This window comes from Onychostoma macrolepis, chromosome 22, assembly GCF_012432095.1.
Source record: "Onychostoma macrolepis isolate SWU-2019 chromosome 22, ASM1243209v1, whole genome shotgun sequence".
Taxonomy (NCBI): Eukaryota; Metazoa; Chordata; class Actinopteri; order Cypriniformes; family Cyprinidae; genus Onychostoma; species Onychostoma macrolepis.
The window spans coordinates 21,728,439-21,872,617 of record NC_081176.1 but is presented as its reverse complement, the minus strand read 5'-3'; the positions used below and the strand labels follow the sequence as shown (position 1 = coordinate 21,872,617).

Genomic DNA, 144,179 nt, shown 5'->3' with positions numbered 1-144,179 from the left:
TATAGCTGTGTAAGACTCCAATACAATTATAAAGTAATTATTTCATCACTAATAAATCTTTCAATGAGTAAAACTGGCTGTGTCTATAGTATTATAGACTACACAACATAGTACATATTTACATTTACATGAAATAAACCTGCTCCCGAGCAGGTTTAAGCTTACGGACCCGTTGCTATGACAGCAAGTCCAGGATGAGCTTCGAAGAACCAAATGATCCCAGATCAAGCGAAATCATCAACAATCAAATCCAGCTAACTGAGTTAGCGACATATGAAGAACAGACCCCAGGATGAGGAGGAAATGTTTTGGCATATGTTGCTGTTTGTGAAGCATATTTCCACCATCTGTTGTGGAATTGGTGTTTGCTCCAAATGCAAGCATAAAGTTGTTTGTTTCTTGTCAGGGACTGATGTTGAACACGCAAAATGCAATACAATAAAGATGGAGGTCCAAGAATGGTATAGTTTTGATATTAAAATGATTTAATTGTTTTGGATTTTTGAACTACTTTAAATGAGATCAAACTGAAGCATGTGCTTTTATTTACAAGTATATAACTTGTCATTGCTTTTGTCAAATGACCTATTTTCAGTGGAATATGTATATATCTTTGTGTCATGAGATATTGTGGATTTTTGGTTACAAGTAGACACTGGGTCCCTACTGCCCTAAAGAACAGAACATAGCTTGTTAAAGGAATAGGTTGCCTAAAAATTAAAAATGTGTCATAATTTACTCACCCTCAAGCTGTCCCAAACCTGTATGAGTTTCTTTCTTCTGCTGAACACAAAAGAAGATATTTTGAAAAATATTGGTAACCAAACAATTGATGGTAACCAGTGACTTCCATAGTATTTTTTATTTTTATTTTTATTTTTGTATGGGTTTTTATAATGGGGTTTTTTGAATCATGAGTAAAATTATATCTACGGTAAACATGACAATACTTGGACGTTTTGCTGTACAACGTGAATTGACCCTTTGCAGGGAGTTTGATTGACAGGCAATCTGACCAATCGTAATCCGCCATTTTGTCCGACAAACAAATCAGACAGAAGATTAGATTAACATCTGTGGACTTAAACCTGAAAAATGGTGTGTATTGATGTCTTTCTGCGGCTGAAATAAAATACGTTCTGATGTTCATTCATGTTTCTTTCTTGCTTTAAGTAAATATGAACGGTTTATTTAGCAAGCAGTAAGAAATATTACAGAAATTGCATAAATAAAATACTGCATAGTATTAATCAAATATGAACTGATTCTTATTAAAGATCCAAAAGTGATTCAGTCAAGTGCAGTTAGTGATTAACATTAATGATGACAGACAGCAGCAGGTAAATTAGACTGCTGTCCCTTTAAGACCAACTGCACGAATCCAATATACTGATACATATCCGGTTTTCACCCAACTGTTAATGTTTATTTAACCGATAACTGACTGTGTTTACGGGAATACTCCACACAGTGGGCATTTTGACATAATTGTGTGCATATTTGACCATTCAAGCACAATAAAACACGGAAGAGATCTGTTTTGGCAATCATATGCTGTCTGAGAGAGGGGCTTTTTTAGTGTGCACGCTTCGGCTGTGTGTCAGCGCGAGCAGGGGATCGAGTTCTTTTTCACTGCTTATTACGCTTAATAACTTCATTAAACATCATGCACTTCCCAAATTTGCGATCGCATGCTGTCTGAGAGAGGCAATTTCTGAGTGTGCGCTTTGTGTGTGTGTGTCAGTCAGCGCAAGCACCGCAATGAGTTCTTTTTCACTGCTTACTGTACTTAATAGCTATCAAGTGCATACCATTCTTTATTTTCTCATTCATGCATGATTATGCAGATATATTTACATGCTGCGGAATACACGATATAGCTAAATCTCTAGCGATAGACACTTTATTCCGCAGTAATGATATAAACCATCATACCGCCCAGCCCTAAAGTGTTTCTAATAAGTAGCTAGACACAAATGTTTAGGGTGTGAGTGTGTGCAGCAAAATGTCTAAGTATTGCCAAGTTATGTTTACCACAAATAATGATTTTACTCATGAGTCTATCAGCGATTTGATTTCTGCATTTTTGCCAAAACTCCCATTTTATAATCAGTGACAGTTTGCACTGCTCAACAAGTCTCTTAGTTATCACTGTGTTAGTTACTGTATGATGAAAGTATGTTGTGAGATTGCAGAAATCGTGTTGCAATAAGGAAATCATTGCATCATGTGCTTATTGGACATGACTGTGTTCGGCTACAGTGCAGCACTGCAACCTTCAATGAACGGTATCATCAAAACTTTTCGCACATTTTCGCAGCTGTTACAGTAACAATGCAGTAAATGTTTTCAAGACAGTTCCACGTGTAATTCTCATTTCATATGTATAGATGATAGCCAGACACGCTCCTGATATCAAAATTATGTAATATTATAAAATAATTTTAAAATGTATTTCATTACCCCTTTAAATAAATTGATGTTAAAGCTTTTCTCAGAACAAAGCACTTTTTAATTAGAAACTGGTGTCAAGTCAGTTCCTCTCATCACATTAAAAAGCTATTAAAATGTCCCTTTGTAAAATATTTACATGTTTAGTATGTAAAATATAGATTGTTTATTAAGCAAAATGAAAACTTATATATATATATATATATATATATATATACACACTGTATATAAGTTTTCGTTTTACTTCATTATTTATAACAGAGCACACTTGGACTAAATGTACACACACACATATATATATATATATATATATATATATATATATGTATTTGTGTGTGTGTGTGTGTGTGTGTGTGTGTGTGTGTGTACAAAATTACATTTAGTCCAAGTGTGCTCATTTATAAATAATGAAAAAAAATCAATTAATTTGGCAGAAGAGTACACAAACGTGCCTTAAAATAGTAGTGTTTCTTAATGTAAATAGATTAGCATTGAGATCAATATTATAGTCTGATGCAGAGTGTCATGAAAGTGAGTCTGGGGCTCATTAGAACATTCAAAAGGTGCATATTTCCCTAAAAGGTATAGTGTATTTCACATCATTTAAGACTCTCTGGATGTTGTTGGTGTCTGTGGCGCTGATGAAATGTGAGTAAATCATTCTGTAGTTCTTTGTCTTGTCGCTAGTAGCTTTCTGTTTATGTAACTGTTCAGTGAACTGCAAGGCATCTCCTACATCCTGACATTTTCCTGAAGGTGGCGCCAAACCACAAAGGAAAGGAAAGAAAAGAGCGGATCAGGTATGACAAATGAGATCACAAATATACTGCTTTGATGAAATTTAAAGTGCAATAAATTACCTTTAAATTGAGGGGAGTATGTCTTTAAATCTGAGAATTGAACCCTCTCGGCCATGATGTCCATTTCGTTCAGGAAGAGGATGATGAAGGAATTATCAAACCACGGTGAATGGATGGTATTGTAGAACAGCAACAAACACTCTTTCATACGGTTCTGGAGCCAAAGAGAGTAAAAGTGAGGACAGGAGATGTATTTCTGTAAATCTGCTTTGTAACGATATATAATCATAAAAAGCGCTATACAAATAAAAGTGAATTGAATTGACATATGAGGAGAGAGATGCAGAAACGTAGATCTTTGTTATTCTCCTCCAGAGATTGGTCGTACTTGCTGAGGGAGGCGAGAAATATGAGTGACATTACATTCTCATCCTTCTCTGTCCTCTCTGACCTCCGACATCCACAAACCTGAAAAGACAGACAGATCAGAAATCAAGTTTAGTCTCATCTACATTTCTATCTATAATGCTATCTTTAGTTAAAAGGAGGAGAGACTTCAAAATGAGAATCAGCTGACAGGATTGAGTCAACCCCTGCTTTAAAGGGATAGTTCACCCAAAAATGAAAATTATGTCATTAATTACTCACCCTCATGTCGTTCCAAACCCGTAAGACCTTCGTTCATCTTCAGAACACAAATTAAGATATTATTGATGGAATCTGAGAGCTCTCTGACCCTCCATAACCTTACGAAAATGTTTATTCAAGTGTTATTAGTAGGCTATACTTCCTTTAAAGTTTAAAATAGGAAAGTATACTTTTAGTCTACTAACGACATTTAAGTAAATGTGAAACGACATTTAAGTATATTGGACTTATACTTAGAAAAAGTTTAAATTAATTTGAGTTATATTCAAGGGCGTAGTTTTGGTTTGAACATTGGGGGGTTGAAGTGGACCCCGGGATGCTCCCTCTTAAGGTTTATTTGTTTGCTTAAATGTTTATTTTTGTAAAATGGTATTTTGTTCTATCCACCACACATGCAAAGCTGGTTGATTGTGTAACTGCAATAAAGTAATAGGCTAGTTAACAATTACTTGTTTACATACGATATATAATGTATTTTATATTATTTAGACACTTAGACTATAGTTTGACAATGTTAGAATTCAACACACCATGGGAAGTCAATCTAACTTAACATTTTCTTATATGGATATTGTTTATTTCTTACTCCTCAACAGTTCATCAGGCTCTTAATGATTTAATCTACGCCATCATTGGAATATGTGAAGGCCAGGTTTTTCCATCACTCATCATTAGAACCCACTGACTCTTGATTCCGACTTGTACTTGTCAAGGTTGGGTGAAGGGATGAGAGCGAGGACTCAAATGCAGGAGGAAAAGGGCTTTATTAGCAAAAAATATAAATAAAAACAAACTATCCCGTAGGGGAAAACAGACTGGCAAGGCTGGATGAGGCTGGACAAGGCTTGGACAAGGCAAGGCAGGGAACGACACGAGGCACACGCACAACATTCAACAAACTCGCACGGGACTGCAAACACAAGGAGATTATAAAGGGAGCAAATGAGGAGGGTGACGAGGTAAAACACAGGTTGGGCAAATTAACCAATAATCAAGAAACAAGGTGGGTGGGGTCTAGACAAATTGATATGAGAGCACATGGCAGACAGAAAACTAGGACAAAAGCCATGTGCTCACACAAAACAAAAACACAAGCACACACATGGCCAGCAATACAAAATCATCAGCCATGTGCTAAACAGGACACGAACACCCAGCTAATGAGAATACTCATAAGCCGCGTGTTCACACAAGACATGACAACATGAAAGCACGCAGCCAGTGGAAAAAAACCTAAGATGCGTGCAACACAGAACAAGAGAAAGCATGCAGCCGAACCCGAACCGCGTTCCGAACAAAACACAACACACACGGACAGAGGAGCGCACGGCCCGAGCAAACTCGAGACCGCACGCTCCCACAGCAAGACAGACCTGGAACGTGAGTGTCCGAATCCCAACACGAAAACCAGAACAGAGCCTGAACAAGCCAGCGTGCCGGGATCTAGCACGTCAGGGGTCCCGGCAGGAGGCCAGGGCAGGACGGGAGGGTTGAGCCAGGGAGGCTCCAGCAGTTCTGGAGTCCTGGCGGACGGCCAGGGCAGGGCCGGAGGAACAGACCAGGCAGGCTCTAGCGCGTCAGGGGTCCCAGCAGGAGGCCAGGACCAACAGCTTGGCAGGCAGCAAGGGCGGCCCCGGCAGGACAGGAAGCAAGGGCGGTGCCATCGGAGCAAGGAGCTTGAGCGGAGCCGGCAGGGCAAGGAGCTTGAGCTTGGGCGGAGCCGGCAGGGCAAGGAGCTTGAGCTTGGGCGGAGCCGACATCAAGGCAAGGAGCCTCGGCGGCGCCGGCATCAAGGCAAGGAGCCTGGGCGGCGCCGGCATCAAGGCAAGGAGCATGGGCGGCGCCGGCAGAGCAAGGAGCCGGGGCGGAGCCGGCAGAGCAAGGAGCTTGGGCGGAACCGGCAGAGCAAGGAGCATTGGCGGCTCTGGGACGGCCTCCTGGGCAGCAGCCGGCTCTGGATCGGCCTCCAGGCCTTGAAGGGTGGAAGAAGCCTTCTTCCTCCTCCGTCTCTGAGAGCGGGACACAGCTGCGTCATCTTCCGCCACTGGGGGCACTGCGGCATTGTCGGCCACCACTGGGGGAGTTGCAGCCCTTTCTGCCACCTCTAGTGATGCTGCAGCATATTCAGCCACCACTGGTGGTGCTGCAGCCTCTTCGGCTGGAGGATTCCGCTGACGAGCTAGGAAATCGATGAACCCCACAAACATCAGGTGATCCAGCCCTCTCATCCTCCACCAGTTGAGGGGCTCATCAAGGGCATAATTAAAAAGGTCCTTGAGGGCTGCATCGTTGAACTCCAGTCCCTCTGCAGTAATGCTGAACCTCAGAGCAAGCTCCCTCGGGTCAGCCCCCTGTTGATGGAGGGAGCTCAAGGTCTTAAATTGGAGCATGCGTTGGTACAGAGGGCTAGAGAGTGTGGAGTGTGGAGGCTGGTGGACAGTGCAAGTGCAAGCGCAAGCGCAAGTGCAAGCCACAACATTCAACAAACTCGCACAGGACTGCAAACACAAGGAGATTATAAAGGGAGCAAATGAGGAGGGTGACGAGGTAAAACACAGGTGGGGCAAATTAACCAATGATCAAGAAACAAGGTGGGTGGGGTCAAGACAAATTGACATGAGAGCACATGGCAGACAGAAAACTAGGACAAAAGCCATGTGCTCACACAAAACAAAAACACAAGCACACACATGGCCAGCAATACAAAATCATCAGCCATGTGCTAAACAGGACACGAACACGCAGCTAATGAGAATACTCATAAGCCGCGTGTTCACACAAGACATGACAACATGAAAGCACGCAGCCAATGAAAAAACATAAGCTGCGTGCAACACAGAACAAGACAAAACAAGAGAAAGCACGCAGCCGAACTCGAACCGCGTGCCGAACAAAACACAACACACACGAACTCGAGACCGTACGCTCCCACAGCAAGACAGACCTGGAACGTGAGTGTCCGAATCCCGACACGAAAAGCAGAACAGAGCCTGAACAAGCCAGCGTGCCGGTGTTATGGATCAACTGGGGATCGTGTTAACTGGGGATGTGCGCGTGCACGCAAGTATGTTTACCTGGATTTCCAGCAGATGTTAGACGGCGACAGATTCGTCACTGCGATATTCCACGGGTCATAGATTAAAAATCGTTTTTCAACAGTTGTATACATTGGCATCATGCATAATAAAGCTTTTTGATTCTGCGGTGTCCGTACCTGCGTATGTCACGCGGTTTTAGGGAAGTTTACCATGCTCCGATCCCACGCTCACAACCACGCCCACGTTAACAGGGGACAATTGTTTCAATGGATGATCAAACATGAAGTAAAAATGTAAGTATTTTCTTTTCAATATTAGCCTACTGTATCACATTGTGTCTGTAGTGTGCTGTCATGTGTTCTAAATAATAGATATAGATTAAGTTAAAATTAGCAGTAGATATATATATATATATATATATATATATATATATATATAAAGAGAGAGAGAGAGAGAGAGAGAGAGAGAGAGAGATCATGAAAAAAAAACAGAGATGGGCTACTTTGGCTTGGCTTGAGTTTGTGTGATTTTACTCTGCTAATTGTATTATCTGAGATCTATTGCTTGTACAGTTAACTCTGGTGCCTTTCTATCCTCTTCCCTGGACATAAAGTTTCATCCTGGATTTATGACTGATCTGAAATCAACATTTTGCATTGGCTTAGAACTCTGTTCAGAACAATTCTGTACTCAGTTTCTTATAATCATATAATCAATTAAATTAACTTCATTTTATATATGCTTAATAGTGTGTCTGTATTGTACTGTACATTATGCTCAGTTAGGTGCTTGAATATAAATGTTGTGAATCTGTTGTCTTTCGTTGAACATGTAGAGAACACTTTGTTTAAAGTAAATTCTAAGTTCATGACTCCTGGTTTTCATATAGGCCTACTGGTCTCTTGCCAGACTACTAGTGTTTCCATTTACATTACATTTATGCATTTAGCAGACGCTTTTATCCAAAGCAACTTACATTGCATTCAAGTTACAGTTTTTTTACATTTTATCAGCTCTTGCTTTCCCTGGGAACCGAACCCATGATCTTGGCGTTGCTAGCGCCATGCTCTACTATTTGAGCTACAGGAAAGAGACCATAGAAAACATGTTATGTGCAGTGCATCAAAGCCAAACTAGTATGTGTGATGAACACAGGAAGGCATTTTTCCACAATTTGAATGTGCGATATATGTTACATGTATGGCATGTTTATATTTTTAAGGTGGCAAAGTGTTTGACAGGTGTTTATTAAAAGTGAACCATGCTGTAGGATCTTTCTTACTGCCTCATAGCTTCTTTTTCTAGTTTCCATGTGACAATCACTCAGCACCCACAACTTTTTCATGACTGACACAGGCAGAACATATGATGCTGTGATGATGAATTATTATTACATATATGGCTAATATTGCAAAAGACAGTATACATCACTAACCTCATTTGGCATCTTACACGAATATGATACCTCTCTCCCAAACATTAATTAGAATAGGAAAACCTTCAATATTTACTTTATTGCAGACTTCTTGAACTAAAAATATGACACAAAAGTCTGTCAGCTGCATAAATAATGAGTGTGGACCTCTTTATATATATATAACTTTGAATTATGCCAGTTATCTTCATTTCAGGTAACAACCTCACTAACATTTGGATTCAGCCTTTGTGAAGATTTTAGATGACCCTAACACCTGTGAAGAGATAACAACCCCTGCAAAAAAATTATGATCCTAAGAATCAACATGCAAAACTGCACAATTATCCTTATATTGTAATCATTATGATCACAATATGTAAATCATTGCCTAAACATGTTTGTGCTTAACAGAATGATGTTAACTACCCAGATCCAGCCTGTTTCCAGTCCAGATGGTGGATCAGCACCTAGAGAAGGCCACAACAGCTCTGAATGTCAGTGGAGACCATGTCAACTGTAGATGTGCCCCACAGACAGATCCCCTGCGAAGACCTCTTCACCTCAGCCATCAGCACAACTGAACTGAGCCAGAGGATGGCATCACTGAATCAATGATGAACTGACTGTAACTGAGAAACTGACTGTTTACTATTGTCCTCATTTTAAAGCTGCTTTACAGCAGAATTGAACTTTGTTTGCATTATTGACACACTATTTCAGTATACACTGTGAAGCTATTTGGACACAACCTGTATTGTATAAAGCGTTATATAAATAAAGGTGACCTCACTTGACTTGACAGACCTCTATTATAAAACTGTACATTTCTGCAATATGGACATTACATTGACAGTCATTTCTGACATAGAAAAAAAAAAGCATTTTATATAAAGCTGCTTTGAAGCTATGTATTGTTAAAAGTGTTTGTGTGTGTGTGTGTGTGTGTGTGTGTGTATGATTTTGCTTCAACACCTAACTATGAATATACGTTTGTTGAACATTCCCTATTCAGGATTATTCACTGCAATTTATCTGTCACTAATTCAAAATTATATGCATAATGCAAAACTATAGCTTGTTTATCACTCATTCTTTAGCAATATACAAAAAGAAAGAAAATGAAATGCTTGACATTCCTTTGACCACAGCAATATTGATGCTCAAATTCATTTAAGTAAACACCTTATTTAATGCATTTACAACTGTCATTAGAAAAATCTGTTGAAACGAAGGTAGCCTAAACAAATTAATCTGGGCGTGGTCTGAGACGCGACATGAAAGCGCATTAAAACTTCCCTTAAACCGCGTCAGATACATTGGAACATCGACAGGGGAACAACAGAGTCCAATAATGATACAAACATTCACAAATAATGTGGAAAGCTTTAAAATCTGTTCCGTTGAAAATTCCCTTTGACGAATCTGTGGAGGTCCAACATCTGCTGGAAACTCAGGTAAAACTATTAGCGTGCACGCGCACGTCCCCAGTTAACACGATCCCCAGTTGATCCATAACACCGGGATCCAAGTATAGGTCTCTGCAGCAAAGTAATGGGAGTTACCAGATCGGGGCGTTTTTTGACCATGTTACTTGATTGGCTGACGTCATAGTGACGGTAGGTTTAGGGGTGGGGTTAGGTCAGGGGGATCATTTTGATTGCATGATTTAGAAACACCCAGCAGCTTGAAAATGCCTAGCAATTCAGAAACACCCACTTTTGCTCTGCAGAGACCTCAATCTCCCGGGATCCGAACACCACGCTCCAACATGAAACAGAGCACGTAGACAAGAGAGCGCGCGGCTCGAGCACACTCAAAGCCGCACGCTCACCAGGAAACAAGACAAGAAGGGAGTGTCAGAGCTCTGTCACAAAACCACGAATAAACTAGACCGAAGTGACAGAACCCTGACAGTACTTGCTCTTATGAAAAAGTACCATAGTTCTTAACTGTAGTATTTGTTATAATAAGACTAGCCTATTAATCATTACCAGGCCAATAATGACTTTTTTATTAAACTATATTGCATTTGTTATGAGAAACAACAGCCTTTAGAAACAATAGCTACAACATGCCACAGTTGTAATATAAATCTATAGGGAAAAATCTATTCGCTTAACAAATTAGCCTATCTGTTATAAATTCTACAAGTTAGACAAAATTTACCACAATAAATACGCCTACAGTAAAACGTGATAAATTATAGTAAAGGTGGTCATGAGTAGTTTGAAAATATTTTAATGTACTTGCTAGTTTTGGTTATTGGGGGGGTTCACTGTTATATGGTAGGGGGCGCTAGTACACATCTTCTGTACAGAATTTCCAAAAACAAAACAAGTGAAGAAGAAACCAAAACAACAGATGCTTCCACATGTTAAAACAGCATCAAAACTGTGTAACATTATGGAATAAAATGTCGACCAATGAAGAGGTAATAAGGACTGTCAAGCTTTAGGGTGTTGATTGACTCCATCTATGTCTTGATTATCATTCTGAATCCAATTCATAGTCTTTATTCAGCTTTTTGATCAAAATGTTGTTTATTTCTTTATTTTTTATTTATGAAACTTACCCACATTCAAGTGTTTAAAAAAGAATGCATAAAACTAGAATTAAATGTTTTTCGTTTACAAGCAGATAATCTGTTCTTACTCTTACTTTTGATGTTTTGTATGTTCAGATATTCATACAACAAAATATATAGAAATTAATACCTAAATAGTAGGTAGATGGGATCTCCCGATTCGATACTATCACGATACTTGGGTGCCGATACCACATGTATTGCGATTTTTTTTTTTTTTTAAGAATTTTGATTCAACAAGTATTGCGATTCGATATTGCTATGTGTTGCGATTTTTGTTTTTAACTCTAGACCATGGGAAAAATTTTAATGATACACTTAATATACAGACTATCACAATTAAAAAACAAAACACAAAAAAAAACACACATCTTAGCAGTCACTATTGCGATTCGACATTACAATTTATTGTCAAATTTGTTTGCTTATTGAGACTAGACAATGGAAAATAGTTGATTATACCCTTAAAAGAAACTGTATATGATCAGTCATATTAACAAAAACAATAAGTCACAACTTTCTAAACTTTTATTTCAGGAGCATACACATACACAGTGTACAGGTGCATCTCAATAAATTAGAATGTCGTGGAAAAGTTAAATTTATTTCAGTAATTCAACTCAAATTGTGAAACTTGTATATTAAATAAATTCAGTGCACGCAGACTGAAGTAGTTTAAGTCTTTGGTTCTTTTAATTGTGATGATTTTGGCTCACATTTAACAAAAACCCACCAATTCACTATCTCAACAAATTAGAATACTTCATAAGACCAATAAAAAAAAACATTTTTAGTGAATTGTTGGCCTTCTGGAAATTATGTTCATTTACTGTATATGTACTCAATACTTGGTAGGGGCTCCATTTGCTTTAATTACTGCTTCAGTTCGGCGTGGCATGGAGGTGATCAGTTTGCGGCACTGCTGAGGTGGTATGGAAGCCCAGGTTTCTTTGACAGTGGCCTTCAGCTCATCTGTATTTTTTGGTCTCTTGTTTCTCATTTTCCTCTTGACAACACCCCATAGATTCTCTATGGAGTTCAGGTCTGGTGAGTTTGCTGGCCAGTCAAGCACACCAACACCATGATCATTTAACCAACTTTTGGTGCTTTTGGCAGTGTGGGCAGATGCCAAATCCTGCTGGAAAATGAAATCAGCATCTTTAAAAAGCTGGTCAGCAGAAGGAAGCATGAAGTGCTCCAAAATTTCTTGGTAAACGGGTGCAGTGACACAATGGACCAACACCAGCAGATGACATTGCACCCCAAATCATCACAGACTGTGGAAACTTAACACTGGACTTCAAGCAACTTGGGCTATGAGCTTCTCCACCCTTCCTCCAGACTCTAGGACCTTGGTTTCCAAATGAAATACAAAACTTGCTCTCATCTGAAAAGAGGACTTTGGACCACTGGGCAATAGTCCAGTTCTTCTTCTCCTTAGCCCAGGTAAGACGCCTCTGACGTTGTCTGTCGTTCAGGAGTGGCTTAACAAGAGGAATACGACAACTGTAGCCAAATTCCTTGACACGTCTGTGTGTGGTGGCTCTTGATGCCTTGACCCCAGCCTCAGTCCATTCCTTGTGAAGTTCACCCAAATTCTTGAATCGATTTTGCTTGACAATCCTCATAAGGCTGCGGTTCTCTCGGTTGATTGTGCATCTTTTTCTTCCACACTTTTTCCTTCCACTCAACTTTCTGTTAACATGCTTGGATACAGCACTCTGTGAACAGCCAGCTTCTTTGGCAATGAATGTTTGTGGCTTACCCTCCTTGTGAAGGGTGTCAATGATTGTCTTCTGGATAACTGTGAGATCAGCAGTCTTCCCCATGATTGTGTAGCCTAGTGAACCAAACTGAGAGACCATTTTGAAGGCTCAGGAAACCTTTGCAGGTGTTTTGAGTTGATTAGCTGTTTGGCATGTCACCATATTCTAATTTGTTGAGATGGTGAATTGGTGTGTTTTTGTTAAATGTGAGCCAAAATCATCACAATTAAAAGAACCAAAGACTTAAACTACTTCAGTCTGTGTGCATTGAATTTATTTAATACACGAGTTTCACAATTTGAGTTCAATTACTGAAATAAATGAACTTTTCCACGACATTCTAATTTATTGAGATGCACCTGTATATTTAAAGTACCTTGAACCCTGAACTTGCACATTAATATAATAGTCAAATGTTCAACAAAATGAGTAGAAGGAATACTTTCTGAAATAAAATAAAGTGCTGTGTTACTTTGCATACCGTTTCAGTCATGTTTAGTCATGTTTTCCCTGCAGCTGGGATTCAAAACGTGAAGGTGCAGAAAGAATTCTGGAAGAGGTTTGATCCTCTACCTCCGTCATGGTTTTGTTTTCTTGCACCGGTTTTAAACGTGTATGACGTCAGCGGAACTGTGCACGCGGAACGATCGCTGTATGACATCGAAGCACCGTGAGAGCTACAGAGAACAGACGGCTCCCTCTGATCTATATATACAGTGGGGCAAAAAAGTATTTAGTCAGCCACCAATTGTGCAAGTTCTCCCACTTAAAAAGATGAGAGAGGCCTGTAATTTTCATCATAGGTATACCTCAACTATGAGAGACAAAATGAGAAAAAAAAATCCAGAAAATCACATTGTAGGATTTTTAAAGAATTAATTGGTAAATTCCTCGGTAAAATAAGTATTTGGTCACCTACAAACAAGCAAGATTTCTGGCTCTCACAGACCTGTAACTTCTTCTTTAAGAGGCTCCTCTGTCCTCCACTCGTTACCTGTATTAATGGCGTCTGTTTGAACTTGTTATCAGTATAAAAGACACCTGCGCTGCCAGGGACTCAAATCCTGCAGTGCCAGACGTGTCCCCCTGCTTAAGCCAGTACATGTCCGGGCCCGTCTGAAGTTTGCTAGAGAGCATTTGGATGATCATATGGTCAGATGAAACCAAAATAGAACTTTTTGGTAAAAACTCAACTTGACGTGTTTGGAGGAGAAAGAATGCTGAGTTGCATCCAAAGAACACCATACCTACTGTGAAGCATGGGGGTGGAAACATCATGCGTTGGGGCTGTTTTTCTGCAAAGGGACCAGGACGACTGATCCGTGTAAACGAAAGAATGAATGGGGCCATGTATCGTGAGATTTTGAGTGAAAACCTCCTTCCATCAGCAAGGATGAAATGTGGCTGGGTCTTTCAGCATGACAATGATCCCAAACACACCGCCCGGGTAACGAAGGAGTGGCTTCGTAAGAAGCATTTCAAGGTCCTGGAGTGGCCCAGCCAGTCTCCAGATCTCAACCCCATCGAAAACCCTTGGAGGGAGTTGAAAGTCCGTGTTGCCCAGCGACAGCCCCAAAACATTACTGCTCTAGAGGAGATCTGCATGGAGGAATGGGCCAAAATACCAGCAACAGTGTGTGAAGACCTACAGAAAACGTTTGACCTCTGTCATTGCCAACAAAGGGTATATAACAAAGTATTGAGATGCAATTTTGTTATTGACCAAATACTTATTTTCCACCATAATTTGCAAATAAATTTTTTAAAAATCCTGCAATGTGATTTTCTGGATTTTTTTTCTCATTTTGTCTCTCATAGTTGAGGTATACCTATGATGAAAATTACAGGCCTCTCTCATTTTTTTAAGTGGGAGAACTTGCACAATTGGTGGCTGACTAAATACTTTTTTGCCCCACTGTAATAGGCTTGTTTGTGATGCGCCTCGCCTGAAATGTAGGCGAGAGTAGGCGGCTGCAGTGAGGGGAGGAGTGAAATAAGTGCAGTCAAGTTCTGACCTCTCGAAGTGGAACAGGGCCCGTATTCACAAAACATTTTATCTTGCCACTAAGAGTTCTCCTAAATAGCAGTAAAAGTTTTTAGATAAGAGTTTCCTCTTAAAACCTATTCACAAAGCTGCTGAGACAGACCCTTACTAAGGAATAGTGAGAAGTCTTAAGCTAAGAGTAAGGGCGGGGTTGACCTCGTTGCTGTGAATGATGTCAGCATGCTTACTAACTATGCACAAAGTGATTGGCTGATAGTCTCTGTCAGAGATTTATTACTAGAAATAGGTTGGGGGAAAAAAAAGTTTTAAAAATAAAAATGTTGCCACATTCAAATAAAGATTTTTAAAATACAAGTGTCATATGTTCAGCTAATTGTCAGCCTCTTACAGGTATGCTTCTCGTAAACAATATTAGTGAATATTCATATAAACAGCCTTTTAATTAACAGAGTAGAATAATCATGGCTGATAGTAAGACGTGCAAACATAAAAGAAAACCAAGCTGAACACATGTTACTTCTTGCCCAACTGGTTAATGAAGTAAGTAAATTTTATTTATAGAGCACATTTAAATCCAGCTTACACTGACCAAAGTGCTGTACAAAACTACGAATACTACTAAAATACGGTAAATATAAAATAAAACAGAATTTTAATTTAAAAAAAATTTAAAAAATGAAAACAATATAAATCAAAGGAAAATTTGGAGTTGGGATAACCTCCAAAACCAAAGGTGATACCCTTTTAAAAGTTCACTATTGTCAGATGTTTCTAAACTGTTTAAGTTCCGAGGCAGATTGCCGCCAACAGCCATTTTAGGATAGTTTGTGGCTTGGTCTTAGTGACTTAAGAGTCCTCTTCACTACTCCTAACGTTTCACAGATTTAGGAGCTAGTTTTAGTGAGTTTAGTGAAAAATTTAGGAGTCCTAAATTTAGGACTGACACACCCACTATTTTTTAAAATTTTCTCCTAAATCGGCTAGTTATGAGCTACTTTTAGCCTTAAGATGTTTTGTGAATATGGGCCCAGATACCTACGAGGTCAAAGGCGGATAACGCGTTATTCTCACTCATATGCTGTGCTGCTGATAAACATAATATAATTTCAGTTCTGTTGCTTTTATATGAATATAAATATGATTAACAAGACACTCAAAGTGCTTGCTATTTAATTCTGTACGAAAGGCGTACTTATCATTCATTTTGACTTTAAAACAAACATGTATTTTAGATTTTTATAGAAAATATGACAACAATCACATATCTCACACAGAGATCGCACTGTCATAGTGTTTGGGAATATTCATGCACAATTTAAATACATAATAGCATGAAATCAGATAAAACAAATAAAACATTTTAGAAGAGAATGCAGCATCACGGTTGTCTGAACCAATGAGCACTAATGCCGAGTTCACACTGCACGATTTTAGCCCGATTTTTCACTCGCCGACAGGTTTCGATAAATCGCCGACAAATGCCCGACATCGGAGGCAAATCGGAGCTCGTTCACGCGAGTGACAATCGCGCAGTGTGAATTATCACAGACGCGATCTGAGAGAATCGCCGACACGTCGCCGACGCCTGTGAAATATTTGGCATGCTAAATATCTGGAGCTGTCGGCGATTCACAATCACGCTGTGTGCAATGATTTCTGACTGAAACCTACATCACGAAGACCTTCAGCCAATGAGAGACAAAGATACAGGGCAGAGGGAAGTTCGGTGAGGAGTTATAGACCATATCAGTATTTTAATATGTACAATTATATCATACAGAAACAAGCACAAGCGCTTGAGCAGCCGCAACATCAGCATAACAGTTACTGCAAAATTATTATTTACCAGAACACAATCCCTGTTCCCTGCATCTCCCTCCTGCATAATCTGTTTTTGTAGCTGGAAATCAGCGCACAGACAATTTGCAGGCTATATTTTTTTAATACTTCCAGTCTTGCTCGAGAACAACGGGCTGACGCACGCAGGTTCTCGCGTTATTTCCTTATCACTTCTCGCGTGTGTTTTGTTGTGAAACGTAGTTTGCGGATCAGACAGAGTTGTCGGCGATTCTTCCTATTGTGAAATCGTGCAATGTGAAACCCCTGTCGCCGATCCATCGTGCAATGTGAACACAGCAGCGACTGAATGCTTCCCCAGATAGTCACGCAGTGTGAAAACAACAGCGATCCGACGAGTTTGAAAATCGTGCAGTGTGAACTCGGCATAAGCGGTGTCCTCAGTCAGTCGTTTCCCATCATGCTTTTGATCAGCGCAGTCGGTGGAGAGCAACTGCGCGCGACTGCTCAATCCGACACAGCCGCCTCGCCGTCGCGAGAGTTTTTTGACACAAGTCAGCAAGACATCAGAGCAAGTCGGAGGTAACTCGAACACTTTTCTAACCGGCATGCATCTCGCGGTGATCGGTTCTGCGCAGATTTTGCTCATCTCAAACAAGCCTAATGACGGCTCCGCATGCTTTCGAATCGCTCTCGCGGTACTTTGATGTAATGCGCTGATCTTCTGCGCAGTGCTGCTTCAAGTCGAACACACCGATACATTTCGCCCTTTGTTGGAATTAAAAAGCGCTAACCCACCACCTCTTAGGAAAAATAAAATTATGAAATAACCAATCGATTTTTAAATCTTTTTAAAAAGAATCGTCATAGTTAGGTGAATTGATTTTTTTCTCTCACCCCTACTAAATAGGGACATGGGACATAGTAGTATATTTAAAGTATGATGTAAAATTCACTTAAAGAAAACTTACCAGTATACTTTCAGTATAAAACTATTAAACTAGTAGTTACTACAAGTATTTAATTAGTAGTATACATATAAGTTCACTTTTAGTATAGTTCAGTACAAGCTAAAAACATTGATGTAAACTAGTTGTATACTCAAAGTTTACTACTGTTATACTTAAAGTATACTTAAAAGTATACATAGGCCTACTAGAAAGTTGGCCAAATTAGTCCCAAGGAGTATTGAAATAGTGGCCTGCTTACATGTATACTACTAGTACACTGATATTTGTATACTTACTACATAAAGTATACTTAATAAAATAAACTTATACTACTTTTAAGTATACTACTTTTGGTAATGGTAAGAAAGGATAGGATATTACCATGATCAACGCACAGAAACATAGCAAGGACATCGGTAAAATAGTCTATGTGACATCAGGGGTTCAGTCGTTAATTTATGAAGCTACGAGAATACTTAAATTGTGCACAAAGTATTTTTTGTCAAAAGTTATTTTAAGCATTCTCTGAGAAATATTCACTGGAGTTAAATGTGTGGAGAAACTAGCCTATTTTTTTCTAGTAACAATCATAATATAGAATTCAATTAGTAATTAAGAATTATAAATAAATAAATAATTGATAACTGAATTTGTGACAGTCATCTGAAATAGGTTCTAGCTACTACAGCATCATTATTAGTAACTTTTAAATAGTTACTACCTGTTATAAAAATAATTTTAACAGTTATATACATGCCATGAATTGAAACTTTAAAGCCGGGGTTGACTCAATTATGTCAGTTGATTCTCATTTGAAGTCTCTCCTCCAGTTCCTCCATCTTCCATACCTAAACCCATCATGCATGTCTTTCTCTGATTGGCATGCTTTGCTTTTTGTAGTATACACTACACTCTTAAAAGTAACAAGAAGAATCTTTATTTTTAAGAGTGTACAGTGCCAAGGGCCCCTGATTATTGATGCCTAACTTCCCTACTGATGTTAGTGAAATTCAGAATTGCAGTATCACTTGATTATTTTACAGTGTGTTGATTTTGTACATTACACCTGAATAAAAATGACTTCATATATATCGCTGTGTAGATAAACATCTGCAAATGGACCCCAAAAGTTAGAGCATTTATAATATATATTTTTAACAAAGTATGTGTAGTAAAAATTAACCCTTAATTACATTTCTTTCAAGCATGCTCTGTCATCAGTAATAAAACATTTATTCAGCTGTTGAGCATGGAAACGTTTCTTTATAAAACAGTAGTGTCTTTGAATGGAATGGAAATCAATACAGTCTGAGCCACTGAAGGTGCAGTTTGGGCTCATTATAACACTTCATACTTTTGTAATAACTGTAACATGAAAGCATGTTTCGCAGTGTGGAAGAGTGCACGGGTGTCTATGTGTCTGTGGCGCAGATGAAATGAGGGTAAACCACTCTTTTGTCCTCTGTCTCGTTGTTAGTAGCTTTCTGTTCATATAACTGTGCAGTGAACTGCATGGCAACGTTTGCCTGAAGGTGGCACCAAACAGAAAGTGTGAATCAGGAATAACGAAATAACTGATCTCACATATATTGGTACCTTTTACTTCACTCAGTTTGCACCAAATTACCTTCAAATGTGGAAAAGTATGTTTTTAGATCTGAGAACTGAATCTTCTCAACCAGGATGTCCATTTTGTTTAAAAGGAGGATGACGAAGGAATTAGCAAACCACGGTGAGTGGATGGTTGTGTAGAACAGCGACAAACTCTCTTCCATACGGTTCTGGAGAAAAAGAGAGGAAAAGTATACAGATTTATCAGTATTACACAGAAAAGACTAGAGACATATAAGAACAAACAGATTTAAAAGGTGGTAGTACTGTACGCTAGTACATTTACACAGTTATTCTGAATTCAGAGCGTGGCTGTGTTTGGAAGAGAATATAGTGGACAGCAAGGATTGCAAAAGGACTGCCACTTTTGCATTACTTGTATGCCACCTCATGAAGCATGGTTAATACGGTGCAAAAATGTCTTAACTTTTGGCTGTCTGATCAAGTTGAGAAAGATGTCAGCTGAGCACACAGCATTATGGGAGATGTAGTTAGTCATCTGGGTATCTTATAGTTAAATGTTTACTAAATTTGAAGCATAAAATGGAGTATGATTTACAATAGGAATAAAATGTCTGCACACACCTGTTCAGCCTTTTGAAATGAAAAATGAATCTAAAAGCATGTCAGATCTTTTAAGGAAAAATACAAAAACCCTAAAATGATCCTCTTATAATAAGACAAGGTACATTGTTACCAATCACATTCAAACTCTATTGAAGAACAATTTGAATCCTCTTTTTAATGATTCTTTTGAATGATTCTTTTGATCGTTGCAATACCTGAGAGTTGCTGTCAGTGGGAGATCGGATATAGAGAACATCTTGATATGTTGGGATGTAGTCTTTGGTTACAATGCAGGCCATGTTTTCAATAAAACTTTAAAAACATATTTGTTATTATTAATCATATCCTTACTTTGATCAAAAACCACACCATATGACAGAATTGCTTATGAAGGCCTTATTTGCATAACAGTAATTACAGGAATTGTCAGTGGCATCAGAAAAAGAGAAGATGAAATATTCACAAAGTCAGTAAAAGACAGGAATTGACAGGAACCGTTAAGCACTTACTACTTAATGGAGTCTAGTAGCTGATACTCTGAGTCGACTGTAATAGATCCTAATGCCTTTGTCTGCCCATAGGTGACAAATAATATGTGCATGATTCCTCTGCAGCTGCGTTATTTGATGTATGTCCTGTTCCTGGACCCACTGGGCATAAATCTACAGATACTGTATCACAGACCTAATGAGACTGACAATACATTACAGTGCAAGATCCAATCTTTCTTAAATTGGTGCAAAAAATTCATAAAAATTGTGAAATTGTATTTTTTATGTATAACATTTTATTAATTATTCATAGAAAAATAATTTTTTAATTATCTTTTAGATTTATTCTTAATTTTTAAATCATTTATGTATTTGTTTTGCCACAGGAACGGGTTGTGTCGAGCTATTCATTAGTCTGGTTGTTTGATGAGAAAAAGATGAAATGTAGTTGCAATAAAACTGTTTAAGAAACCCTACAACTGCAGAGGACTAGTATTCTGCTGAGCAGAACTGCAGAAGAACTGATGATGGCACGGTTTGATGGTCCGTGTACCTTCGGATAATTCGTTTTTTTATTTAATATTGAAATCTGAAAAATGAAAAACGCCACATTTTTCGTTTTTCATTTGTTCAAACAAAACGAAAAATCAAGAATTCGGCTTCAGTTTTCGTTTTACGTTCAGGGACAGAAAAGGGATAAACTACTTGAATATTCGATCTCTACAAGTGGGCGGAGTGAAACGCCCCTCTCCGCTGATTGGTCAACCAAACATTACAACATAATAATAGTCCTTAAAAATAATAATAATAGTCCTCTGCTTCTACAGATTCTTAACATGTTTATTTCTGCTACATTTGGTCTCTTTCTCTTCATCAAACAGCCAGATTAACCAATGGCTTGACACAAACCGTACCGAGGCAGAACCTTTCAGTCCTCTGGCACACCGCCTGTTTTATTATATAGCCACCTATCAAAATTTGTGTGGCAAAGCCGCGCGACGAGTCATAACTTTTGTTTTAGACAATACGCTACGTTTTGGACAATGGAGGAACCTAAATAATATGACAGATATGACAAGATATGACTTTGTGTAATTTACCTTCACATCACATCTATTAGCTATTTTTCTATTTTGAGTTTTATTCACAGAGCACTTTATAGCAAATCATATTGTTATCCCACTGGCATGGGACTATTTGTTCCTCCATGGTGCTGTTTTAGTGAAATGTGAATTTGACGTCATGATTTGAAGGTGAACTCGGTGCTCACACCTCATGTTTGCGGCTAAATGCAAATTATCATAATTGACGGACAGCTATGCCCCTGAAAAGACATCAGCACTCCGGCTGTTGATGTTAATAACGTGTTTTAATGTCGGTAATAATTTCACCACCATCAACGCATCTAATATTCTCTCTGAGTTTCCATGTTCCTTACGAAAATTAGCCATGGTTTTAACACGAATAAATACATTTATAGTGGTCTGCGCTAATACAATCTCCGCTGCAGTGCGTTGTATGGGAAGCCAAACAACCAAAAAATTTGAATTTGAAAATCTGGAATCTGATGGTGCAAAAAAAAAAAAAAAAAAAAAAAATCTAAATATTGAGAAAATCGCTTTTGTCCAAATGAAGTTCTTAGCATATATTACTAATCAAAATTAAGTTTTGATTTATTTGGGGATTTACAAAATATCTTCATGGATGATCTTTACTTACAGTAATATCCTAATGATTTTTGGAATAAAAGAAAAAATTGACAATTTTGACCCATACAATGTTGGCTATTGCTGCAAACATACCCTTGCTTTTTGTGGTCCAGGGAATTTTTTTATTTTATTTTTTTTTTTTTGGTCTCTAAAGACCAGGGAACATCCAAGGTAATGTTCTTTAACTTTAACAGTGCAATTTTATATAATGGCTACGTTTGTCAGGCTTTTCTCTACGCTACATATTAAATAAATAAATAAATAAAATTTAATTAATTGATTTAAAAACAAACTCTTTTCAAAATTGTAAATTGTATGTAAATTCAATATGATGTATTTTGAATTTTGCACTGCATTTATTTTAGGGTTATTAACTTAATACTGATCTTCATTATGTTAACGTGCAGGAAAAATACGAACTTCTTATGTTCGCGCTGCGCTGTCAGTTCGGTGGCGCTAGCAAACACGTCCTCCCTGCGCTGTAGAGTCGGTCGTGCCGCTCGGTCCATTGAGCCTATGACAGGACAGCGCGGCGCAAACTCTTTAATATCGCACTGTTTCTCCCACTTTTGGGTTGTTTGGCTTCCCATACGTTGCGCAGTTTTGCCACACAGATTTTAATAGGTGCCCTACTAAAAAAAAAAAAACAATAGAAGCCCATTAGAAACCATCACAGAAATTCCAGTGGTTTACATTAAAATACCATTATGAACCATTAGCTTTTTCCAGTAAAACCATTACAAAATTCCTTTTGTAGTGTGTTTTGGGCATTTTCAATAGGATTTAACATCCCACCAATAGAATCTATCACATACCAGTAGACACCACTATAGTTTCCATTAACACCAATACAATTCCCATCATAACCATTAAATCCATTACATTTTCTATTGTGTTTTGGGCAGGGTTCTATTGTTTTTTTCAGCAGGGTGGTTAGCTATAATAAATCAGGCGGCCGTGCCAAAGATGTAGGCTAGTAGGTAGTTGTGTGTGCAGGTACGAATTAAATTAATATTTATGAGATTTCAGGGGTAGGTTGCAGAATTTAAGCCTACACAAAAGAAATCTCTGTCTAGGCTCTGCCTCGGTATTGTTTGTGTCAAGCCATTCCTTAATCTGGCTGTTTGTTGAAGAAAGAGATCAAATGTAGTAGAAATAAACACTTTAAGAATACATAGTAGCGGAGGACTTTTATTATGTTTTTATGACTATTATTATGTTGTAATGTTTGGTAGACCAATCAGCGGAGAGGGGCGTTTCACTCCGCCCACTTGTAGAGATCGAATATTCAAGTAGTTTATCCCTTTTCTGTCCCTGAAAGTAAAACGAAAAATGAAGCCGAATTCTTGATTTTTCGCTTTGTTTGAACAAATGAAAACGAAAAGGTGGCGTTTTTTCATTTTTCAGATTTCAATATTAAATCAAAAAACGAATTATCCGAAGGTACACGGACCCCTAATGCACACACAGTCATGCAATGCTGATGTTGTTAACATTAACAATTTGCATGGTTTGATGTGATATGAGCTAAGTGATCGTCACATTTAATCACCATTGGTAGCGCGATTTATTGTAATGCTTTTTTCCACAGATGGTCAGAACAAATGTGGCAGATTTGTTACGTACTTGTTCAGATGACAATATCTTGTGAAAATTTTTATTTGGGTCATATATTCCCATATGTAAGCTAGAATCTGTGATTGTGAAGTACAGTAAACATCCACACCGGTGCGGTGACTGACAGCCACACATACTCCTCAAAACATTACATTCATCCGCGCTGGAGCCATGCCGGCACACAACCCACCCAAGGAAGATAATTCTGCAAATAGCTGCAGGCTTTCAAACAGAGATGGCGACAAAGGCAAAACTTACGGACTGCAGATTTAAGTACAAAAGCAACTAACCAAGACATTTTTAATATATACAATAGAATTGAAAGGCTTTATAAAACAGCAGTGGCGCCAATAGTCTCGTGGGCAATGTGCCAACATATAGTGCAGCTCAAAATGCCTAAAATAAATCTTAAAAAAATAGTAGTGTCTTTAAGTGAAGATGGATTGGCATTGATATAGTCTGATGGTGAGTGAAACTGAAGGTGCACCGGGGGCTCATCAGAGCATTTTATACTTATTTAGGCAATAGATGATGACAAAGTTTTTCATGCCAATGAAGAATTTAAGTGTTTCTATGGTGTCTGTGGCACAGATGAAGTGACACTATATGCTTTTGGAGTTCTTTTCCTCGTAGGAAACCACTTTTTGTGTATATAAATTTCTGAAGAACAGCATGGCATCATGAATATCCCCACGCTTGCCTGAAGGTGGCGCCAAAGCACAAAGAAAAGGGATGGAAGAGCATGTGTCAAACAATCTGAGATCACACATAGGCCTATAATTCTGCCAGTAACTTCAGGAAAGTACATTTTTAAATCTGAGAACTGAATCTTCTCAGCCAGGATGTCCTTTTTGTTCAAGAAGAGGATGATGAAGGAATTAGCAAACCATGTTGAGTGGATGGTCGTGTAGAACAGCAACAAACTCTCTTCCATACGGTTCTGTGTACCTTAAAAAGGAACTGTATCCCACAGTGCAAAACTTGAAATTTGGCTAAAAAATTGTATTATGTGATTGGACTCCCAAATATTCTGCAGGAACATTTTTGAAATGGCATGTAATAAAACAAAAACAAATAAACACACGCTTTTCCTTTAGGTAGTCTCTTCCTTTCGCCAACAAAAGAAGGATGGAGAAAAGCAGAAACTTACAATCTTGCTATTCTCCAACAAACTTGGTCATATTTGCTACAAATATGATTAATATCACATTCTCAAAGCAACGGGGATCCACTTCCTTCTCTATGATCTATGACCCCCGACATCTACAATCCTGAAAATACAGACAGACCAGAAATCAAGTTCAGTCGTCTCATCTACTTTTCTATTGGATGAGACAGAAAAGGAAGTGGATCCATTGCTTTGAGGATGTGACATCACTCACTAGCTTCTCTCAGCAAGAAGTTCTGGAGGAGAATAACAAGGATGTAAGTTTCTGCCTTGCTAGACTTAAAAAACAAAAAAAACAGTTTGATGACCTCTGATGGAAGTAGAAGGAACTGCAGACCATAGGAAAAAAATTAAAATAAAACAAAACAATAGATCTGTTTAAAATACATATTTATCTCTTGACCATAGATGGTCAAGAGAAAAATATAAAGATAGGGGGATCATCTTGCCCCAGGGGGTATCTTACCCCAATCTTACGCTGAATGGACTTTTCATTTGAATGGACATTATTTTTGATCAACAGAAAACGTTACTAATAAACTGTCAAACAAACATGACAATCAGACACAATATATAAAACAACTTCTCAGTATGACAACCCAGGTGAAAAAGACGTAGTATTAAATGTATTAAAAATATACTTGAAATTCAAGTAGTATGTTTATAATACATTTGTATTCCCAACATGCTTATTTGAAGTGCATTAAAAATATATTGAATTGCATTTTAATATATTTCTAAAAAGTAATATATTCCTAAAAAGTATACTAGAAGTACTTTTATATTAAATATATGCTTAGTTATACTTCTAAGAAATATGCTAAACACAAGCACACTATTACTATATTTCTAAAAAGTATAGTAGAAATACTATGTTAATAAATATATTCTTAGTTACACTTTTAAGGAATATACTAAACACAAGCATACTTTTAGTGACGTTTTAGTGTATTTACAGAAAACATAGGCTATGTTACCCTTACTTAAAGTATATTTTATGTGTACTTTGTGTAAGAACATAAAATGCTTACACTTTTAGTAGGTTTTTAGTGTATTTTATATTGCAGTAGGCCTACACATGGTTATATTTTAAATAGCCTATTTATGTATTTATAATTTTAATATTTGGAAAAGTACGATATTTTGAAAAACATTTTTAACATTTACAATGTACAAACCTTTGTCAAATATTATTAACCATTGCAATATTTAAAATATGTTGTTTAATATGGGTTATGCTACTTTGGTTGATTAGGCTGTTGTTCAGTATGATACATTAATTGTTATAAGCTAGGTGTTTATAAATTTGTTCAAGCTTGATGACTTTATTTTCTAATATATATTTCTGAAATTCCCACAAGGATTTCAACATCATATCTTAAAAAAAAAAAAAAACGTTTATTTGTGTTTAAATTCAAACAACACAGACTAAACCTGATTGGTTACAGAGCCATTGAACGGCTCTGATTGGTTCGTATGATAATGAGCTCGCAGCAGAGAGCTTCGTAAATCAAATATGATGTGTGTGCAAATGTCCCTTGAATGTGAATAAGTCTAAATTTAAACAGTATTATACTGTATAGAGCGATTGTGTCTCTTTCCCAGGTAGCAAAAATTGTGCGGGCCGAGAGCGGCCCGATTAAGGCTAAAACACTCGGCCGATCCTTGGCATGAATCTAGGTCCGATTGCTCTGCGAGCGCTCGGTTTTAACGCGGCCCGATTGCGGAACTCCGAGTGAGAGGACGTAAAGCCCCCCACCCACCAATTCAGTTCCTTGTTTGGGCTTATTTAAACTTTATTTATTTCCATTTGTGTCAGGTTAATACTTAAATTGCTGAGCAGCCGTTCTTTATGCAAGATAAACGGAAAATAAACAGCACAAGACAGTTTTCATGTTTAATGCATTTTTTTAAAGATGTAACGTTAGACTATAATCCTGTGTTTACAGGATTGGTAGCCTACATGTACAATTTTGTAAGCATTGAGTCTGCAATTAATTTTACTGGCCAATTCAAATTTTTACCAGCATTGACAGGGCTGTTAAACTCTGGGCACTCGGCTCAGACCCTTTTTACCAGTATGAAGCCAATTTCAATGGTTACTGCAGCAAGCGTAACGCAGATCAGCTCATCACTGGAGTGATGTGTGCACAACTTTGGGCGAGATAAAACTCAATCGCTCTATACAGTATAATACTGTTTAAATTTAGACTTATTCACATTCAAGGGACATTTGCACACACATCATATTTGATTTACGAAGCTCTCTGCTGCGAGCTCATTATCAGTTATATATATAGTTTATATTTGTTCAAGCTTGACAACCTTATTGACTTTATTTTCTAATATACAGTGAGGAAAATAAGTATTTGAACACCCTGCTATTTTGCAAGTTCTCCCACTTAGAAATCATGGAGGGGTCTGAAATTGTCATCGTAGGTGCATATCCACTGTGAGAGACATAATCTAAAAAAAAAAATCCAGAAATCACAATGTATGATTTTTTAACTATTTATTTGTATGATACAGCTGCAAATAAGTATTTGAACACCTGTCTATCAGCTAGAATTCTGACCCTCAAAGACCTGTTAGTCTGCCTTTAAAATGTCCACCTCCACTCCATTTATTATCCTAAATTAGATGCACCTGTTTGAGGTCGTTAGCTGCATAAAGACACCTGTCCACCCCATACAATCAGTAAGAATCCAACTACTAACATGGCCAAGACCAAAGAGCTGTCCAAAGACACTAGAGACAAAATTGTACACCTCCACAAGGCTGGAAAGGGCTACGGGAAATTGCCAAGCAGCTTGGTGAAAAAGGTCCACTGTTGGAGCAATCATTAGAAAATGGAAGAAGCTAAACATGACTGTCAATCTCCCTCGGACTGGGGCTCCATGCAAGATCTCACCTCGTGGGGTCTCAATGATCCTAAGAAAGGTGAGAAATCAGCCCAGAACTACACGGGAGGAGCTGGTCAATGACCTGAAAAGAGCTGGGACCACCGTTTCCAAGGTTACTGTTGGTAATACACTAAGACGTCATGGTTTGAAATCATGCATGGCACGGAAGGTTCCCCTGCTTAAACCAGCACATGTCCAGGCCCGACTTAAGTTTGCCAATGACCATTTGGATGATCCAGAGGAGTCATGGGAGAAAGTCATGTGGTCAGATGAGACCAAAATAGAACTTTTGGTCATAATTCCACTAAACGTGTTTGGAGGAAGAAGAATGATGAGTACCATCCCAAGAACACCATCCCTACTGTGAGGCATGGGGGTGGTAGCATCATGCTTTGGGGGTGTTTTTCTGCACATGGGACAGGGCGACTGCACTGTATTAAGGAGAGGATGACCGGGGCCATGTATTGCGAGATTTTGGGGAACAACCTCCTTCCCTCAGTTAGAGCATTGAAGATGGGTCGAGGCTGGGTCTTCCAACATGACAATGACCCGAAGCACACAGCCAGGATAACCAAGGAGTGGCTCTGTAAGAAGCATATCAAGGTTCTGGCGTGGCCTAGCCAGTCTCCAGACCTAAACCCAATAGAGAATCTTTGGAAGGAGCTCAAACTCTGTGTTTCTCAGCGACAGGCCAGAAACCTGACTGATCTAGAGAAGATCTGTGTGGAGAAGTGAGCCAAAATCCCTCCTGCAGTGTGTGCAAACCTGGTGAAAAACTACAGGAAACGTTTGACCTCTGTAATTGCAAACAAAGGCTACTGTACCAAATATTAACATTGATTTTCTCAGGTGTTCAAATACTTACTTGCAGCTGTATCATACAAATAAATGGTTAAAAAATCATACATTGTGATTTCTGGATTTTTTTTTTAGATTATCTCTCTCACAGTGGACATGCACCTACGATGACAATTTCAGACCCCTCCATGATTTCTAAGTGGGAGAACTTGCAAAATAGCAGGGTGTTCAAATACTTATTTTCCTCACTGTATATTTCTCATTACAGATAAGAACAAAGATTAAATTGTAAGAAGGGTTGCTTATAAGAGCATACAGTATATCTGAAACTGCTGAGGCTGGGAAGGTTTTTGACTATATTTCCGACCAGGTACATTGTTCTGTCATTCTTAAGTAGTAAACAAATCATCAATCATCATTTGCCTTTTTTTGTGCGTGTGAGAAATATTAACATTTGTTGTTTTTCAGATCAGCTGCTATAGAAGACAAACTGAAATCTGAGTGCAGAGACAAGCAAAGGAATAGTAAGTATATTTTAATATCGTTTCACCTCTGTTATAGAGATTTTTGAATCAGGCCTAATGGAGGATGATTCGGTCAATCTTGGAAGAAAAATGTTAGCAATGTGTCCATTCCAGGTGGCTAATTTGTGCTTCCTTTTAATCATTCATGTAAAAATCCATTATCTAATTTTGTTTCTGTTTTGTTTTTTTCTAAAGCTGCAAGGCACTTGTGCAAAATATTGTATGCCAGGACGACTAGGCTGTGCCCAGGTCTCCGGAACCTGCGACGACGCTCAGCTCCATCGGCCCTCCATCTACATCTTGGCTCCTCCCTCCCTCGACTCCGCCGTGTATTGTCAGCACTGGGATGCTCTGGGTCTGTGCCATGTGCCAAACTCCATCTAAGCCGCCAGGGCATCATCGTCATCCTCCCATCACCATCCCTTCACCACATCCTGCCATCATCCCGCACCTTTGCCATTCCTACACCATCTCCTCGTCCACCTCCAAAACCCCCTCCATCCCTCCCTATTCTGTTGCTTGAACTTTATCATCTTCAGTCTTTGCACACACATCTATTCACTTCTGCACTTAGTTTTTCTGTAAATTTTTATGTTTTTTTTTCTTCAGAAAATTGCATTGTAATTTTTATTTATTAATTGACGTAAAATTCTTAACTTTTCAGTAATACAGGTATAACTGAAATGTTCTACAAATGGATAAGATGGCTTTTCCATAGCATTTGTCTTTTTTTTTTCATTTATTATAATGTTTTTTGTATAATGTTTTAAAATGTACTTGAGTATGTTTGTAGTAATACAAATATACTATAAACATACTTGTATTTCAAGTACATTTTAAATGTATTTTAAGAAATACACTTAAATTGCACTAAATATACTTAAAGTGGTTCCAATTTAACACAATTTCAATATATTAAATATATTACAAATAGATTCAAATTGAACTTAAACATATCTTGAAATACACTTAATATACTTAAAGTTGTTTCAAAATAATACATTTAAAGGGATAGTTCACCCAAAAATGAAAATTATGTCATCATTTACTCACCCTCAAGTAGTTCCAAACCTGTATGAATGTCTTTGTTCTGCCAAAGACAAAGGAAGATATTTTGAAGAAAGTTTGTAACCAGGCTGTTTTGGGGCACCATTGACTTCCATAGTAGGAAAAAAAAAATACTATGGAAGTCAATGGTGCCCCAGAACTGCTCTGTTTCCCACATTCTTCAGAATATCTCCTTTGTGTTCAGCAGAACAAAGACATTCATACAGGTTTGGAACTACTTCAGGATGAGTAAATGATGACAGAATTTTCATTTTTGGGTGAACTATCCCTTTAATATGCACTTAGTATAGTATAATATAAATATATTAAGTGTGTCTGAAAAAAGCACAATTTAAATATATTTCTTTTTCACCTGGGAACCCACCAAGTAACCTGATAAATCAACATAAACAGATACTAAACACTATGAGCAGCTAAATAGTTACTAAACTTGGAGGAATAATGTCAGGACAGAGCCTGTGTGTCAGAATTCAATCCTCTGACTTCTTATTGGTTCTCTTCTGCTTTGCAACATATCTGGTATAAAGCAGACTTTGTGGAAATGTAAGCCTAACTAGTTTGTCTGTAGAGAACGAACGGGACACATTTGACAGAAAATAGTTTAAGAAAATTCCTTCAAGGCGGCATATCCAGCGTTTATTTCAAGGAAGATGGATATATTCATCTTATAATACATATATATTGTTTACATCTTCTGTGAAATAAAGTTTTACGACTGAAGGTGAGTGCTACTCTTTGTTTACTTTTAATTGTTGTTTAATATGGTGACCATGTATGTCTGACTGTTTGTTTGTTGTACACTGAAGAACTTCCACAACTGCATAACAGTCAGAGATGAAGAAATATGTCTATATTATTTTATTAGAAACTTGTGGTTACTTGTCATAGTATAAGTGGTGCCTATTAGTAAAAAGTTCAGCTTATTTACTTAATAGCCTATCACATACAACCTAGGTTAACCTGAATAGCCTGTCGATTTTGACTGTAATATCGTTGTCATTTTACAATTAAACGTAATTAATACTGAATAAGTAATTTTCAGACCAAAAATAAATAAATTACTTCCAGAGGCTATAAAAATCAATGGGCTTTCAATACAATGGCTCTTAAGGGGAGACAGTGCAGGCAAAAACACTGTTTTTTTCATGCACCGGTCAATTTTGACATTTTGGGCTTTTTGGTTTTTCATAAAATGTTTTTTTTTTCAGACTAGTGGAAAGAAAGCATCCTAAAGACGCTGTTAAGTGTTTCTTTTATAGCACTTTATCTATTTGTGTCAATAGATTTCAATTACAATACATATTTTAAAGGCTGTTTTCTCAACAATAAATGAGTTATTTTCTCCTACACTGAGCCATAAATGTCCACTTCAGTAGCACTTACACACACCAAACTTTATCCCGATCTATATCTCGCAGGTTTTTACCGAGGGATTTGTTCATATACAGGTGCTGGTCATATAATTAGAATATCATCAAAAAGTTGATTTATTTCACTAATTCCATTCAAAAAGTGAAACTTGTATATTATATTCATTCATTACACACAGACTGATATATTTCAAATGTTTATTTCTTTTCATTTTGATGTTTAGAGCTTACAGCTCATGAAAGTCAAAAATCAGTATCTCAAAATATTAGAATATTACTTAAGACCAATACAAAGAAAGGATTTTTAGAAATCTTGGCCAACTGAAAAGTATGAAAATGAAAAGTATGAGCATGTACAGCACTCAATACTTAGTTGGGGCTCCTTTTGCCTGAATTACTGCAGCAATGCGGCGTGGCATGGAGTCGATCAGTCTGTGGCACTGCTCAGGTGTTATGAGAGCCCAGATTGCTCTGATAGTGGCCTTCAACTCATCTGCATTGTTGGGTCTGGTGTCTCTCATCTTCCTCTTGGCAATACCCCATAGATTCTCTATGGGGTTCTGGTCAGGCGAGTTTGCTGGCCAATCAAGCACAGTAACACTATGGTCATTGAACCAGCTTTTGGTACCTTTGGCAGTGTGGGCAGGTGCCAAGTCCTGCTGGAAAATGAAATCAGCATCTCCATAAAGCTTGTCAACAGAAGGAAGCATGAAGTGCTCTAAAATTTCCTGGTAGATGGCTGCGTTGACTGTGGACATCGGAAAACACAGTGGACCAACACCAGCAGATGACTTGGCAGCCCAAATCATCACTGACTCTGGAAACTTCACACTGGACTTCAAGCAACATGGATTCTGTGCCTCTCCACTCTTCCTTCAGACTCTGGGACCTTGATTTCCAAATGAAATGTAAAATTTACTTTCATCTGAAAAGAGGACTCTGGACCACTGAGCAACAGTCCAGTTCTTTTTCTCCACAGCCCAGGTAAGATGCTTCTGACGTTGTCTCTGGTTCAGAAGTGGCTTGGTAGCCCTTTTCCTTAAGACATCTGAACATGGTGACTCTTGATGCACTGACTCCAGCTTCAGTTCTCTCCTTGTGAAGCTCTCACAAGTGTTTGAATCAGCTTTGCTTGACTGTATTCTCAAGCTTGCAGTCATCCCTGTTGCTTGTGCACCTTTTCCTACCCAAATTCTTCCTTCCAGTCAACTTTGCATTTAATATGCTTTGATACAGCACTCTGTAAACAGCCACACCTTTCAGTAATGACCTTCTGTGACTTACCCTCTTTGTGGAGGGTGTCAATGTTCGTCTTCTGGATCATTGCCAAGTCAGCAGTCTTCCCCATTATTGTGGTTTCAAAGAACAAGAGATACCCAGAATTTATACTGTAGGGATGGTCATTTATTCAAACTCAAATGTAAATATTCTAATATTTTGAGATACTGATTTTTGACTTTCATGAGCTGTAAGCTCTAATCATCAAAATTAAAAGAAATAAACATTTGAAATATATCAGTCTGTGTGTAATGAATGAATATAATATACAAGTTTCACTTTTTGAATGGAATTAGTGAAATAAATCAACTTTTTGATGATATTCTAATTATATGACCAGCACCTGTATAATTTGCTTACAACACTTGAATCCCCCTAAAATTGCGAAAATATAGTGTTTTCTGTCTGTTCGAAGTATTTTCTGAATTAGTGACAAAATGAGATACCCAAAATAAGTCCCTCTGTAAAAACCTTTGACTCTAATTTGTAAAAAAAATTAAACAAGAATTTTGAAACTGACGTTTAGACTTTTGTACTAGAAATGTATGCCAATTTTATTAAATAATGCCTCATTTGCATATTTAAACCTAACATTTTAGAAAACTTGTTATACACATTTTTTTTGCAATTATCAATGTAATCAATCAACTGGTTAAGTAAGGCGATAACTATTAAGTTAATTTTTTTTACCCTATTCACCTGCAGTGTCTTGCATTAAAAAAAATCATGCTGACCATTATAATCTTTCATTTGTAGTTGTAACATTTCTACTGCAAAAATGGAGGATAACTACTACTGTTGCATCTGTTGTTTGTCTAAAGACAAATAAAATCTTTCTCCTTACTTATTCCTTCCCTTGCTAGCTTGTACTTATTTAAACAATGCCTGAGACTTGGTGTTACAAGCACTTCCTTTGTCGAATTGCCTCTTCAAGATGAATCGCTTCATGTGTTCCCCAAATTGTAAGTCGCTTTGGATAAAAGCGTCTGCAAAATGACTAAATGTAAATGTAAATGTAAAGAAGAGAGGGATGCCATCGCCAAAAATATGGAAATCGACCTCATCCTTGCTAAGCAGGAAGGGTTTAAAAGGAGAGAAATGAAACTGCTTTTATTAGGTGAGATGATTCATTTAATCAGAAAGTTTATTAAACTTCTCCACTCTATCTCATTCATCTTATAAGTAATCTTGTGTACTTTAGCACAATATAGTTTCCTACCATAGAGGGAAGAAGCGAATGGTATAAGTGTCTTTCACAAAGATTGACATCTTAATCTATATCTGTTTCCTTTTCTTTTTCTATGTATTTATTTTTATGCAAAATATGCCTTCATATGCAATTCTACTGCACATGGTATGGTTTTTGATGCTGATGATATTAATGATAACAATAATAATAATAACACGTTTTAAAGCTTTATTGATAACTCTGACCGCATTGCAGCAGAAAACTATATCCCTACACATTAAGATATTCTCCGTGTCTGAAAACCCAGCACTGGCATTATAGAATATTGCATCAACCAAACCTGCATGACAGTATGAGTGAACTGTTCCTTAAAATGCCACCATAAGCTACACTGTTACAAGTATCTTGGTTGTTCATTGCCATACCTGTGAGTCTCAATACGCACTGCAATTCACAAAATGCCAGGTATTTTGCAGAGCTGTGGAGTATAACCGGGAACTGGGAATATATTGGGACCGGTTGTCTCATTTGTTAGTCACAATTCGTTAATTAAGTTGACCAAAACAATGGTTTCCTGTGGTTTAACATTTTAGTATGTTTTGTTTTATTGCAGAATAGTATTATTATAAGCATCATTGTCAAAAATTTATTTATTTCTTTTTCTTGGTCAAAACTTTAAAGGGACTTTAGGTCACCCTAAAATGTTAATTCTGTCATTAATTACTCGCCCTCATGTTGTTCCAAATCCGTAAGACCTTCATTCATTTTCGGAACACAAATTAAGATATTTTTTATGAAATCCAATCATTTTCTGACCCTGCATAGACATTACGCAACTGACACATCCACGTTCAAAGAATGCTTTTTATGCAAAAAGAAAACAAAAATAGTGACTTTATTCAACCATTTTTCTCTAGAGAAGATATTGTTGAATAAAGTCATTATTTTTGTTTTCTTTGCGCACAAAAAGTATTCTCGTAGCTTCATAAAATTACGGTTGAACCACTGATGTCACATGGACTATTTTAATGATGTCCTTACTGCCTTTCTGGGCCTTGAATGTGTCAGTTGTGTTTCAGTCTATGGACGGTCAGAAAGCTCTCGGATTTCATCAAAAATATCTTAACTTGTTTTCCGAAGATGAACAAAGGATCGACATAATTAATAACAGAATTTTCATTTTTGGGTGAACTATCCCTTTAAGGTATGTGCCTACACATATTTTAAAAACTGATTAAAAAAAATCCCTGAGGAATATTTACTGAAGTAAAAAGTGTTACCAGCATAGATTTTTTATTTTATTTCAATTTTATTAGTAACAGCTGCAACATAGAAATGAAAAGAAAATAACTGATAACTGAACTTGTAACAGTGCGAGTAATAGTCAAGTGCTGAAATAGTAACTAGCACCTACACTAAAGGATCTGTACTAATAACTTTTAATTTAAATAGCTCCAGATAAAATACTGGACCCAGTTATAACAATTTGGGACTCTTATCTTCCAAGCAGTTTCCCACACGGTGTCGATAAAGAGCTAGGAATCACCTGCAAATCTGCACGTTAATTCTCTCGTACAGTTTAATGATAAAAACACCTTTCAGAAGTCACTTTAACAATAAACGGAACAGACGCGCCACTTGTCTCTGAATGACCTTAGTAATAAACCTTTGAATGTGAATATATATGATTTTATATATTATATTAAAACTATTAAAGCTGTTTTATGAAAATATCTAGAGGACAGAACTTCTCCAGATATGTTTGACTGGGAATGGGCGTTGTCCATTCAGTCGAATAGCAGGGTTTGTGGCGAGACACGCCCCGCGAGCTCCACAGCCGCTCCTCCACCAACCTTGCCTCATTCCAGGCCCCGCCCCCTCGCTCCTTTCTTCCTCCGATTGGCTCGGCACCCTGTCACTCACGCTCCATTTTCCAGCTGTCGCAGCTTCAGGTTTGTGTGCGACTCACACCGGACTGGACGGTGCGATCATCTGGAAATTTTTTCACTCCGTCGATTTTTTTTTGGGAGCCCACACCTGTGTCATTTTCCTTCGCCAATTTTTGGACTTGAAATATTCTTGAAGCCCAATCGGATGCAAAGAAATGAGCGGTGAAATCAGCGCGTGTAGTGTAAATAAAGATTCCGGCTAGCTAGCAGCTTAGCCCACCCAATTAAGCTAGTTAGTGCGTTAGCTAATTAACTTTTCGGATTTTGGATGCTCAAAATCAAATGTTTGCACTGTAGTCGGTGTTATATACGCACGCAGCGTCTCTAAAAGCGCATATGGCTGTCTTCTGCCACCTGTCGCCGTGTGTTAGCTAGAGATCCGGGCAGCTGATGGACAGTGTTGCGGTGAGTCTGGGCACTGGGGCGGTTAGCTTAGCGAGACAGCAAAGGACAGCACGGATGTCGTGGCAGGCTAGTGTGTCCCTCCGGGACTCTGGTTGGTAGTCATTACAGATACTAAAAACAGGGCTCGAGTGGGTCTGATAGCAGGGGAGATCTTTAGATTCACATCTGGCCTCCAATCTCATCCAGTCTTTGGCCTTGCTTGATAGATGCGTTTGTATGAACAGGCTGGGGTCTCTTTTGCTTCATCGATTTAACGTTACGTCTACCATAAGGCATCCTGCATTTTTAAACAACATTCCGCCAAATCCATCCTGTTCCTCTTTCGACGCGGTTGCAAAGGGAAGCGGGCCGTAGAAGTGTGTCAAATCAGGGTTGGGATCTCCAAACGCTGTGGTGATGACTCTGGAGTCCATGATGGCCTGTTGCATGAGTGAAGAGGCGAAGGAGTCCAAAAGAATCAACGCCGAGATCGACAAGCAGCTCCGGAGAGACAAACGAGATGCGAGACGAGAGCTTAAACTCCTCTTACTGGGTAAGTGCGTCGCTGACAGCTGCTGTGACCGTCAATTATGGCCAGAAGATGCATGAGGTTTTACATAAACGCATATTGCTTTTTTGGATCTAATGCATAATGATGCTGACATGCTGTTGAAGTCGAAAAAGGAGAGTTGCTTTCACTACTTGTGTCATTCGTGTGCATGATTTCACTTTCTGTAATTCTTACACGTGTTGATCTGCATTGTGTTTTTAGTATTGTTGGATATTCCATAACATGTCAAAAAATCCTAAAAAGAATGCTCTAATTCTAATTAGTTCTAATGGGATCCTGCGTTCCTTCGGTCGTGGAAATATAAGGGAATTTCATGGAATATTACACAGTGAATGAATCTGTTCTTTATATATTTTAAAATATATTTAAAGTTATATAATGTGTTTTTGCTTGGTTATAAGGGAAGAAATATTAATTTAAATTTGAAAGTATATTTAAAATTAGTTGTTGTTTTCTTGGTTGCATAACATTTTAAATATTTTTAAAACATTACGTACATAATGTGAATATATTGTGATATATATTATATTTTCTGCTCAGTTATATGTGGGGGTAATAATTGAGATGCTTTAAAATATTTTTAAAAAATCATGTCATAATATTTTTTAAAAATCATGTCATAATTATCTGTATTGTGTTTTTGGATCCCCCGTTTTTGCCTGTTTACGTGGGAAAAGTAGTTCACATATATATATATATATATATTAGTGAACATTTTTCTAATTTGTTTGGTTACATGGGGAAAAATATGCTTCAAACGTATGGTAAATTTATTTTTTATAAATTTGGAAAATGTGGAAAATATTGCAAATATTTAAAAATTGTGACTTTATTTAGCATAATCTGTAATTTTTAAAACTGTAATATATAATAAGCAAATGACTGGAAAAGTCATGGAATTTCATTGGTCAATAGGTAAGGGAACTATAAGGATAAAAATACAAGTGATTTTTATTTTTATTTTTGGACAAGGGTATGAGACTATACAAAACAAATGTAGCGGGGTTTTTCCACCCATTAAACTGTTACTGAAAGTCTCCAATCCATGTTAATTTATTAGCAATGATTATTAGTAAGTGTTTTAAAGAGTCTTTGAGTTGCACTAGTGTCAGTTTACATTCATCTCGTGATCTGACCATTAGGCTGCTCTTTGCTTTCGTTTTGGTGTCAGAGCCATTAGCTCATTTGTGGCTGTAAGCAAAGCTAGATTGTCAGCAATTTAAGCCTAAGAGATTATATCTGAATATTTCAGTAGCGTAAAGCGTTTCATAACACTCGTCCTTACATTGTTCTCAGATCGGAGAGATGCAGTAGCTATGAAAATAATTAGATCAGAGGCTTAATTTGAAACTCGGGTTGCAAAATCTATTTAGGACGGTGTTTGCATCCCAGTTTATGACTGGGGGAGTCAAAGAAGGTCCAGATTTTATCTTCTTTAGTTGTGTCTCTTTTACTGATCCTTGGCAGGCATGATGAGACCATGATGCGCCAACGTCGAAAATGAAACCTGTTCTGATCAGGTTGTGGTTTTACAAGCCAATCCTGTTCCCAAAAATGGCAAAAACAGTTAATCCGGCTGACCTGCGCCAAGTTGCTTTTAAAAAAAAAAACGACGGATTTGGACCGAGAGGGATCCTCAAATTGCGTAGATGAACAGGCACGGTCATGGGGCCTTGTTGTGTAGTGTGGGCTGACCCATAAAAGCGCTTCACAGAACGCATGTCCTTAGAAAGCTCGTGCAACACAACCAGCCTTTGTGCCCAGACTCGCAGAGGAAAGACAGCAATAAGATACGCCTCGGTGGAGGAAGAGGGCCTTGCATGACCAACGAGCGCTGTTAACCTTCTGCTTCTAGCTCAGTAAACTCTCGACCGCTCCGTCTGAAAGCTGAGAGGAAGTTGTCACCGCTCAGGGCTTATGAGGCCACATTCTCAAAGAGCAACAGATTTGTGTTTTGTTAATATGCTTCTGCAGGTCTTGGGAAGGTCTTAGAACGTCTTATTTCCACAAATTAAGGCCTTAAGAAGATGTTAAATCAGAGAAGAAAGCCTTAAATTCATAGTCACGGCATTAAATGTTGCATTCATCGCTAAAAATGTGTATATTTTTGACTTTTTTTCCAATACAAATTACGAAACATCCTTAAATCAAGGTACAAGCGATGCAAAGTGAACAAATGAAATCTTGTTTTCTGAGAAGATGAACGAAATAAAGTGAGTTTATGCTTAAACTTTTGAATCAAGTTCATGAGCCCGTTGACAAACTCACTTCATTTTGATAAGTTTCACAGAAACTTGGCTTATCTTATCTCTCATTTTACTTCTCAAATAACCGTATCTTGATTTAAGAATCTTTTGACATTTGTACAGGAAAGCAAGCCAAAAATACTGAAGAATATCCCCCTTTATTTTGCTGGGTGATCAGAAGGTGCAGTGAAAGGTTTTTTTTTTCTATATTCTTTTTGTAAAATGAATAAAAAAAAAAAAAAAATGGAGATCGGTTGGAGGTTGCGCTTTCAAACTTTGAAGTTTCTAAAACAACTCTTTGTTTGCTCCCTAGACATTTACCTTTAAACAATGTATTGATATATTGCGTTCCCTTCACTTTATTCTTTAAATCTTTATTTGGTCTTAAAAAGGTCCTAAAGTCTTAAAATTGCCATCGTAAAAAAACCTGCAGAAACCCTGTGTTTATTCTTGTAATTCCAGTCCTTTTTGAGGTTTATAATGTCTTTTTTTTTTTTCTTGTGGTGCTCTACAGAAGTTCTCAAACACTTTGACTTCCTCCCCCAAGGTTATTCCAAGAAAAACGATTGTTTTGGATGTCTGGTTGAACCGGATTTTTAAAGCTTGGTTAAATAAGCATGATATGTCTTATTTGAAGCCTTTGCCCTCGCTCTGAATATTTGATTAACTTGTTAGCGTGACTATCTTTCCTGACATGATGTAGCTTCCTTCCAAAGTAACGTGTTGGAAGAGTTTGCTGCATGTGATCCTTGACATTTATTTGAGGTTCGATGTTTGTTCAACCTCTAGAAGGTGTTTATCTTCTGTATTCCAACTATTTTAACCTGTTTTGCTGATTATATTGCTTTCTGTTTTATTAGAAATCCATATTTATACTTTCAGTAAATTATTTTTGTGATTTGTTTTGTCAAAATATTCCATTCAAAATTGTCAAAACCTCTATACATTTCAAAAATATATTCCATCAATCTCCCAACAACTGGTAGCATTTTCAAAAATGAAAATTGTCATTTACTCACCCTCATGTCGTTCCAAACCTTGTGTAAGTTTCTGTCCTATGTTGAATGAATTTTAGCTTGCCCGCAGCTCGTCTATTAAAATATATTAAATGTGGCCCGCCAAGCATAATTTACAAAATATGCAGTTTCATAAGGTGGAAGCACTAAATTTTAGACCAGATGTAGCAGTAAGAGGCAAGTGGTGATAATTTCATAACTCATATGCACTGCCATTTCTTTCACGCACAAGAATTCCTAAACGCACCAAAAGGGGAAGAGCTCGACTCGTTTGAAGCACGTTGCACAGATCTTTGTTAGCTCTGCTTAAAGACAGCGCAGCGCGAGCTCAGAACAAATGCGTTTTCTTGCTGACAGGTCTCGATCACGCAAGCACTAAACAGCACTGTGAGAAGCGTTTGCAGCAGAGGTTTCCGATGAAAACCACAGATTTTGCAGTGATTTAAACTAGTTTAAAGGCAGATGAAACGGCGATAACATTCTTAGCAACGCTGACGCGGAAAACAGGAGGAACATTTTGCAACAACAATGCCGTTAGAATACATTTCGATCCACAAATCACCTACATTTAGGCCTATGGATTTACTGTAGTAACAGTAACTGTGGTATTGTGGAGGAAATGTAGGATATTCATAGCAAATTTTATATTATTAATGTAGACATATAGGCTAAGTGAACGTAATGAAATATAGGCCAAATTACAGATAAGTTATAAGTAGTTTTGGGCTTTTCTATTTATACAAAATGTGTTAGACTAAATAGCATAAAGCCATTCTATATATTATAATTATTCAAATTAAGGTTGTCAATATTTACAGATTTTTACGTCAACAAAACTCAAGCTACTGCTATTGTCAACTCAAGCTAATGTCATATATATAGAGATATATAGATGTGTTTTTTTTTTTTTTATATATATATATATATATATATATATATATATTTCATATTCATATATTCATCGAATCTGGCCCCTTTTAAAAAAAAAAAAAAAAGTTTGGACACTCTTGATAGTAGGTAAAGAAATACTATGGAAGTCAACGGGGACCATCAACTGTTTGATTACCAGCATTCTTCAAAATATTAACTTTTATGTTCAACATAAAAAAGAAACTCATTCAGGTTTGGAATGACATGAGGGTGACTAAATAATGACAAAATATAAATTTTTATTCAAAATATTCATAGTATAGTGTTAATGGTAACTAATTTTATTCACTTTTAGTTGTTTTGATGATTGTTTAGATAATCAGCTACACTTGAAGCGAATGTACGTCACAATACGGAAGAACTGTTTCTTCATGACTAACTTTAAAAAGTTTTTTTTAACTTTTTCCAGGTTTTTTTTTTTTGTAAAATGAAGTGAAAATCTAACACACACTGTGTGCAAAAATAATAATAAAAAAAAATATATATATATATATATATATATATATATATATATATATATATATATATATATATATATATATATATATATATATATATATATAAAGAGGATGAGCTGATTTAAACAGATTCTGTCCAATAATTATTTTCAGGTTTTGGCCGATGAATGTCTGGTCGCACTTTATTTTATTGTCCAAATCTCGCTTTTACAAATGATTAACTACGACCTTTGCCTCAGTAAACTCCTAATTTGCTGCCTATTAATAGTTAATAAGGTAGTTATTAAGTTTAGTTATTGGGTAGGATTAGGAATGTAGAATATGGTCATGCAGAATATGTGCTTTATGACTACTAATAAACAGTCAATATTTTAATAATAAGCAACTAGTCAATAGTGAGAATTGGTCCCTACACTAAAGTGTTACCAAATGTTTTGTTTTAAATGAAATTTGCCATTACAGCATTGTAATGTTCAGTATGAAAAATGGATATAAAGTTTGAGATTTCCTAAAGATCGACTTTAAGTCGACTGAAATGTAGGGCTGTCGCGGTTAAGGAATTTCCCTTGCGGTAATTTTGAGTGGCTCAATAGTGCGGTATGCAGTATTACCGCATATGCATGTGTGTGTGTGTGTATATATATATATATATACATAATCTGTGTGTGTAAGTGTTACGATATAAGGAGGTCATATTCAGAAACCAATCAAACCGAAACTAAATCGCGTTGAAACAGGAAGTGAAGTAAACAGAAGACAAAATAACGGTCCACATAACAAGACATAAACCTGACAATAAGATCATTAGTATGTTGTTAGCATATATATATATATATATATATATATATAAATAACAGTTAATTAGTTCTGATCCTCGAATCTGACTGACAAGATACTTTTTCTGGTGATATTTCACCTGCGTGTTCTAGACAGGCCGTCAGTCAGTGCACTTTCATTGTTTTGCCTTAAGGTGGCGGCAAGAGACTGTCTTTGAGTGAGCCTTTAAACCGTTCATTCAACTACACGTTCAAAAGCGATGATTCATTCAGAGATTTTTAATGAAACACGCTGTTTAAATCATTTTAACTTTGTGCGCCACTTTTAAAGCCTCAGCTGACCAGCAGAGCGTCGATGCTAAGACAGATTTCGCTTTCCTTGGACATGACAATCTGTTTTCACATATGACTCGGCCTGAAGGACAGACGCAGGTAATCGCACGCGATCAGCCGATCTCTCTCTCTCTCTCTCTCTCTCTCTCTCTCTCTCTCTCTCTCTCTCTCTCTCTCTCTCTCATTCGCTGTCTGTTTAGGCTTGTTAAGTGCAAATTTACTGAGCCTCTGTGCAAATCAGCATGATACACATTATCATCATTACTAATATTCAGTACACATGCACGAAGTGTAAAACAAGAAGGGCGTAACCTTATGAAAAAAAAACACTGAAATATCGCGGTTGCTGCGGTTGTTGCATTCCTCTGCGGTTATGCTTATCAATAGCGCGGTATTGTGATATTGCGGTTATCGCGACAGCCCTACTGAAATGTGCATAATCTGCAATATCGGCCGATAACTGATATGGCGCCAATATATCATTTATGCACATACCCAACAAATTTATTTTTTAATGTATCACCTTTTAATAAAGTATATTTTACATAGTTTGTAAAAAAAAAATTATCAATAAAAATATGAATTGGGACAAACAGATATTGACATCTTGGCCTATTATTACTATGTTTAACCGATATTAAATTGAGTACATTTTGGTGTCACAACTAGTGACTGATATTGGTTTTTTTTGACAGCCGATGCCGATATCTTGGAAAGCAGGGTGGCCGATGGCCAATATAAAGCTGATATAATTGTATTTATTTTAATTAATATTTAAGAAATTTGAAATAATTTGAAAATGGATTAAGAGATAAATTTGTAAAATAAACATACATACATACTTATACTTTAGATGACAAAGTATTTTTCACAAATAAAAATTTAATTTAAAAGGAAGTAAACACTGTAACCAACAGAGCACTCAGTAGGCTATTCTGGGAAGTTTGTGTGCATTGGGAATCACATTTTTTCAAATAAAGCCAAGGTAACACTCATTTTACATACAGCACAGTGAAAATTACATGAATATGACAGTGGGCAAATGCATAAAGCACAGCATAATTTGAAATCATGAATTTAATGTTTAAAGCATTCAGTTTGCACCGAAAGTCATGCAGAGAACACGCAGTCATGCAGGATGCACATGCACACTTCATAAGATCTCACAACTGGATTCGACTTAACTTTGCAAGGTTTGTGAAATTAAATGTTCATTAGTCATTCAAAGATTTGTTTAAATGATATAAATGTGTATTTGCTGAATGCTGACGGCAAAGGAGAAAGTATTATGTTTGCCTTTCTGTTACTACTAATATAAAAGCAATTGTTATGATACTATTTTTGTATACATTTTAATCCCTTTGTTTAATAGTTCTATCTGATTATTAGACAGACTTCTATCCATATTAGACAGAACTGTTAACGACAGCGAACAAAAGGGAGAATGTGAGCACTGTGTGCTCAGGCGCTGCTGTTCTCAGCACCGTCAAAATAAAAGTCCCGCCTCAAAACGCATCGGCCAAACAGAAAAACTTATCGGCCAATGCCGATATTTGAAAAATGCCAAATATCTTCCGATATATCATCCTTGGCGATATATCGGTCGACCACTAGTCACAACAATCATGTACGGTATTAAAAAAAGGCTGAAATCTGCATGTATAATTAAATATCCAATATGTAATGTAAAAAAATATGTAATATCGACTGATAACCGATATAATACCAGTGTATTGTGCATCTGTACAAACGTTGCAAAATGTGAGCACAGACTCAACAAACCAATTTTGCATTCCTCGTCAGCTATTTTCATTCATTGATTTCTATCATTTTGACAAGTGTGTAAGTGAGTATAAGCTGCGTTTTGTTCTCTGGTTGAGGAACTGAAGATACAGGGCGATTGAGGTAGAGAGAAGCTTGCGTGTGTGTTGGCGTTCTCTGCTGGGGGGACTTGAGCCGAGGGCAACCACTCTTCATTTTCAGCCCACACTTCTGCTGCACACATGAATGCACGCTGTTGCTGTGTCACATGATCCGGATGCAGAGATTCAGAGAGAAAGAAAGCAAGGAAAAGGATCTTGTCCGTCACTCACTTGAATACCTTATTCACGAAAACGTGCTACTAAGCAACTCGTTTCTGGCGTGGGTACGTCTGAATGACAACCCGGACTTCCAGGTTTCTTGTTTTGCCACATGGTCAGCTCTAGCCAATATTTACCTAGCCGAGTCAAAAGCGCGCCAGAGTATAGAGTCTATAACACCTGAGTGTTGCGGAGGAGCTCGATGACTCATAAAGATTGTACAGAATGTTTGTTTTTTTTGGACACACCTAGAACAAAGCTGACACTGTTCTCATGCAACCAACATATGGCCTGTTTTCGTTTCACTTTATCACTAGTGAAGTCTCCTGTGTCCTTCAGTTTCTATACAACTGCATGGAAGCTGAATTTGAAGTATTACTCGGCCCACTCGCAATGAATTGCTCTCGAAAGTGCGGACAAAGTGCCGTAGCCGGTTTCAAACTCTGCTCCTCACTCAAGAGAAGCAATCTGTCCACTGTGGTGGTGTTTATGAAACTCTGGGTTAGCATTTGCAACCACATAACGATAAGGCTTTAGGATTTGCATGCAAGTTTAAAACCATTCAAATACCCCGTTAATACACACCTCATGATTTCCATGTTCAAACCAGTGAACTGGAGTTGCAGAGACTGTAGACTGTAGTGTTTGTTTAACAGTGTTCCGGTATCAGGTTGAGTCTTGTAAAGCAGAAGGAACCGGCAAAGTAGTAGACGCTCAGTGCTATTTGTGTATTTATTTATTTATTTATTTATTTATTTATATATATATATATATATTTATTATATATGCATTTTTTGTTTTTTATTTCGTGAAAGAGTATAGTCTTTTTAAAAAAAATTGTTATTTAGTTATTTTGTATATATTATTCTATTATAGTTTTTTGTATTATATAAATTAGTTTTTATATTTAATATCTTGTATAATTTTATTTCATTTATTTTGTTTTACTTTTTTTTTCTTGAAAATTGGGAGGGACTGGCGAAGTAGTAGCAGCTGACTTGCTTTTAAAAACGGCACAGTGCTATTTGTGTTTCGTGTATTTTTATTTCATTCTTTATTTTTTATTTTCTTTGATCTTTGTAATATAAGACTTTATTATTTTATCTCTTTATTTTATAGTATTTCAATAATTGTGTTACCTTTTATCTATTTTTTTCTATTTTATTTTTACTGTTGTTTTATTATTTTAATGTTATTTTGATCTTTTACATTTTAATCTATTACATTTTTATTTATTTAATTCACTTTAAAACTTTCTATTTTGTTTTTTAATTTTCTTAAATTTGTCTTTTTTATGGCTATTTTATTACTGCTATTTCATTATTTTATCATTTTTTTAAATTGCGGTTTTAACTTATTGATCTATTTTTTCTTTTTTTTTTAAATGATTTTAATATTTTATTACAGTTGTTTTATTTCAAATTTGTTCTTTCTATTTTGTTTTGTTTATTATATTTGTTTTATATATTTTTCTTTTCTTTTAATTTAATTATTTATTTATTAGGTCTATGTGCATGTTTATATGCTTTTGCTGTACCTTAGTGACTTTCACTGCTAAATATGCTGTAAAAACGTTGCAGACTGTAGTTTCAGTGCAAGATTCAAATGTTACATCTGTTGATAGGGAAGCTTTGTCTTACCCTCGCTTCCAGTTCTCCAGTATGTGTGTGTTTGGCAAGCACCCACACACACTTGTATCCCGACATGGGTGTATTAGCTGATGTGAGCTGATTTTCTGTGGGTATCCGCCATTTTACACCAGCAGGGGAAACCGGTTATGTAGAGCTGGAACTTTTGATTGAACCAACATAAATTCTGAAGCATAATCAGGTGGCTGTGCAAGTTTTAGAAAACAGGTTAAAATGGAAAAAAAAGATTTTAAGTGTCTAATTTTATACCAAATGTGCTGCTGTTCTTTATATTTTTAAATGGTTGGTGCTGATGTATAGATAGAAGTGTGATTGCCGATTACAAGGGCAGTATATTTGATATAGTAGTGATGCACTGACATTTCCACAACCAAAAATATTTGGCTGAAATAGTTTTAAAGGACTCACAACGGTGACTTAAGTAGTGCTTCACCGATTGCGGCTGTATTTCGTTCCCTGTTTTCAGTTGATGCATGAACAAAATCATGCTTGTGTTATTGTGCAGCACACAGCAACATGGCATGACTGAAACACAGAAATGATCTTTTACAAATTTGCCATTTCCTGCTTGGCATTTTGTTTGGTTTCCGTTGGAGGATTGACACATTTGATGGTGAAAGAAGAGCAAGGATCGCTAATGTATGGCTCCTCTTTGAATCCTTGCTGTGTGCTAAATGCTGTAAAAATGTTGCCATGGCAACCCACTTTGCTGCACTGTAAGCTCACAGACATGAATATAGGATGGATCCAGACTCACTGCTGTTTTTCCCCAATAAAGAGACTATAGTTGGGCCTTGATGTTTGACCTGTCGTGTAGTTTCTTAAAACTAGTTTTAGTTTGCTTTGAAATCAGATTGTACACCATTTACTTCAGCACATATCAATGGGATTCATCAGTTTACCCAATTCTAAAGTTTTTTTTTTTGTTGTTTGTTTTTTTCCTTTCATAATTTTCTACCTCTGGAAATGAGCTTATATTTGCTTGGGAACTAATATTATCCATTTATATAGCCTAAACGTTTATTGTGTAGGCCTATTATGCAAACCTACACTAGTGTTCAAAAGCTTGGGGTTCTGTAAAGTAGGCCTAGTTTCTTTTGCTCACCAAGACTGAAATTATTTGATAAAAATGTAGTAAAAACAGTAATATTGTGAAATGTTATTGCTATTCATTTAGGTATTTTCTCCCAGCTAATGCCAGTTGGCTAATGGTTTGGTTAATAGCTAATGTGACAGTCAAATAGTTTTCTTGGTATTGTTTTCAGCAAATTCTGATTTGGTCTGGTGCTATTTTGGTATTTAACAGCCTGTCATCCTGTCAAATCCTGATTGATAAAATTAGTAAAAAAAAATTAGTTTCCTCCTCTTATTGCCTGTCCCGTTTTGCTTAAATGCATCCGATTACGGAAATAAAATCAGGTTGCTAACAGCCATTTGCAGCCCCTATGACAAATACCTTTATTTCAGTACACTGTTAAATTAGTCCCGCTATTTGTTTTGTGCACACATTTGTTTCACTACCAGGTCTCCGGTTTCCTGTTAAGGCCTTTATATTGTCATCAATCAAACATTTGTGTGTTTGATTCCCACAAAAATGACCTAATATGGAGGAAAACCTGATATCAAGGTGCTCCAGTAATGTTCAAACAGTTTTGGTTCAGTTTCTGTGCCACAATTGTTGTAAAGCTGCAGGGAGGTGCAGCTATTTGGCAAGCCGAAGGAGCCAGGAGAGCAGCGGTTATGCAACCAGGCTGTTTATTGGGTTTCCCCTGTCAGCAAACCACCGGCAGTACAGAGAGAGAGACAGACAGATGGAGAGGAAGACAGCAAGCAGATAGTCAGCAGAGAGACTGGAGCTTGACAATCCAGCTGTTGCAGTTAAAACTAGCCATGACTCAGCTCAGGGAGAGATGGGACAGGAAAACGATGGGAAATCGAACCTGCATCTCCCGTATGAGCTCAACGTTAGTTGAGCGTGTGAACGAACCACATGGCCATGGCTTCTAGAGAAGATTTCTAATGCCTAGTAAATGTAATTTAAAATAGCTTGTGTTTGTGTCTCATGGAATTTGATAAAGCCCAGACGATTGTGGCGTTTTCAATTACAAATTCACAAAATGACCTTACCTTAAAGGTGGGTTCTTATGTAGCCATTCACAATTTATAGGCCTACGTTCATGGTTTTGAATTAGTCTCTCTTGTTTATTTAAATAAATGGCAGTTGTCAAGGATGTCAATACTGGAATCATACGTACGCCAAGATTAAACCTGTGCGACTGGTTATCATACCAATCCAAGCACGACTTTCCCAACTGTTGACACTGTATTGTCAAGAACGTGATAAATTTTGAAAACTGGAACAGTTACTCGACTTGTTTTTCCCCCTGCCGGTCCAAGACCTCCCAAGTTTCCAGGGAAGTCGTATTGTTGAACTTTGGCAGTGGCTTAAACATTTTTACTGGCTTGAGTCGTCAGGACCTAAGAAATGCAAGGAGACATTCCTTTATAGGCTTTCTTCTTTAAAGTGCTGCTGTATTCGTTTACATAGTGTTGATATGGTTAACGTCATGATTAGATCCTGAACTTGAACATATATGTTTGTATCCTCTCCTTTTAGAAAAACAAAAGGCTTCTCCGTTTAAGGTTTCTAAACTTTATTTATTTCAATATAGGGTTGTTGTAAACAAAAGTACTCAATTTACTGCTGTACAATATCTTTTTTTTTTTTTTGTCACAAATTACAGTGTGCTGCTTTTCAGCACAAAACTGTGAAAATGATTTGTCAAAGTTGTGAATAATACAAAGATTATTAATTACAAAGTAAAAATTTTCACCATCAGTTTTAAGTGCAGAACGATTGTACAAAAAATTGTCAAAATAAGAACAGTAAGGAATAATGTGAGAAGTTAGTTTTTTAAAAAATTTATATTTTGGCCCATTATGTGATTACACCAGTGTTGTCTAGTAATCTTAATAATAATAATAGTGTAGTAAAAATTAGTTAGTATTGAAGTTTACGTGTTCTATGGTGTTGTCTTTTATATTTTTAAAAGAATATTGATATGAAATGTGTCTACATGTAATGTAATGTAATATATTTTAGTTTTTTATTTTTGTAGAAAATGTTTAGAAGTTTGTCAACACAAGGCTAATGAAGACTAATATATAACAAACCAATTAAATTATTTTATTAAATATTTGGCCTATTAAATGCTCTAATACAAATAAGTGTTTAGTCATCTTAGTTCTGTTTATCACATTCATATTTAAATCCAATGTAGAATAATAATAATAATGATTTAATACATTTTATTATTGTAGTTTGTCGTGCTGCCTTAATTGTTGTTTTTTATTTAATTTAGTTATTGAATAAATGGTTTTGATTTAGTATTTAAACGGGTATTTTAATTTCCAAGTTTATATAGAATTTTTCATAACACATTGTTTCAAAGCAGCTTAAAGAAAATACTTGTTTTAATACTTGTCAAAGAAACTTATAGCTGTATATTACTGTCATATGGACATGTTATGTGGTAAGTTAACATCATGTACTCCATTAAGCAAACAACAAACGTGTCAGGCAGCAGTTACAACTTGTGAATGGATCAACATACGAAACTATTATCCTTATAAAGTTGGCATCATCTGGAGTCTTCGCAAGTGTTGCCTTTGTCTGAAACCTTCGAAAAAGCCAAATCCAAACAGAAGCCAAATGCGAAAAAAGCTCCAGATAGGCTTTGATATCCTTGGTGCTCTCAAAAGTCCAGAGGCTGATATGAAACTGAAGCCAAAATATGATCGAACCCTGTTCCAATGTTGTTGTTTTTTAATCCTCAGGCACGGGCGAGAGCGGCAAGAGTACGTTCATCAAACAGATGCGCATTATTCACGGGGCGGGCTACACTGACGAGGACAAGCGCGGCTTCACCAAACTCGTCTACCAGAACATCTTCACCTCCATGCAGTCCATGATCCGTGCCACGGAGAACCTCAAGATCCCGTTCAAATACGAAGAGAACAAGGTGACTGTTGCACACTGAACAATCCTCCACCGTCACTGCGCTGTAATCATCTCTTTGATGCCCAGAGTGCACGTCGAGATGCAAATCAAACCCAGATAGGCCATAAACGTGGCTATAAAAAGCACTACAAGCCTCGCTTGTAAATTTACTGCTGTCACACCACAGTCAGCTGCCTTTCTTCAGTGCAGGATTACGGTTAATTATTCTCATGTTTTGGTTTTGAAGAATCAGTTAATATTTCCTAAAGAAGATCCTTTTAAGTTTAACTCGACAACTTGTGACCTAGTTGGTTCGAAACCCCGCTGGAAGTCATTAGTATTACACAGCCATTAAGTCATAAAATGGGATTTTTACTGTCTCTTTATCCACAGAACAATGCTCTGCTGGTGCGAGAGGTCGATGTGGAGAAGGTTTGCTCCTTTGACCAGCCCTATGTCAGTGCAATAAAGAAGCTCTGGTCGGATCCAGGCATCCAGGAAGCCTACGACCGCAGGCGAGAGTACCAGCTCTCTGATTCCACTAAATAGTAAGTGTGTGTGCTGTCATTAGCCATTAGCTCCTTTTAACTGTATTGCTTTTAATTGAATTGTTGAAAGCTACATCTTTTCTTGCGGTCAGTTAGAAGCATATTTGTAATATGACATGCAGTCACGGCCAAAAATATCGGCACCCTTGGTAAATATGATCAAAGAAGGCTCTGAAAATAAACCTGCATTATTAATCCTTTTGATCTTTAATTTAAAAAAATCACAAAAATCTAACCTTTCATTGAACTAAAACAATTGAAAATGGGAGAAAATCTCATTATGAAATGTTTTTCTCAAATACACGTTGGGCACAATTATTGGCACCCCTCGAAATTCTTATGAGTAAAATATCTCTGAAGTATATTCCCCATTCACATTCACAATTTTGAGAACTCCAGGGTGATTATGAACATGAAATTATCCAGCCATGGCTTCCTGTTTCACAGAAATATAAAAAGGAGGGCAAACAAAGCCCAAATTCCCTTAATCATCCATCACAATGAGAAAAAACAAAGAATATATTTCTGATGTGCAGCAAAAGATAATTGAGCTTCACAAATTAGTGAAGTGGCTTTAAGAAAAGAGCTAGAGCAGTGAAAATCCCCATTTCCACCATCAGGGCAATAATTAAGAATTTCCAATCAACAGAAAATGTTATGAAACTGCCTGGAAGAGGACGTGTGTCTATATCGTCCTAATGCACGGTGAGAAGGAGAGTTTGAGTGGCTAAAGACTCTACAAGGACCACAGCTGGAGAATTGCAGAAAATAGTTGAGTCTCGGGGTCAGAAAACCTTAAAAAAAATTGTCAAACAGCACCTACATAATCCAAACACAAACCTCAAAAACAACACAAAAATGGGTCACGGAGCACAAAACCAAGCTTCTGTTGGCCATTCCAGTCCTCTGACCTGAACCCTGTAGAAAATGAGCGGGTGAACTGAAGAGAAGAAGCACCAACATGGAGCTGGGAATCTAAAGGGTCTGGAGTGATTCTGGATGAAGGAATGGTCTCTGATCTCTTGTCAGGTGTTCTCTGACCTCATCAGGCATTATAGGAGAAAATTTAGAGCTTTTAAACTGGCAAATGGAGGTTTCAAAAAGTATTGAATGAAAGGTTGGCGTTAATTGTGGCCAATGTGTATTAGAGAAAAACATTTTTTTCATAATGATATTTCCCCCCATTTTAAATTCTTATTATCCAATGAAAGGTTAGATTTTTGTGAATATTTTTTAAAGTGCCCCTATTATGCCTTTTCGAATATTACCTTTCATGCAGTGTCATGTAGCTGTATGTGAATATAAACTATCTGCAAAATTGTGAAGCCGACAGTGCACGATAAATAAAGTTATTGTCTATCAAAAAAAAAAGGGTCGACTCACAATCGCCTAAACGAGTCGTCAGGAATTCGAATCTTATTCTGTTACGGCTGTACGTCACGAAGTAACACGTTTGCATAATGTCCGTCCACGTTCTCGCTAACAACTTGCTATCACATCTTATAATTACCACAAACTTGTTAACACTTGATACATACCACTGAGAAACGTCGTGCTTGCGAATCAGTCTCTTGTCGATCAGCCACTTCAACCATTTCATCATCAGACTCCGGCTCGAATTGGTAAGGTACAGTCGATACCATCTTTTCTCTGACAGGGCTGTCATTCCGTCAGTCCGTTATGACAATGGGCGTTTCGTTTTCGATACATGCTGTACGCGATAGACTAATCACAAAGGACTGCGCCATCTGACCAATCACAGCAGTGAGGGCTCACGGAAAGGAGGGGTTTAGAGAGACTGATTCTTTGAACTGCTTTGCACGAGTCGTTTACGAATCATTTAGAAATGAGGTAAAATAAAATGTTTTTTGAGAAAACTAGTGTTTTTTGACCTTGCATGCATGTAAACCTGTTTTGGGAGACTCATAAAACAATATTAGCAACCTTAAAAATGGCATAATAGGGGCACTTTAAATAAAAGATCAAAAGGATTAACCATGCAGATTAATTTTCACAGCCGCCTTTGATCATATTTACCAAGGGTGCCAATATTTTTGGCCATGACTGTAGATGTATAGATGCAGTAATATGGCCTGTTCATACTACGAATCATATCTATAAAGATAACCGTACCGTTAACTATATTAGCATTCACAGCAACAAATAATAATGCTCTGTTTATTGTAAGCAAGCTTCAGTTTTGTCATCTGCTGCTTTAAATGTGTAGGCTCCTTAAAAGTCGGACAGAAGATTGACTGTCAGTGTTTTTATCGTTCATCGGCTGGGAAAAAAAAAGTTATCATTCTTTTGTGTTTTTCATTATAGCTGTGGTGTGGACTTCCATATTCTCATATAGTTATAGTTTAAAGGGATAGTTCACCCAAAAATAAAAATTCTGTCATTAATTACTCACCCTCATGTCGTTCCAAACCCGTAAGACCTTCGTTCATCTTTTGAACACAAATTAAGATATTTACCGATGCCTCATGGAATATTTTAACGATGTCATTTTTACGTTTCTGGGCCTTGAACATGGTAGTTGTATTGCTGTCTATGGAGGGTTGAAAAGTTTTCTGCTGCTACATGAAAAAGTTTGAAATGTCTGTATCTGAGAAATATTACATTTAATACACTTTATATGTAATAAAGTACGCAAACACCACACAAGCATCACTTGATTTCAAGTCTTCAGCTGCGGCTGGATTTGACACCGAACGCAAGGTTTGCTGCTTGCATTCGAAGTCAAACATCGCTATTATAACATTTTAATCCCTGTTTCGGAAAAAGCAAACGAAATGCAAGTCTGAAAACCCTCTTAAATCTCATTCGCAACTCATGTCAAAATGCATTTGACCCGACACTGACACGCCGTAGCCTGTAACCGAATAAATCCCAACAAGTTTAAACGCAGCTTAAAAATTCTTTCAATTTTCGTTTGTGTTCCACGAAAGAAAAATCAGACGGGTTTGGAACAATGAGGATGAGTTCAAATGTTTATTTTTGGGTTTGAATATTTACAGATTTATGCTTTTTAATATGCTTTTTTTTTTTTTTTTAACCATATTTAAATCCATTCTACAGTTTTTCCAAAACTGCCTGGAAAATATGAAAGTTCACAATTTTTGTGAGTTTCCGTTTGGGACTACTTATATGGTTATGTGTATATACACATGTACATGCCTCTGTTTCTCACCGGTTCATCCCACAGTTACCTTAGCGATTTAGAGCGTATATCGTCTCCGGGATATGTGCCCAGCCAACAGGATGTGCTGAGGGTCCGAGTGCCCACTACTGGCATCATAGAGTATCCCTTTGACCTGGAAAATATAATCTTCAGGTATCGCCAATCCCATGGCACACCTACACTACCGCCGCTGTCTCCTGACCTTTAACCTGCTGCTGCAACTGCACTGCTGCCTTCCCTGATCGCATTCTCACACCCACCCGGGGCACAACCTTTGCTATTGTTGTTTCTTTGCAACTCTTAAAGAGTGTTGTTTTTGGGGAACTCTCAGTAGAGATCGTCAGCGGAGTAAGCAGAAGGTTGTGGGGTCGAATCCCAGGATCCCGAGCAGTGTTCCCTCAATGTTTTTCTAGGGATCTGCTGCCATGCTTGATTCTTTCTTCTTCCTTCTCTCTCTCCGTCTCTCCTTGTCTCTAGCTATCTAAGTGATTTGGACCGTATCGCAGAGCCGTCGTATCTGCCGACTCAGCAAGACGTGCTTAGGGTTCGCATCCCTACCACAGGGATTATTGAGTATCCCTTCGACTTGCAAAGCATCATTTTCAGGTAGATCATAATGTCGGAGAGGATTCCTCCCCCAGTTTTAATGTCTTCATGTTTGTAACATTTTGCGAATCAGTGCGTTGATCTGGTCCACTTCGGCCAGTTGAACGAACAAGGTTCGATACGTTTATCAACATTTCTGTGACGTTAGTGGCTGTTCATGTCCTTCTTAGTCATTAACCTCTTTGCATCATTAACTTCATTAACATTCATCCTTTTTTTTTTTTTTTTTTTTTTTTTTTATCATTACTTATGCGTACAAAATTCAGGGGCTTGAAGGATGGTTGGAGACATAAGGGTTCATTCATAGCAACAGTTTTATGCATTAGAACAATATTGCTTTGTTTTGGTTTGCCTTTCATTTTTGTTTTTGTATGGATTTAAAATGAATTCTTCTAAATACATTAAGCAGTGTTTAGCAATCAAATTTGAAAAAGCAGAAGGTGATATGACGAACTTTTAAATTCTGATGAATTTCGATTTGTTTTGCATTTTATTTTTTGTTGATAAGTTTGATTTGCATTTTTGCCCTTTGCCCTTTGCCCTTTTGCTTTTTTTTTTTTTTTTTTTTTTGCTTGCCTTTTAGCATTTTGTTTTGATTCATGACATTTTTTGAATGCCAGCAATGTATTCTTTGGCGTAAGTACCCGCAAATTTACCAAGCCTACTTTAATAAAGATTTCGATCATGGTTATTAATTGCATAATGAGAAATGTTACCTTTGGGCATAGTAGGAGTTGTAATGCCATTAAAAAGTCAATACTACAGCAACTGTATAAAACCAGTTCTTTAACAATAGTCAGCACCGGACACAATTTTACCTTTTAAACATTGCAACTCAAGGCCTTAGAGTAGAATCCATTGCACATGCGAGAACATTACCACACAGGCAGGAATTTGAGCTCAGGCCTGTGAAAGGGGAATGTTTACGAATCACAGCTCGGCAGGTGATGCGGCAACAAGAAACCCTCCACAACCCCCCGTTTAGAGCAGAGATGAGAGAGAATGCCTCTGAAGAGAGGTGATCACAAAAGCCCGCAAATCGATTGGAAGCCAGCATGTCAAACCCCTCCAACGCACGCTGGTGCCAGAAATAACTTGGCTTACAACAAGGTTCCCTCTTGATCTGCGTTTGACATGTACAAATAACATTTCTTGCGAATGTTTATTGGGTGTTTAAAACAAACAAACACTTCCAAACTGCTCTGAAAGGTGGCAGGTTCACATTCCAGGTAAATGTCAAGGTAGATCTGGAATGTCACCTTTAAGGCCACTTGAGGTTTCAGGTGACTGCTACTACTGAATGCAGAAAACCTGTAGACGATGTTACGAAATGCAGGTGAAGTGTTTTGGTTAAGTAACCTACATGGTTACACCTAAACTCCTCAAACTCAACCATTTAAAGATTCTGGTTGAGTTGTCTTCCTCTCCAGCTCCTCATCCTCCAGAGTAAGAGAGCTTATCCTCGTAAGTAGGTCAGCTGTACCTCCTGCAGGAACGGAGGCTGGCTGAAGAGGCTTTATTTTAGGTTGTAGCTCCTGAAGGAGTCCATTTATCAAAGCTTTACGCCTGGCCGCTAGAGACTGAGCTAGCGAGACTGTTGCCTACATAAAATAAAACCCTTCTCTTATGTTTTCCCTCACCGAGCCCGAGTGCAGGTATGATAGGGGGAAAAAATAGCACGGTTGAGAATTGCTCTGATTATTCCCTTCTGTTTTAGCTGGAATCTCCTGTGAGTTTGTCTCCGTACTTTTCTATTAATTTAGGAGCAGTGAGCGTTACCTGACTGTTGAACTGGGAATGGCCTGTATTCTTGTAATGCATGTTCAGTTTCAGAAAATGAAACTACAAACAGTTTGGTCATTCACCTGCATTAATGCAGTATATAACACGTGAAACCTCACTTTATTGGCTCACTTTAATGTAAAATACAGTTACATATGGGTGTTTCTTCAACTGTAGGCAGTTGAAAAACAAGTAAAGTTTCTTTACTTGAAATGTACAAAAAAAAAAGATTTCAGCTAGTTGCCAAGTTAACATTTCTCATTTTCCTTTAACTTGATGTAAAACTATAAATGTTAAAAAAATTAATAAAAATGGCAAACATGCTATAAAATTTACTAAATTAAAAAAAGAAAAATGTACTAATTATGAAATATCATAAATATAAAAAGCTTATATATAACTATATAATAGGATAAAAAAAAAAACTATATCTTTTTGTTTGAGTCGTTTTTTTACCCCCAGACATTCAATCTTAAAATGTACCAGTAATCCGCAGAGGAAGTTTGATGTTTAAAACTGTGATAATGTAAACGACAGAAATTCAAAAATAATAAAAAATAAAATATAATAAAAATATAATATTTAAAAATAAAATAATAATAATAATAATTTGTAATATTTATTGTGATAATGATCAATTTATAAAACAAAAATATTTAAAGATTAGTGCTGTCAAGCGATTACTCGCATCCAAAATAAAAAGTTTGTGGTTACGTAATATGAGTGTGTGTATATATAAATACTAACACATGCATGTGTATATTTAAGAAAAATGTTATTTTTTTTTATATAATATATTGATTGATTTATGTGTGTGTGTACATGTAAATATTTTCAAAATATATACTGTATGTGTGTATTTATATATATATATATATATATACACATACATAATAAACAGTACACATACATATGTAAACAAACGTTTATTTTGGATGCGATTAATCATTTGACAGCACTATTAAAAATATTTTAAAAAAAATATAAAGCACGTTTATGTATAAAAGTACTTGTTTGAGATGAAACATGACGTATGCTTGAAAAACCGAAAAATCACATTAAATATAGGATAATGTTTTTGTCATTTTGTGTCATCAAACGGCGATTGTCAAATGATGCAGAAGTGTGGATCTTATTTAATTGGATGTATTTAGCATACGTAAAATGCTAGCTATAAAATTCAACTTGGTGAGACAAAGGAGTCGGCCATTTTATGCAAAATTGTGGTGGAAATGAGAATGACTTGCAGAACAAATGATTTATGTATAGATTTGCTATTGGATAATGTTTCTGGACTTATCGAACTAGTATGAAAAGTATTGAAAAAGTCAAGTTTCTAAAAATCTATAAGGCCAGAAAAGCCCCTAGATGAAGAAACTTTTTGTTCCCAAAAACTGTCATCGAATTAATTTTTGTTCATGACATACCAAGGCCCAGGAATGCGTTTTGTTTAGTTCATATTCAATATTTGCTTTGTGAATAAGCATGTATTAAAAAAAATATATAAAACATTTTTTTTTGTTGGTCAGCCCCGACACACTTAATAGTTGCGTATCTGTTTTTCCATCTGTCTCAGGGCTTTACTAATACAGTGCCAACACGCTTTTTCGTCGCTCATTCACCCTGTCCGTCCTGTCTGTTTTTCTTGAATGTTACTAATGTTACCAGCATGCATCTCTTTTTGTTTGTGGCGTCTCTATAAATGTTTGTTAGTTTTGCTTCCTTTGTGAAATTCACCGCTTACAATGTCACCATTTTACCAGAACTGAAGACGATCGGCTCCATACTTGACCGTAGATCTGTTCTCCCGACCTCAAACTCTCCAGCGGCATGATGAAATCATAATTACGTGCTTATTGTCCCGTTTTGATACTTCTGTAATTCTCCGTATTAAATTAACCTCTGCTGTCATGTTTTGAGCTGGTCTTGTTCAGTTCACGTTAGAAACGCACAAGTCCGAGTTTTATCCAAACAGTTGATACCTGGAAACCACACAGTGTCACGACTTGATTTGTGCATGTTTGTGAGAATGAATTCCAGATGTAATGCAATTAACCAAGATTTTCCTGCCAAAATGTTAATATAATGATAACAGACATGTGATTTTGGAGATGCATCTAATTTTGTATGACAAGTGGCTTCCATCCTTAAGTACTCATTCATTTTTGGTGGCATTGCAGGGCCTCTAGATCTAATTTGATTTGATAGACAGAGAATATTGTTACTTTGAGATCTAGTAGCCCATTTCCAATGAAAATGTTGCATGGGGAACTGCAAATCTGTTTCAGAATTGTCCTGTTTTTTTTTTGTTTGTTTTGTCTTTTCTTTTCTTTTCTTTTCAAAAGCTAAATGTTGACAATGCTTAGTTTTAAGGACGAATTTAAAGTCATTTCAGTTCAGGGTCTCGATTGGATGCCATATACAACACTGGCACAGCCTTTTTCATAGTCATCATAATCATCAAACCAGTCTTTTTATGTGTACTCATACTTCATAACCTCTGTCTCAGGATGGTGGATGTCGGAGGGCAAAGATCAGAGCGCAGGAAGTGGATCCACTGCTTTGAGAACGTCACGTCCATCATGTTCCTGGTTGCCTTGAGCGAATACGACCAGGTCCTTGTTGAATCTGACAATGAGGTGATTATATTTCTTAGCATTATTTTAAATGTATTATAGTTTGTATTTTTTCTAGTTATTGCATTTTTATAATGTATAAAAACATTAAAATTAATATAATATACATTTGCAAACAATTTTTAATGTTTAATTATATTTATACAGTTTAATGTATTTATTAGTAATAATAGTAGTATTAGTCATTTCATGTATTTTATAATATTTTTGTTTTATTTACATTTATACTTTTTAATGTATTTTTATTATTAATATTACTATTATAGTTTTTGTTGTTCCATATTTTGATAATGTATGAAAACATTAAATTTAACAATGTACAATGACAAACTATTGATTAATTATATTTATACATTTTAATGTATTTATATAGTGTTAATATTAGTAGTATTAGTCATTTCACATATTTTTATAATGTAGATATCAAAATAAGAATTCATTGATGTATATAATCATTTGTTTTATATCATTTTAAATTAATATTTAATATTAAAAGAAATGTTATTTTTAGTTGTTTTATAATTATAAATATATTCAAATGAATAATGTACACTTATAAATAAATGTTTTGTTAATTTATGATACGTTTAACTGTTTGTTTTTATTTTTAATGTTTTTTTTTTGTATCTTATAGTTTTGTAATGTAAATGTATTTTCTACTATTAGTATTTGAGATTTTATTTTATAATGTGTAAAAATATTACATTCGTTATACATTTATGAATGTAAATATTTAATTTCTAATTATTAGTATCTACTCATAGAGATTTTATTTGGACATTGTGTATTATAATTGAGCAATATAATATAACAGAGTATATATGGAAATGCATAAATCATTCATTGAGGTTCATCAGCTAGACTTGCATTAACCGTAGTTAATGATGCTTAACAGTCATCTGCATTAGTCTTCAGTGCAGTCGAAGCTGAGCCGCCCCTTTCATTGTGGTATTTTTGTCTCTGACTTCTGCAGAATCGCATGGAGGAAAGCAAAGCGCTGTTTCGCACAATCATCACCTACCCCTGGTTCCAGAACTCTTCAGTCATTCTGTTCCTGAACAAGAAGGACCTTCTGGAGGAGAAGATCATGTACTCTCACCTGGTGGACTACTTCCCTGAATTTGACGGTAACAGCCTTTTCACAAGTTTTAAATGAAGCCTACACTGACACCGTGTGGTAGACTTGTGAACTGCAACCACTTGTTTTGTCTCCAAACTCCCATTTACCGACTCACAGGTCCGCAGAGGGACGCCCAGGCAGGCCGCGAGTTCATTCTGAAGATGTTCGTGGACCTGAACCCAGACAGCGACAAGATCATCTACTCGCACTTCACCTGCGCCACAGACACCGAGAACATCCGCTTCGTCTTCGCAGCGGTCAAGGACACCATCCTGCAGCACAACCTCAAAGAGTACAACCTAGTGTGAGAGAGATCGAACGAGAGCGAGACACCTGCAGCCCACACACGGCCGAAAGCACTACACACCTCACACGCAGAAACACACGCACGGGAACCGTGCGGACACACCTTCACCCCCATTAGGCACTGGATCTTCACATAGTCCTTTTCTTTGCCTGTTTTCTCCTCTCTTCCTGAGTGTCAACCCCTCCAGCCGATAGCTTTATCATCCAATCTTCCTCAAACGCGAAGGCTGGGCCGTTAAACCGGTGCCTAATGACAAAGAGCATTCGTTTGCTCTGTAGATGGGCTGTAGGTGGGCTCTACCTGAATGAAACTGAGGTACGAACTTAACTGAAACACTCGGTGGATCGTCCGTAACGAAGAGTGGGCGACATTCTTGAAGGACTTCACCTTGCATCACTGAATTTAACCAGGTGTTAGTTGTGCAATCACATGCTATAACACTAGAGGTGGAGGTGATTTGATTTAATACTATTTTAGGAGTGATGTATAGAGATTTCCCATCACTACTGGAGAAGAGATGGCACACCATGTGACTTTTTTTCGTAATAATGAGTAATGAAAGCCACCAGTTTTTTTCAAAAACGCTCGAATTGCGTTCCCGAAATTGTTTCTAAAAACACCCAGTTCGCTTGTGTATCCACTAAATTTATCATTCAGGCAGCGAACTGTTTCCTCCAGTCTGATGTTTGCCAGTATTGGGTGTTTAATCAGTATAATTAAAGGGATCCAGCTAGTATTCAAGGGTATTTACTGAAAGGTTGTGATTTGTTTACATGCTTCGTCACATCAGTTTTGAATCTTTGACCGAAGGAATCAAATAAACGCCTTTCCTAGCCGATTCATTCATGTTTTACTCAGTATAACATTCAATATCCAGTGATTTAAATGTTCGTGGACTCACTTGGAACTCAACGCAAAAGTGCTATATAGGGTGAAATCGATTTCGTTTTTTTTAATTTATGTAATTTATGGACCAGATATGTAATTAGTCGGACTCATTTTTCCAACGAAATTTTTGAGTCTCTACTGCTGTAAAAAATCCATTGGCAAGTGATCTTTTCTTTTTGGTATTTCGTAAATCGATTGTCGCCGTTCTGTTCTTTTTTTCAGTTTTCCCGAATATTTGAAATGCTTGAAAATGGAGAGTTGAATTTCCATTTTATCAACATCGCTTTATGCAAATAGGAAATTGAGATTTTTATCAGTGGTTGAATTCTTAACTGGTCTCTGCTTGCGTTGTTTTTTGAGAGTTCGCTCTCGGTTTCGTAGTACCATATCTTAGTTCTCGCTTGATTTAGCTTTTTGGATTCCATAGCTAGCTGGCTTTTTGGGGGGGTGGGGGATCTTTATGATGTAATTCAGGTGAGTTTTCATACTTTTCATTACAAGGGCTAATTGTGGGCAGAGAATGAAAGGACTCTATGAAGACGATAGAGCAATAGGTACGCCGAAGTGGGTATCTGAATCAGGGACAGCGCGGGTGACGCCGCGGGAGTTGCCGTTTTCCATAGGTTCAGCTTACATTGCATCCAGGGAGCACCTTCGGAGATCTTCGGAAAAAGTATGCTATTTCTTGCCGCAAATCAGACGACTTTGAATGGGCCGTTTTGATTTTGTAAGTTTAGGAATGAAGTATTCGGTGGCGGTGATGTCACAAGTTTCCCTTTGCCATGTATGGTTTCGGGGGCTGTGACGGTATTGCTTTTGAGTCCTGTTTACTCATTTATCGTACACCTTTTTTATTTTTTCCCCAGCCGACTGGCTATGAATTTATCGCACATTAGCACTCGTACAGTCTTATTGGCTTTGTTCGTATTATTGAAACAACATGGCTTGAGAGAAGCTGAATTTGTGAGAGAATCACGAGATCTAACGTAATGATTTAGCGAAATATTTGAATCACAATGGTCACTTATTGGCGCAATTTTATTGTTTTTAACTAATAATTGAATGTATTGTAGGAGGATTCTTTTTTTTTTTTTGTGACAAATTACTTTGGAAGTGTAGTTTTGAAGGTGTATACGTAATTTTCCCTGTATATTTTTGTTGCGTTTAATTAATCCTATAAGCCTTCTCTACATATACATTTGGACCTTTTAGTGCATTTTACGAATTGTTTGCCAAATTGCGAACTTTTTTTTTTTTTTTCTTTCCTCCTTTCACTAAACAATCCTCCCGTGTCAGGCCAGTTAAGCTGCTTTTTTGTTTTGTTTATAGTTTTTCAAACATCCAGATTTGCATACCGTCATGCTTCTGGGCGGAGCTTCACACTTCATTCATTTTAAATTGTGTTTACTTGGGTGGGATGGTACTATCAGTCATCATATGCCAATTTCAAACTGTTTCGTTGTTGTACAAGTAGTAGAGCTGCAAATTTACGACGGCATTTTTGAACACGTGAACGTTTAAAGCTTTTGTACATACGGCTTTCATTTTAAAGGGCTAGGCCTTATCTGAGAAACACCTTTCTTTATCCAACAGAAACACTACAGTTAGTCATTTCGTACCAATTAAGTCCACAAAACATCAGAATACGCTGTGCAGATGGTATAAGTAGCTTTGATATCCTGTTCAGCTGGTGTTTAAGGGGGTTACTTTGGTCGTTCTCAACAATTTGTGATGTAGTTTGAAATGTTTTTCCTCCCTGGGTTAATGCACTGAACCTACTCTGCAGTAATGGAACGAACTCCACACATGTGACGGATCTGTTCCTCCAAACTTGTTCCTGGTACTCTGAGAGATGCAGACACTAATGAATAGAAATGATGCTTTTGCTTGAGGTCCACACTGACGTGATGGATGCGTACAATATGAAGCTATCTTTACTTTCTTTTTTTATTTCTGATGTCGATGCATTACCTGAACACTTGTATGTAGGACACTTTAATATAATACATTTGTTTTTGATAAAACAGCTAAAATAAACTTTTGTGTAGTGGTGTATAAAATCAAAGTATTGTATTACTTTGTAATGTATTTCTTGTTCGGTTGGTTGCTCTTTATTTTATTTTTTGGTTCTTTTTTTTTTGTTTTTGTTTTTAAAGCATACCAAATGTAAATTATGTACTATATTGAGTGTGCCAATCCCTTTGATTTGTAGAGCCAGACTCTTTACAAGTGCCAATGTTGTGGAAATCATTTAAAAAGGACTTGTGTATTTTATGGTCCAGTTTTTAAAAACAAATAAACATTAAGTATGTGATTATGGTAAATGCGCAACAGGAAAAGGACAATTTTATTCTGTATTTAAGATTAAAGATGATAAACTGCTGTTTTTAAAAGAAATGACATTTTAATTGCATGTGTTTGTTTTCGGTGGAGAGGGTCGGGTAAAGGAGAAACCGTATTAACGCAAAACCCTGCTGACAAGGGGCTTAATTATTGTTCATTTACAGTATTTTAGACATTTCTCTTTTTGTATGTTTCATTTCAACCACTTTTGCCTGAACCTCATTCATACATGAAAATGACTTTCATAGCCTTCTCCTTTAAAGAAAAAAATATCCATTTTAAATTGGAATAAAATTTGTTCCTATATGTTTGCGTCTGTGTTGAGCTTTTATTTATGTCCTTTATTACAAGAAAGATGAATAAGGTAGATGGTCCTCCTGGTAAAACATGTTCGACGTTAAGAGTCCTGGTAGTCGTAATGATAACCCTCTCTTGTCATGAAGAGTTAAATAATACATGACTAAATGATTCTTGCGCAGCACAGAGATCGTATAAATATAACATAACCTCAGCTACAAAGATGTCATTAAATCTCATTTCAGCATATTTATTAGATGCTATTTTTAATGTTGAGGTTTGAATTGACCATCAGAAATGTGAAGTAGAAATTTCAAAAAATCTTGGTTCATTATAATAGAGTAGAATAATCCAATCAGATTTCAGTAATTTGTATTGATGCTGATGCTTGTATTATTCTCATTTAATTTATATGAGCTGTTTGTTGGTGCTGTTTTGATGGTTACATATTAAAAATATTGAATGTTTATGTACATTAAAACATGAAATATAAAATTGTAGATATTACAAATAAAATGTGTATATATATATATTATATAATAGGTAATATAATTAGACAATATATAAACAAATACATGAATATTTATTCGCGCTGTTTGCTGGTGCTGTTATTAAATTGTTAGGAATTAAAATGTTTTATAATTTACAGTGGGGGAAAAAATTATTTGATCCCCTGCTGATTTTGTACGTTTGCCCACTGACAAAGAAATGATCAGTCTATAATTTTAATGGTAGGTTTATTTGAACAGTGAGAGACAGAATAAAAAAGTTCAAGGCTGATGTTTGGCAGCTCGAACCTTCAGCTCCCTCCACAGATTTTCTATGGGATGAAGGTCTGGAGACTGGCTTGGCCACTCCAGGATCTTAATGTGCTTCTTTTTGAGCAACTCCTTTGTTGCCTTGGCCGTTCGTTTTGGGTCATTGTCATGCTGGAATACCCATCCACGAGCCATTTTCAATGCCCTGGCCCTGATGGTACATGGCCTCGTCCATCGTCCCTTTGATGCGGTGCATTTGTCCCCTTAGCAGAACCCCCATAATGTTTCCACCTCCATGTTTGACGGTGGGGATGGTGTACTTGGGATCATAGGCAGCATTCCTCCTCCTCCAAACACGGCGAGTTGAGTTGATGCCAAAGAGCTTGATTTTGGTCTCATCTGACCTCAACACTTTCACCGTTCCTCACCGTTCTCATGATCATTGTAACTCCACGAGGTGAGATCTTGCATGGAGCCAAAGTCCGAGGGAGACTGACAGTTATTTTGTGTTTCTTACATTTGTGAATAATCGCACCAACTGTTGTCACCTGCTCACCAAGCTGCTTGGCGATGGTCTTGTAGCCCATTCCAGCCTTGTGTAGGTCTACAATCTTGTCCCTGACATCCTTGGACAGCTCTTTGGTCTCGGCCATGGTGGAGAGTCTGGAATCTGATTGATTGATTGCTTCTGTGGACAGGTGTCTTTTATACAGGTAACAAACTGAGATTAGGAGCAGTCCCTTTAAGAGAGTGCTCCTAATCTCAGCTCCTTAAGACATCTGGGAGCCAGAAATTTAGCTGATTGATAGGGGATCAAATACTTATTTGACTCATTAAAATGCAAATCAATTCATAACTTTTTTGAAATGCATTTTTCTGGATTTTTTTGTTGTTATTCTGTCTCTCACTGTTCAAATAAACCTACCTTTAAAAAAACAGACTGATCATTTCTTTGTCAGTGGGCAAATGTACAAAATCAGCATGGGATCAAATTATTTTTCCCCCCACTGTATATAAACAGGAAAAGTTGTAAAAGAATACTTTCTACATGTATTTCTAACTAACAATTTTTTTTAAGGTTTTCTGACCCCGAGACTCAACTATTTTCTGCAATTCTCCAGCTGTGGTCCTTGTAGAGTCTTTAGCCACTCAAACTCTCCTTCTCACCGTGCATTAGGACGATATAGACACACGTCCTCTTCCAGGCAGTTTCCTAACATTTTATGTTGATTGGAAATTCTTAATTATTGCCCTGATGGTGGAAATGGGGATTTTCACTGCTCTAGCTCTTTTCTTAAAGCCACTTCACTAATTTGTGAAGCTCAATTATCTTTTGCTGCACATCAGAAATATATTCTTTGTTTTTTCTCATTGTGATGGATGATTAAGGGAATTTGGGCTTTGTTTTCCCTCCTATTTATATTTCTGTGAAACAGGAAGCCATGGCTGGATAATTTCATGTTCATAATCACCCTGGAGTGCTCAAAATTGTGAATGTGAATATAGAATTTCTAGGGGTACCAATAATTGTGTCCAACGTGTATTTAAGAACAACATTTATTTCATAATGATATTTCCCCCCATTTTAAATTCATATTATCCAATGAAAGGTTAGATTTTTGTGAATTTTTTAAATAAAAGATCAAAAGGATTAACAATGTAGATTCATTTTCACAGCCTTCTTTGATCATATTTATCAAGGGTGCCAATAATTGTGACCACTACTGTACGTGTGTGTGTATATATATATATATATATATACACACACACATATATATACATATACAGAACAAAATTATAAACGCAACACTTTTGTTTTTGCCCCCATTTTTCATGAGCTGAACTCAAAGATCTAAGATTATTTCTATGTACACAAAAGGCCTATTTCTCTCAAATATTGTTCTCAAATCTGTCTAAATCTGTGTTAGTGAGCACTTCTCCTTTGCCGAGATACTCCATCCACCTCACAGGTGTGGCATATCAAGATGCTGATTAGACAGCATGATTATTGCACAAGTGTGCCTTAGGCTTGCCACAATAAAAGGCCACTCTAAACTGTGCAGTTTTATCACACAGCACAATGCCACAGATGTCGCAAGTTTTGAATGAGCATGCAATTGGCATGCTGACTGCAGGAATGTCCACCAGAGCTGTTGCCCATGAATTGAACGTTCATTTCTCTACCATAAGCCGTCTCCAAAGGCATTTCAGAGAATTTGGCAGTACATTCAACCGGCCTCACAACCGCATGTAACCACATGTAACCACACCAGCCCAGGACCTCCACATCCAGCATCTTCACCTCTAAGATCATCTGCGACCAGCCACCCGGACAGCTGCTGCAACAATCGGTTTGCATAACCAAAGAATTTCTGCACAAACTGTCAGAAACCGTCTCAGGGAAGCTCATCTGCATGCTCGTCGTCCTCATCGGGGTCTCGACCTGACTGCAGTTCGTCGTCGTAACCGACTTGAGTGGGCAAATGCTCACATTCGATGGCGTCTGGCACTTTGGAGAGGTGTTCTCTTCACGGATGAATCCCGGTTTTCACTGTACAGGGCAGATGGCAGACAGCGTGTATGGTGTCATGTGTGTGAGCGGTTTGCTGATGTCAACGTTGTGGATCGAGTGGCCCATGGTGGCGGTGGGGTTATGGTATGGGCAGGCATATGTTATGGACAACGAACACAGGTGCATTCTATTGATGGCATTTTGAATGCACAGAGATACCGTGACGAGTTCCTGAGGCCCATTGTTGTGCCATTCATCCACGACCATCACCTCATGTTGCAAGGATCTGTACACAATTCCTGGAAGCTGAAAACATCCCAGGTCTTGCATGGCCAGCATACTCACCGGACATGTCACCCATTGAGCATGTTTGGGATGCTCTGGATCGGCGTGTTCCAGTTCCTGCCAATATCCAGAAACTTCGCACAGCCATTGAAGAGGAGTGGACCAACATTCCACAGGCCACAATCAACAACCTGATCAACTCTATGCAAATGAGATGTGTTGCACTGCGTGAGGCAAATGGTGGTCACACCAGATACTGACTGGTTTTCAGACCCCCCTAGACCCCCAAAATATTTTAGAGTGGCCTTTTATTGTGGCCAGCCTAAGGCACACCTGTGCAATAATCATGCTGTCTAATCAGCATCTTGATATGCCACACCTGTGATGCTCACTAACACAGATTTAGACAGATTTGTGAACAATATTTGAGAGAAATAGGCCTTTTGTGTACATAGAAAAAGTCTTAGATCTTTGAGTTCAGCTCATGAAAAATGGGGGCAAAAACCAAAGTTTTGCATTTATAATTTTGTTCAGTGTATATATATATATATATATATATATATATATATATATATATATATATATATATATATATATATATATATATATATATATATATATATTACACGATTTTACTGTATTTTACATACATTTAAATTGTACAAAATTAACTTATTAATACACACACACACACACACACACACGTATGTATATACAGGTGCATCTCAATGAATTAGAATGTCGTGGAAAAGTTCATTTATTTCAGTAATTCAACTCAAATTGTGAAACTCATGTATTAAATAAATTCAATGCACACAGACTGAAGTAGTTTAAGTCTTTGGTTCTTTTAATTGTGATGATTTTGGCTCACATTTAACAAAACCCCACCAATTTCAACAAATTAGAATATGCTGACATGCCAATCAGCTAATCAACTCAAAACACCTGCAAAGGTTTCCTGAGCCTTCAAAATGGTCTCTCAGTTTGGTTCACTAGGCTACACAATCATGGAGAAGACTGCTGATCTGACAGTTGTCCAGAAGACAATCATTGACACCCTTCACAAGGAGGGTAAGCCACAAACATTCATTGCCAAAGAAGCTGTCTGTTCACAGAGTGCTGTATCCAAGCATGTTAACAGAAAGTTGAGTGGAAGGAAAAAGTGTGAAAGAAAAAGATGCACAACCAACCGAGAGAACCGCAGCCTTATGAGGATTGTCAAGCAAAATCGATTCAAGAATTTGGGTGAACTTCACAAGGATTGGACTGAGGCTGGGGTTAAGGCATCAAGAGCCACAGAAATTTGGCTACAGTTGTCGCATTCCTCTTGTTAAGCCACTCCTGAACCACAGACAACGTCAGAGGCGTCTTACCTGGGCTAAGGAGAAGAAGAACTGGACTATTGCCCAGTGGTCCAAAGTCCTCTTTTCAGATGAGAGCAAGTTTTGTATTTCATTTGGAAACCAAGGTCCTAGAGTCTGGAGGAAGGGTGGAGAAGCTCATAGCCCAAGTTGCTTGAAGTCCAGTGTTAAGTTTCCACAGTCTGTGATGATTTGGGGTGCAATGTCATCTGCTGGTGTTGGTCCATTGTGTCACTGCACCCGTTTACCAAGAAATTTTGGAGCACTTCATGCTTCCTTCTGCTGACCAGCTTTTTAAAGATGCTGATTTCATTTTCCAGCAGGATTTGGCACCTGCCCACACTGCCAAAAGCACCAAAAGTTGGTTAAATGACCATGGTGTTGGTGTGCTTGACTGGCCAGCAAACTCACCAGACCTGAACCCCACAGAGAATCTATGGAGTGTTGTCAAGAGGAAAATGAGAAACAAGACCAAAAAATGCAGATGAGCTGAAGGCCACTGTCAAAGAAACCTGGGCTTCCATACCACCTCAGCAGTGCCGCAAACTGATCACCTCCATGCCACGCCGAACTGAAGCAGTAATTAAAGCAAAAGGAGCCCCTACCAAGTATTGAGTACATATACAGTAAATGAACATACTTTCCAGAAGGCCAACAATTCACTAAAAATGTTTGTTTTTTTATTGGTCTTATGAATTATTATTCTAATTTGTTGAGATAGTGAATTGGTGGGTTTTTGTTAAATGTGAGCCAAAATCATCACAATTAAAAGAACTTAAACTAAACTCTGTGTGCATTGAATTTATTTAATACACGAGTTTCACAATTTGAGTTGAATTACTGAAATAAATGAACTTTTCCACGACATTCTAATTTATTGAGATGCACTTGTATATGTGTGTGTATATATATATTTTATATGTGTGTGTTTTTGTTTGTTTTTTTCTAACTGTTTGCTAGTGCTGGTTTGATGTTGTTTATTAAAAATGTATCAAAGTTAATATTTATCTAAATGTATGTAAACGAAAAACGATTACTAATTATTAGTGTAATTATATTTTATATAAATATATAATAAAAAATACAAAAAATTGCATGCATACAGAAAAAAACAGCAGCAGCAGCAGCCATCAGCTCCCAAACTCCACTTCATCTCTTGCACAGCCACTCGATTTCCTCCAACCAGGGAGGAGAGAGACACCAGCCCTTATCTGCGCTCATTCCCAACGTGGAAAAGGGACAGGAAAGACACCATATCAATCCGACAGATTCCAGCAAATCACCCACGGATCATTATTACTCCATGCCGAATGCGTGTTAAAGAGCGCGCTCAGTGCGGCACACATCAGGCTGCTTTATTACCATAGCAGCGGCGCGAGCTGCCTGTAGCTGTACAGGAGCCTCAGCTAGCGACGGAACAAAGAAAACACACACAAATATAACTGTCTGCTGAGCAAACTGCTTCCCTGTTCTTTGAGGAGGAGAAGGCAAGACCCCGAAGACCAAAACTGACATGATGTTTCCACAATCCAGGCACTCGGTGAGTGTAAATCGAGCGGTTTGCTGGCGCTATGTTGATGTTGTTAGCTGGTTTGAGCTTAGCATAGGCAGGAGAGGCATCCGTGCAAGTGTGTGTATGCTCAAACTTATCGCGAAGATGAAATATTTATCATCCATTTCATCACATCACCCTTAAATATTAATAAAACAACACGTTTTTACCTTAAACTCCACTAATGTGTGATTTGGCAGTGTTTGCAGATGAGAACAATGTAGATGTTGTGCGCCTGTGACATTTAACAGTTGACGAATTGTGTATTAATATATGCAACTTCAGTCCCAAAACCTCCTAATCCTGGTGCGTTATTTTACTAACCATATTTGTATGTTTATTACTCTGTAGTTTGCAACAAGGCATGAAATTATGAGGTTTAAGTGCCAAATTCGTGTTTATGTTGACATCTTTCAGGTTCTATTAATCTTTTCTAATGAACTCTCATCATTTTGCCAGTGGGGTGCCAAAATTCATGTTAACTAACACTACAATCAGACTTTTTGAAGAACACAAGCTGATTTCTTTTTTGTAAGAACAGCAAGACTTTTGCCAAAAACCCAAGGTGTAAATCTGTAATGACATGCATTTGCATTGTGCAAGATGTTTTCCCTGCAGCGAATCAGAGATGTGTGTTGCGCACTACCTTGATCTTTTAGCCAAAGTAGAGAAGAGTCTGTATCACTGCTTATGAACTCGTTTATGGATTGAGTTACACATAGCGAGTCGCTTCCTAATCAGCCTAACTAACGCTGTAAGTGATTAAAAGTGGGTTTGTCGTATTCCTAGACTGGTTTGAATGCAATAACTTGTCACATGTTAAGTTTCTAGCAAGCTGTTGCTGATTAATGAGCTAATATGACAGATATTTTGATTAGGCGCTCTTGATTAAAGGCGTATGGCTGGAAATAGAAGTGAATTAGATGCCACTGAGCGACATGATTTGGTTTGCTTTACAGAATTATTTTGTAACATTTGATCACCTCCTTATAAAATCAACATAAATGGTATCCACAACTCATTTTACATTTAAAATGCCATGTTTTTGAGTGGAACTGGATTTTATGTGAGCAGAAATGTAGGGTGGCGTTTGATTGGCTCCTGTAAAGTGGACTTGGTGATGTCATACAGAAAAGAAAGTTGTTTGGGAGGTGGAGCAGTTTGTTGAAAAACAATTATTATTATTATTTTTTTTTTTTTTAATTATGATTAACTTGCAGTGATTAATCGTGCACAATAAGACCAGGAACATGTGGGTCAATGACGTGACACTCATTTTTTTTTTGTCCTATTAATTTTTTTCAAAAAATGTTTAAAATGCTATTCATACATGCCAGGACTTGAATACACCCATTTTAAAATGAACATGTTTTTATATCTGAATCTGAAATCTTTTTTTTTTTTTTTTTTTTTTTACAGGGCATGAAGTAAAAAAAAAAATTAATGATGGGGGAAAAAAGGTTTTGTTTTCAAGAATCAAATTTTTGCACAATTTATTATTTAAATAAGTCTCTGATTTTAACATAATTTGACTTTTTAATCACAAGGAAGGGTTAGTTTAGTTTGTAAAATGTCATGTGGCAAGACCCCCAAACTGAAGGATTTTTATGAATAATTTTTATATTTGTAAAAAATACTTTTGACCTTGACAAATATAATTAAAAATTCCATTGCATTTTACTTGATAGTTAAACCTCCTGACATTTTAAATTATCCTTGAAAATCTTTTCTTGAAAATGGTATAAAAGTTTTTCAAAATCATTTGAAAGCGATAATAATATTAAGAGTACATTTTAAAGAAGTTTTAACCCAGATTTTTAATTGTGAACACACTTGTATGTCTGACTTCACTCTTCACTCTTGTACTAAGGAAATAAATAGGGTCAATTTGGATGTCACATTGACTTGAACATCTGAAACCCTTTGTGTTAGGCCAATTGTTGGATAAAAATCTCATCCAGCAATGTATAAAATTTTTCAGGTGTTTGAGCTGAGGTAGTGAACTGAACAGCTCCTTTTCTGTCTGATAATGAATGGCCGACAGGGAGCATGTGAAAATGTGAGCCCGGTTGTAGTCGGCGCTACTCTTTTGCCACGGCGCTGTGACTCCATAGCAACAACTTCTCAGCAGACTTGACACAGAAAGTGTTTACTCTGACCAGCCTGAACGCCTCATGACTTGAATTGTCCACCTCGGTGTAGCCTTTTGATTCCTGCAAGCCCACCCGACTGTTTTTCTTTCAAGGTCATCTAACAATGTTGGTGAAATTTTTGAACCCATACGCTCCTTAATTGGAGTATTAAGACCCGACGCACAAAGTTAAAAGCAGGGATTATGGATTTAACCCCACACGCCCCAAACGCATCCAACTGTTATGTTCATTTAACGTTGTATGAACATTATCTGCAACCATATCTGACGACTTTGTGCGACTGATGACGTTTAATAGCGTTTTGTCCTCCATTTTGTTCGTTGAATCCAGATCCAGACGAGTGATGTTGTAATGGTGGGGATTTGTGAATTGGAGTGCGCCATTGATTGTGGCTTTTCAAGGAGTCGCTTCTGAAAGCCATTGTTGCAGTAATGGCTGGAAAGAGAAGCGAGAGTTGGCACAGAAACATACACGCACCAGTGTGTGTGTGTCGCCCTCGACCTGATGTTTTGGGTGGGGCGTTTGGGGCAGATTTATTAAGTCTGCTCGAGTGAGCAGGACAGACCTCCGTCTTTCCCTCCCCAAATCCCTCAACGCGGCGGATAATCCCTGTTGTCCCACATCTTGCTCATTAAATAAACTCTGTTTCTTACACACACACATACGCATACATGCATGAGAAAAGGCCCTCTTCGCCGTTTATCCCCCTGCACGCTCATGCATGCGTGACGAAAAACTTATTGCAAACTACCTTTTTTGTCATGCTAAGATAAAAAATGGATTTAAAAAGGACTTGGCAAGCTTGTATAGTTATGAAAGTTTGAATCTGCCTTGTAGCATTTGCTGATTTAGCCTAGTCTTTTTTTATAGTTCCTATATATATATATGTATGTGTGTATATAACTTATAACTATTTTTATAAACTGTATCGATACTATAAAGTAAATTTTTATATTTAGTACTAGTCCTGTCAATTAATTGCAATTAATCGCATCCAAAATAAGTTTGTTTACATGTGTACTGTGTATATTTAAGTAAATCTATTATAATCTTGTGTATTTGTGATTCTCGCTTTAACAAGGATGACTAATAATCTTTGATTAATAAAATTGTGCCAAATAGCTCATAAATAGCCATCAACAAATTCAGTGTTCATTTCTGCAGGTTGGTATGTAACACACACACACACACACAAACAGATGTCTTGGTTGTTGATGGCATAACTGCTCATTAGCATCACAAATAGGTCTACGAACGCCTTTCCGGACTGAAAAAGTGTATGTGGAGAGGACAAGGAAAAAACGTACACATAGGTGATACCAATTCCTTTTCATCCCTGTTTTTTTTTTTTTTTTTAAACATTAAATGATAAATTCAGGCCATTTCAAAAGAGCCGCTGACAATGCGCTGTCCTCCCCGAATAGGCTCGGTCTGTACTGTGGTGAAAGGACGAGGCGCGGATGGCTTAATTAGCTTGTCTGACTGTTTGTGTTCCTCCTGGCCTTTGGTGTGAAGGACGCGTGCTGGGATAATTGCATCGCAGGATTATTTTTACTAGCGCAGGTTTTTTGCCAGTTGCTCATGGCTTAGAGGCTTTGTATGTTGCACACATGTTTCTGTGTGTGTGTGTGCGCGCTGACTGAGACAGACGGGCTGCATCAGTATTCTCTGGCAGTGATGGACTTGCGCTGTGGGAAAGCTGCGCCCCAGAGTAAAGCAGCGGTCTGGAACAAAGCAGCCTGGTGGGGGACTGTTTAATGTGGCAGCACCTCGCTCAGACCTGCCTGTCGAAAGACACACCAGGCTAAAGAAGCCTTCCTGAATCGCTTCTGCCTCCACAACCAAAGGCTATGATCGCCACTCTTCGTACACTCATGGTGTCTTCAAGTGCAAAATTATCACATTATCACTGTGTCCTTTTGCAGTGATCAGTGTTATTTTAGTATCATTGATATATATTTAAATGTTTATACAACTTTTATTTCAGTTTTAGTTATTTGAAGTTAAATGAAATGAAAATTAATTTTTATTTTGCAACTAGCTAAAAGAAAAATAAGTTTAAAGTGCCCCTATTATGGATTTTTAAAAATGATCTTTCATGCAGTGTGTAACACAGCTCTAAGTGAATGAAAACATCCTGCAAAGTTTTAAATATGAAAGTGCACCGTGTGTGAAGTTATTGTCTCTCAAAAGAAAGAGTCGACTCTGAATCATTTTTAAAATTAATCCCAATCCGTTTCATGTTGACCTGAACATGAAACATTAGTATATTGCCCGCCCACTTGTTGGCCTGAATGAAAATGCAAATTTATTCTTTGCCACTAGGTGCCGCTTTTGAGCAGTAAAATAGCAGCTTCCCCAGTAACGCTGTACACAAGACCAATCGGACAAATCACCGCAGATTAGTGTCACGCAAAGTAGGGGTTTGGAAAAATGATTCATTGAGCGAATTGTTTAGGAGTCATTGAGCAAATAAGGTAAAAATAAATGCATATTATAAGACTATGAAAGTGTTGCATGCATGTCAACCTGTTGTTGGGGAACCATAATAGGGGTACTTTAATAAAATATTTTATTTTATTTCAGGTAACTAAAATGTATTTTATGGTTTTAGTTTTAGTTATAACACTAATAACCCTGGTACTAATAGTTAACTTGAGTTATGTATGTTAAAGAAATATTAAAATATTAAAAACTTACTTAACGTAAGGTTTGTAGCATTTAAAGTAAATCCAGTAGAATGCCAGTTTTACTTGAACAAGTAAAGAACATTTACAGTAATGTACCTACAGTGGCAGCAGGTCTTCAGATAGCAAAATTGGTTGCAAATGCTATTTATTTAATAAATCGTATTTATTTAAAATGTATAATTATTAATTCTACAATTAATAATAATTCTAAAACTAAAATATTTTAAGTAATCACCAAGATGCAAAACTATCCTTTTTATTTTATTTTTTATTTTTAGAAAAGTGTTAAACAAACCAGTATACAAAATCATTGTGTCCCAACAAACTCAAAACAACAAAGATGCTGAATACTGGTGCAGCAAACACACACTCACAAAAAAGGAATAATTTAAATAAGTTTCTTTGTGGCGTTAAGTTTGTTGCACACAACAATGAACAGCGTGATCACTGACGTCCAATTCTTAGAGTCGGTTCTTTTTATTGAACCTCAAATCATGTCTCAAAGTCACAAATGATTTGACAAAAATGTAAATAATACTTTCTTTGGCGTTTAGTTTAATGAATGAACAACGTGATCAGTGAGGTCCAGTTGAATCATGTCTCCAGTTATTTGAGTGAATCTGACTCCCTCGCTCAATGTATTTGTCATGTCTGATTCAGATGAAACACAGTATTTTTACAGAAGTTTATTAAGTTTCTTTTTAAAGACCGAGGGATGAGACTGTGGTATTTGTCAGACTGTGCACAGATGCTCTCGATGAATCAAGTTGTATTTAACTCGCATCAGTGTTGCTATTCTTAACAAAAATTGTTTAAAAAATATCCTTTTTATTAATTGCAATAAAGCAGAAATTAAAACTTGAATTTGAAAATAAAAGTTGAAGTAAATTATTAAACCTGATATAAAATAAAGCTAAAATTTATATTAATCTAATTCTAAATACTGTAATGGTAAATAAATAACACTGGCACACAGCTGAATGTTAATCAACCAGTATGGCCTTATTTTAGTTGAACTGTGAAACGTGAAGTCCATAAGTCTGCAGGGTTCTTTCCAAGGGGTCATTATTTGCGGGCAGTCGCTCGCCTCCCATGGCTGTGCCATTTGTTACAGGGTCGGGAGTAATCGGCTGTCTTCCGGAGTCTCTGACCCGTGCCGAGCTCTTTACCAACACAGCATCAATCACGATCACTACTGTTCTGCCTGTAATCTCGCAATCACCTTGACCCGCCTGCTTTTAATTTTCAATCGTGAGCCACTGTGCTGTACGCTCTCTTCTTGACTGACGTTCCCATCGCATGCTCTCTCGAACCCCGTCGCTACCCCCTACCCGCTGTTTTGTGTATCCTTTGTGCCGTGTGACAGCTATTTGTCTGTAATTTGACTGCCACCGTCGGCCTTTCCAGCGAGAGGGAGCTTGTGTTTGGGAGCGTGCGGCGCCTGAAGTGATAAAAGGTGAATAATCCCCTTTCAAACGACCCGATGAGGACGGATTGGAGCAGGAAGTGGGATAACACCATTTCCCTCAAAGTGAAAGGGGGTGAGGGTTTGCAGTAACCGAGCCTGGGCGAAAAGATAATCATCAAAATCAACTTCCTGTCCCAAACATGATTAGCCACCACTATTATTTTGCAGGGTGGCTTCCGGTTCACCAGCCCCCATGATGCTTCTGCCACTGTGAAGAAACAAAATACTTTGTCTAATGTGGATTCAGGTTTTATGTTTGTTAATGCATGTTCTTGTTAAATCAAGTTTTTACATTACGTCATGTCAGTGCAACAAAATGTTTTTGGTCACTTGGCGCCATTTTCTCTGGATCCAATTTTAACTAAATTCAGCACAGAAATCTGTTACAAACCATTGTCAGAATCCCAAATGATGCTTAAGTGAGTCAAACCTTATATAAACCCGAGAGCCTAACCATTTTAAACAGTTTTGTTTCTGTTTGGGTTTGGTTTGGTTTTATTTTTATAAATTGTTTTGTTTGTTTGTTTTGTTGTTTTGGTCTAGTTTGTTTTTGTTTGTTTTATAATTGTTTGTTTGGTGTGCGGCCTGTTTCATAAAACAAGTTTACCAAATAAGCCAGGCTTATTTCAGTTAGTCTGACTTATTTTGAATATAGTTTAGATTTTTTTTTCAGTGCGTTAAAAGTATGGCATTTGTATTATCAAGAAGTAAATGCATAGTTGTTGTTTTTTATTAGCATCCATATTTACATGGCTGTATGGTAAGTACCACCATCTGTAGGACTTCAGTCTGGAACCCTGTTGGATCAAATAATTAATAAGAAATAGAGGTTCAAGCTGAGTCCATTGTTGGATACAGTATTTTGCACGGCATGCACTGTTGTGTACTGCACATTTTAGCTAATCCATAATAGTCCATTGGGTTTTCTGTTTGGATACTGTGCATAGTATACAGTATACTGCAGAGATAGAGTAATAGTATGTTATTCCAAACATAGCATCAGATACAGGAAGACTGGGGGTGAGGTTTTGCTGTAGTGATCCTAGTGCCTCTTGGTTTGCTGGCATTTGACCGAACCACATTCGCTGTAATTCAAGTGTAAAGACTCTCTTCTCCTCTTAAGATAACTACATCTGGGCTTTTGTATGTAATCCCTTGGGATGGGGAAAAAAAACTGCCAACATTAGAGTTGAAAGAATTTTCTAGAACATTTCTTTTTCTGTTAAACGCTGGGGTGGGAGGCACAACTGTAAATTACGGGAATGATGAATCCCATTTAGCCACAGAAGACTCACAATTTGCCCACCAGCGTATAAAGCCTTTTAATGGTTTAATTGCATCTCAAAGGAAAAGCGCACAGAAGCAGAGTCAAATTAGGGATTGTCCCATATTTTGGCTCTTGTGCTGCATGAGTGCGCCTGTGTGTGGTTTTCTCTTTTTTTAAGTGAATATGGGATTTGCTCTAAAGCTTAAAATCATTAGACTAAGCTTCGCAACCTTGAAGGTTTCCGTCACTTTATTAAGGCTGGTGTAGCTCGGTGATTAAAGATTTGGCCTGGTAACCAAAAGGTTGCAGGTTGAATCCAGTAAAGCAAACCTGTCGCTCATTTGATAGAGAAGAACAATGAGTCACTTTTAAAGGAAGACAGTTCAGTCAGCGGCTATTTTTGCAATATTTTGCAAGTAGCTATTTCCAGTTATACCAGTATAGCTCATCTATTTGAATGGGAAACAGACCGAAATCTCCTGTTTGAAATGTTATGATTCAATAACGTATTTCAGCTTGGCAATAAAATCTGACAGCAATGGTATTATAAACTGTGATTCTTTAGCTTAAACCCTCCAAAATTCATAATTTTATTTGAATGCTAATGTTCAAGTTTAAGACATTTAGTGTACACATGCCGCTTGAACTGAGGCAATACGACGATCTTTCACGACACATTAAAGAGCCACAAAACGTGATTTATTGTTTGAATTTCTTTAAAAAAAAAAAAAAAAGAAAAGACAATTTTAAAGCTGGGACCTTGTTTCATACCAGAAGTAACCTGCTCTTTCTTGTTTGTTGGCGTGTTGTCAGTTTCCTCTTTGCTCCACGATGTTTTATTTTTTTTACTGCTTGAGAACATGGTGTGTAGTGTGAGAGAGGCATGACTTATCAGACATAGCAACAGTAACCAAGGAGGGCGGTTCTTTGCAAAGGGTCAGTTGTGAAATGACATGGAAAAATAATTTTCATTCATTCAAACATGCATATTGATAAGTTTTTGAAAATTCTGGTTGATGCTGATAAGCCGACAATTTATTACACTGTATAAATAAACATAAATAAATAAATAAAGATACATAAATATGAATAATCTCACTATATTAACTGATAGGCTGATATTAAATTCGATACTGTGTAAGAAAGAGAGAGAAAGAGAGAAGTCTCAATATATTAACTGATAGGCCAATATAGAAATTTTATAGCATTCATGCATTCATTAATTCATAAACATACTAACTAACTAACTAACTAACTTACTTAACCGATTTGGTCCTAAATAAAATAATACAAAAAAATTTAAAATTAAATAAAGTATGAAATAAAACATGAAATGAAATAAAATAAAATAAACAAAAATAATATACATTATGAAAGATGGTAGATGGGAGAAAGATATTTATTTTGCTATTTATTTGCTAAAGATTACATTTTACAGAGTTAATTTGCTTATTTTAAAATGATTTTAACCATCTAGAAAATGAATAAATCTAAACTCAAACTCAATCCACTTCAAACTTGAACCAGTCATTTAACTCCAGGTTATTTTATAAACTTAAACTTAAAGTCCTTAAAGTTGCTTTGAATAAGCACGTTAGGGATGGCTCGATACCATAATTTTGGCTTCGGTACGATACCAGAATGTAATACCTCGGTATCAAAAGATAATTATTAATTTCGCCTCTCTCACACTACACACCATGTTCTCAAGCAGTAAAACTGACAACATGCCAACAGACAAGACAGAACAGGTTACTTCTGGTATGAAACAAGGTCTCAGCTTTAAATTGTTTTTTTGTTTTTTTTTTCAAGGAAATTCAGACAAAAATGCCGTTTTGTGACTCTGTCGTGACAGATCGCTGTATTTCCTCAGTTCAAGCGGCACGCAAACTGATCGTCTTTTCATATTTACTTAAAGCACAAAATAAACATGAATGAACATCATAAGGTGTTTTATTTCAACTGTGGAAAGACGTCAATACACACTATCTTTCAAGTTTAAGTCCACTGAAGTTAATCTACTCTCCTGTCTGTTTGATTTGTCGGGCAAGATGACGGATTTAGCGTTATTATTGGTCAGATCGCCTGTCAATTAAGCTCTTTGTGAATGGTCAATTCTGGAATTCTGCTCACTATTAACTTCTTTAGGACCCATAAGCACTTCTTCATTCACACAGCATATGTAAATTGGTTTCAGCACACTTGTATTAATGTATTAATGACAGATTTAAAGTGCTCTCTCTGTTTAGCAAACAGCTAACAGTGTTCAGTGCCTGCTTAAACAGTCCAGATGACGTTACGGTGTAGCAAGCAGGTCAACATGGCCGCCATTGAAAGCAAGTATTGTGTGTATGTAACACCCCGTCGCCGGACGCTCCACCAAGAGCCGTCCACTCAGAAACATTCCCAATCGGCCCCGTTCCCCAGCAGTCCCTAAGGAAACCGTATCTCCCGTAGCCACGCAGAGATGTGAGGGCTACTGTTAGCGGCGTCTGAAAAAGATTGACTGTTTGGGCACTAAGTGCTCACTGTTGACACAAGCCTCTCTTTCATATGCAGCGGAGCACAGAGAGCTCGGGCTAAGTACACAGTTTGTGTTAAAGGTTGGTCTGCTCGTACTGAGAATTTCATCCGTCGAGCTCTCACCCGCAGAGTGGCTCGGGATTTTTGAAACGGAAAAACGCAAACACTCGAAAGGAGTCAAGAACAGGTTGGCAATTTGGAAAATAACATGATGAATCAGCTGCTCGATTGTTCAGAAGAGATCAGAGCGCCCAATAAAAAAAACAACCAAGTTCTGCATGCTGATGGATGACAAGTGTCCGAATTAATGTCCCTTGTTATCTTTGCTTTTCTTTATTGATGGGACTATATAAGATTAAACATGAAAATAATAATAAATTAGGTTAATAATAACATTATTACTATATATATATATATATATATATATATATATATATATATATATATATATATATATATATATAATACATTAGTTTTATATATATATATATATATATATATATATATATATATATATATATATATATATATATATAATACATTAGTTTTATGTTATTATTAACATTATATATTATTATTTTATACTAAATATGCTAGCAAAACAGTACTGACCAGCCAAATATATCAGCCAAAACTTTAAATAAAACTAAAATGGAAATTTAAAATATTAAACCTAATTCAAAATATTAATAAAAAATATAATAGTGTCTCATTTATACTAAAAAAAAAAAGCTATACTTAAAAAAATAAAATAAAATAAAAAACATTGCAAAGAAAATGTAGTTATAAAATTATGCTCTTTAATGTGGTCTATACCAAAACTTGACATTTTTTTTAAATGGAGAAAAAAATTACAACGTATGTTAATTCACTCCTCGCTCTGACCAAAGGTTCGAGCTCATTTGACTCATGTCTGTGTGGCTCGCTCATTGCCGACCATCATCCTAACCAGAAAACACAAGTTAATTCTACTGCCAAAATGACCAAAATGCACATTTCTAGTGTTCATTTTCAGTACCCAGAATCGGAAACATTGGCAATAGCAGAGATCTTCCTGGGTTTTCTTTTCTTTTCTTTTTTCAGCATTACTAGAATTACATTGAAAGCTGGAAGGCCTGCATTCATCAAAATTCGAGTATGGCAGTTGCTTATTGGGAAAACCGCCAACATATCACCAAGTCTAGGAAAAATCCACCCTGAAAAGCGCAAAACAGTTCCAATAACATCTGCATTTTCCCTACAGGTGTGGCCCCCACACTAGGGAAATAAGCTCACCTGCAAGCGGAATGCATGTAATTCAAAAACCTCGGGTGGTGTCGCGCTCCAGACATGACAGACGCCTTCAAAATTATGAGTTTTGAATGTCGCAGTAAGCCTTCGAGATTTCATTTGCTGCTTTTTATACAGTACACTTGAATTCACTCTTGATTACAAAATTCCCTGTGTTTAGAAAGCCACATCTGTTTTGGCTGGATTTTTCTGTTCTTGGCAATGAAACGACAGCGCTGGTCCATCCCCCGGATGCCCAGCTGATGCTGCGACACACGTTTTCTGAATAATGCGATTGACTGCCGTAAATTGCTTTCGTTCCAGGCTTCATCGCAGCAGCTGAAGTTCACGACGTCAGACTCTTGCGACCGCATCAAGGATGAGTTCCAGTTCCTTCAAGCACAATACCACAGGTGCGCGCACACACACACACACACACACACACACACACACATTTTCAGTACCCTAAAGCAATAGTTCACTTAAAAATGACAGTCTGTAATCATTTATTCACCCTCATTGTTCCAAACTTGATGTTTTTTTTCTTTGGCAGTGTTATTTTAGTATTATTTATATACTGTTATGGTATTTATTAATATATTAAATTAGCTTTTGTTTTTATATTTTCAGTTTTCATTTTAATTGTAGTTTTTATTAATTTTATGTGCTTTTGTCAGATTTGTTTATTTATTTCTATTTTAGTTTAAGTATTTTTAGAATTTTGACTTAAATTTAACAAAAAAAAAGAAAAATTATATATATATATATATAGAAAAAAATGTGAGTCATTTTTCAAAGATAACCTTGGCTCTAACTTTTTTTTTTTCTTTGCATTCATGAGAAAAGTAGCGCTGCCTGGTTTGTGAATGAATCGTTATTTTGAGTCAGATCTTTTCTGTGAGATGGTTGATTTGGTCAAAAACACAGTCTGAATGATTTGTTCACAAATCTGACGGATTCAGTTCAGTTGAATTCACTCAGTGACCTCAAAGCAGTTGGAATTGCAGTGACCCATAATTCAAAATAAAAGTCTTTTTGTGTGATTTCATTAATAGAACCATTAATAGTCATTTGTTCCGGAATCTGATTATAGTAGAAAAGAGCAACCAGCACATTACGAGTCAGAAAGTAATGACTTGTGATTCAGTGAGTGAGTTAGATGATAGTTCAGTTAGTACTCCAATTCAGTGAGTTCATTCTGTGAAGTAATCACCAGATGAATTCTAACCCATAACTCATGAGTCTTTTTGTGTGATTCAATAAAACTCATGTGTTCTTGATTCCGACTATAGTAGAAAAGAGCAACCAGAAAGTTACGCATCCGAAAGTAATTACTCGTGATTTAGTAAGTCAAATGTTAATCGGATTCATCGTATTGATTTAGACTCGTGAGTCTTCTTGTGCGATCCGTTAAAAGAACCAGTTCATAAGAGTCGTTTGCTCGTGACTCAGACTACACTATAAAAGAGCGACCAGCACATTATCAAAAACATTTTGTGTTCCACAGAAGAAAGACAGCCATATGAGTTCAGAACCACATTTATTTTCAAACCATTCCTTTCATGAGGTCCTCTACAAACCAGTGTGACTAAACTCACTATTAGTAGGCTTTTTTTTTTCTAACAAGCTTCCCCTAGTGCCTCATTCCCTTGCCGATTAACACGGAGCAGCTACTGTGATCTGATCTGTCTGATGCCTTGACTCCTGCAGACGGAGACGGAAGACTCTTTTAAAGACACAAAGACGCTGCTACTGTCCCGTCTTTAAGGCAACATGTCTCTCCCTCCCTATTCCCATGACAACGAGCAAACCCTCATTTAACCCTGGTTCACAAAAGAATAGGCCCTACGTTTTTCTGTGTGTGTATTCAGAGCATGGATTCGCCGCCATTGACTTCAATTGAGATTCAAAAGACAAGGGTTTTTTTGGTGCTGCGTTCAGCCTTTTAAAGAAAATGTACTGCAGGCGGTCCCCAGAGCCTCGCCGAGCTGTCGCTCCCTTCTACAAATGCATAAATAGATCAGGGAATACATAAATCAAAATAAGGATGACAGCAGGAGCGATTTGGAGGCGGAAAGAAGCGGCAATAAAGCTCCATCAATGTGTCGTTTTTTTGGCGTCTTTTTTTTTTCTCCGAGAGCATCTTTGGAACCTTCAGGAGGCCTCAGCCAATCAGTGGCTGGCATGGCCAATCACAGGTAGCCTGGCAGCAGGGAGGATGGTCACCATGACAACCCCCAATATATGTTACACAGTCATAACAGCCCGTTTTTTCCCCCTTTTTTGGGATAAGTGGAAGCAGCAGACTGGAGAGGTATGAAGAGACAGAATGCTTGTCATACGGCAACAAAACAAAAACCTCTAGTATGCTGTGGCACTTTTTTATATATAGATCAGATACTTTTTCTTGGATTGTTTTCACTGGACGTTTTCCCATCCGATGCTCTTTTCCATATGGAACTTCTTTTTGGATTTTCCTACATATTGAAAAAGCGTAATCAAGTTTTTGTTTTCTTTGGGAACAAAAGAGATAATGTGGCTTGAAAGGCTATTGGTTTGCAGACATGCTGAAGGCACGATTAGCTGTGGTGCTCATATGGGAAATTCTGGTTCGACTCCAGTCGGCGTTGTATGAAAATCCAGTCCTGACACTTTCTCTTAAATATATATATATATATATACACACATTATTATTATTATTATTATTATTATTATATCTAATAATAATATATAAAGAAATTAAGCCAATATTCTGTTAAATTTTATCCAATTAATTTATCACATAAATATTTGACCGATTAAATGTTCTCTAAACATTTTTATTTCTCCAGGTAAATGATTTTATTTTATTATTGTTATTATATTTTATTTTATGTAGCATTTTAGTGATTCTTAAATGTGGCTGATTTTGGATCCTGATTTGGGTGATTTACAGGGGTGTAAAATACTATTCATTTTACTTGATTGCTGTACTTGAGTAGTATTATTTATTTATTTATTTTTTTCACTCAATTTAAATTGCCAATGTTCTCTTAAATTTTATCCAATTAATTTTATCACACAAATATTTGACAGATTAAATGTTCTGTAAAATAATTTACCTAGAGAAAAAAAAATTGTTTCCTATTTTATTTGTTAGTTTATCAATTCTTAAATGTGGCTGATTTGGTACAGTACTTTTACATTTTAATACTCAAATACAATTTAAAGTAGTACTTTTACTTAGGGCGAATATTTTACACGTGTATTTTTTGACTGCTCTTTACACCCCTGTTGATTTATTACAAAATTAATCGACAGATTAAATGTTCCGTAAGTGTTTTCTGCCATTTTGCTAAGGTCCACCATTTTACTTTCTTCAAACTGTGCCGCCCGAAATCATCACAAAAAACATGCAAAATGATTGACGGCCAGATGGCTAAAAATCTGTGACCCTTATTTGCTGTTTTCAGATCCTATAGATCTGATACATAATCAATACATTTTTGTATTGTTTTCCTAAAATAAACAATTTATTAACATTTAAATTACTCTCCCTATTTACTGAATAGAATGTGAAGAAGCCCGAAATCTTTAAAAAAATGTCTGAAAAATTCTGAACTCTTCGGCTTATGTTGCATAATATATGTCTAGTGTCTACATTTTTTTTTCATTGACCAGTCTTTCTTTTCTCTCTCCAGTCTGAAGCTCGAATGTGACAAGCTGGCCAGTGAGAAGTCAGAAATGCAACGTCATTATATCATGGTAAGTCTGCACAGAACGCGCTCTCCTCCAGAGGGACGTGCCTTAGGCTAGATGTGCCGGAACATATTCACATCCGCAAGAAACTAACCTAGCCCTTACCTGTCTGATTCCATTGTGTCTTATTCTCTGTCTGCCTCTGCACTGTCTTTTCTGCTGCTCTATTACCATTCTGTACCTCCTGTCCAGCCAGAGGCGTCATGCACCTGTTTTTTTGAGGGGACATCAGTGGCGTAGCTGGGCTCACTTGGTACTCTAGTGACTTAATTAAAGGAAGTTATATTTTCTTTACTTACCTGTTTATTTATTTACTTAAAATTCGGTGGTCCTTTTATATATTTTATTACTATATATATAGTAGGGCTGGGCGATAATTCGATAACGATAATTATCGCGATAAAAGTTTTCCTCGATAAAACGATATGAAGAGTTCGATAAATGTTTGATATAATGTTTATGTGCCAAAAGCGGAAGGAACTCATTTGAATCGCGCCACACGGACCGTTTATCCACTTGGATCACAGTTCAAACTGCCGCGCAGCACGAGCTCACTAGAGCAGATGCGTTTAATCAGTCACGTGAGCACTAAGCAGCGCTGTGAGATCCAGTGTGAAGCGCTTGAATTCAGCGACGAACACAAATGACTCTTTTTAAAGTCAGACAGAGAAACATTGTGTGCAACGAGACGGTCAGAAGGCTTTTCAGTCTACACATCGCCATCATTTACCATGGATTTACTGTAGTAACACTCACGGCACCATGGTATTGTGGCAGAAATGTGGGATATTCACATTGAATTTTATTACAGGAGTAATGGTATATATAATTATAGTATAGTGTGGTTAAGCTATAGCATATGTGCATTTATACTGAATGTTTTTAGACTTCTGTTTTTCATACAAATAGGCTACCTAAAAACCGTATAGCTATATCTTTACCATGGTATTGATGGTTTGAATTAAAATCATTTAAATTTAAGCATATAAAACTGAGGTTGCTACAATTTTTACAAATGTTAGTGATTTTGATAATGAACAAAAATTTACCTCTGCATCCTAACTCAAGCTACTATCAAATGTGCATTTCTAAGACACAAAAAAGTGATGATATTATTGTTATTATTATAATTAATATTATCAGGCAACCCAAACCTGTTTCTTGATTTGAAACAATATCACTTATCAGGACATGCAGAAACTAAGGAATACATTTTTCTATTTAGATATTTATTTTGTTAAGGAAAATTAATGGTCTGGTTTCTACAACTTTCACTTTGGAGCAAAAATCTGGCTTTAAACTTGAAAGAAATAAAGATTTGACATTTATCATGATAATTATTGATATCGACTGATATGGAAAAAAATATTGTGATAATTTTTTGGGCCATATCGTCCAGCCCTAATATATAGTATATTTGCTCATTTATAATGCCTGTATATTTAAAAAAAAAAATTCTCCAGTTTAGTATTATATTATATTAGGCGCTTTCGCACCACGTAGTTCTATGAACTAGCCAGCAGGGTTGTTCCTAGAGAACCAATTTCTCCCTCGGGCCGTTTTCCTGGTTGCATTCGCACCGACAGCAGGAACCCTGAAGCGGCGGACAGCGATGTCTTTATTCGTGGCATTTACAAACCAATAACCGGTGAATGGAGGATGCCGTATTCGGAGCTGTTTTTGGTGTGTGTGTGTGTGTGTGTGTGTGTTGTGCCGTGTCGTGGGTTTCATGATAACGGAGATGGAATGTAAACGCACAATTTATGCAATTGAAAGAGTGAAAATCTGACTAAATCTCCTTGTAGTGTTATCATCGAGACTGAGAAAAGAACAAAACGCTGCAGACAACAGGTAAATGCCGTTATCGCTGTTTTCCATGTTCGTGGAGTAAATATTTTTACACTGCTTTTTAAATATGCCGGGTAGCCGGTGTTTCGTATTTGTTTGGTCAATCAGTTTGTTTGGTACACTGCTTCACTGATAGTTCCTATAGAACTGTTTTAGACCCTACTCTGAAGTAGGAGCTAAATTATTTCCCCCAAATGGAGATATTAGAACTAAATATACATTCCTAGTTCCTGTAGTGCGAACACACCAAAAAGCGGGAACTTCCGGCAGTAGTTCTAGGAGCTAGGGCTGTCAAAAAAAAAAAAATCGAATTTCGAATATTCGTCAATTTTAAAATAAAAATCTACATTTTTGGAAAAAAGTGCAAAATGTTTAAAATAATGTTGGTCACACTTTATATTAAGTGGCCTTAACTATTATGTACTTGCATCAAAAAATAAGTACAATGTACTTATTGTGTTCATACTGTATTGCAAAACACTATTGCTGCTATTGAGGTGGGATATGGGTAAGGTTAGGGACAGGTTGGTGATATGGGTAGGTTTAAGGGTGGGTTAAGGTGTACAGGATGGGTCAGCAGTGTAATTATAAATGTAATTACAGAAATTAATTACATATAGGTATTTTTAAAAATATAAGTACAATGTGAAAACATGTATGTACACAAGTGCATTGTACCAAATGATTAATTCAAATGGGACCATAATGTTTATAAACCATATATAATTAATTACGTTGATTAAACAATTAGAAACAACAAGCATCGTGTAAGTATGTATAATTTAATACTAAGATGCAGTGGGATGCAGAAAAACCACCATAAATGCTCGAGACATGTTTTTAAAAGCTGAACTTACATTAATTTTACATGGCTTTCTAAACATGCGGATCTCTTGTACGAGACACGAGTGCGACAGTGATAGATGTCCCTATAGAAAATGCGATAATATGCGCTCTGTGTGAATGGCTTGGTTCCAGTTTTAAGGTAAACAACAACATCTCCGCATTGATGTTCTCTTTTTCTGCAATATTTTGAATGAGTAGCGCCGCATCCAGTGGGTTCAACTGGATAGGCTAAAAAAAAAAATTTAAATGCAACGACACCAACATCGTCATCGCATCTTCTGTGCCACATATAGGCTGCCTGATGCACATCTAAAATTCGAATGCAGTGTTTTTGCATTCGAATGTGGATTTGTATTTTAAATTCGACGAATATTCGAAAATCTATTTTTTATTTATTTATTTTTACAGCCCTAATGTTGTTTACCTCAAAACTGGATCCAAGCCGTTCGCATAGAATGCGAATTATCGCATTTTCTGTTGGGACATCTATCGCCTTTGCACTCGCGTCTCGCACAAGAGAGCCGCATTTTTAGAAAGCCATGTAAAATTTATGTAATTTCAACTTTTAAAAAACATGTCTCAAGACTTTATGGTGGTTTTTCTGCATCTCATGTTTTTAAATAAAAAAAGCAGGCTACTGTTTGTGATTGGTTTTCGGTCCTTAGTATTAAACTATACATACTTACACACACAATGTTTGTTGTTTCTAATTGTTTAAGCAGCCTAATTAATTATATATGGTTTATAAACATTATTTTAAACATTATGCACTTTTTTCAAAGATAGTCTTGTTTTTTTTTATTGCTTTGAAGATATTTGACAGTCCTACTAGGAACTATTAAAAGGTTCCTCCGGTGCAAAAGCCCCTATTATCTTATATTTAGTGCTGTCAAATGATTAATTGCATAAACATAAAACATAAATATACACAGTACACACACACATTATGTGAACAAAAACTTTTATTCTGGATACTGTTAATCACGATTAATTGTTTGACATCACTAACCGACAGACGAGACAGAGCAGGTTACTTCTGGTATGAAACAAGGTCCCAGCTTTAAATTGTCTTTTTTTTAAGAAACTCAAACAATGAATACCGTTTTGTGGCTCTTTAATGTGTCGTGACAGATCATTGTATTTCCTCAGTTCAAGCAGCATGTGAACCGATCGTTTTTTCATATTTACTTAAAGCACAAAATAAACCTGAATGAACATCATAACGCATTTTATGACGTCAATACACACAATTTTTCAAGTTTTAAGTCCACCGAAGTTAATCTACTCTCCTGTCTGATTGGTTTGTTAGGCAAGATGCACTGATAAAAATGATTTTGTGGTGAAGTAAATACTAAAGAAAAACAAATGTAATTTCTACATTAAATAATTTAGTTCAGAAAAAAAAAAAAAAAAAAAAGTAAATTCAATATTAGTGCTCAATTTAAGCTTGTAGAATTTATAGTTTGAACTTATAAGTATATTTTACTTGGAATTGTTTGTTATTTTTACAAAGATTGTTTAAGTAAATATCAATGTCATGATCCCGTTGTTCCCATCATGCACTTGGGCATGAATAATTAAGGTAATTTAGTTTTTTGCTGTTTTCGAGATGTATTTACACTGTTTTATGTTTTTTGTTGTTAGGTGAAGTAACTTGCTGTTTTGTGACATCTGGAGTTCATTTTTTACTCAAAATGACCCATTCATACTCAAACACTATTCACTGATTGTCACCGTCATTGTGTATCATGTGCCAAGTATTCAGGTCTCTGTGTTCATTCAGTTAATAACTATATTGAGTCAACATATTACCTTTAAAAGAATAACGAGCAGTCTACTTGCTTGCATACGTGGCATTTTTTTTTTCAGTACTATGTTGTTTGAGTAAAGTTTACAAACCGCGACTGAGTGAAATATACTTGAGTATTGCAGGGTAAACTTAAAATAATTAAGTGGAAATTAAACTATACCTGGCCACGTTAAATTTACTTATTTCCTTTGCTAATTTTACATAACTTAGTTAAGTAGATTTTACTTAATTCCATATTTAAATTTTACTTAAAATGTGCGTGCAAAAACTTGCAAAATAAAAATTAAGTAAATTGAACTTTGTTTTTTCAGTGTGGCAATTTGGCATTATGATTGGTCAGATCGCCTGTCAGTCAAGCTCTTTGCAAACGGTCAATTATATTATATTAATTATATTAATTTAGCTTTATTTGATTTATTTATTATAACTTGGCAGTTATTATATTATTTCTTTTTCTCAGTTTAGTGGTTCCTGTGTCGCAGTTCTTAAAGTCTTATTATTTTCTTTATTATATGGTTCTTTATTATATTCTGTTTATTTGAGATATATACACACACACACACACACACACACACACACACACACACACACACACATACACACACACACATACATACATACATACAGCTTAGTGGATCTTATTAGAGATGCACCAATTGCAATTTTCTTGGCCAATTTACGATTTTTTTTTCAGTGTGACCTGCTGATACCGATTCTGATTTTCTTTCTAAAAACTATAATTGACAGCATATACAAACAAAAATCTATACTTAGTTTTTTTTAATAAAAAAAATAAAAAATTACATAATAAAAAATTATTAAACATTACAATTCCCCAATCTGGACAAAGTTACAGATGTTCTCTCACTTAACTCTCAAAATAAAGTGCTGAAGTGGCATTAGATGTATTTACATAGAATGTTTGATGAAGCTGAGGTGCCATGAATGCATGTACACTGCAAAATTTAATGCATAAAGAATTTTATAAGATTGTTTAAAAAAAAAAAATTAAGAAATGTTGGGAAAAATGCAATGATAGTTTACATTTATACTGCATGGTTCAAGTGACCCAATTCCAAATTTTTTAATTTTTTCCTCCCATGTGGCACAGATCGGATATGGCCCACGACTGTGTAAGCAGGAAAAAATCGCAAGGATTCCGATATTCTCCGATCGGTTTCAGGCCTCATTCATATGTAGAAATAAATCAGATATGAATCGGATACGTGCATTTGTGCCTGCCGTGTAAGCGCTCAGATCGGATAATCCCCTTTAAATGCAACTCCTATGTCATTGAAAAGTGAGGGTTTTTTTTATTTTTATTTTTTTTTACATTTCGCGGTGCAGACATACCTGTAACAAATGAAATATCTGTAGTTGAGTAGCAGAGTTTGTGTGAAATAAAAGACATACACAGACGAGCGCTTCAGTCCTGTTCGTTCCATTGAAACCACAAAATTAAATGCACACAAACATGTCCCTGCCTTTTGATATACAATCACTGATGAACGCATTTGGTTTTAATTACTAAAAAAACACAGACGATGTGACATGTTTAACATTATCTACCACCTGAGTATTCCACTCGCAAGTTTTTAGCGGAGCTGAAGATCATCACTGTCCTGAAGAATTTGTTCTAGGCTATATAATTATTTTGATGTAGGCTGTAGATGTAACTATTGCATTAAAAACGTTTCCATATGAATTCCATGTCAATAAATTAAACTCTGTATTATTCAAATTGATTTGTGATGTCATATGCTATTTTTGGCTTGTTTCACCAAGTACAGTGTAAAATGCACACATCGGAAACAGGTCACTTTTAAAAGAAATGTAAGCACGTCGTCCAAAACATCGGATATAGTCAAAAAATCGGAATTGGTCATGAAGACTTGCAGAGTAAATGCAGCCTTAGTCCTTCATTCAACAGATTCGTTCAAACAGCTGATTCATTCAGAAACGAAGCAAGTGACTACTGTATTATGAATGGGTTACTGAATCATTGACTCACTTGATTCATTCAAAAACGCAGATTCATTCAGTAAGGGTTCGGGTTAGCAGTTTCACCGCTGTGTTGCTCTGAGACACAAAACAGTTCTCCTGTGGCTTTGATTGGAGCTATTTTCATCAGCGAAATTGAGCAAAACAGTCAATATTATTTCTAAAATGTAAGTCACCTTAATTTTAACTTCTTGTTTATTGAACTACTGTTGTATAAAATCACATTGCAATAGTTTGAAACATTTTGGTCGTGTAATGTAGCATACCTAAATCAACTACCGCAGTATGCATCTATAACTTTAATTTGTTTTGATTCTGCACGAGTCTCACACTCGCTCAGGCTGCACAAGCCTCATCTGGCACGACATAAATACATTATCAGTCACCGTAAGTGTGACGTCAAAACAGATCGGCTCGAAATCAGCAAACTGACTGGCTGGTCACCGGTCCGGGCCAGTCATGCGGAAAATCGGCTAATTCCGGTCCCTGGCCAGTCGATCGGTGCATCTCTACTTATTATACATGTATTTTTTATTTATTTATTTACAAATAACTTAGTAGTTTTTATATATAATATAAATATAATATGACATTATAATATAGTATATAAAATTTTTATTTACTTGTTTATTTTTTCATCTTAGCAGTTCTTATATCTATTATATTAATATATTATGTTATAATATAATTTTGTTTATTAATTTACTTCAAGAAATATTTCGTTTCAGTAAATATTTTAGTTTCCGTAACTGCATAACTTACTTTTCTAGAACGCAAGTACATTTTTTTTTTAAGAAGCTGCATTCAAAATCCATTTGCCTCAAAAATCTATCAGTTTAAATTTGGCCATGATGCTTCTGGCTCCATCTTGTATGATTTGACTTCCTATCCTCCCTAGTCATCCACCCCCATCTCTTCCTTTTCCACCTTGTCTGCCATTCTTTCTTTTGTCTGTATACTCTGCTCTCTCTTCTCCTCCATCCCCCCGATGATACTCCCTCCCCTCCTCTCTAACCTCGTTGTCTCCGGCCCGGGCCTCGTGTTGCCGTCTGATATTCCGCCTCTAATTGATCCGTCGAGCGGCTTAATCTCATTTAATCTGTGCGGCGTTGCTCTCACGCGCATCAGCCAGAGCACCCTCCCTCCCTCTAATAGCCTATCGGGTTCCCCCGCTCTGTCCGCACCCGCTGGAAGATGGGGAGGGTGGGCGTCCGCTTTGCGTGGGTGGTAATTGCTTTAGGGACCTACTGCTGCTTGGCAGAGCCGACCCTGATCCAACTCTGGCTCCATCACTGATGCTCTCTGCTCTTGTTTAGCGGCTGAGGTTGCGCTGCGCTGCGCGTAGACATGTGGATGATGAGCGAGGCTAACACTTTAGCACGTACTACGCACCAGTACGCCCGCACATGTTACGCTGATGTCCTAGATGTTCAGTTCTGTGTATTAGAGCTGTAATGCAGCGTTCATGTCTGACTTGCTTTATTTTTTATTTTTTGCAGTACTATGAGATGTCCTATGGGCTGAACATCGAAATGCACAAGCAGGTGAGTTCGTCTAATCTGACGAATTACACGCATCCCCGAGAGGCAGTTTACATGCTCACCTTCATCACTTTTGCTCAACGTTATTGAATGCTGGTGCTTTAGTTGAGACTGGCTATACACAGAAGTGTCAGTTGGGTAGCAAACTATGCCTTAACAATTCATGAAAATTGGTTTATTCATGGCTAGCTTTTTGACTACACTTTCTAGGCCATGATAGCTGAGATATTTGATTGACTGGTCCAAAAAAACTCTAAAATATGATTTAGTGCTGTCGAATGATTAATCATGATTAATTGCATCCAAAATAAGTTTTTGTTTACATAATAAATATGCACAGTACACATACATATATAATGCATATATAAATACACACATACAGTATATATTTTGAAAATATTTACATGTTTATACATTTATACATTCATATACTTATATTATATATAAATATATAGAACATAAACATAACATATTTTTCTTAAATATAAACATGCAAGTGTGTATATATAGTGTGTGTGTGTATATGTGTGTTTGGCATATCACTTTTTATAATTTAAGTAAATAAATAAAAATAAAAACATTGTATTAATTTTTATCAAAATATTTGTGCATATATACACTTATTTATTCATTTATTTGTGTATGTAAAATTAATAAATATTTAGTAAATAGTATATATAATGTTTTTTATATATATATTAGTAGAACAGAGTATACAGTAGAAATATAGTACATAGTAGAAATGTACAAATATGCCATTTATATATAAACAAGTGTATTTGAATGATGAAGTGATTGAAATTGCTTCATTTTCCACAAAATGTGGAATGCACCAATAAGTGTTGCTCTTTATGACCGTGTAATGTCTATAGTGTGATCTGTATATGGCAGACAGTTAGTTAGACTGACAGACTGCACGTGGAAATCTAGGCACGCGCCATTGCTGCTGCTGCTGCTGCAGCCAGTCTCACGAGCACAATTCATCAGTCTCTGCCCCTTTATGTGACACAGGTGAAATATGTTTTTAAAAAGTCAGCCAGGCACGGAAGAGTGTGTGCGAGACAGAAATACAGAGCATGAATGCAAAGAATAAAACATGCCAGTGTTTGGTATTCAGTCATTTCGCTCTCTCTCTCTCGCTCTCTCTCTCTCTCTCTCTCTCTCTCTCTCCCGTCTCCTCTCTCTCTCTCTCTCTCTCCGTCTCCCTCTCTCTCTCCCCTGCATGCTGTATGAAGTGTCAGCATGGCAGGCTATTGAAACAGGGTTATTGTTGCCTCTCTCTTTGTCCCACTGCATGTTTCTCTCCAGTTTTTTTTTTTTCCTCAAGCTCCTGCAGGCATTTTTTTGGACTCGGAAAAAATCACGTTTTCCTGATATGAGCTTTCTCCTCATATCTTTGTCCTTTTTATTGTTGCTAATATGTTAAATAAATGAACTAAATATGTTTATATGTATTAGTTTATTTAAAATGTATATATTTTAAATTTAAGTAAAATGTATGTATATATGTGTATAATTTATTATTACTATTATTATTAGATTTGTTGTCCAATTATGTGCTTGGACTAATAGGTCTGTTTATATTTTTGCAGCTGAGCAACTGTACGGATTTGTGACGACTTTAAAAAGGAAGAATTTGCTGAACAGAAGTGTGTGTGTGTGTGTGTGTGTGTGTGTTTCTCCCTGCAGGCAGAGATCGTGAAGAGATTAAATGGGATCTGTGCTCAAGTCTTGCCTTACCTGTCTCAAGAGGTACAGAGAGAGATAGCAGTGTTACCTCAACATGTAGTTTATAGCATTACACCTCGTCTTAAACGCTCACAGTTAGTCTAATTTGTCATTATATTCATGATATTGCGTATTTATGCATACATAACTGATTTGAACAGGCTAGAGATGTAAAGATTTCACTATTAAATCTATGGGTAGGTATTTATAGTATAAATGCATGATTGTGTTTGCATAATGATAGCAATGTGAATGTGGAACATACTGTACAAGATGTGATATGGGATATTTTTTTTGTTTGTTTGTTTTTGTGTGTGTGTGTGTGTGTGTCTGTGTGTCTTTTTCAGCACCAGCAGCAGGTTCTGGGGGCGATAGAGAGAGCCAAACAGGTCACCCCACCAGAGATGAACTCCATCATACGGGTAAACTGTCTCTCTCTGTGTGTGTGTGTGTGTGTGTGTGTGGCTCATGTGGGCGCACACACAGGTTTATACAGTAGGCTATGTTTATGGACATGAATCTGCATTGGATGGTGGCAGTCTAATTATCTATAAAGAAATTCATTTTTAATACTTTTTGTGCATTGTTGCTGTAGTGATTGTTTAATGGTAATTATTGCATTTATATGGCTCTAAATTTGTTAATTCTGTCTCTCTTAAATTTCAGTTTCAATTTGACATGCTTTATTGGCATGACACAAACTGTACATTTATATTGTCAAAACATTTGCAGCATTTGCTTTGTACATTTGAAAATAATGCAAAATAAATATAATACAATTAGAAGGAAAAGCATTTATTTTAAAATGAAATCTTTTCGTAATATAAAAGTCTTTATTGTCATTTTGAATTTAATTAATACTTGTATAACTAACTCACTCATGAAGTAATAATTATATTTATTGTTTATTTATTTATTTTAAATCTTATTGACGACCCCCACACACACATTTTTGAATGTATATAGATTTGATTCATTAATCTAGAATTTGCAAGTTTACGTCTTCATTCGTTGTTTATCCAGTCATACTTTAGAGCTGAAACTATGTTTTGTAGTAATGTAATGAAAGTTAACACTTTCATTTAAGGTGTCCTTGTTACACGTAATGTACTTACTATTATAATAACAATAAATTATGCATAATTACATGCAAGTAAGCCAAACCCTAACCATATAGTAAGTACATGTAGTTAATTAACATTACTCAGCACTTAAATGTATAATTACACTGTAACAAGGACACCTTAAAATAAAGTGTAACCGAAAGTTACTATGAACTAATAAATTATGTAGGTAACAACACCGTATGTGTCTGTTTTGTAGCAGCAGCTCCAGGCTCACCAGCTCTCTCAGCTGCAGGGGCTGGCGTTGCCCATGACCCCTCTCCCTCTCGGCCTCAGCCAACCGGCCGGCCTCCCCGCCGTCACCTCCAGCTCCGGCCTCTTCTCCCTCTCCAGCATCCTGGCCTCTCAGGCCCAGCTGGCCAAGGAGGATAAGAGCACACGCGAGACCTCCGACAGCCACCGCGAGGAAGACGGAGACAAGTCCGACTAGTTGCCCGCCAAACCCGTTCCTTCATCCGATCATCCTCCAGAGCTCCACGTAGAGCAGAGGCACTTGTTCCCCTGTTTTTTTTTTCTTTCACCTTTTTTATTTTCCACTCTCCTTCCATCTTTCTATCTACCCTCTAAATTGCTACTGTGTTCACATGCCTAATGTCATTCATTCTGGTTCATTCCACCAGCTCTCTCTATGTATTTATACCAATCCACCTTTTTATTGTGTTACGGATGCTTGATTTGATTTTTATTTACACTATTTCTTGCCTGCGTATGTATATATCTATATATATATTGTATATTTCTTATGCTCGTTGTGGAAATGGTCTACAAAATGGTGCGACCGTTAATGGACCATCGACCCTTCAGTAATAATTCCTCTTTGTTTTTTTCCCCCCCGCTCACTCTCTTCCTCTTAAAATCTTTCACCTTTTAAAGCTACAATCTACAATAACTGAGTCAAAAGCACTTTGGCCCCAGGCAGTAACTCCGAGACTAAAAGCAACTTTGAATCTAAAAACTTAGCCGCGGCATAATCCATTTAGAGTTTAAAAAGGATCGGTGTTATTGTTCGACGGCACGGCTGTTGCATCTATCCTACCTTAAAGGGACAGTTCAAGTTAAAATGAGGATTTGTTTCATTTTTATGTCGTCCCAAAGCTGTTAGACTTCAATTCTTCTGTGGAACACAAAAGGAGATATTTTGAAGAATGTTCATGCTGCTCCTTTCCATATATTAAAAGCGAATGATTACCAAAATATTTCTAATAAGTAACTTAAATTTCTTAAGTTTCTCATGCAACGGCTTCAGAACACTTGGAATATAATACATTCATAAACATAGTCATATGCACTAATTTAGTTTAAAAATAACAACAACAAATAAATAATCAAAAACTAGTCCATATGATTCATGCATTATATTCCAAATGTTCTAAAGCTGTTTGTGTGTGAAACAGACATTAAAAGAGAAATTTAAGTCATTAATCACTGGAAATTTTGCTTGATGGATGTGGTCACCATTCACTTTCATTGTATGGAAAAGCAGAAAGTTGAAAGGGTTTAAAATGACCTTAGGGTGAGTAAATGATCTTCATGTCAGTCCAAACCTGTTTGACTTAATTTCGTGTGTGGAACACAAAAAGAGACGTTTTGAAGAATGTTCATACTGCTCATTTCCATACAATAAAAAATGAATGGGGTCCAAAGCAGTCAAGAACAAAAATCACCATAAAAGCCTCACAAACTAATCCAAATGCCATTACGTACTATATTCCAAGTGTTCTGAAGCTGTTTGGGTGAAGAGATTTCAATTAGTATTTACTGTATTCATTGTATGGAAAAGAGCAGCTTGGACATTTCTCAAAATGTCTCCTTTTGTGTTTCACGTAAGAAAGACAGTCATACAGGTTTGGAAGGACATGAGGTTGAGTAAATGGTGGCAGAATTTCCATTTTAGTGTGAACTATCCCTTTAAACTGCTTGATCATTAGTATTGAAAGAAGAACGAACATTTGTACTAGGCCCCTGAACGTACTGTTTATCTATCTACCTGTTTGCCTGATTTCTAAAGTGTTTGGAAGCTGTTGTGCTGTCTTAGACAGAGAATATTAGATGAATCCTCTGAGATGCTAGCTAACCTGCTCACCAAGTGAAAAGGAATGCTGTTTAAAAGATTTTTTCAGTCTTTTTTATAGTAAGGTCGATTGTCTACATGGTGAGAGTCAAATTGTTTTCCTTAGAAGGTAAGTTGTGAGAATAAGGTATTTGAGAAATGAGAAGCACCTTCTTTAAACATTTTTATTCGTTGTTTTGATAGCACTACAGAAACAGGAAGTGTGAGAAATCATTAGTATGATTTATAACAACCCCTCCTAACAAAGAAAAAAAAAAAAGAATTTTTTAGCACAATATGTTACCTTAAGTGGTCTTAAGGCAAAAGCTAAGATTTGCAGTTTTGAATATTCGGTCTCCCAGTGTTGTATTATGTAGTATGTGATTCTACCAAGAGGGGGCAGTAAGTCCATAGCAAGTCCACACTAACACCCTCAGGGTCACTTTAGTGTCCAATGTTGGTTTTTGCAAACATATATAAAATGTGCTTCTTTTGACCCGCCCAAAAATAAATAATTCGTCTAACGTTTGTTCTTCAGTCTGGAGTAAGCATCAAGAAGATTTTTTGTTTTGTATTGAAACAGTGACTTGCAGTTATAGCAGTATTCTCGTCATAGATTGTGTCACATTTTCATGCCAAAGTACACATCACACTTTATCCTCTCGGTTTTCTCATTTTGGTACAGTCTGAAAATACAAACCAGACTTTTCACACTTTTTTTTTTTTTTTTCTTATGTCTGTGTTTGTGATTTTTGTGGATGCTTTAGATTAGAATTCTGCTCTAATGGACACCTTCTATAATGTAGACACAGCTAAACCATATCAGATTCAGGAGTGAAGCTGCTTCCTAATGTGTCTTAATAATTAAATGTCAAAATTAAACGGTGCCAACATAAGAAATGTCAATGAAAGGCCACCTGATGATATCGTAGTGCTTTCAAAACAAATCTGCTCGTTTTTTTTTTTTTTTTTTTAGTTGGAAAATGTTTTTGGTTTAATTCTGCCAGTGTATTTTTGAAAGAAGTGCCAGGATTTATCCTCGTGGCTTGCTACATATGCTCAAATCTGTTCTGTTGACATTTTTCTTTTTAAAGTTAGGACAAAAATGTAGTGGTTGCTGCGTAAGCGTTAAGAGTTCAGAATAAGATCTAGCTAAATGCGAAGTGTTTTGCTATAAAGGTGGGCCACAGGTGTACTGTATGTGTACGTTATACATAGACCTAAAGCTTTATGTGCAAATGGATGCTTTTGTGTCAGTCTTCTTGAATGATACGTCTGTGTTTTAGAGGACTCTTAACTCATAAGGCACTTGAGAACAGGTTGTCTTCCCTTCCTTTCTTTCTTAAACCCCTGACAGCCGTCTCCTCCCAGAATTCATTGCTTGCATTTTGCCATTTGTTAAAAGCATTGTAAGCATTCTGTGCTATAAAAGTCTTTTTGTTTGTTTTTCAACTCCTAATTTTATGTATATTGTACAACCTACAGTGCAAAAATAATTGTGTTATAAAATAGCTTCATTCCATATTAAAACAGACAAAGTACATAAACATTTACTATACATAAATGGAAATTTCTGCAGTAAGGAAATGCTTCTGGTGCCTTACAAATAAAATCAATCAAATCAACATGTCAATGGTTTTATTTTGTTGTTTGTATGCTTGTGGAAATTAGCATTGCAGTTATGAAGTAATATTTTTCTGACAATGTTTGGAATCTACCAACAGCCTTGTTGATGAATAATTTCTATGTAAAGTTTTGGTTATTACACGAGTAACTCTTGGTGACACAATTTCATACTTTCATAATTTTAATGTCATGTTGGATTTTTAGGCCAAACAAATAAAAACATATATATATATATATATACACACACGCACGCACATATACAGTACATACTGTGTGTGTATATATACATACATACAGTATATATATATAATATGCATGCATACATATACAGTGTGTGTGTGTGTATACATATATATATATAAATAAAGTTGTTAATATTATTAAAAATATTCATGCTTAAAATAAACATGAAATGCTATTTGTTCCCCATTTCAGAACAGTGTACATTCATCAAGCGAGTTTAAATGTTTTATATCATAATTTTATCACCATTAATAAGGAATTAATTGCCAGTTGAGTCGTTATAGCACTGATCAGCATCGCTGAGAGATGGCTATAACCAGATGTTTCACTAAAGTGACATCCACTAGGTGAAATGTTTGACATTTAACACTTAAGATGAAATCCCCTCTGTATTATGGTAATTGAAAAATGACAGTCTTTGCTTCTATGTCAGTCTACAGTTTCATTTACAGAAACAGATGGATTGCTTTGCGTCCTGTTAGGAATCATGTTTATTTGTGCAATCCAGACATCATGATGTTTTAATCAGGGTGCTGGAGATGCTCAACCTGATTTGGTTTCATAAGCCGCCGTCTCAGTCATATCTAAATGTGACAGTGTGATCTGTGGGTTTTTTCCGCGTCTCTCTGGTACACACTCTCACACACTCCCTCATGATTGTGGTTTTTGAATGACAGTCTGCCCTTGTCTCTGTGTTTGCTGCTGCTGGGAAGCCACAGAGCGCCTGGCAGCTCTCTCTCTCATTCTCTCTCTCTCGCTCTCTTTCTGTCTCAAACTCTCACAGGATTTCTCTGGATCTGAGCCCAGTGCTTAAATAAATATGAAAGTGCCCTATTTTCTGTCAGAAGGCTGTCAGAAAGGCAGGGTTTTGTTTATTTCGCTTCACTTTCTCGCGTTTAGCACAATGGTTTAATGCTTAAAAGCTGTTGTGATCAATTTACAGAGCGGAATGAGATCAAGCCAGCTTTAAAGATTAAAATGGATCACGATATAAAATAGTTGCAAGCGTACGGGTGAATCTCACTGAGACTGGTTACATGTCCAGGTTACATTTGCCCCCAAATCAAAGAACAATCAAACTAAAGTAATTCAAAAAAACTTTACTGTATATAAACATTCTGTCACACTTTATTTTAAGGTCCAATTCTCTCTATTAACAAACCATTAACTATTAATTTTTCCTCAGTAAACTCCTAATTTTCTGCTTATTAATAAGGTAGTTAAGTTTAGGTATTGTGTAGGATTAGGGATGTAGAATTGTAGAATATGGTCATGCAGAATATGTGCTTTATAAGCACTAATAAACAGTCAATATGTTAATAATAGGCATGCTAATAAGCAAATAGTTAATATTGAGAATTGGCCCCAAAGTGTTACCAAACATTAATCCATATATTAAACATTATAATAACACTTTATTTTAGGGAAAGCATTCACTATTAACTATTATTAGCATGCATGTTACAAGCATGTTGGCTGATTATTAGTACTTATAAAGCCTCATATCAATGCCTTATGCTGTATGATCATATTTTAGATCCCTTAATCCTCACACCTAAACTTAAGAACTGCCTTATTAACTATTAATAAGCAGTAATTAGGAGCTTACTGTTAAAAGTGAATGTTCCCTAATCTAAAATGTGACCATATTCTTGGTACTACAATGCAACTGTAATATGTTTTTCTTTTCTTTTTTTTTAAATAAAATGCTTTTTTAAATTATGAAATATTTATTATCTTAAGTATTTGTTCCGCTTTTAATTTAGCTGTTGTATACATGGGAAAATGTGTATACACACATAAACACACACGTATACATACATAGGCTACATACAGTATCTCACAGAAGTGAGTACACCCTTCACATTTTTGTAAATATTTTATTATATCTTTTCATGTGACAACACTGAAGAAATGACACTTTGCTACAATGTAAAGTAGTGAGTGTACAGCTTGTATTACAGTGCAGCTTTGCTGTCACCTCAAAATAACTCAACACACAGCCATTAATGTCTAAACCGCTGGCCACAAAAGTGAGTACACCCCTAAGTGAAAATGTCCAAATTGAGCCCAATAAGCCATTTTCTCTCCTCTGTGTCATGTGACTCGTTAGTGTTACAAGGTCTCAGGTGTGAATGGGGAGCAGGTGTGTTAAATTTGGTGTTATCATTCTCACTCTCTCATACTGGTCACTGGAAGTTCAACATGGTACCTCATGACAAAGAACTCTCTGAGGATCTGAAAAAAAGAATTGTTGCTCTACATAAAGATGGTGTAGGCTATAAGAAGATTGCCAAGACCCTGAAACTGAGCTGCAGCATGGTGGCCGAGGCCATACAGCGGTTTAACAGGACAGGTTCCACTCAGAACAGGCCACGCCATGGTCGACCAAAGAAGTTGAGTGCAAGTGCTCGGCGTCATATCCAGAGGTTGTGTTTGGGAAATAGACGTATGAGTGCTGCCAGCATTGTTACAGAGGTTGAAGGGTCAGCCTGTCAGTGCTCAGACCATACGCCGCACACTGCATCAAATTTTTCTGCATGGCTGTCATCTCAGAACGAAGCCTCTTCTAAAGCTGATGCACAAGAAAACCCGCAAACAGTTTGCTGAAGACCAGCAGACTAAGGACATGGATTACTGGAACCATGTCTTGTGGTCTGATGAGACCAAGATAAACTTATTTGGTTCAGATAGTGTCAAGAGTGTGTGGCAGCAACCAGGTGAGGAGTACAAAGACAAGTGTGTCTTGCCTACAGTCAAGCATGGTGGTGGGAGTGTCATGGTCTGGGGCTGCATGAGTGCTGCCGGCACTGGGGAGCTACAGTTCATTGAGGGAACCATGAATGCCAACATGTACTGTGACATACTGAAGCAGAGCATGATCCCCTCCCTTCTATTCCAACATGATAACGACCCCAAACACACCTCCAAGACGACCACTGCCTTGCTAAAGAAGCTGAGGGTAAAGGTGATGGACTGGCCAAGCATGTCTCCAGACCTAAACCCTATTGAGCATCTGTGGGGCATCCTCAAACGGAAGGTGGAGGAGAGCAGGGTCTCTAACACCAGCTCCAGTGGCAACCTGTGAAGCTCTGGTGAACTCCATGCCCAAGAGGGTTAAGGCAGTGCTGGAAAATAATGGTGGCCACACAAAATATTGACACTTTGGGCCCAATTTGGACATTTTCACTTAGGGGTGTACTCACTTTTGTGGCCAGCGGTTTAGACATTAATGGCTGTATGTTGAGTTATTTTGAGGGGACAGCAAATTTACACTGTTATACAAGCTGTACACTCACTACTTTACATTGTAGCAAAGTGTCATTTCTTCAGTGTTGTCACATGAAAAGATATAATAAAATATTTACAAAATGTGAAGGGTGTACTCACTTCTGTGAGATACTGTACATACATACATACATACACACACACACATATATATATATATATATATATATATATATATATATATATACAGTGCCCTCCAAAAGTGTTGGAACAGTGAAGACGAAATTGTTCTGTTGGCTGTGGAGTCAAGACATTTGCAAATATGATTAAAAGATGCATATGAGACAAAACTACAGAATGTCAAATTTTATTATTAGACATTTCAACACATATGTTTTACCAAATAACTCAACACACAGCCATTAATGTCTAAACCGCTGGCCACAAAAGTGAGTACACCCCTAAGTGAAAATGTCCAAATTGAGCCCAATAAGCCATTTTCTCTCCTCTGTGTCATGTGACTCGTTAGTGTTACAAGGTCTCAGGTGTGAATGGGGAGCAGGTGTGTTAAATTTGGTGTTATCATTCTCACTCTCTCATACTGGTCACTGGAAGTTCAACATGGTACCTCATGACAAAGAACTCTCTGAGGATCTGAAAAAAAGAATTGTTGCTCTACATAAAGATGGTGTAGGCTATAAGAAGATTGCCAAGACCCTGAAACTGAGCTGCAGCATGGTGGCCGAGGCCATACAGCGGTTTAACAGGACAGGTTCCACTCAGAACAGGCCACGCCATGGTCGACCAAAGAAGTTGAGTGCAAGTGCTCGGCGTCATATCCAGAGGTTGTGTTTGGGAAATAGACGTATGAGTGCTGCCAGCATTGCTGCAGAGGTTGAAGGGTCAGCCTGTCAGTGCTCAGACCATACGCCGCACACTGCATCAAATTGGTCTGCATGGCTGTCATCTCAGAACGAAGCCTCTTCTAAAGATGATGCACAAGAAAACCCGCAAACAGTTTGCTGAAGACCAGCAGACTAAGGACATGGATTACTGGAACCATGTCCTGTGGTCTGATGAGACCAAGATAAACTTATTTGGTTCAGATAGTGTCAAGAGTGTGTGGCAGCAACCAGGTGAGGAGTACAAAGACAAGTGTGTCTTGCCTACAGTCAAGCATGGTGGTGGGAGTGTCATGGTCTGGGGCTGCATGAGTGCTGCCGGCACTGGGGAGCTACAGTTCATTGAGGGAACCATGAATGCCAACATGTACTGTGACATACTGAAGCAGAGCATGATCCTCCTTCTATTCCAACATGATAACGACCCCAAACACACCTCCAAGACGACCACTGCCTTGCTAAAGAAGCTGAGGGTAAAGGTGATGGACTGGCCAAGCATGTCTCCAGACCTAAACCCTATTGAGCATCTGTGGGGCATCCTCAAACGGAAGGTGGAGGAGAGCAGGGTCTCTAACACCAGCTCCAGTGGCAACCTGTGAAGCTCTGGTGAACTCCATGCCCAAGAGGGTTAAGGCAGTGCTGGAAAATAATGGTGGCCACACAAAATATTGACACTTTGGGCCCAATTTGGACATTTTCACTTAGGGGTGTACTCACTTTTGTGGCCAGCGGTTTAGACATTAATGGCTGTATGTTGAGTTATTTTGAGGGGACAGCAAATTTACACTGTTATACAAGCTGTACACTCACTACTTTACATTGTAGCAAAGTGTCATTTCTTCAGTGTTGTCACATGAAAAGATATAATAAAATATTTACAAAATGTGAAGGGTGTACTCACTTCTGTGAGATACTGTACATACATACATACATACACACACACATATATATATATATATATATATATATATATATATATATATACAGTGCCCTCCAAAAGTGTTGGAACAGTGAAGACGAAATTGTTCTGTTGGCTGTGGAGTCAAGACATTTGCAAATATGATTAAAAGATGCATATGAGACAAAACTACAGAATGTCAAATTTTATTATTAGACATTTCAACACATATGTTTTACCAAATAAAAAGAACAGCACTTTTAGAGTTTATCCCACTCATTGATGTGAGCATAAGTATTGGGACAGTTGAACATAAGGCAGATATGAAAGATTAAAAGCTATTATTTAGTTGCAAATCTCTTGCGCACAATCACAGCAGTGAGTCTGTGACCCATAGACATCACCAGACTCTTGGTCTCATCCTTTGAAATACTTTTCCCAGCCTTTAATGCAGCCAATTCCAATTGTTGCTTGTTTTGGGGAGTTTCTGCCTTTACTCTCCTCTCCAGCTGGTGAAATTCATTGACTTGGGCAATCTAAGACTTTCCATTTCTTTGCCCTTATAAATTCCTTGACTGAACTGGCAGGGTGTTTTGGGTCATTGTCCTGATGCAATATGCTGGAGACTGGCTAGGCCACTCCAGGACCTTGAAATGCTTCTTATGAAGCCACTCCTTCGTTGCCCAGGCGGTGTGTTTGGGATCATTGTCATGCTGAAAGACCCAGCCACGTTTCATCTTCAATGCCCTTGCTGATGGAAGGAGGTTTTCACTCAAAATCTCACGATACATGGCCCCATTCATTCTTTCGTTTACACGGATCAGTCGTCCTGGTCCCTTTGCAGAAAAACAGCCCCAAAGCATGATGTTTCCACCCCCATGCTTCACAGTAGGTATGGTGTTCTTTGGATGCAACTCAGCATTCCTTCTCCTCCAAACACGACAAGTTGAGTTTTTACCAAAAAGTTCTATTTTGGTTTCATCTGACCATATGACATTCTCCCAATCCTCTTCTGGATCATCCAAATGCTCTCTAGCAAACTTCAAACGGGCCCGGACATGTACTGGCATAAGCAGGGGGACACGTCTGGCACTGCAGGATTTAAGGCCTTTGTTACTTTGGTCCCAGCTCTCTGCAGGTCATTCACTAGGTCCCCCCGTGTGGTTCTGGGATTTTTGCTCACAGTTCTTGTGATCATGTTTGAGGTTGTGGACAGGTGTCTTTTATACTGATAACAAGTTCAAACAGATGCCATTAATACAGGTAACGAGTGGAGGACAGAGGAGCCTCTTAATGAAGAAGTTACAGGTCTGTGAGAGCCAGAAATCTTGCTTGTTTGTAGGTGACCAAATACTTATTTTACCGAGGAATTTACCAATTAATTCTTTAAAAATCCTACAATGTGATTTTCTGGATTTTTTGTCTCTCATAGTTGAGGTATACCTATGATGAAAATTACAGGCCTCTCTCATCTTTTAAGTGGGAGAACTTGCACAATTGGTGGCTGACTAAATAGTTTTTGCCCCACTATGTATATATATATATATATATATATATATATATATATTTGTGTTAGTGTATATAAATGTAATTTTAATCAATAAAAAAAAAAAAAATCCAGTTAAAATGTTAAATGCACCTGTACATTTTACTGTTGTGGTGTATTTGTTTCTTTGTGTAATTCTAATAATTCTGAGTGGTTATTCTCATTTTAACAATTAATATAAATTTTATTACAGTATAATTTTTAAATTATTATTTAAATCAGCATTAATTAAAGGCCACTACGTTGTATAAATGTTTTAAATATATTCTAAATAGTATATAATAAAACAATATAAAATTGCATTTTTATTTAAATGTGTACATTTATGTTAAGTGTCATTGGGATACAATTATAGTTTTTAGCAATATATTGAATCAGATTTTATGTTTTCCATTTTTATTTTGACTTTTCTGTTGTGTGTTTCTGCATTTGTGGTAGTTTTTGTTTATATTTATACATTTTTATTTCAGTTTTAGTTATTGTAGTACATTAAATATTTATTTTTAGTTTACATTTATTTTATTTAAAGAAATGAAAATGTTTTTCATGGTTTTAATGTTAGTTTCAGTGTTATTTATAATACCCCTGATATGTTTGTTTGTGTGTGTGTGTGTGTGTGTGTGTGTGTTAATGGGGCTTTATCTTAAGAGAATATTAAGAGAATGTTAACACAGAATGTTAACAGAGAAGGTTAGCAGAAAAAATCGCACACTTCAGTGCTAATGGACCCAAAAATAGATTTTTTTTTTTTTGGGGTAAAATCTAAAAATAATTGTACAATTTTTTTTTTTTTAACACTAGTAATTTCTTTTATTTTTGGCATGACATGGACAGGTTCTTGACCTGCTTCATGTGGTTCGCCTGTATAGTGACACACTTCACATTTTCTGCTGATGTCGGCCGGTTTCCTGTGTCAAGTGTGGAAAGAAAGATGGGCGGAAGGGTGATTATTAAAAGACGAGAGGCTGTTGATTAATCATGATTGACTCTCTCTCTCTCTCTCTCTCACTGCTTGATAATGGAGACACATTCTGTTCAGTGCTGTTCTGGTTTATTCATGCGGCCTGTCAATCCTTCTCTCTCTCGTTCTGTCTTTCTCCATCAGTCTCGTTCTCTTTGTTCTATTCCTACAGGCTTACACCAGACTCATCATCACATTGTTCATTTTTTCCCCTTCTGTCCTTCTTTTTTCATCCCTTCATTCTTCCCGGCAATGGCCAGAGCACTCATCTTAATCTTCATTTTTCTTTTTACCCTCTTGTCCTGTGATACCTCTCTCTCTCTCTCCGTCGAATCAGTGCTTGCAGAATTGAACCATGGGAGAGAAGGACTGTCAGACTGTTTTTCTAATCTGCCTCTTTTCTCATCCATCCACTCCTCGTTTTCTCATTCTCTCATTCTACCTCTCCTGTAAATAGAAAGCACTACTTGGCCGACAGCTCTGAGATTTGAGAGCATTTATCTCTGGAAAAAAATCCTCTAAACAATAGGATCAGGCTGCAAAGAGCAGTGCGACCTTAAAATATACTGGTCTGGAATCAAATGAATTCCTGGTTGCACACATCTTTCTCACAATGCACTAGAAAAGTAAATTCTATTTTAGGCTTGGTTTTGCTAAGATGCATATTTAGAGTTACACAGCCATTTTTCATGTAGAAATGTTTCAAGGTAAGGCATAATATAATATAATATACTTTAAATTTTGGTCCAGTAATGCTAACATGCTAGCTCTCTGCAGCCCTTAGTAGCATAATTTTCCCAGTATAGCCCTGTTCCTCTCATAAGTTCATACAACATTAGACCTCGGATGCAACCTGCTGGAATTGAGATTTCATAAAATCAAAGACTTTATTTGGATGAATGCATAGTAGGTAGTTGAACTATTTTTGTGATATTTTTCTGACCTAACAGAAGCAAGACTGCCCCTCATCCTGAATGGATAGATGTTAGTTGGTTGGTTAGAGTACTTTTAAGATAGTTTTACTTCATTTTAGGTGCCCATTGTCATATTTAGTCTCTTTTTTTCCCCAATATTAGTTAGTTGGCTAGTTAGTTAGTTGAAATACTTTTCTGTCATGTAGGGACTTTACTCCCCTCTTCCTGGATGTTTGTTAGTTAGCTAGCTAGCTAGTTAACTAATTAGTTAGTTGACCTTTATGATACTTTTCTGTCCTAATAGAAGCTTGATATGTTAGTCAGTTGATTAGTAAGTTGGTTAGTTGGACTACTTTTATATCCTTTTAGGAATTTAACTGCCACTTATCAGGATGGATGTATAGATTTTGCTTGGCTGGTTAGTTAATTGGTAGATAACTACTTTTATGTAATCTTTACTGCCCCTTGCCCTAGATATATATTTAGTTGGCTAGTTAGTTGGACTACTTTTATGATACTTTTCTGTCTTTTAGGGAATTTATTTGCCCCTCTTCCTGGATGGGTAGAAGTTAGTTAGTTAATTAGTTAGTTAGACTACCTTTATGTCCTTTACTGATACTTATCCTGGATGGATGGATGGATGGACAGATAGATTTTGGTTGGTTGGTTGGTGGGTTAGTTAGTTAGCTGGCAGTTAACTACCTTTATGTAATTTTACAAACTTTACTGCCTCTTGTCCTGGATAAATTGTTAGTTGGCTAGTTAGCGGGACTACTTTTATGATACTTTTCTGTCTTTTAGGGAATTTACTACCCCTCATCCTGGATGGATATGTTAGTTAGTTAGTTATTAGTTTTAGTTATTTATATTTTTATGTCCTTTACTGATACTAATCCTGGATGGATGGATAGATTTTGGTTGGTTAGCTAATTAGTTGGTAGTTAACTATCTTCATGTAATTTTACGAGCTTTACTGCCTTTTGTCCTAGTTAGATAGTTAGTTAGTTAGTTGGCTAGTGAATTGGACTACTTTTATGATACTTTTATGTCATTTATGAGCTTTACTGCACCTTTTCCTAAATGCATTGGAATACTTTTATCATACTTTTACATCCTTTTATGGTCTTTACTGCTCCTTGTCCGGAATAGATGGATAGTTAGTTGGGGTGCTTTTATTATACATTCATATCCTTTTAGGAGCTTGACTGACTCCTTGTGCTGGATGGATGGATATATATTAGTTAGTTGGCTAGTTTGTTGGTTGGATGACTTTCATGTTACTTTTATATTCATTTAGGATCTTGATTGTCTGTCAAACCTCTTCCAGAGTTTGCCAATTGCTACTGTATTGCATTCAGTGTATAAACAATAGCAGTGTGAACATTGTGTTCACAGCACTGTGTTCCACAGAAGAAAGTAAGTAAGTTATAAAAGATTTGGAAAGGCATGAGAACATGATGTCAGAATTTTCATTTCTGGATGAACTCTTACCTAAATCCTAGATCAGTTAGTATTAGAAACTTCAGTTAGTGAGCTTTCTCTCCTCAGTCGCTATCTCGGTCTTGGATGTGTTGATGGAGGAGAATCTGTTATTCCTGGAGAGCGCTTTCATCTGAAATTCTCATTCTTTATTCATTCGTTTACCGCCTCCTCCATCCATCAGGCGTCTGAAGTAGGAAAACACCTCAGGCAACCAGCAAAAAACTGCCCTTTTGCCCTTCTCCCTCAGCCATCCGCTGTCAATCTATCCATCCCTTCCTCTCCTGATCTGTCACTCTTTCCCATATTGTTCTATCCATCTGCCTCTGTCTGTCTCTGCTTCAACTTTTCAACTATTTCTCACCTCTCCTCTCTGTTCTTGGTCTTACACCTTTTCTGTCACTTTCTCTGAATTGCAATTTAAAAGCCATTCTCAATTCTGGATGGTGCACCACCATGGTACACACCATCCCCTGCAACCGCACTAGGTATTTAAGTGAAAATTATACGATAAATTAACTTTTACAATGTAAAAATGTAGGGTGTATGGTGGGAGGGGCTTACATGGCTGAATGAGTCCCTATAGTGGACGCCTTGACCCTGCCTCTCCATCCAAACGGTTTCCCACGAGGCTGTACTTTTGGCTGCCGCCAAACAGCAGTGGCTGGGTGAATGGCATGTGGTCATTGTGTGGTCTGTTTACACTGCTGGAGCGGTTGTGTCACAGTCACAGGCGGCCTGGAGTGGGAATGTGTGTGAAGACAGTGCTTGGCCAAGTTAAAGGATTCTGCTTGTGTGGTTCAGCCAGTTTTGTACACTTTACGTAAAGCTATATAGACACCATGTACCACAGGGGGAAAACTGAATCATGCTAACCACCCTTGATGTCTTGGATGTATACAAAGTGTGGGACAGTATTGAATATTATAAATCTTTGAAAAAAATGGTCTGCTCAATCAGTTGTGTGGTGCAACCAATGTACATAATCATCCAAGAAAAATGATAAAACAAGAAATTTTATCACTGTGTCTTAAAGGCATTTTTTATTTTGCATAGGCTACCTCCTGACAAAAATGTATAAATTATTGTCACTATAATGGTGTATGCACACCAAAGCAAATTTAATTATTCGTACGAGTAGATTGCATACAAAGCCGATGCAAAGACGTGATTGCCGTGAACAAGCGATATACATCTCAATTGCATCTTCCACACAAGTAGAAAATGGTCAACTCCAGTGGAAAATTTGCATGACCTGTTGTTACTCATGCCAATCAGCGAAGAGCTTATTGATGCATCCAGTTTGACACTTCTGGTTGTATCAGAAAATGGAGGAGAGCATTATACAATTTGCTCGAGTGACACGAAAAACATCCTGCGAGTAATCTATAGCGATAGCGATCGCGTTTGGTCTGTACACACCATGAAATATTTATATGTAACAAAACCTAAGCTGAATCTCAAGACTTTGGCCTTTCTAATGATGTGTAGTTTGTCAAGATTAAGTGATATCAAGGCAAATTGTTTCAGAGTCATATTTTGATTAAAAATTATCGCGTTGAATTTTTTTACATGCACTAATTAATTACAATAAGACCAGTAATGTGTATTAAAGGCGAAGAAGAAAACGCATGCATTTCAGCTTAATGAAAGCATTTCATGTTGACTTCAATACAAAGCCATACTGTTTATTTGTGTACTTTAAATCCCATCAACGGTAATTATATACAGTCACAGTTACATTTATGAATCTCAGGGGAAGTGACTTGAAAATACAATATTTCCTCTGAAACTGTGTCTAGTATTTTTGCAGCCTGACTTGAAGTTTCCATTCCTTCATATTTCAGAATAGCAGTCAGTTAAAAGCAGTGCCCGAGGTTATTTTTTTCTCGTTTGATATTTCCTTACCTGACACTCAGGTATGAGCGTGCGTGAGAGTGTATAAGCGACACACACGATCAACAGTGCAGCTTGTGAATGTTTGCAACAGACGTCTCAAACTGTCCGAATATCAAATGTGCTTTATAATCCTACACTCAAAGTTTCTCTACATGCAATATTTAGTGTGAATATCAGTCGGAGCTAGATCAGAAGGCCCTCAAGGGCCCAGCGGAGAACAGGTCACTGGCATGAAAGGGTGTTTAAGTCACAATAGATAAAAAAAGAGACTTGAAAAATGACTTGACTGATGATAAACCGGCGAGAAAGTGGAATGCGAACAATAAACAATATCTTTACTACATTGGTAGTCTTTTCAGCTCTGTTGCACTACTAGAGAAGCCTACATTTAATTGTCATGCAGTTTGCTGTCAATATGAATGTGCTAATTTCCTAATTAGGAATCTTTGAAAAAAATTGTATGCTCAATCAGTGTGGTGCAACCAATGTACATAATCATCCAGGAAAAATTATAAAACAAGAAATTGTATCACTGTTTCTTAAAGGCATAAACTTACTTTTTTATTTTGCATAGGCTAAATTTTTATTTAAATTGCTAAATTATTGTCACTATAATGGCGTATGCACACCAAAGTGAATTTAATTATTCGCACGAGTGGATTGCATACAAAGTCGATGCAAAGACGTGATTGCTTACGTGATCACACTTACTCATCGCTAACTCAGTCACTTGGTTACTCCGTAATAAGTAGACTGAAATCCTAAACGTGGCACCACGTCGTCTTTTCAAATGTTAGTCGATTGAATTGCTACACAAAGGAAACATTATGATCTGAAATTTCATTTTACAGCTGCACAGTGGTATAGTACATTCAAGCTTTAGTTTCCTCACAATGTGCGTTAAATGGCTGATGTCGAATGCTCTTGTAATTTTGATTTGCCTCTTTAATGCAAGGCTCCCACCAGATGGAGTTATTTAGCTGGATTGTGATCTGTAATAGCCCATTGCACATACTCACAAGCTATTTTTATGTAATCCAGCACTGTTTTAAACAATAAAGGATAATGCTGGAATCATACCAAAAGAAAAGTAAATCACTTGAAAAAGGAAAAAAATGATGTAGGTCAATAAGGTAGGAGAAAAAGCGAGTGCCAAAAAGAAACAGGAATTTTTACATACTCTTTATATACGGTGTGTTTTTCCGGGATACATCAGAGAAGGGTTGATGTTGTCTGTAACAAGCGGCATTCCCAGATGGAAGACTTTTAGCTGATGAACTTAATTGGCATGACATGGGCCGGGCACCATGCCAACTGGCCAGACCCCTCTGCAGCTGCGCTTAGAGAGAGAACTTTCATCTCATTTATTTCCAAGATCCTTTCCTTGTCCAATTACGCTTTCAAAAACAACAACAACAAACACTACATTACTGTAAAACCTCTTGAAAGGAATAAATATTTCAGCTGAAAGTAGAATTCGGTCATCATTTACTCACCCTCATGTCGTTCCAAACCCGTATGACGTGTTCACATGGTTCTCTTTGTCCAGGCCAAAAAAGATGTTGGTTTGCTTAGCATTCACATTTTTTCGTTTTTTAACACCAAATCTAAAGATACAAAACAATAGGCATAAGGATAAGGTCATAAACTGATTGGACAGCTTTTATGATGCAAATTTTGTGGCGTAACATCCAAAACAATGCTGTGTGCTGGGTACTAAATGCGCTCTGTGGTAGTTTAGCTGAGAACTCACAAAGAGCTTATAATAAAATGTGTAAAGGAGTCAAAACAGTGCCAAGAATTCCTCCGTTGCACACTGAGATCTGCTGTAAGGAGATGGTGGTTCCAAAGTCTATACCGAACCTTAATGGGCAACATGGCTCTTATGTTTTTGATTCGTTTAGATGGCTTTGGTCCATGTTGCATTCATACAGGTCTTGTTTTGTGCGCACCAAAGTTGAGATGTCACACTTGTTTAAATAAACCACATGCGTGAGTGTTGACAACTCTCAAAATAACTCTCTCTCCAATTTGTTTTAATTTGGACTGCAGTACCCATTACAACCACTAGCTGTCAATATTACATACTGCACATTTAAGTCATTGTTTGCTCAAATTCTTCATACTTAATAACACGAAAAACCCTCTTAGCTCTAAAAGTTCATTGACGTTTGCGTACTTTCAAATATGGCACCTCAAATATGCAAACATGTCATTGATGCGATAAGAACCAACAACAATTTGATATCATTTACTTCAAAACTGACCATGTTTTAACTGAATCAAGTACAAAGGAATAACTGTGGCGCCTCTGTCACCATTTGTACTTGAAACATAAAAATGCAACTTACGTGTTGAGTTGTGTTTGCAAAATGAGTAGCCGTACCTTGATTTTGTGTTATACTTATAGACCTAAAATTCCACCAAATCTACAGAAATCCAACCAAATCGATTTCCAAAAATATTCATCCACATTGTAGGCTTACCACAGTGATTTTTAAATGATTTGTTTTTACCCTTCCTGAAATTTCATAGATCTCCTTTAATGTTTATAGCCTTCGTAAATACATCTGTAAAAATATAACACATTTTTCACTTTCTCACAATTCCAGGCTGGATCTCAGAGGGGATCATGGGAAGGTAAAACATGCCCTAAATAAAAGTCTGGAACTGCTTCTCGCCGCATTGACCCACTAATGGAAAAAATTAGGGTTATGAATTCTGAGGCCATGAGGGCTAGATACATCTGCTACAATTTTAGGATGTAACTGATTATGTTCAAATCCTGGAGGAGAGCGAATGTTGGCGCAAAGCGACTGAGACTACAAGCGATAGTTAAAACGACCTTTTGTTTTACTGCGGTGCATTACTGGGGTACGTCCTGTACGTGCTGTTATTGCAGACCGAATTTCGAATCTGGATTGTTTGTGGTTATGTCTGCAACTTGTGTGTGTTGCCTTTGTTTGCTTCATGCTGTGTCGTGTTCTCAGACTGAAACATGTGGCTATAATAAATCGCATAAATCCTCTTCTCTGCCTGTTAATTCACTTCCCCTATGAGTTTAAGCCGAGCTGTTTTTTAGGCCATTTAAACCACAAAATTCCCTCTGGATTCTCAAAACACGGTATCTGGAATTTTTCAGTGTTTACTCGCACTGTCTGGCCCTCAGGCGGAGCGCGTACTCTTTCTCTCTTCATCTGTCTTTCCTCTCATTCTGTTGATTATTTCACGTACCCTGTTTTCCTTCATGAGCTCTTTCCATTCTCACACACACTACATCTGGTCACAAGAACCTCCGCCTGTGCATTTTACACTTACATAATGCACCAGAGCAAGCCAAAAAGAAAGAGAGATGAGAAATTGGAAAGAGATTGAGTGTCTCTTGACACCTTCATTCAGCAACAGTGTGTGCTTGGTCACGTGAAATTAAAACGGACCCTATTTACTTTATTAATAAATGTTCCTAGTCATATTGAGCATGTTATTGTAAAGATTTTCTTTCTTCAAAATGTAATGACTTGCTCTGCCTTTAAACAACTTTCCTTTTCTGATGATGTCACCTAGGCCACACAGGCCATTGGTTTATGTTAATTAGCCAGATACTGTAGATAGATTTTGCCTAATGTTGTAAGTACTGTAAAATACATTGAGATGAAATCGAGTTTGACTTTTAGCGTAAAAGTTCACGGTCCAATCAATTTTCCATTTGATAAACTCCCACCCTTTTTTCCCCCTCATTAAATATTATTTTTTTACTCATATATACATCATATTAAGGAGCTAAATGGGTTGTGAATGTCATTTAATGTTGATTTTAATACAGATTAATACATACTGATGTCCGTTCACTATCATTTGTAGTCTCCAGCATGATAGAATATGCAAATATGTCTCACAATGTCAAAATCTCCTACTCAGATCCATCACACTTTAGGACAGCAAAAGATCAGTCATAATTTATGCCGCCCGTCCTCTACTTCCTGTAACAGCAAGGTTATGCAGAAGCAAGTGGAGATCACTACATGTAGTGGATTTTAGTTCTCCTGGGAAGTTTGTATTTACAAATTGGAAAGTAGTAATTACGATATCAGATGCATTCAAATCACTTCTATCAGGACCACTATTGTCAAAGATGATTGACAATTAGCATACAGTTTGGATTGGCGGTATGGTTCTGTTCTGTGCAAGAGAAGGCCGAATCAGAAGGCCGAATACTGACTAAACAAAAGGAGGAGCTGGGGATGGAGGAGGGTAATTAGCTATTGAGCAACGTGAAAGCTGGTGATAATACTGAAGGACCTTATATATGGTTGCTGAGATAGATGTCGCATCTCTATAGGTAGATGTGGATCAGCTAAGAGACAGCTGATGCAAACTTGACTAACGTGAACTGCCAGAACTAACGCTATGCTAGATTTTGTTCAATACAAGATGGCGATGTACACTTTCTACAAGAAAGGTATGTTTTTTTAACTCTACAGCAAGGTTTGCACAAAATGATGACTAAAGAATCAGGTGTCTTTTTGCATTTTAGGATTTTATTCCATTTTTAAAGGTGCTGTGAAGTGAATCATTATATATTCTGTCACAATTGTTTGCAAATGCAAACTACAGACTTTATAGCCATTGTGTCTGCCACCAACTTGGAAAATCTGGGGCTCAAAGAAAGTGTTTCCCACTAGTAGCCTAATTATGACATTGTGGTGGTGTTGCGAACCTGTTGCGAAATCTACACTCTGCGAAAATTTCCTGATCACGTGGATTGCTATAGAAGCTTATTTCTGCACCACAATAAAAAAATATCGAAAGATAATTGCAACTTTTTGCAAATTATAATTGTGAATTTATATCACAGACGTTAACAACTCACAATTATGACTTATCTTGCATTTCCAAGGAAAAATCTGAATTGTGAGATAAAAAGCCACAGTTACATATTTTGTATTCCATGCCAAGTTTCCATAGATTCCTTTTAAAAATTTCCTGCGAAAATTCGCCAAACAACAGAAAATGTGAGTGCACTTTAAAAACAGGTATCAATGCAGATTTATTAGCACACCCATACGTTTGCTAAAGATCTGTCTGTGTGAACTACAGATCTTTATCCAGAAATGCTGCTTTGAGTGATATGTATAACAAAGAGTGTGAAACATAAAGCAAAGCAGCATTTTTGGATAAAGATCTGTAGTTCGTGACACGCTTACAGGCAGATGACTGAGGAAAGTCTGTGTCGTGTTTGATAGTGCGAGACGCTACTCCGATTTGAGCTGCCACAACAGGTGAAGCCTGAAGTTAATTACTGGAGAGATGGGAGGCCTGGCCCGGCCACACTGATATGCTCGCTGGCAATCGGAGCTTAGTTAAAAGATAGACCACATCTATCAGTGCAATCGATACTCACTGACAAAGGTAGTCTCTCTTTTCTTTCATTGTGTGCATGTGTTTGCTTGGTAGGCTAACGTACACTTGTCTGCACACTCCGCATCTCACTGTAAAAGTGTCATTTAATAATATGAAAATGGCTTTGTGTGTGTACATGTGTGTGTGTTATTAATATTATATGCATTTTGATAATAAATTTTATAATTTATTTATAGATATAAGATATTTTGAAGAATATAGCCTAGGTAATCAAATGGTTGACGGTACCCATTGACTTCCACAGTATTTTTCCATACTGTGGAAGTCAATAGCTACCGTCAACTGTTTGGTCACCCACATTCTTCAAAATATCTTCATTTGTGTTCAACATAAGAAATAAACTCATACAGGAAAAAACAAAAAATCTTGTTTGGGGGAAATGTAGATGAACTAGCATAAAATCTGAAAATCTGTATTATGTTCAACAAGGCAACACATGCACTCCTACAATTTTAAATATTTTTAAATAGATATATGTAATTTAACAATAATATAATTTAATGTTAATGACTAAATGTTGTTTTTAATTATTTTAAATAATCATGATTATTACTGCAGGTATATTATGATGATTAATTATAGACCTATATACCGTTATGAGCTGTAAAGTATGCAGTCACCAAAATGCCTCATGTAATGCCTGAAACATTGCTATTCTTTGTTTTTCTCTACAGTGAATTTTCTTTGACAATAGGTGGCCAAACTATCTAGCTGAACAAAAAAAGGCCTGTGGTACCATAGTAAAGATGAAATGCTAATAACTCCCTTTGTGTTCCACAGAAGAAAAAGTCATACAGGTTTGGAACAGCATGACAGAACAATGATGATAGAATTTTCATCTGTTTAATAAGCAAGCTGCTCATTAATTTACAAGGTTATCATAGAGCCACTATGACTCACCAAATAAAGAGAGTGTTTATTTGTTATTTCCCTTAATTGTTCAAGGCAGTCAATACTAGGTGCTACATGTTGCTCATTTGTCATTAGCAGTCATAGGTGATCGTTTATGCGGCGTGATTGGCAGCTGGAGGCGGGAGCGGCGGGGGTGAGGAATAATTGGAACTTCAATGCCCACAATCCCTGTAGACTGCACCCCGCCCTCCGCACAGGCCGCAGCCAATCAACGGCCGCGAACGCCGCGATTGGACCGTTGCATCCTCTGATGTCAAGGGCCAACGTGGGACTTGAACGGTTTGATTGGTTGGAACGGATAAGTCGCCATAGCCAATCGGAGGAGCTCTGGAGAGTGCCCGACAGCCGCCAAGTTTTAAGGTGGTCTGGAGAAAGGTGAGGGGTCTGATTTATCTCGTGTAATTTGCTCTTTTGATATTTAAATAACGTCCTTTATATATAAAACACGCATAAATAAGTAGAGTAAATAAAATTAAACGGGTCCGGTGATATTTCTGTCCTTATTTACGTTGTTTTCCCGCTTATATTAAGGTAAACATAACGCTTCAGGACACTCGCTAAACTTTGTTCAGTGGCCTCATCATCTTTTATAAGCTTTTAGAAGTTTCTATGCATATAATGTGTCTTGGGTACAATGCATAATTGTTTTTATTAGGAGTTATTGACACGCAAGGAACTTTCTATCACATTATAACAACCTCCATTGGTGCTGATTCGGATCAAATGTGAATCGAATGCTGAACTTGAGTAATTGCTGTGATATGTACTATGATATGTTTATTGATAGATAGATAATATGTCAAAATGTTAGAATAACTTTAACTGAAGTGTAAACGCAGCTATTGTTATACATGAATATCCAGTTCATCTTCCCCTGATTTTCCTATTGTCTTATTTCAGATCTTGTGTCGAACCTGTTGACCCCTTACCTGGACACCGTTATGCAGAAGCCCAACCAGTTCAGGGCAGATTATTGTCTCGTCGGTCTCGGTCAGTTCCATGATGTCTGTTTGTACTCCGCCAGCTTCATCACGTATCAGTTAGAGGTTGAAGGAAGAGAGTTGTGTGAATAATTGCCTGTCTAATCCACGCAATTAGATAACGGCGATTAGGGCAATCCCTGACCGGAGAGGTGTCTCAGACAGAGGGATGACTAACAAGGGATGCCTCTGAGATCACACTAATATGACGGAGGATAACATGAGAATGATTAAGCGACGTGAACATGCTCTGGATAAATCAAGGTTGTAAGTGTTGCAATCACAACTAAATTTGCCAGTTTGTTTCTCAAAGGGCAGATAAATGCTTGTCTGTCAAATGCGAACGTGCAAATATGAGGTTGGACACACATAGTGCTTTCACGGAATTGCTGGCAAATTGAATCATTCCTCATCTCTCTCTCTCGCGCGCTCTGACTTTTTTTCTACATCCCTTATTTTCTGATTTGTTTCTCCCCTGAGGCAAATTTAATTGCTCAGAGGTTGCTCTTTCAAAGCTCGGGAGACTTATTTGTGATTTCAGTTATGCTTCATTGAAGTATGAATTTTGTCTCTGATATTTCTTCCAAAATTCCTTGGGAAAAGTAAATTGAGACAAATGAGACAACTGTTGACATACGGCAAGTAAAGTAAATAACAAGTAAACATCTAAATAAATGATTCTTTAAATATAAAGAATAAATATATAATTTATAATACTCTTTAGTATGTATAGATATACTGTATATATGTGTGTGCAATATATATATATATATATATATATATAGAGAGAGAGAGAGAGGATATATATTTCTAATTCTATATAATTTAAACAGTATAATTAGTAATATAATTTTATATAATAACATATAGGTTTATGTGTGTAATATATGTGTATTATAATATAATATTGCATATTTTGTATCATTTTAAACTATAATATTTTATTGTATAATCAAGATTATATTCTCTAAAATAAATAAATGAATGAAGGTATTATGGCTCAGATAATTAGGTCTTTGAAAAGATCTGAACACAATTTGAAACATTTGTGACCCTGGACCACAAAACCAGTCATAAGTAGCACGGGTATATATGTAGCAATAGCAAACAATACATTGTATGGGTCAAAATTATAGATTTTTTCTTTTATGCCAAAAATCTTTAGGATAGTAAGTTAAGATCATGATCCATGAAGATATTTTGTAAATTTCCTACCTATCCTAACAAACCATACATCAATGGAAAGCTTGATGTATAAATCTCAATTTTTTAAAAAAAGAAAGAAAATTGACCCTTATGACTGGTTTTGTGGTCCAGGGTCACATTTGTTGAGATCTGATCTAGAAAAGACACATCAGAGATTACTGTGGTAAGAGGGGTATTTTTATTTCAGTCAAAAAATATAAGCAAATATCTCAGTTTGCCTTATAAGAAAGATATCTAATTCGTGTTTTTTCCCCCTATAGGTCTATATGGTGATATGAAACTATCGGCCATGCAATGCAACGACAACAAGAAATCATGCATCATTGGTTGTAAGCATGTATTGGTGTCTATTTCTGTCTCTATCTCTCCATCTATCTATCCTCTATCTATCTCACCCGGTCCACCTTAAGTGCAGCATGAGCAGGCTGTCGTGTTTGTGTTGAAGCCAACAGGCACAATATATTACAGTCTAGGGCTCGCTGCTGAAAAGCCTGCTGGATCTTCCAGTGACCTGCTGTTCTTTCCTGCTTTCCTGTGTGTTTTTTTCTTCCTCTCTAGATTTAGATTAAAAACAAAGCCCATTCCTCCTTCTCCTTGCCTTTTTAAACCTCAGCAAAGAAGCCCTGTAGTTTTGAGGTACTGTTACAAGGTTGGAAGACTCGAATGGAGATACGTGTTTGTTTTTGTAGCTTGTTGGGGACATTTGCAGAAGGACAAGACTGGGGACAGCTGGACGTGATTCTTTGGAATTCCCTGCTCCTGCCGCTCTCCTGATCTGTCGGACTGAGAGCCGGACAGTAACGGAGTGGGACATCAGGGAAGTCTTGGGGGAAATCCAGTGCAAGTGTGAGTAAGGGTATCTGTTTTTGGAAGACCCCCTCGTTGGATGCACTGACAGCCTTCTGCGGCTCAGAAAGAACAGAGCCGGGTTCCCGAGCTCGATCTGGGGCTCTGTCCCCTGGTGGAGGGGGGACGCAGGAGTACGGAGGGTCAGCACATTGGCCGTCAAACCAATAGCCAGCATCCCTCCGGTGACCATGTACCCGCAGGGTAGACACCCGGTAAGTGCTACGCTCTCTCGTTCTCCCACATCCTCGACAAATGGGACAGATGAAGCGATTGGGTGTAAGAGAGACGTCTCTTCAGACTTTCAGTTGCACGTACGCATATTCATCTTCACCCAGGTGTCCTCAAGAGTCAGTTGATAGAAAGTTGTGTGGGAGGAATCAAACACAATTTGCGTCTGTATTAGTTTGTGTAATAAACCTTTCTCAACGCCCCCTCTAATAGATGGCAGTGCGTTTGGGCAAATCTAGAGTGGTTTAGATGTTATATACTGTATGTGTGTGTGTGTGTATGTGGGTGGGGTTGGATAGGGCTCACTGTGGGAAGTTTATTTGTTATCTGTGACCCATCTTTGCTTTATTGATGTTTCTAGAATCTGAAGAATCTACTGTACAACGCAGCCTGTTTTAAGTGTGGCTCGGCGCACAAGCCTAAACTTGTAATGTACGTCAACACAAGGCATCAGATGTGTTCATGAATGAATGAAAGGTCCCTTGAGACTGATTTAGTGTGCATGTTGTGCACTTGCCCTATAGACCTCCATTGTAAGGGTGAATTTCACAAAAACTGTCAAGAATGATCCAGAATGAGACGTCTCACCTTAAAATCAGAAGAAACAAATTAGGGAAATAGATTTGGCATAAAGTACATTTTAGGACAGTTTTTGCATTTTTATTTTTATTTTTTTCTCCTTATGGTTTTCATGTGAATTTGTTTTTTTTCTTCATCTTTAGATTAAGATTTAAAAAGTGCATTTATCCTTCTCCCCACCTTTTAAGACCTCTGCAAAGAGGCCATCGGATATCTTTATTATGGAAAGAAAGGGTTCTTTAAGACATAGTTTATATGAGATTCACCCTTCAATCGTTAAATGTCTAGAATGTGTCATATTTCCCAATAAAATCAAATAAGAAAACAAGTTTAGCATAAGGAAAATTTTAGTCAGTCAGTCAGCTGATTTTATTATTATTATTATTAATATTAGTTATTTATTTGTTTGTTTTAGAAACTTAGATACAAGCATAGACTTTGGCTATATTTTGCACAAAAAAAGATCATTTTAGGAAAATTATATATATATATATTATTTTTTTCTTTTTTTTTTCTTTCAATATGGTAGTGAATTAAGTTATTTTTATACAGATTATTTTTTTTAACTAATATTCGTATTCCTGTAACATTCTTTTAACAAATATACAATCATGTTCTGAGCTTCCCAGTCAGAGTGATCGAATGTCATTTATAACGATACAATGAACTCATGAAATCTGCAGCCAGGTTTTATTTTTACCCTCATGGCCTGTGAAATGTGACCTGCACCAGTTAAAAAAAAAAAAAAAGGTGTGAGAAAGGTCTCTGTGTAACCAAGCATAAACATTGCCTTTTGTGCGCGCACCTTTTCTTTCTCTGTAACTTTTAAAGAAATCTCCGTGTTCGTGAGAAATCTGTTCTCAGAAAACACAGATCCACACATGGTTGGAACGTTTTTTTTTATTGGCGGATCTCGTTAACCCAAGCATCACTGTTACTTTTGCCCATACTTAATCTTAAAAACAAAACCTCTTTATTTGCATCTATGGTTCCACAAAGAACCTTCAACATTCATGGAAAGGTTAGTTATAGTCGAAAAATGTTCTTTAAATTATTAAAATGTTCTTCACACTAAAAAATTATCACTGCAAATAAAAAAACCTTTATTGGAATTTACTTGGAATTCCTTAGCAATCACATAGCAACTCCCTGGAAACCACCCTAGTATTGCATTTTCATCAAGCAATGTAAATCTCAATGTCTCAGCATGCTTCAGGCAATGTTTTACCAATCAGATTGGCCCATCAGTAGTTTAGTTTGACAATTCAACACCATCCAGTGCAAATCAGAGGTGGTCTGTTGGTATGAAAAGAGTGTGTCGGAGTCTGCAATACCTGCCTATCGAAAGGGTTAAGGCCTGATTTGCAAGGCAAACTGCATCGGGAGGACTGGTAATTGGTTCCACTGGATTTTTGTGGTTAGTGTTATCTGAAGCAGGGGGATTGGAAGGTGGAATGAGAGAAGGGTTACAGCGTTCCGTGCTTCTGAGCCAAAAACAATAACAATAAAAAAAGCTGGGCAGGGAAAGCTCAAAATCTGCTGCAGCCACACCTTCGGTTTCCAACTGTTACAGAACACAAACTTCCAAAGTTGATCAAATACACTTAACACATTGTTTTCAAACCTGAAGATGGAGAGTAGACAGTAATGCCGGCGTTCAGTTAACGTTTAAGGGTGAGAAGTCCACAGATGTCGTGTGTGAGGTGTGAGAAATGTGAACTCTCTCTGTTGGAGGTCTGTTGGACATGACGAGCAATTTGAGAACCTGATACAAATAAGAGGCTGTAATATGAGTGTGTGAGCGCACGTAGCACATGAGGCATCGGTGTGTTTGCACTATCGCTAATAGTACCTTTGTTTGCACTGTGTGGATTTATGGGTGTTTTGTAGGCAGGTGCTGGTGTGTGTTGAGCCAGGATGTGAATATTTAAATGGATACTGAGCTCATGGTCTAATGGTGAAGATGTGATATAGAGAAAATCATGTTCAATATAGCTGTATTTAAAGGTATACGTTAAAATATGTCACATTTTAAACGATTTTTGCTTGTGGTGTGGACAGGCAAGTTACTTGAATGCTGGAAATTTGTGTTAAATGTAGTTTAAGGGTTTTTCATTACTGCCTAATTTTTATATGATTACTAGGGACGGTAATTGTGAGGAATGTATTCTGATTCTTTATAAGCATTACTTTTCCATCAGCAGTTCCTTTAGTAGGCACTTTGGAAGGAAAAAAAAAATATTTGGAAGAAATAAGTTCTTACTGCATTTACTGCCCTCAGGAGTTTTCAACAGAACGTAATAACTCAGACATATATTCCATTTCATATTTATTGAATTCTTGCTAAAATGCGTTTATCTTGACCTTTAATGACTTTTTACGACTTGACGTGACAAAGTAACAGTCCTTGGTACAGTTTGTTTCGACTTGACGAAAGCACTTCAGTAATTGAGTCAGAATAAGTAACTGATTATTCATAAGTGTTTATTAAAAGAAATGGATTAGAAGATTCACTCATTTGGGAATCGGACTACACTTATCATACTGTATATTTTTGATTTACTGAAAAGAACCACCGCATGAGATTCATTGTTTAGGAATTAGAATTAAACAAGGCACTCTTTATGCTAATTAGTTTAGTTTCACTAAAAAGAATTGCTAGCACTTGTTTTGGAATCAGACTACACTGCTTGCCCTGCATGTTTTTAATTAATTACTAAGAATCGACCTAAATTCAGATTCATATGTTTGGAAATTGCACTCTTAAAAATAAAGGTGCTTCTCGATGCCATAAAAGAACCTTTAACATCTGAAGAACCTTTCTGTTTCACAAAAGGTTCTTTGTGGTGAAAGAAGGTTCTTCAGATTATAAATAGGTAAGAAAGAGATGGTTCTTTAAATAAACTGTGGAACCAAAAAATGGTTGTTCTTTGGCATCGCTGTGAAGAACCTTTTGAAGCACCTTTATTTTTAAGAGTGTGCAGTAGATTAACTAAAACGAACCAGCTCATAAGAGTCATTTCTTAAAAAATTGGGAAACAAGAAGACATTTTCAACATTTTAATTCACTTAAAAGAACTAGTTTGTTAGAGTCATGCATTTGGGAATTGGACTACACTGGTTACACTAAATGCTTTTAATTCACTAAAAATAATCATTTTGTAAGACTTATTTGATTAAGAATTAGACTACATGGGTCACATTTTGTATTATAATTCCTGGCTGATGATATTTATTGTTTGAGAATTTATGTAGTCACAGTGTGTTTGATACAATAGAAAAATCCATCAATTGGGAAAAAATGCATGTTTCTTGACACAGCTAAAGTCATGAAAATCATTCAATTCTGGTACTAAAAATGGCACTTAAAAATGGGTCCCACTTTCAAACCCTTGATCATGATTGCTGCTTTGATTAGTAAATAATAGCAAAGACTTAATTCTGTTTTTTTTTTGTTTTTTTATACAATTGTACCATATTCATACATGTTTTTTAGTGTGTTATTGCGTGTATGTTTGTCTGAGAGTGAATGCCAGCTTTCTGTTGCACTGATGTGGTGGCCAAGTGAAAATCGTAGCCAAATTTCTGGCCACAAAATTCACATATGCTCTTTTAATGAGCTGATAGTTTGAGCTGGTGTGCTCTCCTTTGCTCATTTTTACTCTCAGCCGTATTGTTTTAATAAATCTTTTTATTCTGGCCACATTTGGATGTTAAACTTGGTTGCAGGTTTCATATCTTCACACTGTTTTATTATCACTCTTTTGTGTTGGTCTGAAACACGAGGACCTTCTTTCTTTCTTCCTTTAGGCTCAAACTATTGCTGATTTACTCTGCAAAGCATAAAAGCTGTTTTCTCTGCCTGCCAATCCACGGTTCCTAATCCAGTATTGGATGGCGATGGCTTTTGCTCGGCCTCACAAAGCGAGCTACTCCAGAGCCGCATTGTCAGTAAGTCGCCAAGATAGTCTTAGCAGCCACCCGATGTCCCAGCATTCAGTGGGGTTTAAGATTGGGTAAAAGCCTCAGAAATGATTGGCAAAAGTGTAAGGACTTTCTCTCAGATTGTTTAATGAGAGTGTGACACCCAGTTCAAGGTGTGCCTGTTAAACTCAAGCACCTCAGACTGGTTGTATCTTGGGAGGTTGTGGAGACAAGGTCTTGCAGGACTGGGCAGGAAGGAAAGCTGGGTTTTTAGAGAGTGAGATCACACACACACACACACTCTCACATTCGCCCAGATCCCCCCGAGATCACACTGACACTTCTCTTCCTCCCACTCTCTGGTGATCCTCATCTATTCGTGAGCCTTTTTGCACTAAATATTTCACCAGCGGATGATTATTTCATGGATGTCTCTATCCCAGCCTGTCTGCGAGGATGCGAGCGGAAAACAGCTCCGCAGACGTTTTGGAAGCTGACGGCGCTCCTCTTTCGACTTGTCTCTCTCCTCCTTCAAGCCGATTTAAGTCACTGTGTCCAAAATAGCAGCTCCAGCAGTGATATATGAGATGATCAGAGTGGGCGATTGGGAGAGATTTCATTTCCCACCATTGTTATGGGATCTGCTCGTCTCTCTCTCCCCCTTTGACCTCCCTCAGAAGATAATCTCCAGTAATTCTAGGCTAGCCTGCTGCAGCTCGTCTAAATTGTGATTGACTAGCCGCTGTCCCACATGGCTCGCTGTCTGCCTCGTCCCCCTCCGTCCAGATTAACTGGATCAGTTTTGGATTTCAGGATTCCCCCTCCTTCTGTCTGACACACACTGTGGTGTCTAAACAGACGCTATTACCCAGGTTTCCTCCTTGTTTATTTGCATATGTGAGTTTTGCACACATGTTTGTACTGTATGTAGCAGAGCACTTCGTTTTAACAGTCTAAACAAATATTTTTTTCTAAACTCATCTAAAGCAATAAATGATGCTTTATCTTTTGATTATATGCAGTGCTAATTACTTTTGCTTATACTTAACATTAACATTAGCCGTGTTTCCATTAACCTGCAAATTGTCAATTTCGCAAAAACTCCCATATATCGCAAAAAAGTTTTTATGCTCACATGAGGTGGTTTTTCAGGCAAAAAAGAAATATTTCACAAAACTGCAATGGAAACAGTTTTTCCGCAATTACAGGTCACTTGGCGTATATAAGTCACATGATCGTTCTTTAATGTACTATAACATCCAAGAAATACTTTGTAGGTGGCCGCTCTCAAGTATAAAGGGCTTTCCTTGCCATTAATGCTCGGATAACCCCTTATTTACACTGCAAACATCTGCGGCACATTACGGCTCCGACACGACCACCAGAGCTGATTGCGGCCACTCTTGTTAATGCTTGTGTTTATACCAACCACGCTGTGGCACATCACAGAAGTGGCCCTCCGCACTGCTTCGCAAAAAAAAAAAAAAAACACACCTACTTCTCCTTTGATTAAAAATAACCGCTTTTGCAGTGGCTGCAATATACGTAAACCTACCAACGTCACTATGACTTATCGTGTTAAAATTATTTTAGTCAGATAACATTGGTTAATGGAAACAATTTTGCGCAAATCTGTAATGGAAACCCGACTATTGTTAAAAATCCATCCTGCACCATTTGTGTTGCAGACATGAATGATACCTCAAATTTTGCAGCTTGTTGAAGCTTCTAAACTGCACAGTAACACCCTAGAAATAGTAGTCAACACCCTCTTAACCACCCAGAACACCCTATCACATAACTACATCTAAGTGACTGCATAGCAAGTGACCTGGAAACCACTTACAACAACCTAGAAATTGTGTAGCAACACCTTGGAAACCTAGTGACCTGGAAACCTCTCACAGCAACCTAGTAATTGCATAGCAACACCCTGGCAACCTCCCACAACATCACAGGAATGGCATAGCAAATTTCTGGCAACCCCTCACAACATCTGAGCAACTGCATAGCAATAGCAATTTACACCCTGGTAACCACTCAGAACACCCTAACAACCTTATAACAACATTCTAGCAACTGCATAGCAACGCCCTGGCAACCTCCCACAACATCCCAGCAATGGCATAGCAAATTTCTGGCAACCTCTCACAACATCTGAGCAACTGCATAGCAATAGCAATTTACACCCTGGTAACCACTCAGAACACCCTAACAACCTTATAGCAACATTCTAGCAACTGCATAGCAATGCCCTGGCAACCAGTCAGTAAGGGTTGCAAAGGGGCAGAAAATTACAGAATTTTTGGTAATTTTCCAGGATTTTTGCAATTTTCCAGGATTTTGTCTCTTTGCAACTCTAAAATCAATGCCACAGTAACCACTTGGAACACCCTATTAAATGCATAGCAACATCCTAGCAACTGCATAGCAAGGCCCTGGCAACCACTCACAACATTTGAACAACTGCATAGCAATACCCTGGTAACCAGCCAAAACATTCTAGTAACCGCATACCAAGACTTTAACTGTACACTAAAAAATTACTGTGAAAAATTTTAGCGGTAAAAAACTGTGAAAATGCTACAGTAAAAACCTGTTAAATGGTTAACGGTAAGTTCCTGTAAAATTTACAAGGAAAAACCGTGAACTGACGTTCCCAGAATTCCCTGCGTTGCATTTCAAATTTTGTTTGAATTTGATGTTTTTTCTTTGAAATAACTATGTTTCTTCTTTGTATGTTACATCTAATGTTGTTAAATGAATGTTTATTACATATTTCAGTTTAATGAGTCTCACCATGATGGTGTTTAGTGCTTGTGTGAATGACACTGTGCACCTTCTATATATGTTATTATTTAAAAGCTGCTTGTGATGGGCTTTGGTTCATCATATGACTTTCTTGACAGCTGAGAGAGACGGCAGCTTTCCCGCGAGTGGGCGTGGTTTCAGCGCTGCCAGCGGACACGCCCCCTGCATTTGAGAGCAGAAAATACTGCTTTTTTTTTTTTTTTTTTTGATACCTTATTTTATTTACTTTGTGTTTTATCATTCAAATTTGGCTGGGTGGTTACTAACACATGTTTCTGTGGTGTGACAAACTAAGAAGAGCACACATTTATTATTGCTTTACATGGACTTTAATCATGGAATTGTTCACAATATTTTGATGAGATGTTTCTTGGTTGTATATTTTTGTGTTGTTGTGTAAATGTACCATGATCTTGTGAGTTCTGGCCCTGTGTGGTGTGTGTTGCTTTCAGGACAGTTACTGCACACACACACACACAGACGTGTTTGAATGAATGAGGGTCAGTAGGGACATGATGACTGCCCCCCTCTATCCACACACAAACACGGCGGTGTGTGTACTGAACTCATCCAGTCAGCTGTGCGCCTGCAGCTTAATTACTCGAAAGCTCACCGAGTGTCTGACCTCCACCGTTAGCCTAATTGAAATTTAATTGAATTTCGCTTGTCTAGACTAATTAAGCTCCTACTGAAACCGCCAATCTTCAGCCGCTCGCCGGACACTGAGCTTCAGAGAGAAAACTAGAAGCCCGGAGGAGCGCAGGACAAAGGCGGCCATTTTAGGAAGCAGCTGACAGAATGGGAAACGTGTTTAAAAATAGCAAAGGAAAGGACTTGGGTCTTAATGAGGAGGAGAGGTAGATATGAATATAGTTGGATCGGATTATAGCATGCAGGCTCAGAGATGGGCCCATGTGAAATTTGCATGTTGGGGGAAATATGTGGGTATTGTAAACCCAACAGAATTGTGCATCAACAGAATTGAAAGAACCACTTTATTGTTTCAATAATCTCTTTGATTGATTCATTACTCTTTTTGATTCACTAAAAAGAACCACTCAGAAGAATCATTCATTCATTCTTACTTTGACTGTTAAAAACTATGTTCTATGTAGTATGAATGTGTGTAATTTAAGGCAAATTTGGATGTCCTACATCTGACATGTTGTCATTAGCTAGGTTTCCATCCAAACATGAAGCAAATCTTTTCAAAGTTCGTAAAAAAACACACATGCGAATTAGCTGTGTTTCCATCAAGTTGTTTGAGCGATGGTATTGGTAACTAAATAAATAAAATAATAAAAAAAATGGAAAGACACCATCAGCAGAAACAGCCGATTAGTCACTTGAGTTTAATATTCACTACACCAGAATTTATTCGGCAAATGCATTTCCATTTTCCATTATTCGCATTAACTCTTTTTCCGCAAATCACCAAAACTACTGTAAAAACTTTTTTGCGACTGATTTTATTATTTATTTATTTTTTCAATTCAGCATGTAGATCACTAATTTTTGATGCGATACTTAAAAATGCACATAAAAACAGGGTGATGGAAACAACAGCTACTGTCATGTGACTCTCAGCCATTCGCAATTCCTCTCCTATGGCCTCATGGGATAGTGAAATGTCCAATGGATGCACACTCCTGAATCTCGTCAATAATAGCAGGTCGTCAGAGTACTTTTTGTCTACTTTCACATACTGTTTTTCATCTACTATATATAGTAGAGCAGTAAGCATATTCAGACACAGGGCCAGTAAGCTTTAGATTCACTTAAAAGAACCAGCTCTGAAGAGTCATGAGTTCAAGTACATTTTATTATTTATTTTTTGTTTACACTAAATCACAGATATACTGGTTGCACTGTATGGTTGATTCACTAAAAAGAACTAGCCCAGAAGATTCATTCTTTCAGGCAATTAGACTACAGTACACTGGTCAGACAGTATGTTTTTGATTCACTATGAGGAGCTGGCTCAAAAGATTCATTGCTCAACCATCGGACTACAATGGTTGAGCTGTATGATTCATGATCAATTGGTTTCTTATAATTAATTTTAGTGAACTTTCTACATTACCATTATAGTTTGTGGTTTACCAAGGAAAAGCGTGTGCTGTAATTATTAATAAAGTAGAACTTAATGTGCTGGGAATGTATAGAAGTGGAATGACGCAAATTTAATTTTGAATTTCTGGTACAGTTTCCATGCAATACTCATAGCTGCTTATTTAAGTTAAATGATTGATTCTTGAGATTGGGAAGCGCATTTGTGTCTACCTAGAGTTAGGGTTAAATCTTGTGAGAGCGTTTTGCAAAACAAGGGTTACCATGACCCCGTAGAAGTGCTGCTGTTATCAAATTTTCACTCCTTCCTCACCAAAAATGCATGTAGTGTTTGTAGTGAGGCCAAGGTCAAAGATAATGTGGTGGGAGCACTTTTTTCAATTTTATTTCAATGAGTCACTTTTGGTACATTTAATTTAAGCAGTCCAGTCTTCCAGCACAGACTGATGGCTGTTTACTGATTAATAAGCCATCTCTTTCTCTCTCTCTCCTCAGGTACCTCTGCAGCCTGGACAGTCATTCAAGTTCACGGTGCTGGAGACTCTGGACCGCATTAAAGAGGAGTTCCAGTTCCTTCAGGCTCAGTACCACAGGTCAGATCATATGAGCTGATTTACTCCCAGTATGTGAAATGCATTTGATTATTTATGAATCTCTTCCTACTGGCTAATAACCGGCTGGATGTGTATTGAATTAATGTCACTGTATTATACAGCACACTATACAGCAGTGGGGCATTAACATTTTCATGTTATTCATGGAAATCTGCATTCAGAATTAGTGAGAACTGTCTAAAAGTGGTGATGCTGCTAGCTTAACCATTTTTCAGTGTAGCCTTTTCAATAACCAGCTTTTTTCCCCAACAAGTGGCAGTTTTAATATCACGTTGTTTGCATGTGTAACTTTACAGCTGAGCGAACTGAAACAACAATCAAATAAGCTTTGCTGAACTGTCCTGTTATGCTGTTAATAGCATTGGAGAACTTTAATTCAAGTGATTGGGTTTGTGTTGGTTCCATTAAGTGAATCAGTTTGTTCCGATTCCTTTACTTGAATTGATTTGTTCTGATTCATTTAAGTGAATTAATTCATTGTTGTTCATGTGAATTGGTTTGCATTGATTCCTTTAAGCGAATTGGACCATTTTGATTCATTTAAATGAATTGATTAATTCTTATTCATTTGAATTAATTGGTTTGTTTTTTAGTGAATTAGATTATTCTGATTCATTTAAGTGAATCAGTTTGTTTTGATTATTGTAAGTGAACTAGTTTGTTCTGATTTATTTTATTTAATTGATCTATTCTTATTTACTGAAGTGTATAGGTTTGTTATGATTCATTTAAATTAACTGGTTATTCTGATTCTTTTACGCGAGTTCAATCATTCTGATTCTTTTAAGTAAATCAGATCGTTTTGATTAATTTAAGTGAATTCGCTTATTCTGATTCTTTACATTTAATTTATTCATTCTTATGCACTGAAGTGTATCAGTTTGTTCTGATTCGTTTAAGCGAGTTCAATCATTTTGATTCTTTTAAGTAAATCAGATTGTTTTGATTTAGTAAATCGGTTTGTACTGATTCATTTTTATTAATTGAAGGGAATCAGAGACACTGACAAGTCATTAGCATCTTTTGTACAATTCACATTTTTCTACTGTGTTTTCCATTCATATTTTTCTGCCATGTTTTCACAGTCTCAAACTAGAGTGTGAGAAGTTGGCCAGCGAGAAGACGGAGATGCAGCGCCACTATATCATGGTGAGCTTTTCAACCCTCATATCATCAGATCTGCTGTACGCTCCAGTAAATACTGCATAAAAGCCCGTCTGTGTTTAAAAGGAGAGATTGCGTTTGATTTCATGTTACAGGGTGTTTGGTTAACCTGAGGACACATCAGCGGGATTACGATAGGGGTTGGGGGAGATGGAAAAAGTGAGGGGGAGAAGGAAGGGCGATATGTGAAAGGAGGATGGAATGATGAGAGAAAAGAGATGGAAAGAGAGAAACAAAGATCACAAGCACAGACATGTAAATGAGAGGGAACAAGGATTCAGTGCTTGCAGAAAGCAGATAACCCAGAAGACTATATTTAGCCTGCATGCTAGACCTGCCATGTATACTTAGACTTGTTTCAACAGCCTTCCCCTTTATTTTCATGCATTTATAGTTTACCACATTTCTCTTTCTGCGCTCTTTGACGACTAGACAGGACAGCGTGTTCTTCTCGTCTCTCTTTAGTGAATGATTTATTTGTTGATGGGCATGAAATAGTTTTCAGAGCTCATTTGCGATGGTGCGTTAGCCTCCTAGCTAACAAAAACAACAGAGACAGTGAATTGGATGATATTCAAGTGTTAAAAGCTTTGTTCGGTGCCGTGGTTCAGTGGTTGGCACACACACTCCTGATATTTTGAGCAATGCTGAAGGTCTTGTCATCTCTTCCTCCACTATCTATTCAATAAAGCAAAACGTCCCCAGGGTTAAAACACGTTGAGGTTGTGGCCTTGTATTAATATGTCGAGCCATGATGCAGATTCAGAAGAAGCAGATTCAAATCCGGCCTTCAACATGTCAAAATCTCATCAATCATTAGTCTTTACATAAAGTTTTTCTGGTGTCTATTCAATAAAATAAGAAGCTTACGAAGACATTTAAACAAACAAAAAATGTTGAACCTAATATATAGTGTCCATATGGGAGATTCAGGTTCTAATCTGGCTTGCAGCACACCCTGACCCCATTTCATCGCTCCTTAAAAATGATCAATATAGCAAAAATAAATGCATTTATTTATTTATTTATTCATTCATTCATATATATTTTATATATTCATTTCTAATTCATTTTAATCTAATTAATACTACTAATAATAATATATAGCAATATTTATTAAGAATATAAATGCATATTGATAATATAAACAACAAGGCTGTGGCTAAAAAATTAATCCCAGCCAACATCCATTAAATCAAAAAAAAAAAAAAAAACATTTGTTTGTTTTGATTTAATTATTTATAAATATTTGTATGTCCATTTTAATTAATACTAATAATAATATTAAAAAATAGTTATTAATAATATAAATATTAATTAATGCTGTTAATATAAACAATACAAATATGGCTTATTTAGATAGATAGAAAGAAAGAAAGAAAGAAAAATCTGGCCTGCAATGTCCAGAAAGATTCCATTCCATCTTTTTCTTCCTTACATTTCTTGTCACTATCAACTATCCAATTGAACAAAATATATTTTAAAATTTGTCCAATAGCTCAATTATGTGCTAAACTATGTATGCAATTTTGAACTATATGCTAAACTATGGTGCTGAATTGGAAGACAGACGTTCGGATCCGCTTCAATAAATCATTGTCATTAACTATTAAATCCTAAATCCTGATTGTGGATTGCAGTATTTGTGTGTGTGTGTGTTCTGATGTGCCATCCTGATCTAGCCTTTAATGAGCGCCCATCTACATGGTCACTCTGTGACCGCTGTGTGTAATCCAGACCCCGGGGCAGCTGAAGATGGAAAGATGGAACGAACGAGGGGGCTAATGCGCTGCTTTTGCAGTAACACCCCCGCCCCAACTCATCCGTCTGATGCTCTCTGCTCGCCTCCGAACATTACTGTCACAGATTGCCCTCGCGCCAGAGAGAGAGAACATAAGGAGAGATCAGCAGCAAAGACGAACGAGGAGAGTGAGTGAGTGAGTGAGAGAGAGAGAGAGAGCGGTGATTGAAACGCAGCAGTAAAAAAGAAGAAAGAGGAGGGGAAGATAAAGGCCGATAGAGAAGATGAAGAGCAGAAGAACTGACAGAGTGAGAGAGACGGTATAAAGACGCAGCGGGAGACAGTAAGACGACGAAACGATGAGGGCAGAGAAAGAAAAACACAAGAAGGAGATGAAGAGAAGGAGGAGAAGGGGAAAACCAGGAAGGCAAAAAGGATAAGACACATTTGAAAACGATTACTCCTTAGTAAGCTAAACGTTTGAGTGCTGCCGTGTGAGTGAAAATAAGAGAGAAAACACTAATGGATTGCTCCTGTTTTAAGAGATTTTGAAACTTGTTGCTACCCTGTGATGGAAAACTGATATTTCCAAACCAAACAAATCAAATTATAAAGCAAACAGCAGTAGTGCTGCAATACATTCATTTGCTTTCAAGTTTAACTCGCATTTAAAGCTACGGTACACAATTTCTGCTCCAGTAACTGCACCAAAGGTAATTGCAAAAATCATTTTCAAAACAATTTTCAACAAACATAAAATAGAAGCATGCACGTCGCTGGCAGGTTGCTCAAATAGGGTCTTTGGACAAATATAACTGTCTGAAATATCTTTAATTTACTCTGTAATTTAATTTTGGTTTTACATTTAACGCTACGATAAAGCTACACTACACAATTTCTGCTCCATCAGTGGCACCAAAGCTGATTGTGAGAGGAAAAAAAATCAAAGACAATAGAAAATTTAAATAAATTTCAAAAAACCTTTATAAATCAACTTTAATTTACTTTCAGTTTTACTTTTAACTCTCATTTAAAGCTACAGTACACAATTTCGAAAGATAAATGCAAAAATTATTTTTTTTTACAAAATTTACTTTCGTTTACATGTTTCACTTAACTTTCGGAAAAGGCCAAAACATTCTTGTCTAGCTACACAAGCTTGATTTAAATGCTGTGAGTTTCTGTTTACAGACCTTCACCTGATTTATCCATGATGATACAGTATGCTGGTCAAAACAACTCAGAGGAACATTTTATTGCTCAGAGTTGCTCTTTTATAGCTCATGAAACCTTTGCCGTTCTAATTTTTTGTACTCGGAGGCACTTGTTGACATGCTGTGAGAGGATAGAGCTATAAAATGAAGGCACATTACATAGCTCAGATAATTTTGATGAGATCACAGGTTTCACAATATACCTGTATTGATGATAACTATAATTAAAAAATTTAATATCACTATCATGTTAATACTACACACTTAATATAACATTATAAATAATCCAGCATTGGCACATTGCATTTTACATTCCAATGCACTGCTTTCTCAGTGTTTTTCTATGCAAACACAGTAGATGGAAATTAAAAACAAGACCCTCCAGTTAAAATAAGTTCAACTTTTAAAATACAGTTTATAACCTGTTTTTTTTTTCCATTCCACTGTCCTGAATCTCACGTTTTTAAATGCAAAAAACACATTCTGTGAACTAGCTGTTGCCACCCATCCTAAAATGGAAAAAAAAGTACTTTGGCCACAGTAATCATGTACTGAAAATCTGGTATTGTGACGGCGTTAGTTGAGGTTTTTTTCTAAACTCTGAGAATACTAGATATGAGAACAAATGGGAGATATTATTATAGTGTTGCTGTAATTTTTGTTTGCATTACAGTTTCAATAGTGTTCCTTTACAGAAATTTCTCATACTCCTCATACTTATTAACTAATTATTCAAGGTTTTATTCAGTTTGAAATTCAATTTGATAAAATGGCATTCTGCAATTTGCTTCATCTATAATTGCACTGATATGAATTGGCAGTCTATGAATCACGGCTCTGGTTTTGTGTGGCTGATAACGCACTCGCAATTTTCTCCCGTCTGTCAGGAAACTTGCCAGGTAACTCGTAATTCAGTCTCGGATTCAAGAACAGCCGCCAACAGCACTGTCACTAACGACGTTCATGGCTTTCATATAATGTCACTTTATTGTCTGGGGAAAAAAAGGAAGTATAATGAAATAATTTATGATACGGCTCTTTCTTTGGCTTGTAACTGATTGAAATGATGAAGACTATGAATGTCTTAATACACAACTTATCATGATTCTGTCATCATTTACTCACACTCATGTCTTCCAAACCTGCATGACTGACTTTTTTCCATGGAATACATGGAATGTCTTATTATTGGGAGATGCGAGGGTCTGTTGTACTTACCATTGGAAAAAGTGTTCTTTCCACAAAGAAACATTCAGTGAAAGTATCTTTAAAGAACCATCTCTTTCTTACCTTTTTATAATCTGAAGAACCTTCTTTTGCCACAAAGAACCTGTTGTGAAACAGAAAGGTTCTTCAGATGTTAAAGGTTCTTTATGGAACCATTTAGACAAAGGTTCTTCTATGGGACCGTGAAGCACCTTTATTTTTAAGAGTGCATGGGGCTCATCATACAATCGCCTTTGGTCTCCTTCCCTGCGTACCATCAAACCCGCAGCGTTAGCATTAGCCATTACGCTTTTTTGGCTAAAGGTTGCAGGCTTGCCTTCTAGTGGCTTTGGTTATACCTTAGAACCATAAATATTTATAGGTATTATAGGTCCTATTAACTAGTGTTTCTATGGACTGCTATACGTAAGCCGTCCGCCATATTGGAACGGTCATGGTGAACACTCAAGAGCAAGTTATACGCGTATATGAATATCCACATCTGCAATAGACTTAAGCAGCTTAACTAACACAATACAACAAGACCAAAGCATTAGCTAACAAGACATTAAAACGTTACTGTAATACTGAGTTAATACATATTAAAAACACAAACCAACACATTCTTACCTGTGATAGTTTATCCAATTTCTGCAGGAATTTAAATTTATGTGGTTTTTACAACTAGAGTCTGCACAATGTTGTGGCATCTTGGAAAATGAATTTATTTTATTGTGAGTGACGACTCATTGGCCGTTCCAATATGGCGGACACATCTATGATTGAAACTGCCACCATGAATATGTATATCTGTAATAGACAAGCGCTTGATTTTGCTAAACTAACACAATACAAGAAGACGAAGGCATTAGCCAACACAACACTGGAAAGTAACAATAGTTTAAAAACCTGTCATACTGAGTTAATAGGCCTTCATGTAAAAACACAAACACATTCTCGCCTGTGAAAATGTATCCTATTTCTTCAGGAATTAAAATCTCAAGAGTTTTTTACAACAAGAGGCTGCAGTCTTGTGGCATCTTGGGAAACTCGTTGATTTTACCTGTGAGTGACGACACATTGTCATTCTGTCCAAGATGGCGGATGTGGACAATTTGTCCCAGGAAGTTTTTTTCCCAGGAGCTTTTTTTCCCCCAGACCTGTTGATGTCTGCGTTTCCATCGCGGTCTAAAGTACTGAGAAGAATAGGCAAATAGTCTGGTGACATAGGTCTGCGCGCGTTTCTCAATACCAAGTACGCAAATTTCGGACCGCGGATGGGACGACGCAAGTTCAGTAATTCTGCAAAGTGCAGCGTACTTGATAACGCCAGTCAGCTCGCCTCGGCTACTGCAATTTTCCTCACTGTATTTACAATAGCATGAAATATGATATCAAACATCACTGCCTCTTTTCGTTTTCATTTAAACATGTAGTTCAGGGAATGTACATTACATTACAATGAAACGAAATATTAATATCAAACAGCATTGCCTCTTTTCATTTTCATTTTAACCAAAGATTACCTGTTAGATTTACCCAAAGTGAATTATATCAATATACCAGCGAATTATACCACTACAGAGACATCAGAGCCAGCGGCAAATGTTAGAAGAACTAGGCGAGGTTATGCTCCTCTCGTCGGGATACATGAGCACTGAGCGCCCGGTGATCGCGTGGAGCTCACGTCTCCGAAATCAGTGAAGCACATTTTCAAATAGGCGCTGTCTTTATAAATAAACAGCAAATTTGAGTTTTAAACAACTACATTCTCGCCTGAAATACTTTTAAAACTACATTTCATGGCACAACCGAAAGTTCTGAGATGGTCCTCACTGCAGAACACAAGATCCAAGGGGTGTGGTTGGATCTAGATCCAACTTACATTTACCTAAACCTACCCCTTCTCCACCCCCTGATCCCTAAACCCACCCATCCCCACCCCTAAACCTACCAATCTCCACCCCCTGGATGTGGATCCAACCCTGCCCCCTGGATCTTTGTTCTGCAGTGAGGGCCTACTGAATGTTCTGGACCTTTTGAAAAAGTACTACCTCGCGAGCAGGGACTTTCTGAGGGGCAAATTTGTACCCGGAACTTTATTTAGATTCTGGTTCCTGCGGTGGAAACACACCGTGTACTGGCCCAAAGTCCCTAGTTCCTGGGTAAAGTTCCTGCGGTGGAAAAGGGGCTTAAATATAGCTTGTATGTACAAGTCGGAGTTCTCAAAGTATTCCGTTTATAAGTTGTAATTGCGAGTCCTACAAGGACGTGGACACATTAGACAAGTCAGAATCTCTTAATTACGTAAGTTCTGACATCTGTAAAATCTGGCCACTATCGTAACTGCACACTAAAAGCCTAAAGCACTTTTTCACCCTCGCAAGCTTTGGTATTTCTTACTGAAAATGCAAATCTATTTACTATTTCTTTTTTAGGAGCTCATTTGACAGTACAGAGGACAGCTATTTTTATATCGGTCAATTCAGATTGGGCTGTTTGGTGTAAATGGGGTCGTGGCAGATGCGATGAGCTGGAGAGGACAGCCCGATGGAAATTATATCTCATCAATGTTGCCTGTCTAATAATACTAGATCAGGACGAGCCAATCAATGTGTCTGAGCTTAGAAGATCACAGCTGTATCCAGTACAGTGGAGTGGACACACACACACACAGAGAGAGAGAATCTACAGAGATTTCAGCAAGAGCCGAGTGTCCAGCGACACAGCAGGATATATGTACAAGCGACGGATGGCAAACAGCTGCCGGGTTGAACCAGGGGACATCCAGTGCATTTTGCCCCTTGTTAGACCGGTGAGGACTAATATATACACACACACACACACACACACACACACACACACACACACACACACACATTGTGGCTACGGCAGGAGGAGAGGCTTTGTTGAACCTCCGCCGCATTGAGCCCCACTACATCCGCCACATGCCGCGCGCAATCTGCTCCAGACTACACACACACACACGGACACACTCAGGGGATTACACACACACACACACACGCACTCACTCACAGTGTGCACATAATGCACATAACATTAAAGAGAGCTTATATAACAATGAGCCGCGGCGAGGGAACGCATTACAAGCCAAAAGCGCGTCACAATCCCGCCAATATCCAGAATAACAACACAATCAAAAAATAAATAAAAACACGTCACATCACCTTCAGATATGAGCTTAAATACACAAGCGTGCTATGTAAACTACAACACATACTTTATTTCTTGGCTAATAATTGAAATTACTTCTTGCCTGCCAGTTTTTTACTGGCCCTGCCACAAAAAAAGATACTGTAGATTTAGTTCAGTAACGTAAATCTAAAAAGTGTTTTCTTATCCTGTCAATATTTTCAGTGGCCCCACCACAAAAAGATAGGCTACTTTTTTTTTAGCAGTATAACTATATTTGTGTTAGATGTTGTTTTTTTTTGTTGTTTTTTGTTTTTTAGCTATAAGCTATTCATTAAACTCATCAAAAAATTAATTGAATTAATTTAGAGATTAATTTAAGATTTTTAGCTATTAATTCAAATTTGTTATGACCCTATATTTTTAGTGGATCCACGAAGATACACTCATTTTTAGTAGCATAATTATATTTGTGCCAGGAGCAAATGTATTTGATTTTTATTAAAAAAGAAGTGTATTTAATTAAATGTATTTAAAAAATTAAAAAATTATTAACTTTTAATTTGAAATGATTTTTTTTTTCTTTTTCTTTTTTTTTGTAGTGAGCATTTTGCCTTTACTTGATTGGATAGTGGAGAACCGACAGAAAAGTACTAGAGAGGGACATGGCCCAGCCTGTGTCCCAATGACCACAACAAATGACCTGTTGGGTCAGGTGAGAGGTCCATCAACTTGTCCAAAATTCTCTCACACTGGTCCTGGGACAAGGATGGTCCCGTAACTGTCTCTTCTTGTTGAGTCCTGTTATTGTATGTCTATAAATTGTTGCTGAGAAAGCCAAAAGATATTTAGTAAAGCTAAAACTAAAGGACTAAAGTTCTTTGAAGAGGAAATGAGCTGCAGGTGTCCTGTCCTTAGACTGCCTGTCTGGCACTCTGTCATTCAACAGTTTCTTCAGGGAGACTGTAGACACAACATGCTGACTGTTGAAACTATTTCAGCTTAATTAAACATCTTATTTACAGGACTGTGTGTAGTTTGAGGTAATAGATTACTTGTCAGTTAAACTGATACAAACTCTCCTGTTGCCACATTAAGTACATCTCAATTTGAGTCACGTTTACCTGTGCAAAACTCAGTGCCTTAATTCTAGAGTGTTCTGGGATGTTGCCATGGTGTATCTATATGATTTCTAGGGTGGATACCAAACATCTAGGACACTGTTTTCCCAAACCTGTGTGTTTGGTTTTGTGTTAAGGCTGACTAATGGAAGCATTTCCATTCAGTTGGTACCGATATGTCGGCCAGGTCGATTAATTGGCTGATATATCGGCCTATTTTTGTGTGAATTTGAATTTTCGTTCAGCGTTTTCTCCCTGGATTGATTCTACATCAAAACATGCTGAGAACTAATGTTGGTCTGAAATGATGCAGAGACCTTTTTTGGCCGTTACTGAGGTAATACGAGTGCTGCTGAATAGCCTTCTGGGCCGCCGCAGAGCTTTTTAAAACGGAACCGCTTCCAGCGGCCCTGCTGCACTATCAGCATGCAGAACCAGCAAACGTGATTTATATTTGTGTGTGTGTGTGCCAGTAGACCAGATAGATGGGGAAATAGTTCTGCTGTTATGTCACGCTTTATCTAAAATTCATCACCCACCGGAGCGATCAATACTGGAAATGCAATAAATTTGAATACAGCGCAACACATGTCTAAAATGCTTCATTTTATAGACTCGCATTTAAACTGCCAGTCAAAAGTTTGGACACGCTTGACTGGATTTATGGTTCTCATGATCTTAAAATCCTTTTGGTCTGAAGGTTTTTATACAAGGCTTGAAATGAGTTTTGTAGACAAAATGTGCCTATGCATGAATTTCTTGACAAAACAAAAATCTTATCATTATTTTTATTTTTAAATGGATCATGAACTGCCTTTTTTTATTATTTTGTACTGTTCTCTGTCCAATCATAATGTTATCAAGATTTTTACATCAAAATACAGGCTGTTTTCTTTTTTTTGGTCAGATAGTGAGGAAAAATCAGCCAATAAGGGTCCAGCATATCCAGCATGTAAAATTTTACTTATTTTAATTGTAAATAGAAAATCGCCATTTTATTAACCAATTGGAAATTCCTACAATCTGAGAATGCTGATAGGCTGCGTCCGAAATCGCATACTACTTGTGTAGGTACTACATTTGAATTCGAACATACTACTCGACCGTTAGAAAAAGTACGTTCTATATAGTATGAATGAAGGTAGTATGAATGGAATTCGGACGTACTACATCCGCCATGTTGATGTTGTCACGTGTCATGCGTCTTCACAACAGCGCGAAAATTTAAAGAGCCCACTTCACTGCACGAACATCGTTAATGATTTAAATTCTTACCTCTTAACGAACCATCTATTTAAAGAAAGCAGCGTTACAAGCTGATGTACTACATTGAGGTTAACGTAACTCCATCTGATCAGTAATGATTAGAGATCTTATTACACCCAATTCACACAATCGTTTCATCTGTTTGTTTAACCCTCAACAAGTCAATCGTTTATTTGGTTGATGTTAAACAAGTACAAGTTAACCACAATGAACATCAACAATGTTTTTCCCTGAGGTACTTTACAGTTAAAGACAGCCGCGTCGCGGCTTTCCGCCATTTTTCGAATATGACGCCGCCTCTCCCGCGGCCTCATGGGATAGTAAAGTGTCCATCGTATGCCTACTACAGAATTCGGAAGGAAGTAGTAGGTCATCCGGGTACTTCTCGCCTACTATTTTTCGAATACTATGAATTCGGACATACTACTCGCCTCGCATACTGTTTTTCGCATACTTTATAGTAGGGAAATCTGCGATTTCGGACGCACCCATAGTCTTCTTCGGTTTAGGACTAAAACCTATACAGCTTTATAGACAGAGAAACAGTTGCATAGCCATCTTTAAAATTTTGTCTTCGAACTAATTAGCTGGTGAAGTGGATTTACTTATTGTAGAGTTAGCAAAGTTTATCATGAGCATTGTAATCTTCAAAGCATTTTTAATACAAACGGTTCATTTATAAATCCGTAAAATCGTACCATCATGCTGTGGAAATACAATCCGGAAAACAGAAGACAATAAGCACAGAGTTGAAAATGGGAGGAACTACATAAGCCCATAGTGCAAATGGTGCGGAACGAATAGAGCTAAAGAAGAACCAGTAATATTAATATAGATACTTTGCTTCGCAAGCATTAATAAAGAATGAGTAGGTAGGTGTGTCCAAACTTTGAAATATTTTACCGCTCGTTAACCTCATATCGACACCTTTGGGTTTCCAGTCGCTGTCATTAGATATGATGAGACTTTAATCCTGAGATTAAACCGCAGAGAAGGTCTGATAGAAGAGAGGAGGTCAGGCACACATCACGGAATGGGAAATGGAGTTTACAGAATAATAGAAGAGAAGGGCAGGGGAGAGGAGGATTAAAAAGGAAGGTCGGTAACGAGGGAGCTGATCGGGAGAGACAGAGATAAGGGGAGAGAAGAGGAAAAAGGATTTTTGAAAATCGAGCTACACAGAGCAGTTACCGAATGTGTGAGCGTTACAGACAGATGGAGAAAGACAGAATAAGCGAGCAGTTGTGTCAGGTTTCATCTTCATCATTGGCATCGCTGCTCATCTGCCTGCTGAAATAGACATGCAGGAAAACACGCTGATGCGTTCAAACTCTCTCTGTCTTGCTGTAGTTGCAGCGAGTCTTTAGTGTCTATCAGGCCGCTGAGGTTCTAATTTGATTGATGATGATTCACTGCCGTTTAATTTATCATGGTGCTGATTGATGCTCTCACGTTTGTGTTCCCACAGTACTACGAGATGTCTTACGGGCTCAACATTGAGATGCACAAACAGGTAAGACAAACCTGTTGAGCGACTTCACTGAACAGTTTTGCATGTGGTATTTTAACACTTGAAATCTTCTTTTCATCTTATTTTCTGTTCACACTGCACACACATCAGATTATCGGGGGTGGCTGTTTATAAGC

The 144,179-nt window shown here is 37.1% G+C and overlaps 3 protein-coding genes and 1 long non-coding RNA gene across 6 annotated transcripts in view; all 4 read left to right on the top strand.

Moving 5' to 3' along the window:
- The first annotated feature begins 28,617 nt into the window (after window positions 1-28,617).
- LOC131529660 (uncharacterized) lies at window positions 28,618-29,333 on the top strand. The gene is made up of 3 exons (XR_009268164.1): window positions 28,618-28,690; window positions 28,789-28,844; window positions 29,040-29,333. It is a non-coding gene; the product is annotated as an uncharacterized LOC131529660 (long non-coding RNA).
- Window positions 29,334-35,674: 6,341 nt separating this feature from the next.
- LOC131529876 (guanine nucleotide-binding protein subunit alpha-11) lies at window positions 35,675-63,862 on the top strand. Of its 2 annotated transcripts, none has more exons than XM_058759841.1 (7): window positions 35,675-36,635; window positions 49,980-50,164; window positions 50,536-50,690; window positions 53,899-54,027; window positions 58,772-58,901; window positions 59,872-60,025; window positions 60,136-63,862. In XM_058759841.1, the coding sequence occupies exons 1-7, from the start codon at window positions 36,500-36,502 to the stop codon at window positions 60,324-60,326; spliced, it is 1,080 nt and encodes a 359-aa protein (XP_058615824.1). In that variant the 5' UTR covers window positions 35,675-36,499; the 3' UTR covers window positions 60,327-63,862. The 2 variants fall into 2 exon arrangements, with proteins under 2 accessions (XP_058615824.1, XP_058615823.1); XM_058759840.1 differs by lacking the exon at window positions 53,899-54,027 and adding an exon at window positions 54,352-54,480 and having other exon boundaries at window positions 35,677-36,635.
- A 6,030-nt stretch (window positions 63,863-69,892) lies between these two features.
- On the top strand, window positions 69,893-100,002 carry tle5 (TLE family member 5, transcriptional modulator). Of its 2 annotated transcripts, none has more exons than XM_058760958.1 (7): window positions 69,893-70,309; window positions 82,016-82,104; window positions 85,372-85,435; window positions 93,434-93,478; window positions 95,165-95,227; window positions 95,551-95,625; window positions 96,530-100,002. In XM_058760958.1, the coding sequence occupies exons 1-7, from the start codon at window positions 70,283-70,285 to the stop codon at window positions 96,755-96,757; spliced, it is 591 nt and encodes a 196-aa protein (XP_058616941.1). In that variant the 5' UTR covers window positions 69,893-70,282; the 3' UTR covers window positions 96,758-100,002. The 2 variants fall into 2 exon arrangements, with proteins under 2 accessions (XP_058616941.1, XP_058616940.1); XM_058760957.1 differs by having other exon boundaries at window positions 69,896-70,309; window positions 96,527-100,002.
- Window positions 100,003-118,744: 18,742 nt separating this feature from the next.
- The window catches only part of tle2b (TLE family member 2, transcriptional corepressor b), a 49,688-nt gene continuing 24,253 nt past the window's right edge, over window positions 118,745-144,179 (top strand). Inside the window, 8 exon segments of the mRNA XM_058761807.1 lie at window positions 118,745-118,781; window positions 119,307-119,396; window positions 119,505-119,650; window positions 120,853-120,921; window positions 121,282-121,653; window positions 131,549-131,646; window positions 132,753-132,816; window positions 144,001-144,045. Of these exon segments, the coding sequence (XP_058617790.1) occupies window positions 121,630-121,653; window positions 131,549-131,646; window positions 132,753-132,816; window positions 144,001-144,045 (231 nt within the window). The 5' untranslated portion in view covers window positions 118,745-118,781; window positions 119,307-119,396; window positions 119,505-119,650; window positions 120,853-120,921; window positions 121,282-121,629.

Bases quoted from the DNA above. Each gene is read 5' to 3' on its own strand.
- tle5 (XM_058760957.1), top strand. From the start codon at position 70,283: ATGATGTTTCCACAATCCAGGCACTCG. The intron at 85,436-93,433 runs GTAAGTCTGCAC...TATTTTTTGCAG, and splicing joins TGCAACGTCATTATATCATG to TACTATGAGATGTCCTATGG. The intron at 93,479-95,164 runs GTGAGTTCGTCT...TTCTCCCTGCAG, and splicing joins ACATCGAAATGCACAAGCAG to GCAGAGATCGTGAAGAGATT.
- LOC131529876 (XM_058759841.1), top strand. From the start codon at position 36,500: ATGACTCTGGAGTCCATGATGGCCTGTTGCATGAGTGAAGAGGCGAAG. The intron at 54,028-58,771 runs GTATCGCCAATC...CCTCTGTCTCAG, and splicing joins CTGGAAAATATAATCTTCAG to GATGGTGGATGTCGGAGGGC. The intron at 58,902-59,871 runs GTGATTATATTT...TGACTTCTGCAG, and splicing joins TTGTTGAATCTGACAATGAG to AATCGCATGGAGGAAAGCAA.